General features: G+C 45.6%; 4 protein-coding genes and 1 long non-coding RNA gene across 12 annotated transcripts; 2 read left to right on the top strand and 3 right to left on the bottom strand.

Annotated features, from left to right (window-relative positions):
* Nucleotides 1–14,663: 14,663 nt before the first annotated feature.
* Nucleotides 14,664–17,365, bottom strand: LOC119141458. Its single transcript, XR_005101930.1, has 3 exons — nt 17,261–17,365; nt 16,797–16,892; nt 14,664–16,011 (listed from the first exon to the last, which is right to left on the bottom strand). It is a non-coding gene; the product is annotated as an uncharacterized LOC119141458 (long non-coding RNA).
* A 6,117-nt stretch (nt 17,366–23,482) lies between these two features.
* XPA (XPA, DNA damage recognition and repair factor) lies at nt 23,483–30,716 on the top strand. The gene is given in 7 exon segments (XM_037373821.1): nt 23,483–23,738; nt 24,100–24,128; nt 24,130–24,214; nt 26,327–26,432; nt 28,056–28,221; nt 28,879–28,996; nt 30,474–30,716. Coding segments are annotated over 7 exon segments (813 nt in total). The 5' UTR covers nt 23,483–23,578; the 3' UTR covers nt 30,623–30,716.
* Nucleotides 30,717–32,580: 1,864 nt separating this feature from the next.
* NCBP1 (nuclear cap binding protein subunit 1) lies at nt 32,581–63,854 on the bottom strand. 4 transcript variants are annotated; one of them, XM_037372915.1, is made up of 23 exons: nt 63,718–63,854; nt 63,435–63,520; nt 62,575–62,675; nt 61,133–61,289; nt 59,234–59,341; nt 58,755–58,876; nt 58,182–58,251; nt 56,427–56,642; nt 55,292–55,389; nt 53,894–53,957; nt 50,588–50,698; nt 49,302–49,366; nt 48,584–48,646; nt 47,175–47,249; nt 45,994–46,097; nt 45,053–45,175; nt 43,693–43,795; nt 42,379–42,472; nt 39,808–39,911; nt 39,027–39,141; nt 36,453–36,602; nt 35,917–36,030; nt 32,581–35,032 (listed from the first exon to the last, which is right to left on the bottom strand). In XM_037372915.1, the coding sequence occupies exons 1-23, from the start codon at nt 63,749–63,751 to the stop codon at nt 34,919–34,921; spliced, it is 2,391 nt and encodes a 796-aa protein (XP_037228812.1). In that variant the 5' UTR covers nt 63,752–63,854; the 3' UTR covers nt 32,581–34,918. The 4 variants fall into 4 exon arrangements, with proteins under 4 accessions (XP_037228812.1, XP_037228813.1, XP_037228811.1 ...); XM_037372916.1 differs by having other exon boundaries at nt 36,453–36,596; nt 63,435–63,523; XM_037372914.1 differs by having other exon boundaries at nt 63,435–63,523.
* Nucleotides 63,855–63,938: 84 nt separating this feature from the next.
* TSTD2 (thiosulfate sulfurtransferase like domain containing 2) lies at nt 63,939–82,121 on the top strand. 2 transcript variants are annotated; one of them, XR_005101839.1, is made up of 9 exons: nt 63,939–64,132; nt 64,436–64,758; nt 65,782–65,890; nt 67,572–67,697; nt 72,463–72,568; nt 74,259–74,377; nt 75,024–75,182; nt 76,125–77,074; nt 77,560–77,644. XR_005101839.1 is itself a non-coding variant. In XM_037372918.1 (9 exons), the coding sequence occupies exons 1-9, from the start codon at nt 64,028–64,030 to the stop codon at nt 77,817–77,819; spliced, it is 1,446 nt and encodes a 481-aa protein (XP_037228815.1). In that variant the 5' UTR covers nt 63,939–64,027; the 3' UTR covers nt 77,820–82,121. The 2 variants fall into 2 exon arrangements, 1 of the variants encoding a protein (XP_037228815.1); XM_037372918.1 differs by having other exon boundaries at nt 76,125–76,263; nt 77,560–82,121.
* Nucleotides 80,974–111,440, bottom strand: TMOD1 (tropomodulin 1). 4 transcript variants are annotated; one of them, XM_037372920.1, is made up of 10 exons: nt 111,283–111,440; nt 99,284–99,447; nt 97,177–97,333; nt 93,958–94,077; nt 89,872–89,961; nt 89,253–89,383; nt 87,633–87,740; nt 85,949–86,092; nt 85,041–85,185; nt 80,974–82,554 (listed from the first exon to the last, which is right to left on the bottom strand). In XM_037372920.1, the coding sequence occupies exons 2-10, from the start codon at nt 99,401–99,403 to the stop codon at nt 82,490–82,492; spliced, it is 1,080 nt and encodes a 359-aa protein (XP_037228817.1). In that variant the 5' UTR covers nt 99,404–99,447; nt 111,283–111,440; the 3' UTR covers nt 80,974–82,489. The 4 variants fall into 4 exon arrangements, with proteins under 4 accessions (XP_037228817.1, XP_037228818.1, XP_037228816.1 ...); XM_037372921.1 differs by lacking the exon at nt 111,283–111,440 and adding an exon at nt 99,616–99,954; XM_037372919.1 differs by lacking the exon at nt 111,283–111,440 and adding an exon at nt 99,568–99,954.
* Nucleotides 111,441–116,708: the final 5,268 nt, after the last annotated feature.

Below are 116,708 nucleotides of genomic sequence, written 5' to 3' on the forward strand. Positions count from 1 at the left end.
GAACCCACGAGGCTAATATTATCATCAGACTGCTAAGGCAGAAAGGCAGCAGAAAAGAGATGTCTTCACCCTGTAGCAAACATCGTCTTTGGAATAAAGCCTTATGGGTTTATGACAGTGATCTGGGATGCCCAATCCGAACAGCAGCAATGTTTTCTTTAATGTACAGAATCCAACATGCATAACTCAGAGTAAGAAGCACCAAAAACCAGTTCATGACTCTCCTCTCCCTTTGCCTTTGCCTTCCTCAGTAAGAGATCGGGGTTGCAGGTCAGCCCCTTCCCTGCCAAACATTTGAGAATTCACGCACTGGGTCACCAGCCGTGTGTTTCCATTGCCTGCCCAAGGGGCCTTCTTCACCTGGGGAAGGACAGCGATGTCCTTGATGGTTGCAGTTTCAGCCTGACTGCAGGCAGGAGACATAAGTAAGTTATGTCATCTCACACGTTTCCTTATGCAATGGCGCATATCTCATGAGTGGAGTGACTCTCAGCAGGGCCACAGTTCATTTTAGCAAGTAACCATCAAAATGTGCTGCCGTGTTGTGGCAGCCAGCATTTGTGGCGTGTGCTGCCACAAGCTCTGTTGGATTTCTCAGAGTCTTACATTGCTCCACACTTTTCTAAAAAAACCTGGTTCCACAGACATAGGATTGTATGAGGATCTCAGCTTTCAACTAGAACAGCAGCAATAATGGTGGTAGGGAAAACACGTGATACTTGAAACCAAAGGTTTTGGAGAAAAGGAATCTAACTTTCATTATTGATTAAACATTTGCTATTATAAGACATTACCTTGCCTTTCAATTTATTAATACTTCATACTGGGCATAATGCCACAATCACATATGGCTGTGTATGTATTACGCTACAAAGTGAAGACACACATCCAATTTAACTGCAAGCAATTACATTATGTATGAGTGGCCACTTAACTGAAAAGATGCATAGATCTGGAGTTCACCCCAGGTGCCTTTGCTGCTTATTTCTGAAGCCTGCCTATATAGAAATGAACTACTCCAAACACTCAAGCACAGCTTGACATGGTTGTGTTCTGGGCGTCTGATGTGCTCCCGGTGTTTTAAAGCCATTCAGAGATACAATGCACCGTCAAAGCACAAGGAAGCAAAAGAATCAACTTGATATATATATTCTTAATACATTAGCTCCTGGGATTTCAGCCATTCCTGAAATCTGTTTAACAAGAACAGATGACTAATCTGCTATTCTGACTACCAAAAATCTTGAAAATAATCCAAAAGTAATTCATTTCCAAATGAAATAAAGCTGCTTCTAAACTCTGCCTGCTTTATGCAATCATGGAAAAAACCTTGGATGCAAGGAAGTATACAACAACTTTAATAGTGGAGAGCTCAGCAAGATCACTTCCAATCACCTCTGGGGAAATGCAAACTTGCTTTGCAGCGTACAGAATTTAGTCAGCTAGCAGCTTACAGGAGCAGCTTCTGGTTTTGGAGGCTCGCAAGTGATGAGTCAAATCCCCTAGCTATTTCTGTTAGAAAATAGAGAATTTCCTGCATTTAAAAAAAATATCGTAGGTGGGGGGGAGCCAGAAGGCGGTGGAAGAGACTTGATCCTTTTCGGCTTTTTTTGTTTCTACTCACGGTAACAGTATCTCATTTCTCAGAGCCAGCTGAATCTTCTGGAACTTCCTCTGTTCCTGGTCTTGTACTGATGCAGAAACAGGACCAAATGAACAGAAAGCTGTATGAGGAGGCAAGGCCTTTGTTCAAAGGCTGTTACAACCTCTTCCAACCACCTGTTTGTCACAACATAGTGAAGCAGAAAGATCACCTTTCCCAGATATTGGCTAAAGAGGCAGCTATGTCCATATAAAACCTGTACTGTAAACAAAATCCCTGACACTGGTACAGCATCTGTTGCTTTAATAGAGGGATGCCTACACAACTGCTTGGGGGTGCTCTGAGAAAGGCCAGCCCAGCTGCAGGTGGGGAGCAGACTCCAGTGTGCTGTACCGTTGTGCCTATAGAGACTATAGAGTCAAACTTGATTGCATACACAGAAAAGTGTATCCCACACTACAGCAGCTAAAACCAGTGGGAAACAGAAGAATGTAGGTGCAGCTATTTCTTCCCCACAGCCTTTCCTAATTAAGTCTAAAAATGTCTGTAAGGCAAGCCCTGCCCCATCTTTCTGAAACCAGTCGCTACATGTGCTTGTCAAAAGTGCTTCTTGCACTCTGTTCTGTAAATAAATGCCAGTTAGAAACAGCAGGAACATAGACTGAAACCATGTAAATACCAAACAATACAAAGTCTTTAAAGAATGTTTCCAAACACAGGGACAGTGGAAGTATGTCAGGCGTATTGTACTACCACAGAGGATTTCTAAAACCAGTATTAGTTCATGTACAAGTCTGTAGGACTGAATACACGAATTCATTCTGTGAATGAATGAGCTGAATACAGTGCATTCAGGCAAGCAATATAGTCCTGTGCAGATAGAAGTTTGTACAGAACTCTCAAAAAGCATACAGCAAAAAATGACAGCCCTGAGCCAGTCATGTGCTACTGTACACGAGCATACTCCACCATCCTCAAGTCATCCAGACAGCTTCCAGCAGCAGAAGGCATCACTGTGAAGATGTGACACCACTTGCCTTTCTGCACATCTTCTAGACCCAGCAATAAAAGATGGTATCAGCACACACCTTGAAAACTGGCTAGCATGAAGCATACCCAAACCTTGCAGAGAGAAACTGTGCCCCTCTGCTCAACACATTGGGGGTGTTGAGACAAGTTTTGGGTTTCCCAAGACAGGAGAGGTGTTGCTAAATTGAAGAGCTCAAACACAGGATCACAAAGATGTCCTGGGGACAGTAGTGCAAGATATTACAGGAAGAAGTGGGGTGAACCGGGCTTGTTCAGCCTGAAGAAGACAAAGCTGCAGTGGGATGTAGTTGCAGTCAGCCACTGCCTACTTGAGCAAGGCAAAGGACAAAGACAGACTCGTCTCTGAGGTGCACGAGGAAACGGCAAGAGACCACAGGCGTGGGTTGCAACAGGGGAAATTCTGGTTGGATGTAAGGAAGTAAATTCCTTCCCATCAGCGATGCAGACAAGGCCCAGATAAGAGGTGGTAGGACCTCTGTGGTGGGAGATATTCCAGACTTGGCAGGATGAGGTCCCAAGCATCCTGGCCTAGCTTCAGTGAGCCCTGCTCTGAGAGCAGGGTGTTGGACTAGGAACCTCTATATGTTCCTTTTCTAATCTGTATTTTTTCCATTATTTTTATGACCTGTGGGTGTTGATTTTACATTTTTTTGATTTGGGGATGTAGGGAGGCTATCAGCATTTCTGAACTTCATAGCCTTTGGAGTAGTTGAAACAGGGCTTGTTTTACATGTCTGTGAACTCAGCCGGGGTCTGAGTGTCCCTCATGGGCCACCTCTCACTCAGCCACCATCCCTGCTTGCCATGAGACTTTCAGAGCCAGAACTTAAAGAGCAATTCTGGATGTGAGATACAAATTTGAAAGACCTCACCTCACTCTTCCCACTAACAGCACAAAACACTCTAAGCTGTTTGCCTTCCTCTAATCTTTCCTTAGCTCCAGTCCCCAGCTTGTGTGGTGGCCCTCCACATCTCAGTTTACCACCAGACCCAGAGCCTGTCCTGAGCCACCCTGGCAGCAGGCTCAGCCCAGATAGGGACATGGACTCTCACACTGCCTCTCACCCTGGTGACCCTCGTCCCCCATGCCTAGCAGTGGGGCAGGACAGCGGTACATGCAGTGGCACAGGGCAGCCCTTCTCCAGCCCCCTCACTGTGGGGCAGCCGCTCACAAGCCCGGGCTGCGGAGCTGCTTCAGGCTGTCCCGGGAGCAGCAGCATCCGGGAGTGGGTCCAGGCCTTCATCCAGGCCTCACCCTTTCCCTTCCCTCAACCTCTTTCGCACATTTCTGTGCCCAGCTGTGGCAGAGGCAACCCCCCTATGCCATTTTCCAAACAAATCAAACCGGCAACCCATCCTTCAACTTGTTAAGCTTGCTAACACACTGAGCAGCACCACTGAAAGGGGACTGAAGATGAAGGTCCAGAAGGGAAATACCTCTTCCATTCATTTGTAACTGAAGTTTTTCTCAACTAAAGCATCAGGCACGTGCTAGTCTCGCTCTTCCTTGCCTAACACAAAGTGAAGAGTTGCAGCACGCCGCTAGGATGCACTGCGGGAGGCTTGGGGGCACAGCCACTGGCCAGAAAGGTTTGGTTTCTCAGGCGTGTTTCTTTGACTTGAAACATCATTATTATTATTCTAGATGGGTTGATAAAGCAAACAAGCACAATTGCTCAGTGGTCAGCGGGTATGGATGCTGAAAGCGGAGTCCCTTTGCCCATCCCTTCCCCAGACAGCTAGTGCCTTCCCACAACCTTCCCAGCACAAAGCTTGTCTAACACGTTATTTTGTACAAAGAGTTCAGCCAAATGAACCATGAAGCAATGAGACAGGCAGAAATGAAGCAAGTACAGACCATGCCCACAGCAGCAATCAGACAGGTTGAGAACTGCCTGCTTCTCCTTCATGGACGCTGTGACAAAGACCTGGCTGCACCAGCATGGCATAAAGACTCTCACAAATGTTTTTCCTACCAGGAGCAAAGAACAGAATATCAAAGAAATAAATACCCTTCTTGGCCCTTCTTCTCCCTTGCTGGCCCAGGCTCCCTCTCTCTTTGGTTTCCAGCTCCACACTCTTTGCTGGGCACAGCTGAAGAGCATCTCTGCCTGCCCGAGCAGCCAGTGCTGCACAGTGCTGGTCCTGCTGTCTTCAAACGGTTGTTGGAGCTCCCCAGCAGGACTGGCAACAACAGACAAGTGCCTTCTCACTATCATTAACTTATCCTTAAGCTTCCCACATATTCTCGAGAGCTGGGGCACATGGTCAAAAAGCTAAAGTTGTCTAGGAGCTGGATCATTTGTGCGACAACTCTTAGAACTACAGAAGGCAGCAAAGCTGTGCCTACCTGGGCAAGGGCATGGAGGCTCCAGACTCCTTTCCCTTTGGCAGCTAAACCCACTGTGATGCACAGCAGGCTGTGGGGTAACAGGGACAGAGGCACTCAGCGGCTCTAGGGGATGTCCCCGGAGGATGCACCAGAGCAGGCCACACTGTTCCTGTGTTACTGCACATTGGTGTGCGTCTGTTCCCCACAGCCCTGGCAGAAACAGGTCCTGGCTCCTGAGTGGTGTGGACTGCACCGCTCCAAGCAACATGTCACCTAAATATGTATAGAGACTCATACTATCTGCTTTGACAGTGTTGCTGCTTAGGAACTTGGGGCTGGCTTCAGTCAGTGGAATGAAGGGTGAAGGAAAAATGGCACCCAAAGACCAGGAGGGCAGATAGTCTGGTGCGTGTCCTGGTTCCAGCTGGGACAGGGTTAATTTTCTTCTTATTAGCTGGTGCAGTGCCGTGTTTTGGATTTGGTGTGAGAACAATGCTGACAGCACACTGATGGTTTCAGTTGTTGCTGGGTGTTTATACCAAGTCAAGGACTTTTCAGTTCCTTGGGCCCTGCCAGCGAGAGGGCTGGAGGGGCACGGGAAATGGGGAGGGGACACAGCCAGGGCAGGTGACCCAAACTAGCCAAAGGGATATTCCATACCATATGACGCCATGCTGAGTATATAAACTGGGGGAAGAAGAAGGAAGGGGGGGACATCTGGCATTGTGGCATTTGTCTTCCCAAGTAACCGTTACACGTGACGGAGCCTGGCTTCCCTGGGGATGGCCGAACACCTGCCTGCCCATGGGAGTGGTGAATGGATTCCTTGCTCTGCTTTGCTTGCGTGGGTGGCTTTCGCTTTACCTGTTAAATCGTTCTTACCTCAACCCTTGAGTTTTACATTCTTTTCTGACTCTCCTCCCCATCCCTCTGGGTGAGGGGGAGTAAGCGAGCAGCTGCGTGGTGCTTGGTTGCTGGCCAGGGTTAAACCACAACAGTGGGACACCTGTGTGATTGGGACCTTAGGTGTGTTTGAATATGACCTGACTTTGAAAGGATGCAGGTGAGGATGGTTACAGGAATTTCCCAAAGGATCCAGGACCGCTCCACATGCTGGGGGCCAACCAGTGCAGCTCTACCCATATCTTTGTGGCTACATCCTCTTTCCCCTCCACTGCACCAGATGGCCAATGTCCAGGCTGCGGGCAGGGAGCACTCCCATGCCTGGATGTTGTTTCGGAGTGTCTGAGCCAAAACAGCAGCAAGGACAGTGAGGAACACAGAGCAGAAGAGATGGTGGCAGTGTGCTCAGGCCAGCACCCAGATCTTGTTTCACTGACATACCTTCATCTTGACACAGTCAGTGCATCTTGCTGCCCACCTTCCTCAGCAACACTGTACGCCATAGTGTAAAACACCTGCAGCCTGAAGAGTGATGCTTCTCTTCCCTTCCTCCACTCCAGGAATCTCCAGATTCAAAAAAAGCTGGCAGAGCTCCTACAACACATGGTCAGATAGATACCCACACCGATGCAGAGGTTGTATGAATGATATCTCCCTGCACCAGCCAGCTCTCCTCCACCCCTGGGAGCCTGGATGCCACCTACCCCAGTGTCCCCTCTCATGGCATATGTTTCAATTGCTGCCAGAAGCAGTTTTGTCCTGCCAGGACTTTGAAAGGAGGTTCATCTCCAATGACTCCTTGAACAAGAAAACAGCCTGATTCAGTGGGCATGCATTTGCTGCAAGGAATAACAAGGGAGTACAAAACTTCTGTTCATTCTCTGTTTTTTAAAACCTTTTCTTGGGTATGCAGCCAGAGGAGCAAGCTCTTATGTGTACAAGATCCCCTGCAGGATTTGGTGGAAATTAAAGGAAAGTGCAGGGATGGTATTTAGGTGAAGATGTGGGTCATGGAGCAGAACTGGGTGATGGGGAAGGACAGATGCCACATGATTTAAGGCCAAAGCAGCACATGTCATGTCTCCTATTATCACAGGTGATGCAGATCTCATGGCATTAAAGAGCTGTCCATTGTGGCACATGTATCTAAAGCATCACCATAACCATTGCGCCTTGAACCATAGAGGTGGCTCGTGGGCGAGGAAATAAGAAATGATGGTTTGAAAAAATGTTTTACAAAAATCCACTCTGCTTCTCTCTGGGCTATTCTTAAAGCAGTGGTTTTGCTTTTCAGCCATATTTTATGACTTTGAAGGAGAAAATATTCTAACAGCAAGAGAAGATAATTCTGTAAAAAGCACAGGGCATCTCACTAGCATACTATTCCTAGTAGAAAATTACAGACTACTGCTTCATCTGTTCTTCTGCTGCCCCCCTGAGCACCCATTGCTTACTTTAGGACAGCCACAGCTGCACAAACAGCAGCTCTTGCTCTGGATGCTGCAAGCCCTGTGCAATAAGCTTCTGAGATCTGGGCAGTGCCAGGAAAAATGGGGGCTGACTCCTAGGCCACATGCAGACCCATGTATTGAATACATGCTGAAAGCAGATAGAAAATCCTGCCAGCCTTCCCCCATCTACAACCCTGAGTGCTTTTCATCCTGTGCTGAGCTTGGATGCTCCTCTCCCCAAACACGCATGCACACCCCTGTCCCATAGCTATTCCCTCTGCAGAAGGCAACTCAGAAAATAAAATAGCTCTGTTTCTTCCAGGCATGCCAGAGAAGCCATTTTCTATTAGTAAAAATGATGGGTTCATCTGCTTTAATAACTGTGGTATTGGCTTGAATCGAACTGTTTTCAGCGCTTGAGGATTCTGCTGTGTCCCTCACACACACAACTGCTGGCGGGGGTGGGGGTGGTGACTCCAGTGTCACCTGCTGCAGGGCCTCCAGGGTCCATCACAAGTCACTGCGAGAACTCTCTTCTCCTGCCAGATGTTTCTCCAGCAGCCTCATTTCATGGGTCACATCATCCCTGAAGAGTCTCTTCCACTTTCCAGCCTTCCTAGTCCCACTGTAGAGCAACTCTTGCGGGTGCCTCTGCCTTAGAGGCCGTCACTGAAATGCCCTGTCTCGTCTCAACACCTGGACCTGACAAAGACACTTCCACACATGGATTGGTCTAAATTCTGAAACTGGCCCCAGCAACAAATATGGAAAACATCTCCAGGCTACGTCTGTGGGGCAGTCGTGGTAAAATCTGTATTAACCTCCCAACGGCAAGTGAGTGAGAGTTTTTAGATGCCACCTTCAGAGGTACTTTGTAAACATTGTAGACAGGAAAGAAAAGAGGGGAATGAAATAGAAGGAGTTTTTCTTCAAAAGTGCTTTCATAAGAATACAGTTCTCATCCTTGGGGAAGGGACTGCCTCTGTTTTCAAATTCATCTTGGCAGGCAGTGAGTTAAGTGACATGGAAATGGTTACACCACCACCGGGACCTTTGCTGAAAATGCCTAAAGGACCAGGGCCTGGACAAAGGAGAAGGTGACAATGATGCTGGGGAGCTCTTGTCCAGGTCATAATTTTTGCTTACATCACTGAGAAGCCTTTAGACAACCAGAGAAAACACTGGACAAACAACCAGCAACTGCCCAATTCTCTCCCCCTTGCTAAACATATGCAAACACCTCCTTTTAAATCCCCTCTTTCACACATCTCTTACAATGCCACTGGAGTAATATCTAACCTTTACCTTCCAGGTTCAGAAAGGAGGTGGAAGAACTGCAAAAGGACAGAAATATACTGGGAGGATGATGAGGAGTAAGAAAGAGTTTCATCAGCCAACTATATCAATACACGCTGATTCTGTCTAGAACAGAGATGACTAGAGTGAAAGTAGATCCCATCATTGGTGGAGAGGTCAATAGGCAATAACTACTCGTGTCTTTCACCACAAGAACAAAGAGGCAACAAATTAAACTAGCAGACAGCAGCTCCACATTCAGCCGGAGGAGGTATTTCTTCTTACCATACACAATCCAGATGTGTGACCCATTACTGTTAGTTATTGGGGATCCAGCGGTTTTACCTGGCTCAAAAACCCCCAAGACAAACTCACAGAAGTGGATGGACAAAGTAACAGGAGAAAAACCACAAAAGCAAATGGTCAGATGGAACATACCCTGCCCCAGCAAACAGGGCCAAACTGTGGTGTTGAGTATGGGGGATCATGAGACCCCCTCCTGGGGCAGCCAGCCATGGCGAACCATTCACAGAACATTACTCTCCCCATTGCTCTGCCTCACCCTCAAGCATCATTAAATCACTACTATCATCACTAAAAACTGGCCACAGTGGCTTCCAATCAGTACGTTGCCTCGTGCCATCTCAAGAAAATGTGCGCTGCCTGTTGCCAGCTCCTGAGCGGAGATTGATGTGTTCTTGACTGTGTTAAAGAGATGTTCTCGGTTGAAGCCGTTCTGCAAAACATAGTTGATGGCTTGTACAAAGGAAAGTTTGCTTGGTGTGGAAAGGAGACAGCTAAGGGGGATCCTGGTTACAGTCTCCCACTGCCTAAGGGGCATTACAGGGAAGACAGAGCCAGACTCTTGTCAGAGGTGTCCAGTGACAGGGCAGAAGGCCCTGGAGCACAAATTACAAGAGGGGTTGGATCTGAGGAGAAAACTCTCCCATAGGAGCAGTGCAGCCCTGGGACAGGCACCAGAAAGGCGATGGGATCTCTATCCTTGAAGATACCAAGCACTCAGCTGGATGAGGGTCTGAGCTACCTGACAGCATTGTGAAGAGCCTTGCTGGGTGCACTGGGTTGGACTGGAAACTCCCAGAGGTGCCTTCTGACATAAGTCTTCATCAGATTCTTGGAACCATATCCCATCCAGTGTGACCAGCCTTGCAAGCCAGGACTGATCATCCATGTTTAATCAAATATGTAAGTTTTTTTGACAGAGGAACAGTATTGTCCATGCACAACACCAGGTCACAGACTTCCTGGGTGGTTCAGTGCCATCACTTCTCTGATTCAAACTGCACCTCTGCATTGCTGCCTGCCCTGCAGTACTGGAAAGGATTTGTGTGAGGGAGGAGCTGTACCTCGCACGCATGCTGAAAGCACCTTCAATCACTTTTCTGACTGGCGATCTCCTTCAAGGATTATCTGTAATAGCAATTCCCACAAATCTCACAGGTGTTGCCTTGTCCATGGTAAGGGTAGGAAGCCATCAGGAGTCATTCTTAGGATCCTGCATGTAGCTGCCTTCACGTGGTGCCCTCTGGGGAATACTTGAAGGTTTTAAAGAAAACAGAAGCAGACTCTTTTGTTTCTAATTACTCTTTAAACAAAAGTACCACCTACCAGCTCTACCCAAGCTCAGTGCCCCACTGAGCCAGGCACACCAGGCTCTACAGCACCAGCTCCACTGCTCTGAGGAACTGTTGCCCAGAGAGAAAAAGTGGGATAAGGCAATGACACTATGCCTGTTGTCCCACATGGGATCAGGTGGACACTGGAAAGTGGTTCACTTTACCCCTAAAGCAGTGTCCTGGTTTCAGCTGGGGTAGAGTTAATTTTCTTTTCAGTAGCTGGTGCAGTGCTGTGTTTTGGATTTGGTGTGAAAACAACGTTGATAGCACACTGATGTTTTTAGTTGTTGCTGGGAGTTTATACTAAAACAAGGACTTTTCGGTTTCTTGGGCCCTGCCAGCGAGAGGGCTGGAGGGGCACGGGAAACTGGGAGGGGACACAGCCAGGGCAGATGACCCAAACTAGCCAAAGGGATATTCCATGCCATGGGATGTCATGCTCAGTATATAAGCTGGGGGAAGAAGAAAGAAGGGGGGATGTTCAGCATTATAGTGTTTGCCTTCCCAAGCAACCCTTGCACATGATGTAGCCCTGCTTCCCTGGGGATGGCCGAACACCTGCCTGCCCAGGGGAAGCAGTGAATGGATTCCTTGCTTTGCTTTGCTTGCGTGTGCGGCTTTTGCTTTCCTGTTAAACTGTCTTTATCTCAACCTGTGAGTTTTCTCAATTTTACCCTTCCCATCCTCTTCCACACCCCTCTGCGGGGGGAGCGAGCGAGCAGCTGTGTGGTGCTTGGTTGCCCGCCGTTGTTAAACCACAAGCAAAGAAACAACCAGCTCCTGTGTTTCAACCCTTCCTAAGATATAAAGTCCATATCATCTGCAGCAGTCTCCCATAGACCCCAGTTAATGTCATGGACAGTTTAAAGATCCAGCTTGGATGAGAAGCCTGAATTTCTGCATGGCTGCGCAAGGTGAGCAAAATCATCACTCAGAGAGACACTTGTTGGAGCTAACAAAAGGGGTATGGTATACACATGAGAGCTCAGATCTGCAGCCTTGGCTGAATTCCTTCATGAGAATCCCTTCTACACTCTCAGTAATAACAATAATATTACTTTTTCTCTTTCTCTCTCCCTTCTGTCTGTAATTTGCTCTTCCTGGTGGAAGGGAAGGGAAGCGTAAATTATTGCAACACTATCAAGAGCTGAATAGCATCTTCTGTCACTAACAGCAAACCTTAGGAAGCAGAACACACCTCTGACAGAGCTTTGCGGAATCTGGAGATGCTATCCATGTGCTTGTTTACTGACTGAAAAGATAAGCATGAAAGCAATTCAAAGCATGTCGCTCTTTTATCTCACTTATTTCTCCAGTTTCTGGCACATCTCAGGTATTTACTAAGCAAACTCACAATTGTTTAGCACTGAATTCACCAAGATGGGCTAGATCTAACTACACAAGCAGGCAAACTGTAATGTACATTTGCCTTGTCTCTTTTGCAACCAAGGAACTCAAATTGCTGGCTCTTTCTATGCAGCTGGAGGGCCCAGAAGTAACAGCAACTGACCCAGCAATGTGTAGACTGCCGTCTTACAATGGTGGTCAAGTGTTATCTTGTGAAAAAATCTTACACATTGTGGCTGGAGCCAAAATGCCTCAAGCAGAAATTTGACATAGGATTTTTTATTCAGAATCAGACTCTCAGTTGGGGTCATAACATAATAACCACTAACACTTTTGTGTGTTATATTTCACAATGTGGCCCCCATATTTCTACCAGATGATGTCTCAACACTTACATGCTGCACAGCAGCTCCATAGTGAGCACTACATACACGTGCTGGATTTGCTGAGCACACACAGAGGATGATTTTACAGGTGTGCTCAGAACACCAAAGACTGGATGATCACAAGCAGGTTGACCACAGAAATCATGGAGCAAGGTTTTGAAGCTTTCAGGTTGTTTTGGATTCACTGGTTGTACACAGAAAAAATAGGTCTGTACATGTGTCATGGCTGCCATTCAGGATGCCTGGATATTGACAGTGCATTTAGAGATTTATTGCTGTGTTACACTGCACTACTCTTTGAAGAGACTACCAGACACCCACAAATACTGGAAAAACAGCCCTGATTTGGGTTTTTGGCCTGGACAAAATTTCTGCATGCGAAAAAGGGGACTTGCTCAAGAATCCTGGTTCTAGAGCCACTCCCCAGATCCTGAGGTCTTCAAGATTTAAGAAAGGCTACGCTTATTTAGCTTGTCCTGAGTAGTTCTCCTCTTCTGCTCCCCAGCTGGACTACACACTGCCAATCGATGGAGCTAGTGTATGAAAAGAGATGTGTGACAATCTACCAGGGAGCCACTTCCTATAGAAGATGATTTTAATGTAAGGATTCCAAGTGCTTTAAAGTCCTGTGAGCCAGCAGGAGGACACCCAGAGCAGGCTCTGTTTAATTAATTTATTCCTTCCTCATGGTTAAGTGTCCAGAGATTTTTACTAGAACTGTGCTCCTAATCCTTTACGTGATCTTGTACCATCTTGCTAGCAGCTGGCTTCACCAGCGGTGCTAGACACTCTCAATAGAGACCTTATTGCAGAGGTATCACTGGGGGCTTGAGGACAGTGTACCATGCGCCCATGACTTGCACGTGACTTTTGTGCTGACTGAAGGCCACATTAAATACAGAGGAGCACACCACTGTTTGCGCCGAGGAGTGCAGAGAAAGGATGCACTTTCCTTAGCTGTTTGTCTTAAAGACTTATTTTTTTAATCATTAGTAAGAAAGTCTAGGAAATATGCTTCAACAAACTAGAGCTGAAGTGGCCAAAGAGTACCAGTTTCAGTGCACAGGCATTTTGCAGTAGTGTCAGGTCAGCAGGGCCATCTCGTAACATGCACTGCTCACCCTAGCAGGCACAGCCGTGCCCGGCAGAGGCACCCTGGTGCTGCTGGAGGTCCCTTTGTAAGGATGGGACAGAGCCTTCACGGCGCAGCCATGCTGGGCGGCAGTCCTAGCATGCAGGCAAGTCCTCAGGCTTGTGACTTCAGAGTGACACAGCTGTGGTTTGGGTTAATTCAGCAGTACAGCAGCTTTCTCCTCACTTGCTGTGCCTCTCAGGGCTGCTTGCTTTCAGTTTCGGGGAGAGAGAAAGAAAAATCAGCCAGAAGCTGGCTGCTTCATTCGAAACTGCACAGTGTGACTTAGAGCGGGAGTAAATCTCATCAGCTTCAGCTTCTACGAGGCAAAATTCCCTCCTCTAGTCTCGATGCTCTTTTGTCAGCAGCATGAACGTTGCTACCATTATTTGCATCTATTGTTCTATAAACGGCAGATTCAGAGGAACAGGATTTAAAAAAAAAAAAAAAAAAAAAAGGAAACAACCCAAAGGTCTGTCCATTGTGTAAAAAGCATTCCTGCGCTGCAGGGTGGGTGGTCTGCTTGGAAGTTGTTATGGTGTCAGCACAAACTGCCACAGAAGATTAGTGAAGTGTGTGCAAATACAGCAGTCTGATCATTGCATTTGAAACCACGTTAGCAAAGTGGCTTACCTGTGTATTGAATTGTGTTTAAGACATGTATTTCACTAACTGGCAGTCAAGTAGGAATTGCATCCGCTCCCTGTTAGGAATCTAAGTGGCATTTTAAAACCAAGATGGATACACTCTCATTTTACACACAGGGAAACAGAAGCATACAACTCACCAAAAAATTATAAATTCTGGGACGTGGAAAATGAGGTGTCTTTGAACATGGAGCAGTAAGTTACTCATCCAGTTTTAGTGAATGAAGCGCTAACAAGACGGAAAACACAACCAAGTCCTTTTGCAGCATGTCGTTCAGTGCAGAAACTTGGCCACAGTATCTGTGGTACTGAACACTGAGATCCTTCTTCTTTTTGGAAAAGAGCTATTGACTTCTGTATCAAATATGAAACATTTTAACATGTACCTCGTAGGTGGGAGACTTGTAACGGAATTAAATGAAAACTCTTGCTATTCTTACAGCTGTGTTAACGCAAAAAAACACAATGCATTAAAGTGGAGCTGTGTAACTGAAGATATTGTCTGGCTTAGCGTCAAATTAGAGGAAAGCGCAACCAGGTGGGGATTAGACAACCCAGCTTTATGGCTGATTCCAAATAACTTAGCAAGATTCCACTTATTACGAATTCACTTAAGTTTTTATCGTGTTTACAATTAGTTGTCCCTGGAACTCCGAGGAACGAAGTCCAACGGCATTCATGGACCAGTAATAAGAGCACCCTCTACTGGCCATTATCACAGGCTTTAATTAAATGTTTTTAAGCAAGCCGTTAGTGTATCTGCCTTCTCATGCACAGAGAGTACCCAGAAAGTTTATTAAAATATGCATATGAACACGCTGTATGCTATTCACGCTATATCAGTCCAACAGACACAGTGCAAAGATTTACCTCGTTTATTCACCAAAAATGTTATGCATTTAATAAAAATACTTGAACACTTTTTGTAGCTTAGGGCAAAATAATTCTTATTTTTGCAGTTTTCAGAACTGTTCAGGAAACTCTCAGGAAGGATACAAAAAAATGACAGAGCAGTAAGTTTGGTCTCCATACCAGGGACCTTAGTAGAAACTACAACAGAGAATGGAATTAATGTACAGCCGCATAAAGATGATGTGTTGAGGAGAAAGCAATGTGGCTGCTGTAAAAGGCAGTCGTGATATACTGATCCTTACAGATCTGTTGCAGTTCTCTGAAGCAATCATGGAACATGTAGACTTCCCATTTAATCATAGCTTTTCAAAGATCCCTAAGTACAGAATTTACCATAAGATACTATAGAATGAGTATCTTGATAATCATTAAACTTAAAACCAGAATTAGAACATAAGTACTAGGTTGGAATGTATGAGTAACTTACAGCATCTTCGGCCAAGTTAGCTTTAGTTAGACTAAGCAGGAGTTACAGCATCAGAAACTGTCAAAGGTAAGGGACAGATGGTTTGAGTCTTTCCAGAAGCAAAAGATGAGGAAGAATAGCTCAAATGCCAAGTAGCCATCAAGCGTGCTCTGCCTGCATTTAATTTCCAAACACACCTCCTAGACATGTACCACAGCACAACAATTTGCCATATCATATTAGTATCACACTGGTCTTTATTTAATTATTCTATTGCATGATTAATTTATCAAGTAAAGTTCTTGTTATTTGCTACTATGAGAACATACTACTTACTGGGTAGGTCCTCTGGGGTTTGCCACATAAACATATGAGTCAAGAGGATTGATGTTGTGTGTGAGAAACTTTAAAAGCAGGATTCTGCCTAAGTTAAGATAATTTTGTGTTGTACAGAAGTTTACTGCAGTGTGTGATTTGGAGTGATCACTTTGGGAAAGGTAAGCAGTGGCAAGAAATCAAGTTTCACAGTATCAAGTGAATTAATGAAATGATGAAAGAAAAAATGCAAGTATTGAAATTATCATGGTATTACAGCAGAAACTGAGGCTGTGTGTCACAGCACTAAAATGTTCCAGGAGACCAATCCTATGGACAACAGGAGAGACAGACTCAGAAAATAAAGAAATTGGGATAAAGCATTCAGTGCTTTTGAATGTACCATGAGAAATTACAATGCTCAGAGAAGAAATGGAGTGGCTAGTGCACATAAACAGTCCAAGTCCATGGATGCTGGAGATGATTTGTACCGGTAGCACTTTTGGACTTTGGTAGACATCGAAGTAAAAGTTAATGAATTCATGACACGTTGCCAGGACTTCGCCAACTGGTTTTCTTGTTTTCTCAGAAAAGCTGGGGGGGGAGGGGGGAGGAAGAAGATTTGAAACTCATAAAAAACCGTTCAAATATAACCTACAAAAATGTGTATCATTCAGCACTTCCTGAAAATCTCGGGGGGGGGGGGGGGGGGGGGAACCCAAAAAACCAAAAAAACCCAGAAAAAAAAACAGAAAAAAACCCAAAACTGGGGGGGGGGGGATGAAAAAATGTGACTTGCAGAAGATCCAAAACTTGACAGGTCAAGGTCCAAGCTGGCTGAGTTTAAGCAGAGGGACAGAGCACATCCAAGCTGGTGGCAGAGCTAAGATGTCCTTCCGGCACGGGCCAGCAGCGGTGGTCCATGGGCTGCAGTGGCTGGTGGCTGCCAGATCTAGACAGGATGCTTTCCTAAACGGGTGAGGATGCTTTCCCTCAGCTATGAACCATTTAATTGCCTCCAAATTCAAAGAGGATGCTGAAAAACAGGAGCCTTTGACCTCTTTTGTAACTAAAACTGCGGCTGAGTGAAAACCAAGGAGATGCAAGTCTCCTGCTGCAGCAAAAGTGCCATGTTGCTAGATCACTAACAAGATCCCAAATCTAATCAGGAGGAGAAAAAACCTCTTTCCCCTCCCCCTCATTTTAATTTTTCCTCAGAAATTACTTCCCAAGCTTTAGGCAATAACCAGACATACCATGCACTTCAGTAAAAGGGCTCCAGCAAACAGGCAAAGCTCAGCGTACTTACACCACAAAGAAAACCAATTCTGAAAGAGCACAAACCAGTGTCAAAAACAAATGGGAGGATCTGGCTTTACCTTGCTGCTGCTGTGTGAAAGTCTGATCTGAACAGAATAACCAGGAACATTTGGATGAAGGGGAATTAACACAGGAATGTAGTGTATGTCTCAAACCTGTAAGAAAGAAGTTAGAGGCATCAGGAACTCTTTTCATTTTCCTTCACTCATTAACAGTTTCAACTAAACCAGGGGTATTAAAACCTTTGGAACCCACTTTTCCCTGTTCCAAGAGAGAAATCAATTAAATCTGCATGTTAAATCATTATGGTCACTGCTATTCTTTCAGGCCATACCAAGCCAAGTTCTCCCCTAGAGAAAACAAAACCCCAGAGACAAAAAAATGAATGAACTGAAGGAATCCAGGTAGCAAGTGAAGACCCTGATCAGAAGTTATTTGCTGATCATGTTGAGAGGATACATTCAGATTACGTTCACGATTCACATGCTGTTGACAGCATAGTCCCATAGTCCCTCAGAGGTACCTCCCACTGGTCCTGCATTCCTAGTTGGCTCCATATTTCCCTTGCAGGCTGGCTGGTGTGGACCTACAATGCATGGTCCAGTCACTAAGATCAACTCCACATCATCCTTCTGGCTGCAGTTCCTGGTGGTGTCTCTCCTGAGCAGGACAGGGGGCTGGAGGTGCAGCACTGCAAGATGGACTTCTCATCACACGATTGCAGCTAACACTAGGAAGCCAAATTCTGCAGGAGATACAATCAGACCTGTGGACAATGGCACGAAAATGTTTTGCAGAGACTGGCGAGTACCGGAACAGATACATCTTGCTTAAATCTTGGTAACTGGGACATATTTTCTTGCTACAGCAGACTTTGTCAGCTGTTTCACAGCTTTCTGTTCCAGCTACTCTGCATACAGGAAAAATTCAGGCTGACTTGGAAGCAATCATAAGAAGAATCCCTTTATAGTATGGCTTAAATAAAAAAAATAAAAAAAAAAGGTATAATACATTGAATGATACAAAGCAGAAATCTGAAGAATTTCTTTTTAAATACTTACATTCCCCAGCTCCTTAAACACTTCAGGAAGACCAGAATTTTACACTTTTCTCCAGAACACTCAACCTTTCACCATCAATACGGCTACATCTCATGTCTCGGAGATTAGTATAACAGATGATGTACTGGTTTTCTGTCTCAGAAATGCCTGAGATCCTTTTAATAGAAAGAAAAAATGACTAAAAAATTAGACAAAGTTTCTTAATGCTTCTAAGTTGCTACAGGAAAGATTCTCACATGGATTAAATAACCGGTCAGTCAGGAATACTGAGAAGGGGGGAAAAATCTGCCAACACACACATCCCTCTTACGTGGTATGTGAATAATCCACACGACAAGCCTCACGTGTTTGGGAAAAAAGCCCCGAGACCCCAAAAGTTGAACTTCCTGACACCTGAGACAGGTCTTCAGACCCATTTCCACACCATCTCCTCCACCAGCCATTAGTGGGGCAAGAAAAACCTCCCAGTACCTTAGCTTCAGGAAAAAATGCATACTTTCCTACAATGTTTTTATTCTTTGTACTGAAGATATCGAATTGCCAAAGGCTGCTAGGCCGCAGTTACAGAACATGCTTGTTTTGCCACAGTTTCGCATTCTTCTTGTGCATGGAAAAGAAAGGTGATTTTCCTGGTAAAATAGTGCAAGAGGATTTGTCTTTCTGGATTGCCAATCAACAACAACAAAGGTGTGCAGCCAGCTTTGTGGTGATCTCTGAAAGAGTAAAAAGCAGCATTTTTTCATCATGCTTGACATTTTCCTGTTCACAGATGTGAAACCAATATTTTCTATTGATATTAAAAGAAAACATATTAAAGTCCTATTCAGTAAAAGTAATAAAACAGAAAAGTCATGTACAATGCTAGTAAATGAAAGATACTTACATTGTAATTTCACATCCTGTCATCTCCTGCAACAAGAATATAATAACAAACTTGCATTAAGATCTCCTGTCAGGGAAGAATGCCAATTTTTGTCTTTAAACATTTGCACTTCAGTCCTTGCCTACCTGTTCTTTTCAGATCTGTTGCTCAAGCATTCAACACTTTACGTGTTTCCTCCATTATCTATCTGTTCAACCAAGATTATATACATCAATTGGGAGATGATAAATGGAGCATGAAGACAGGTCACATTACTATGAAAATCCCCTCCTACAGGTAGTGAGCAAATGAGAAAATCTCACAGAGAGATGACAAACTTAATTTACTCTGCGTGTCCCATTCTGTCCGACAGGATGATTCACCGCATATCTCTGATCCATGGGCTATAGCTGAATTCAGAAAGAGAACATTCAAATCCAAGCAGGTGTACTCTCCGGTTTTAACAAGTTCCCTTCGTTTTTCATAGGTCACATGCTTCTTTTTCACCAAGAAGACAGCAATACTTTGCCACTTATTTATTTAAGGTAACGTAAGAAATGGGTGTATCAGACTAAAAACCTGATGGAAATATAATTGCAAAGGGCATGGTATATTTTGCTTCTCACCCTTGAGAATGCAAGTGAACTGTTCTCTCCCTTAAAACCATTTGAAATCATTGGACAAAATCCAACGTCTTAGTCATGCTAAGAGGCAGCAGCCAACAGCCTGTCTGCATTGGCTGGTCAGATGCTGCTACAGAATTCAAATGTGGCTAAAACTGATGCTGTTACCCAAACCATCGAACAGAGGGAGAGGCAGAGGGAGAGGGAGAAGCAGAGGGAGAGGGGGGAGAGCAGTAAAGAAACTTTGCTCCACAGCTGCTCCCTTCAAAAGACAACCCCACAGAAAAGTAGGACACTGTTAGATCTGTTTCTCATGGAGTGAATATTTTTACCGAGGCAGCACAAAAAAGTGGTTTGGTTATAGGTGTGCAACTGCAATGCAAGTGTATGCAGACTGCTATCAAGGCTTTGTGGACATGGAAAAATAACTGTATCGTGAGGTGAAGTGGAAATACACAGCACAGCAGATGCTCTGTAAGTAAATCCTGGTATAGATGAGCATAGAATCTGGTGTGAAAGACCCCATGACACAGGCTTACACGTTATTATGTGGCTCCAGGTGTTTAAGCATCAGTTACAGTGTGATTAGCTGTGAATACTGAGGAGGAAGAGGTGTACTGCCTTGGGTGAAGAACCCATTCAGTCCAACGTCCTGTTTCCACCACAGGCCACCGGCAAACATCAAGGGAGGAGGAAAAAACAAGGCAAATATATGGTACCTCCTCTGCAACACTCCCACAGCCTCCAACTGCTTTCAGCTCTGGGGATTTCCTGAGCCTGAGGGGGTGTTTGTTCACGAACTCTCAACACAGCCTTCTTCCAAACATTTGGCCAACCTCTCCTGCACCCCAGCGCGACACCCTGTGCCCATGGTGTCGTTCTGAAAGGCACAGCACACATCCAACCCCATGTCACTGCACAAAGAACCACCTCTCTTGTTTGGTTAGAGCCTGGCTCCCACCACCGCAGATCTGATGATTTCTGCTCAAAGAGTCAAATGCCATTCACCCTCTCCAAGTTACTTAGGATGTGACAGGCCTCAGGCACATCCTCCGTAAGTAAATTCTTCTGAGTGAAAACCCCAAGCCTACTCAGTTGTTTCACGGGACATAAAGACAGGCAGCTGAGCATCCTTGCTATCCTTTTCCAGTTCCAGTATTTCCCAAGAAGCAGGAAACCTGACCAGGCACAGTGCTCCTGGCACGAGCTCAACGTGGATTTGTGGAGTGTCATAAATAGGTCCCTGTTTTGTTCCTTGTCCCTTTCCTTAAAATGTGCTTTGCTTTTCCAAACACCAAACTGGTGTTTATGCAGGCCACACATATGCAAAGTCTCGCTCCCCTGTAGCAGCAACCAGTTCAGGTATCGCTATCATTTATGTAAAGTTAGGACTTGGTTTCTGCACATGCATCATCCTGCATTTATCTACCCGGTATTTAATCGACTTTTTTTACTGCCTAGTCACCCACATTCTTTGTAGATGACCCTCACCTCTGCTACCTTAAAAAAGTTTTGTAGAGTCAGCAAACATTTTCATTCTGCTGCTCATCCTTTCCTCTAAGAGTGATGAGTTGTCAAGCACTGCATAGCTGCCTCCCTGCGCACAACTACTCACTGATGCTGTTCTCTGTGGCTATGAAATAATGCATGTCTACACTTGCCAATTAACGACAGCTACTTTTTAATACACGGTTACCAAGAGCCAAGTAATATCAAGTATTACTTGGCATACAGCACCTGAAAAACTATCTAGAACACAGATACCACTATTATTAACTCATGTGCCCCCACTAAGCCCTGTGGGTTTAATATTAAACATGAGCATTATCGCATGACCAGAGGAGAGCATATGAGATAGTTTGTAACCCCTTGCTAATGCATAGCTGTTAGCTTTATTACCTTCCCATGACCATGAAAATTAGGAGCACTGTATGTGATTCATTCTAGCCTGAAGCAGACCCGGGGAGAATATTCTCCTGTGATTACCCAGCCAGACTGACCCTGAGAAATAGAAGAAAACCTCTAGTATGCTTCTAAAACAGTTTCACTTCATAATGCACTAGTTGCACTGCACAGATAGCTGCGATCCAGTGTCAATTTCGCTTGAGTGCCTTGCCTCTGAATTTGCTTTTGTTTGTATCTTCTGGCTTCCTTTTAATCCTAATTCCAGTTTGCTTGATTAGTAACCAAGTCGTTCTGCCCTTGGAAAAAAACCCTTACACAGGGTCTTCACTTTGACGCAGTTTTGGTTTTGGTTTGTGAATAATACAGAACTATTTGTTAACCCCCAAGCACAACTCTAAAGTTCACTCTTCCCTGAATTCCCACTCCCACAGAACAAGGGAGAAAAGACTGGCATTAGCATAAAATAAGGAGTCCAGACATACGTGTGTTTGCTTTTCAAGCAAACAATTTGATTTGCAAGTCATCTAGTAAAGGCTTTGCTTTGAACTACTTTTATTTTACTTATTTGAAATGTATTTATTAACCTCTTTGTAACTGCACCGTCAGTAAGTCCGAGGGGAAGAGCCTGGAGAAACATGTGCTCATACTGTGCCATTTCATAAGCTGCTTCCCGTAGGCCAGGACCACAATTTATGTTTTCATCTACTGAATACCTCGTGTTATAGACCCTTCTCCTTGACTCTTGGACATGTTCACTGTGGCGCTTTTCCAGCTTTATGCAAACACTGCAGAGCAATCTTGCTGGAAGCATACAGTTTAGTAGGGCTTGGTTGTTCATGTTTAAGGAAGAGGTTCTGTGATCCGTGACAAGAGGGCTATTTTACTTGACAGCAGGAACTGCCTACCGCTCATGCAAATATTTGAACCGCCTAAAATGTCTTCGTCTGCGTTTGACGACAGAGATATATATATATATATATTTTTTTTTTTTTTTCCAATTCCCAGAAGCAGCACGTCCTTTTCGCAGCGTTCACAGCACACTCTGCTGGCTGCTGCTGCAAGTTAATACCAAGAGCGGGCAGCCGGCTGAAGAAATAAAATGTTTTTTCCGACGCCGCAGAGAGAAGAGCCTATGCAGGTAAATGGCTGGGGGTGGCTGGGGCTGGGGGTGGCTCGGGCTGGGGGGATCCCCCGGGGGCAGCAGGGGAGTGCCGGCAGTTATCGCAGTGACAGGGAAGGGTGGGCGAGGTTGGGGACGAAGGGTGCCTTCCGTGCCGTCAGGTCACGGCGGTTCGCAATGGAGGCAGGAGCCAAGCTCTGCAGCAATGCCTCCATTTCCGCCGCGGCAAGGACGGGCCCCGCTCGCCGGCTGTTGCCCGCTAAGCTGGCTTTACACGAAAGTGGCTTAGAGCCACATTTGCATGACAAAGCCATTTAAGTGTCGCTCGGCGCTGAGGCGGGCTGCGGGCTCCATGTATCCCGTTGGTGCCTGGATCCTGCGCCACGCCGGGGGGCAGCGGTGGGGGTGTGGGGGACCGACACCCGGTGCCCGCTCGGGGCGCGGCGGGGGGACGGTGCCCTTCTGTGGGGGAGAACGTGGCGGAGGCCGCGGGGCCGCCGGGCAGGGACCCGGCGCGGGCAGGACCCGCCGCCTCCCCCGGGGCCGCGGCCGCGCGCGTTGCGGGAGCCCGAGCCCGACGGAGCGGGGCCGGGCCCGCGTGCTCCCATGCCCCGCCGGGCCAGGGGCAGCGCCGCGCCCGCCGGGCCGGGCCGGGCCGGCTTCGCTGGGACAAAGGGGCATTTGCCGCCGGGGAGTTCCCGCCGCGCGGGGCGGTGGTTGGTGCCGGCTTTTTTTTTTTTTTTCCCAAACGGGGTTGCTCAAGTCTGGCGCCAGGGCTGGTGCAGAAAGCGCTCGAAACCGCACACGCGGCCCAGCTCGGAAATCGCAGGGTCATCGCCCCCTCCCCCACCCCGCCCCGCCGGACTGATGAAACCCCCGGCCCCCACCCCGCCGCGGCCGGCCCGCCCCCCCTCTCCCGTTTCCCCCCCGGGCGCCCCCCACCCCACCCCGGGCAGGGCCGGGCGGCGCCCCCCGCCCCCCGTGGCCGGGCGCCACGCAGGCCGCAGCCCCCGCCCCCCCAGCCCCCGCGCGCCCCTCCCCCCGCGCTTCCCGGCACCCCCGGCACGGCGGCGGGGCGGGGCCCGCCGTGGCGGTGCGGGGAGGCGAGGCGGCGGCTACGCGCCTGCTCGGGGGGCCTCGCCCCTGCCGCCCCCTCCCCCGCCTCCCTCTCTGCGCAGGCGCAGTGCGGCGGCGGCTGGGCGAGGGGAAGGGCGAGCCGTCGCTGCCGGAGCGGGGGGGATCCGCGGGGCTCCGCGCCTCAGCCGCCGCCATGGCGGGCGCGGCTCCGGCCCCGGCGGAGGAGGCTTCGGGCGCGGCAGACGAGCGGCCGCCCCTCTCGGCGGCGGCGTTGGCGAAGATCGAGCGGAACCGGCAACGGGCGCTGGCACTGCGGCAGGCGCGGCTGGCGGCTCGGCCCTACCCTGCCGCAGGTCGGATGGCGGCGGCGGACGGGCCCGGCCTCGCCGGGCGGCTCCCCGCGCCCTTTATCTTTTTTCTGGGGGGGAGACGGGGAGACGGGCGCGGAGACGGACGGGCGGGGGGGGGGGGCGCTGCGCCGCCGTTAGGCGGGAGGCGGCGGGGAGAGGGAGCGGGAAGGGGGGGTGGGGGGGGGGGGGAAGCCGCGGCGCGCGAGGTTCCCCCCCCCCCCCCCACGTGGGGGGTGGGGGGGGCCCCTCGTGCGCGCCGCGGCCCCCCGCCTCGCGCCGCGGGGGAGCGCGCGCGCGCCCCCTGCCGGCGGCGGCCCCAGCCGCGCGCGCTAACGCGGCGGCTCGTTTGTCTTCTGCAGGCGGCGTGCGGGCGCGGGCCCCCCCCAAGGTCGTCGACACGGGAGGGGGCTTCTTCCTGGAGGAGGAGGAGGAGGAGGAGGAAGAGCCCGGCGCCGCCGAGAAGATCGTGCATCCCCCCGGTAAAAAAAATTACAAAAAAAATCACCGGAGGGAGCGGCGCGGGGTAGAGGGGCGGCTGGGGCGCCGGGGGGGCGGCGCCGCGTGCCGGGGCCGGGGGGGGAGGGCAGGAAGGCGCGGGGGCGACAGCGAGCCGCCTTCGGGCTGAGCGAGCGGGGCGGGTTGGGCGCCTTTTTTTTTTTTTCCCGGGCTTTTTTTTTTCCACCCCCTTTCTTTCTCCATCTTTTTTTTTTCGGCTTCCCCCCCCACCCCCCCTTCCCTCCCAGCCCGTCTTTCTGCATGTGCTCGATTTCTGGCGCGTCCGATTCTTTCAGCATTACAGCGGCTAGCAAATACGCGGTAATTAAAAATGAAGAATTTTAAGCCGCGGAAGTAGGACACAGTCAATGCCCTTGGGTATAGCACGTTTTTTCTTTTTTCTTTTTATTCTCTTTTCCTCGATAAACGTTTATTTCTACCATTTATTTCGGGAATTTGAATTTTAAGACCAAAATAAGTGTAAATTTTCGCGGGTTCGTCGGTTCTGGGGATTTTGAGGTTGATATCGTGCATGCCAAGATCAGAGCACTGCTGCAGTGCCAGCTTTTATCGTTATAAAACGGTATTGACGCCAAGTTGCTGATCGTTTGGTGGAGGATTTCAACATACGGTCTTGTGATATTGTGCCTCCAAAAAGCAAATGGAGAAGTAAGGATCCCAAAATAGATTCACTTTCTTCTCTGGGATTGCCTTTGTCTTGCTTTGTTCTGCTCTGAATCAGCTGCGGGGCTGTTGGTGCAGTGTATCTCTTTGTTAGAAATCGCCACCAGATTTCGTTAAGAGTGTAAACAACTGGCAGCCCTCCTTTTTTTGAGGGGTTAATGTTTAAAAATAAATTTAGTAGGTGTGGGATGCCTGTGCACTGGGGGTATTTTTGCTGTGTAATTCATAATGTCATTGTCTTAATAAAACGTCTCCACGTTCGGGAGTACTGCCTTAAATGATGAAATGTGATGTAAGAGCATGACTATGTGAAGTACTAAGAATCCCACTGTCGGTAGCAGGACTGAATTGGCATAAAATGTCGTCTTTGCTAGATCGAACCTGCTATAAATGCAAACGCAATTAAAAATGTATGGTGCTGCATGCCAAGCATTAATCTTCTGTTTCAGGTATTGTTAATATTCTGCAGTATTACCTCATTTTCAGTTCGTGAAACTGTATAAAAATGTTAATTTTCTGCTAGAACTACAATGTTACTGTTAAAAGGAACATTCCTTGTAGCCGCGGTTACCTAAATCGGTGTTTCTTGGCGTCCCTTGGAATGTAAAGCAGATGGCGATGACGCTGGAGGTGATCTACCCGGCGAGGATTCGGCCAGAAGTGATGGCCGGCACTGGGATGAGTCTGGGCTTGGAGCAGTGCTGAGAGGGCTTGGGGAGAGGATTGTAGTGGAGCTCCATCCCCATTCCACTCCTAGCAGCTCTCTGGCCATCCACCTCCATTTCTGCCAGCTGGAATGGACAAGAGCCTTGCCAACCGCCCCAGGCCTCCATCGAGCTCGTTTAGGGAGAGGCAGGTGTGGCTGAGCTAGGAAAAAAACTGGAGCAGAGCTGAGAGGACTATGATGCCAGTGCAGCTCCGGTACTGCTTCCTGCTCTAGCCCACCCTCTTCGAACTGCATCCCCTTTCTCTGCTTCCTTCCGTTACTGCCTGTGCGTCCTCTCTGAATCGGGGACGTATTATGGAGGGCCGGAACGGAGGGAAGCTGTAGGAGGGGATATGAAGCACTTTATGGGGAAATGCCGAGGACTGCTTTTTTTTTTTTTTTTTTTTTTTGTAACAATGGCTAAGTCGAAACAAATGTGTGCATTTGAATGTTGAAATCCAATACTTAATACAGCGAACCTTCCAGCAAGAACAGAAATAACACCAGCAGAGATGGGATTGTATGATACCGGGTTTGAGTTTGTACTGTATCTTTCTGGAAAACTTAAAAAGAGGAGTGAAACTAGTCTGTAAAAAATACTATGAGAATATAATCTAAATTCTAGTAAAATTGTCTGTAATACCAATTCCAGATGCTTGCTTTTTAACGTGGTAGTTAGTAAAAAAAACCAACTTCTTTCCATTAGCACCCGTACTAGAATTTGACTATCTCATCTGTGGAGACTGTGGCAAAGAATTCATGGATTCCTACCTTATGCAGCACTTTGATTGGGCGACCTGTGATAATTGCAGGTATTACAAATAATCAGGAGGGGGAAGCTTTATTTTATGTAAAGATTGCTGGCTATAATTTAGTTAATTAAAATAATTCTGTGTAATTAAAATGGCTGTCAGCAAAGAGACATTTTTCAGTAACTTAATACTGAAGAAGTAAGTGGAAGTCGACTGATAGTCTCTTGTATTTTCCATTATGGGGGTGAAGAACAGGAGCATTGTTTCAGGAGCCTGGCTTAGCATAGGGGACACAAGTAGATTTTTATTTTACATGATGTTGGGGAACCCGATGTCGGGGGGGGGCAGTTTGGTGTGTTCGTCAGCCTGGGGATTACTGTCTGGTTGCAGACTCGAGCAGCTTGAAAAACTTGACAGAACGCAAGAGCGTCTGCTTTCTGAGGTAGAGTGAGGTAAGATTAGGAGAGTTACTTGCAGTCCCAGTGCGTTAACCCGAGTGGAGTTGGTACTTTGGTCGGCGGGAGCGGGCCGGGGGCTGGGAGGGTGGCAGCCAAAGGGCAGGAGCCCACGGGAGGTGGCCGGCCGAGCCGCAGGGTGAGCAGCAGCTCGACCTTGAGCGGGAGGCAGGCAGCCCGCTCCAATACAGGAGAGGCTCCCACAGCTCAGAATAACCAGGGCAATGAAAGGGACCGAAGTACCCGTGAGTGCAAGAATGAATGGGGGGGTGGGGGTGGGGGGAGGGGAGAAGATTGCAGCTAGGAGTTTGTTCTGTGAGCTTCCCTGCTTTCTCCCGGGTGCGGTCTGGGTATGCACATGCTGTAGGCAGTTCACAGTCGTTACAGGCAAAGTGCTCTCTTGAAGGTAAGATGGGTGGAAAAGGGACGTTAAGGACAGCGCTAGGAGCCTTGGAAGCGGTTTTCCTCTCAGACTGAGTAGCTCTTGTAGCTGAACGCTAGGGATTCCTCGGTGCGTTAGCTTTTACTGTGGACTTTGAATTCTAGTAAAGCTACATTTGCATTAGTTCCTTGGTGACTGTTGCTAGCACTTGCTGTTTGGCAGACTGTTCTGGCTCGTGCAGGTTATCAGGGTTGCGTAAACGTAATCTTTCGTTAACTTAAATGCTGCTGTGTTTACACTTTTTCACTATCTGCCTGATAAATGTTGCAGTGTTTCAAGGTCTTCATTTTGTGGTTTCTCTGCCTACTGGCTGGCGTTTAGAAACGAGTGCTCTGCATTGCTAGTTGTTTCTGGGATCTAGAAGCATATGGAGTGTGTATATTCTCAGGTGGTCTGACCTGTCTCAGATTACACATTCTTTCTCTCTTGACCATGTGTCAGGCTTGTACTTTTGTCCTCTTGAATTGCATCTGGGCTAGGTGAATGCCTAAAGTAATTCATACTCTTAAGTTTCAGTTACTCCCTCTCATAAGGAAATAGAAGCAAAACCCTTCTAGAAGAAGTCTCAGCCTATGTGTGCTCAAATGGGAGATTTTTTAAACTTCATTTCAGGAAACTGATCCCAAAGTTTAGCTAGGTTGATGGTTTCCAAAGTTTTTGCATACATAAAAACGGAGAGGGTGAGGGCTTGCCTGTGTTTCAGGAATGGTAGAACCAATGGGGATTTAGATGTTAATAATGTGGGTTTCAGGTGTAGCTTTCTCATCATTGTTTTACATCTTCCAGAGATGCTGAAGATAAACATAAGCTTATAACAAGGACAGAAGCAAAAGAAGAGTATCTTCTCAAAGACTGTGACTTAGACAAGAGAGAACCAGTGCTCAGATTCATAGTGAAGAAAAACCCTCATAATTCGCGATGGGGTGACATGAAGCTTTATTTAAAACTACAGGTATGGAAATTATTAAGAGTGTTTCAGACCTTTTTTTACCTTCGTGGAACTTTGGTAGCCAAAATGGTGTCACTTCAGTTCTGATTTCTGAGGGATTTTGTTAAAGCTTACATTATACTTATATTGCACTTACATTACATGTAGCTTGTGTAAATTTTCTGTATAGTTAAAGAGCCATGATCCAAATTCCTGAGAGCATTTTAAAGATGTTCATGGACCACAGCCTCAGTGGTTTGTACAATTAGAGGTCACAAAGTGCATGGCCTTTCAGTGCTACTCTGAAGTGCTTGTGGCAGCTGCTGCAGTGTGTGGCCCTTTGTAGCTGTGGCTTCAGGTTCACACAGCTCTGCCCTTGGGCAGTGGGGAAAGAAGTAGGTTTTCCAGGGCCTTGTCATTTCTTGTTTGCTGCTTCTGTAGGAATGCTGCTTCAGAGCTGGGTTTAACTTCCGTAAGTTATATCTAGCCGATACTAAAAATCAATGTTGCCTGTTAACTGTGGAAGGAGTGTTGGCGAGTCGAGAGCAGAGACAGATGGGAGGCAGAGGCAAGATTGAGTTGGCTTTTGTATGTGTAGGAAAAAAATTAAATTTGTGAGTTAGAATAGTTAACTTCTGTCGTTTCAGGGGAAAAAGAAACACGTTTATGTCCATCCTGTAGGTAGTCAAGCGTTCTCTTGAAGTCTGGGGTAGTGAAGAATCATTGCAAGAAGCAAAGGAGCTCCGCCGTGACAACAGAGAGAAGATGAAACAGAAGAAGTTTGATAAGAAAGTTAAAGGTAAAGGGTTAAACTTACATACTGCAGTACCTGAAGTAAAGTACAGTTCTGTTTGAATTCGTTTCTGCATCTGATTAAATTATTTAGAAAATCTTCAGTGTGGCAAAATGGAGGCTTTCAGGAGCCGTGTGGGTAAGACTGGAGCAGTCTGGTCTGACCTCATAGCTGGCTATTTTGGGCGGAGGGTTGGACTGGGGATCTGAGGGCACATCCAACCTGAATTACCCTGTTGTCCTGTGGGCATGATGTAAGTGACAGAATTCAATTAATGATGTTCATTATGGTGCTTTTAAATTTGGTATGACCCAGCATGTGCCATAGATTGATCCTGCTACTTTTCCTGACATGTGGAGAGTGTGGATTTTTGTGGAGGTGGGTTATAATTCTGGCATATGTATGCATTCAGGTGGAGTAGCTGTAAATGAAGCCAGAAAATGCCTTTTCTCTGTTCGCAGTATTCCCAGCTTCTGTTTCTAGGGCTCATTATCCTTGGTTTTGCCTGATCAGTTAGTATTTAGGAGTATTTAATGGGTAGAACTTCTGAAAAATACTTTCAGCACAGACGCATTAGTAATTTTAAAAAAAAAGACTGTGTTTGTTTCTTTGCAAGAGCTGTGGCTTGTCATGATGTCTGCTGCCCGTAGCATCCATGCTTTGCTTTGGGTTGGTATTCAGAGAGGCAGAGCGCTCCAGCTGGCTGTGCTGGTATTATCTGGGGGAGGTGGAATGGGAGACTGAGCAAATAACCCCCTGTCTTGACCATTGATGTTCAGCACACAGAAGGGCTGGCAGCAGACTGTAGCCAAGATGCCAGAGTTCAGCGCAAGTACAGGCCTTAACGTGACAAAGTTTGCAGCCTGAACGGCTTGGCTCACAACGTGACTACGCTTTGCTGTTCGGTATGCTTGCCACCCACTTGCAACATCCGGATAATATCTTGTGCTGCCAGGCTGCCAGCCTGTGCTCTCTTGAAAACCCGCTGACTTCACTGCGGCTGCTGCAGAGGCAACTCACATTATTGGGCATAAAGCTTAGAGAATGCACAGTCATTTGGGAGGCTTACAGTGACCTGAATGAGAAGTACGCTTTCTTGGTCATGTAAAACAAATGAGGGGTTTTTTTTATTTTATAAAATATTACTCTGCATTCCATGTGCCTCTTTTGGGTACTTTTGAATGGCTTCCTGTAAAAAGGCAGTGGGCAGGTTAGTCCAGATGAACTAAAATCTTCTCTCATGAGATCTTGTGACAACTTGTGTCAGGGTAGTTCTTGCCCTTTAAAACATGCAAACAAGATGATGATTGCAAGGCAAGTCAAAGCTTGTTCTTGCAATAGCAGATTCTCACCCAAAACTTAGGGAAGACAGGCAACAAACAGATTGTCATCTGTAGTCCTCAGAAAGGTGGTTAGCCTGAGTTTTATTAACCATTATTTAAGATTTTAATAAATCTTAAAAATGTCTTTTATTTCTCATCAGAACTCCGCCGTGCCGTGAGGAGTAGTTTGTGGAAGAAAGAAACAAGTATCCATGAACATGAGTATGGACCAGAAAAAAACATAGATGAAGATACATACAAAAAGACATGTACTATATGTGGCCATGAGTTAACTTATGAGAAGATGTAGTGTTTAATCTGTGTTTTCTTTATTTCATTATCTTTTAAATGGTATTTTGTATTAAAGTCAAATAAATGCTAATTATGAACAAGCTGTTGCCAAATCCTGTGATGTGCCTTGGTTGTAAGAAGCTCTGTACAGAACAGTAAGCTTTGGCTTTTAAGCTAGATCTTGGTGTAGAATGAAACTTGTTTTTAACAGTTCAATGTGGGCATTCCACTTAATATGCTGATGAAATTAAGGTGAACGTCCCACTGCTTGACTGGTTCTTTTAGGGAGGAGGAAGGCTACATGGTTTTTGTCCTAATGTCTGGTTTCCAGGTATTACTGGTTGTGGGTGGGTGGAGGGCAGCCAGCTGATACAGCACCTCCTCTGGTTGTTGGAGACCATGTCGTGGAGCAGGTTCTGCTGGAAGACTTGGCTCCATTAAGGGAGAAGTCTTCCAAAGAAAAGCTGCCTGTTCCTGGGAAGATTCTGACACATCTCTACCATGTTTCATATGGGAGAGTCCTTCTGTAAGTATATTCTCTGCTGCTTTTCTTGCAAGTTTTAGACCCAAGGTGACTCTTAAAATGTCAAAATTACTCTTAAAACTTTTAAATGATAGGGTAAATACCTGTCCTGTGGTAGTGGTGGTGAGTAGCATTCCAAGGACAATCTCTTCAAGTGTGCTTGAATGATGTTTGCTTTCAGTAGAGGGTGGCTATGCTTTCAAATTTCTCAAATTTCAAACCCTTGGTTCTTACAGCTCTTGTGGAGATAGCAAAAGTGAAAGAACATGCTCTAGGCAGCGGCTCTGCATTTGTTCACTGTTGTAACTACAGCAGATACCAGTGAAATCTCTGGAGGCTTCCCAGGGGAGCCTGGGCCATGGTAGCTGCACAGAACTGCAATGTTACAGGAGAAGTGGTGTCTGGGGAGGGTGGATGATGGTTCCACTAATAACTTCACTTCTCCAATGCTGGCTTTGTGGTTTGCAGCCCCCAGTGACCTGCCTTCCCACCAAGCATGGGGGTCTCTGGGCCCTGCGTGATCTAAGAACATGGCACATGGCGTTGGCTGCGGGGCAGGAAAGCAGGACCTGGCAGGGCTTTTGGAGGTACTTGGCTCTGGTAAGACCCCACTTGGAGTACTGTACTCAGCTCTGGTGACCCCAGCATAAGGACATGAACCTGTTGGAGCACATCCAGAGGAGGGCCACAAAGACGATAAGCCTGGAGCACCTCTCCCATCAAGACAAGCTGAGAGAGTTGGGGTTCAGCCTGGGGAAGAGAAGGCTCTAGGGAGACCTTACAGCAGCCTTCCAGTACCTAAAGTGGGCCTACAGGAAAGCTGGAGAGGGATGTTTCATTCATAGTGACAGAACAAGGGGGAGTGGCCTTAAACTGAAAGAGCTTTAGGCAATACCCGAGAGGCACTCATCCCTGTGAGGAACAGGCTGCCCAGAGGAGCTGTGGATGCCCCTTCCCTGGCAGTGCTCAAGGCCCGGTCTAGTGCAGGTGTCACTGCCCATGGCAGGGGGTTGGAACTCTACAAACCAGTGTTGTCTTGCACCCCAAAGCATCCGTGTAGGGCAGCAGGGTGGCATGCACTGGCTGCTGACTCACTTAGCCCAGGGCAGGCTGCAGCAGCCACCCCTCAGCCAGCACCACCCACCCACCCCCGCCTCGCCTTCTGCAGCAGCACCACCCAGAAGACAGGCGGTGCCAAGGGTGACAGAGCATTTCCACATGGGCACCCTCCTGGCATCCATGCTTGCCTCACTCAGTCACTCAGGTGGGGCAACCACGTTAGATCAGCCCCAGGGCACAAGGAGGTGAAGGCTTGTGTGTTCATTGGGGTATCGGGAACCAGGCAGGGGAAACTGCTCCAAAGCCAACTGCATTTAACACCTGCATAACCCTGCCATGACTGCTACACCTCAGTGGTCCCCAGAATAGCCAGGACAAACACTCCCAACAGCAGCCTTCTTCACCTTCATTTATTTCTATCTTTGTGCATTTTTTCCAACTACCACATTTTTACAGCATCTTTACATGATCCACCTCCCCCATGCACCAGCAGTTCCAAGTTTCTCCAGTTAGCTGCTTGGTAGCACTGTGCAAGCTTCTCTCCTCTTTCCCACAGATGCAACCAGTTTCCCAGTCAAGTCAGGTGTACACCACTGGACCTACAAAGAGGGGAAGGTGTCCAACAGACTCAAGAAATTAATCAAAGCCCATGCTCACCGTGGAAATCGATTTAATTTTGAAAGACATTGCTATTTGGTTTTAAATCATTGGATTACACTCAGGCATTTACAACTGGATCCCCAGCACCCACATTTGTCAAGGCTCAGAGGAAGTTACAGGTTTGCAAGTTTTAACTGCATTATCAATGTTACAGATATCACATTTGTAGTCAGACCGCCACCATTAGTTAACATCAGAACTCTGACACTGATCTGAACCAGTGAAAAAAAAACATTAAACCCCAATTAAAACCTCTACAGTATTGTTTCTTAAAAAAAAACAAAACAAAATAAACCAACCAAACACCTATTTGATTACTCGAGAACATTAACAGAGAAATATTTGAAGCAGAAGTCTGTGCATGACTGACAAAACCCCTGCATAAAGCAGATCTACAACAATTAACAGTATAACCTATAGGAATGGAGGGATCAGTCACATCAGAAAGGGCAAGCAGAGAAAGCAGAGTAACATATCTAAGTCTACAAGGATATATCTGATTGCTGCAGGCCACATACAAACTTAGGTCAAAGTAAAAAGCTCCATTTTTTACCCTTCTTTATTGATCAGGAGGTCAGTTGGTCACGTATGGATGAAATGCATTACTAGGTATAATACTTGAAAAAATAATTCATACAGGAACAAAATTACTCAAAAGCTCATAACTTTCTAAGCCTAAACTGAATAGCATGGGGTATTTTAAACATACATCTGCAAAATGAAGAGACCATAAACAGCCTGGAAATACACTGCACAGTGACAGACCTGAGCACCTAAGGCATCATCTGTGCCACTCATCACTGCTTACTATGATACAGACCACACTGGTTTGGCATTTATGTATGTAATGTTACTTGCACAACTCAGAACTAAGGCTACTCTATTTTCAGGTTGTTTTCCCAGTTCTAGTCTTCTGTGAGATCTTACTTAATTTAGCATAAAATTCCGTCTCGAGACATGGCAGTCACATGCTGTTGTCACATTTTAAAGCAAGGGAAGGTTAGCAGATGCAGCCACAGCAAAGCAGCTGTTACTAAGCCAGATGAGGTGAGGGCACTGGGTTCATCCCACCATCACCACCAGAAAGATTCCTGGCATCGCTGCAGGGCCAGCCCAGCACAAGCTTGGCAGCCCAAATCATTACAGGCTGAAATAAGGGAACAAGCTAAATGCTGCCCTGCCTTCTCCCCTGGCATCTGGGGCTGGAGCTCCCAACACCCAGGTAAGGCTTGCAGTACAGAAGTAAGAAGTTTGTTCTGCTCCAGCTCTTGCTTACTGTCTGCATCTACCAGTGAAGACTGCTGCCAGAAGCAGTTCACAATTCTTTGCCCATACTGCAAAAAGGATTGCATTTTTCAGAAGTTATCCATGATGTTCCGCTACCGATTGTTTATAGCTACTGTAATAAGACACTAAACAATACATTAAAAAAAACATATTTCAATTGTATTACAACCATGTTCTTCCAAAGTGTTGAAATCTAGCTGGCTTGGTAATGAACAAATTCATACGCTCTATACTACTTTGAAAACTTAACTCAAGTGTTTCACATGCCCAAAATTACGATGCTTTTCCTGTGCCATGCTAGAGAACTTACCACACTGCTCACAGAGGGTGCATTCCCCTTCAGATTCACAAAGCGCTATAAACTGTTTCTCATTTTTGCAACTCCTTTCATTTAAGGGCCAGGCAGAGGTAACAAATTCTACTTCAGGGCTTTTTTTTTTTTTTTGTTTTGTATTTTTTTGTTTTGTTTGGGTTTTTTGTGGTTTTTTTGTGGTTTTTTATTTTTTATCTTTGTTTCTGGGTTTTTATGTAAACAACGGGGAAAAACAAAAATACTATCATGAAGTAAAAAAATTCATACTTCATGTCTATCCCCTATCAGTCATATCTTCTAAGGCTTATGATACTTAGTTTTCTGTTGGTTAGAGTACTGTATTCTTTTATATAGGAGCACATGAAACGCAGTTTTAGTCAAAAATTTCTTAAATCCCCATGTGAAGTTTTCTTATTAAAAAAAAACCTTAAATTCATTAAAGTCCTGCAGAGAAAACTGCCTGTGAATAATCCTCAGGCCTGCAGAGCACAGAACTGCTGAAACACAGCCAGTATGTGGTGGTCCAGTTCAGCTGTAAACAGGAGGTTCTCTAGGGTGACCATGTACTGCTGGATTATCTGATGATGCTGGCAGATAAAAAACAAAAACAAAAACCAAATCTTTACTGTTTTCATTTATCATTGTACAACAACAGGCAGAGAAGTCAAGACAAGTAAGAATCACAGGTCAAATATTTTCATCAAACTAGTTAAGCACATCTCATTTTCACAACACAGTAGCCACTGACAAGCACAATGCAGAGCCACTGCTGACTGCAAGAAGAAAGCATGTGCTGAAATCCTGTCTTGAGAAGCACTGTGCTTCCTTGTAGCTTTTCACTCCTGGATCCTGAATTGTGAGCAACATGCAACAGCAGAGATATCCTAGGAGAATCGGGATATTTGCCTTCCTCTGAAGCCACATCCACTACCAGGGAAGGGTGCAGCTCAGGGCAGAATTATGTTGAAGAATGGGAGTGGTGGTATATCTTCCACTCACACAGGTATAATGTTCTATTTACTATCACTTTTACCCAGCCACCTGTGCTTGCTACCTGATTTAATATAGAGCCAAGAATTTAAAAATTATTTAAATAGATACTTTGATATATTTATGTATCTTAAAAGGAATTCTGCAGTATTTTAATCTGCTTATTTAAAAGACATGTATTTCAGCATCCTTGCTCACTCACAACTTTGCCCTTACTACGAACACATGGTTAAGAGGAGCTCAGAGGAATTCATAACCACATCTTGGTATCTTTTTGCAGGATGCTTACAGCGTGGGAATTAATCAAGGACCAGTCACACCAGTCTGTGACAGAGATGCGGCCAGAACCGGAGTTACAACTTAGCCCCACGCCAGCCTTCAGAGAAGACGCGCTGCCGCCACCTACCGCTACGCCGATGGAGGGCTCAGCTCTCCAGCACCCCCCTGCCCACAGCCTGCCAAGCTCGGAAGCGAAACTTACTTGAAGGAAGATCTGCTGCAACCTCTCTATACAGCTCTTGTACCAAGGTGTAAATACATCAATTCCACCAGTCTCACAGCGCACCAAGTGCTCAGTTAACAACATAATGAAACGCTGCAGGAGAGAAAAAAAATCCACAACACAAACTTACTCACTCTTGTAAAATGAAAGCAGGATCTTAACTTCAGGTAAGAGGATCTGGGGGAAGAAGCTTTGAAGAGCAGCCCAAGAACAATCATTTTGTTTTGCAAACACTGAATTTAGTAAGCAAATAAAATCCAGTTACCTTCTTGTTGTTCAGGAAACTGTATGCTAACAGAACTCCTCTGTTCCCAAGTGCTAACATCTGAACAGATCCTGCTCCAAAGCAGCCTTTGCAGTGGGATGATCTGGATTGACTCTACCCCACAGTAAACCCATCAACCCGTCCCATATTCATATTTCAAGAAGATGCCTGGCATACAAGTGACACTGAAATATTGTAAGTCCAGTAACTTTAAAGCCTGGAAGTGAGAAGAGACTTTGCGCATCATTACCTGGAATATAACAAGGAAGAGATTCTTTTGCTCACTCTGGGCTGACTCCACTTTTTCTTGCAAGCGCTCTATCTGCTCTTCTAGCGGTCCATCTTCCCGATCACTACTTCGGTCATCATCATCATCATCATCATCACTGTCTCGCTGTAACTGACAACAACACAACACTAACTAGCAACCTAGTTGCCTGTGAATACTGTTAATGCCCTCTGGTTCCACACGTGAAGAGGTATGCAGAGCAACTGAACAGCAGCAACTGAAGGTGCTCTGTAGTTTAGTAAGTATTGTATTTTGAAAGACATTTACTTTGAATATAATTCAGGAAAGAAATCTGGAAAGAAAAATGCCAGTGTGGGAAAGCCTTGGAAAAAATAAATTAAGATTTCAGAGAAACCAGAGCAAGCTTAAGATCTATCAGCCCTTTATTTAGTGGAAACACAGTAACAGGCAATACCCCTGCTGACTTTTAGCATTACCAGATAACAAAGAACTTTAAAAAAAAAATGCTGGTGCAGGTCTTTTAAATTGTGTCCACTGCAGTAGGGCAGGTAATTCATTCAATTAACTGTTCTGAAATCTCAGGGCTCCTAAAAAATAAAGCACTTTGTGCAAGAACTCAGCCGAATCTGGTTGGTTAGCACAGAATGGAAACTAGAAACCGTAGCCCATGGTGTTACAGTGGGGACTCCCTGTATTCACTATCAAAAGGGACGCTCTCAGACTAGAAAGGGTCAGCATGGAAACCAAAGTACTAACTAGGAACATGGTATGTTCCCATTTCCTCAAAACCAAACCAACACAACCATCACCACCACAAAACACATGAGTACCAGACTTTGGAACTCAGGTAACGAAGTCTTACACAAGACTACAAGGGATACAGGAGGAAAGGCAGAATCAGATGGATTATGGTACATTCAAATACAGGCATTGCTTCAGTCTCATAGGATTGTTTCTGTGCAAAAATACCCACAAATTAACAGCTCAAAACTTCAAATATTTGTAAAAGCAGCACATGCAACTTGTGACAAATACAGTCATGTGTTAACTCACCTACTGCATAGCAAACAAAACTCAGAATCAGAAGATAATTAGCTCTGAACTAGCATAAAAATTACAAACTATTTACCAGAGCAAGTGAGAATTTAATTCTATTCTCTCTGTAGGAACTTGCTATTTCCCCATCGACAGAGGTTACCTGAACTCAAAATGCTAAAGGACCAATAGAACCTAGAAGGAAGCATGTAAGCCTTGGGCTCATTCTGTAGCACGGCAATCCACTGCACGCTGGGGATATCAAAACTTGACGGCTTGCTTACTCGAAAAGGAATGGTCATGCAGAGAGCAACAGCCTGCAGAACTACTTACTGTTACACACAAATGTTTCTTCCTGGCACAGTACTTATTTAAAGTACTAAGTAATAAAGAGCTGCAGCAAGAGACAAGTACAGAAATGAAAACACTGGTATATTTGTTTAGAGATGCCAGAGAAGCTCTTTGCCTCACAGTAAGATCGATGACTGCATCTAGATCTTAAATGATGATCAGGCATTTATTAACCGGTGATCAACATCGATTGAGGATGCAAGCAACTAGGATGGCTGTTGTTGGGAGTGAAGGAAACAAGATGAAGGGGCTGGGATGAACCAACACTGGCAAACTGTATTAGTGATACCTCAACAGAAACTTCTGGAAAAAAAAATGACTGACTCATGACTTCAAAAGCTATCAGCAGTCTCTGTGCCCCGGGCCAAATTCTGACATTAACTTCATCCAAAGCTTTGGACCTAGCTAAGGGATTTATGCAGGTAATCATACCCACAGACTACATACAAACATGGAAATTCTCTCTTGCTCTCTGCAATTCTTAACATGTTTACAAACTGACTTAATTCTATCACAACTAAGTATCGCGTTTAGCCAAACTTCCTTGTGCCCTATCTTTTGTGGCTGCCACATCCCATCATCCCATTTTAGCTGCCCCACTTGGGACAACAGAACACAACAGCGGCTGCTTGCTCATCAGTTTATTGTATACAGTAGCCTAGATCATGCAACACTATTCAGAAAAATAAGCTGGAAGAAGGAAGTGACGGATGCCAGTGTCAGAATCCAGCAGCATCCATCAGAAGAACAGTAACAGCCAACTCTTCAATAGCAAATAGCTGTTTCCGTGCACTTCTGCATGGAAGCCACAAGAGCATTCTTTTAACTTACTATAAACAATCTGAGTTAAATTGTTTATTGTTCTTACTGTTATCTAATAATGTACTTGGAATCCAGATTAGAAGTGGAAAACATACTTGTATGGAAGAGAAACTAGAGAACTTCAACAGAGCAACAAATGCCCTTAAAGATTTTACTGAATTCTTAGGTTATAGCTACCAATAGAAACGTGGACTGAGAACATGCATACAGTTTTTGATGTCTTAGTGTTACAGATGACGTGTCTGCAGACATGCTTCCTGATAAACATATTTATTCAGTCCTTCCCAAACCAACTGTGTGTCAGTTTGACAGCATGCAGGTTTGTTTAACTTTGATTAAAATAATTAAAAATTACAAATTACTCACTCTTTTGTGCTGCCTGGCCAATCTTGCCTTAGTCTCCCCCAGTTCTTTCTGAATCTTCAGAACATGCTTATTCATCTTACGAATTGTGGAATGTAAGATCTCCCAGATATAAAGCCTAGGAAAGACACGAAGCTCAAAACACTACATTATACACTACTCCAAGACAGAAAACTGTAATTTTATTTTAATTTTTTTTTTATAGGAAAAGGTATCTTGGGGAATTTAAAAATACTTTGTATTGTCCAAGACATCTAGTACAGTAAGAAAACACTTGGCATAAAGGAAAGCATACCTGTAATGTAAAAAAGCTTATCACTAACTTCTTTCCTATTTTTCGCAGTACACTTCCAAACCAGCATTGTATTTTATACACATACTGCAAGACTACCAACATCAAATTAACTTCTCAGAGCAAACACTTGTCCTGTTCACAGTAAGCAATGCATTAGTGGTGGTACAAGTTACGTAACTCAACCAAAGACCAGGACCACACTAAGCTAGCAGCTATGTAACACACAGCCATGGACTTTTGTCTAGAAACAGTTCCAGTGTTGTTCTGCTTTGATAGGCTTGGAGACTACTTGTAAAATGACACACTAGCAACATTCTTGCACTGCCATGTAAACACTCATACCCTACCTCAGAAAAAAAATGTTCAAGTACGTATTTTGTAGAAGGAGAAAAAGCTTAATTGTACATTTTTCTGCTACTACTCAGCTTTCATACATTAAGCTATGTACTGGCCACTTACAACAGTAATTTACAGACAAATTCTTGTTACCTAGTAAAATCATGGGCAAGCTCTGAAGAGAAGATCCAGTTTGCTACTGCAGCGCAGTCAACAATTTGTGTCCGAATCATCTTGTCCACAAGCACAGCAATCATCTGTATTTTGTGAAAGACATTGCACACACAACCTATGTAAAGTAGTCCAGCCACAGATGGCTTGATGCAACTCAACATTAGTGATACCACTGGGTAATTTCAAATACTTCTGAAAGCTGGGCAGACTAGTCTAGAACTGCTCAAAACAGGGGATCTACATCAATTACATAAAGCATTCTGATTTTGTTTAACAACCACTTCTACTTCTTGTGAAAGTGAGGTATCACTCTTACCATATATACTTCCATACAAAAGCAAAAAATACAAGCATCATAGCTGGAAGTGAGGCCTCAGACACCCAAGTCCTAGTACGTGCCATCAAAGTACTCAAACCAGAGCATAGATACCTATCAGATCACAACAATGAAGGAGCTAGTTAGCCTACTCTCCTTGAACTGCAGGTCTTCCAACATGACAGCAAGCTCTTCTCTACAGGACCTATTCATTTTTAGGACAGAGCCAGTGCTCTGTAGCCAACGGAAGTACTTGCTACAGGCACTACTGTGACTCAGGGAGGGAGGGTTGCAAGCAATCTAACAGGCAACTGCAGAGAGGAGTTACTGACTAAAGCAGTTGCAAGCTGTTCAGAAAAAAGGCTTATCTTAGTTACTCATGTGATTAAATGCCACAGTATCTAAGAACCACAACCTGCACTGTATTTATCCTTACAACCACCCATTGTCAAATAAGGAAGTGTAACAAAGCTCCTTTTAAGGAAGGAAAATGAAAATAACTGAATGAATCATACAGAAGACTCAGCACTCAACTTTCAAGTCCCAGGATAGCATCCTATGCTCTAATTTGCCTTTCTCTATTGCCAGGAAGAATTTCTGATTACTTAATCTGATCTTCCAAAAAACACAGCCCTAGGATTTTGAGAAAAAAAATTTAATCTCAACATTAAAATTTCCCTTTATGAAGTCACCACCACAACCTTGCTTATAGGTCCAGGGATTACTGGTTACTATTGCTAAATCACTACCTGCAGCATAGATGACTCATTAGCATTATATGGCTTGCAAATACTGCTGATAGTCTGAATAAATTCAGAATACATTCCCATAGACATGTGAGTAGGGTAAGCGCCATGGAAACAGACTCTGGACAAGTGTCCTGCTGTCCAGGCACCATTTCTTCTGTGTGCCTGGGAGGTTGTAGGCTGAGGAAAAAAAAAGCACTTTACTAGAAACAAAAGACTGAACTGCAATAAATGCAAGAGGAAAATTTAAATTCCATGATCAAGTAGAACAGCAGCCTTTCCTAACTTCTGCATCTGACATTTTTAAAAGTGATCCTGATTTATTCATAAAAAACTAACTTGACTGTTCAGTCTGGGTTTGAAACCTCCATCTCAGTTTGGTCATGCTGCAATACAAAGGCACGGAAAGGGAGAGGATATTAGATTGTATAATTTCTTCTGATCCAGTTAAATGGCAGTAAGAAGTAGGTCAGACTGTAATCATCGTATTTTCAAGGTCAGTAAATTGGGTAAAAAGTTTAATAAATTTAAAAATCCTGCTTTTTTTATGTTTTCACTGTACTTAGAGGAGAGGTGATATCCTGTAAAGGTATCTTCTAGGTGCTCAGTTTTTCCCCTAAGGAATGTACCACAGGTCCAGTAGCAGATGCAAGGATTACCCCTTGCTCTCAGTGTGGCATCACTTCTGAAAGTCTAGCCCATGCAGCTGTGAGGTACAGTCTACTTTCAAGCACAGTAAAGTGCAACAGAAACACACCAGTAAGGAACACATGAAATAATTGATGCAGGCAAATTCAGCTTGAGTTCCTTATTGATTTCTATTTATAGAAAAATGACAGCTGAGGGAGAAAACAACTGCTGTGAAGAAACTGAAGAGCTTAAGCAACTGAGGCATTTTTCTAGGTGTTTTAGGGTGTTACTTCCTCTGGCTCAAGAATTAACGTAATCATGGCACTGTCAAACTCATCTGTTCTGAACAGCCACTGGTTGCAGCTCTACTCACTCTGCCCACACAAAAAGACTCCAATATGAGCTTTGTGGAATAACTGTATGGCTTTCACTAGCAATTAAAAAAGAAATCTCTAATAAACCCCATGTTTCCACATTTCTGAAAATGTGGCCTGCTTTTGATACGAGATCTAAATCTTATTTCAATTTACATATCTAGACTGTTTTCTGATTTTGAACAGAAACATGATTTTAGCAAAAGTTATTCTCTTGTACAACAAACAGCATAATATGAATGTGAGTCAGAATGGTAGCCTTTGCCCTCCCACAATGAGCTCTGAGGAAAAAGTGGCCTCACTGATGGTATATATTTTATGTCCAATATTCATTTTCGGCACAACAGTAAATACAATCTGGACTCTCCTTCAAGTAAGATAACAGTAAGTTTTTTAAAATATTACAGTTGGCTTTATATCCTTTATTATATATGACCTCTGTGAGTTGAAACTCACAAAGATACTTGACAATGCAACCTCTTACCTGTGGATGATTCTTCCAAACCTCATATACAACCCTCAGAACATGGAGTTTCCCCTCATCACTTTCAGCAAGTGTTTTGAAGACTTCATGAAACCTTTTAATAGATATAAGTACTCAGTGGAGGGGCTGGGATCAGGTCAAAAGAGCAGCAGATACAAGGCAAGTAGTTTTGATCAGCCAAAAGAAAGTTTTGTGACTATCTGCAGCAAGTCTTGAACAACTATTCCCTGGAAAAATATAACCATGCCGAGCTAGAATAGGCTACAAAGACACAGCAGCTCCTAAAAGCAACTTAAATCTTAGTGGTGAATCTGCTCCCTGAAGCTGGGCTACATTTCTCATACTCCTAAAAGCAGGAGGCACTTTCATGCTTCATATGCTTATTTATACACAGCTGGAGCAAAATTTGCAGGCTTTTGAGCCTTACACCTTTCCTGATACATGTTTCAGTAACTTTAGACACTTACCCAATCTGCCTCCTTTTGAGGGAAATGCTGCTAAAAAGCCCCTATTTCAGCAGTTATGCTGACTATTCACAACCCAGCTTATTGTAATACAACTACAAAGTGTAAGAGACTTTTTGATCTCATGGCTGCAACTGTTGATGTGCAGCAGTGAAAATACCATGGCTCTAAGCATTCATATCACCTTGTCTCTTGTGATTGCAGGTTACCACCTACAGCATCTTAACATTGCCTCTATAAAGCTTCCAGGTGCATGTTTTTGTAACAGCTTTATATACCTTCAAGGACAGACAGAAAAATGTCTCATTAAGATGCATGTGACTACCCCTTTATCTACCAAGACTACTTAAGAGTAACTCCAAACCACACTGGATTAAAAATCAGTTATTTTATCTCATTTTCCTAAAAAAGGTGCAGTAAATTCTTTAGAAGTTAAAGCATATCTTCAAGGGATATACTCTAGACATATCTGTTCTAGAGTCATATTCATACTACAAGATATTGTGCTGGGAGCTACCACATCATTCAAATGTAAGGAGAATCCTTATTCCTCACCATAATCACGAAATGAGTAATTCTAAAAAGGAGTAGTGTTCCATATCTGTCTCATGTTTGATTCACTTCATGTGGCTGTTATGTATACATTTCTGTTAATTCCATTCACACATCTAACCTAGGAGTTACACTACTATTCCTTCAGTAAGCAGCACCATTAGTTCTCCTAATCATATTGCACTGTGAAGCACCTAAAACACTGCTGAAGTGTGCAGCCCAGTTCTTTAATCAAGCATTTCGTGACCAGAATTAAACAGTTCTGCAAGCCCCCAAATAATACATATATTACACTTACTTTGCCAGGGCACTGAAGGAGTGGCTGAAAGACTTTGCAGCTAGATGGAGCAGAGTCTGAACAAAGACTTCTATTTTCAGAGGGCTGAAGGTAAATCCTTCATCTGCAAGTTAAAAATTGAAACTCTTAACTACTTTCAAGGCAAGCACATAAGCTACTCACAAATTTGTAGAGATAACTTAAGGTTTAACTCATTTCACAAAGTTTCACCGACAAGGTTTTTGCAAGGCTGAGCAGGGAACTAGTAAAGACTCCTCAGATCTTGTGCAGATCTTCAGGCTCCCATTTTGCCATGGATAAAATGCACAGAAAGAATTCCAGGTCAGCGAAGAAGCTATCAGAGACACGGACACTCTACCAACACATAACAGCACTGATGGACAGCAGCAGAGAAAGACACCAGATTAAGCTGAAGAGTTATGCATCAAGCTGAAGGCCTGGCAGACCATAACAAAGTGAGTGGATGAGGAGAGGGGAAGGTAAGGATGATCAGGATGCAGAAGTTTGCTATTTTGACATGTGAGAAGGGTCCAGCAAGCATGCATAGCAAATATGGGTACTAGGGGTGAATGGTGACAAGCCCCCCTCCTGTAGCTGCAGCTACTTGCAGCTGAAGACAGGCAGGAGGGAAAGGCTCATTAGTGGGTGATGTCTAAAGCAAACTGGGAAACATGACAGTGGATCCCAAGGCAAAAAAAACCAGATCGTTGCTGCTCTCTACTTGCATAACAGAACACTTGCAAATATTACAGAAATATTGAAGCTGTCGCCATTGTAAAGATCACTTCCTAATTCTCTGTCTTGCACTCCTCCTCTCTCCCCAAAACACACAGGCTTTAGGAATCAATGCTGTCTGTGGCTGCAAAGCTAAAAAGAACACGAGCAGAGTCCCATCATGAGTTTGTATCTATAGAAGACTACAGCCAGCAGGCTGGCTATCTTGTCTGTCATGGGACAGCACCAAGAAGACAGAAGCTCTCAGGGCACAAGCACTGAAGCTCAGGGGTGAGGATAACAGCATGAACTGCTCTCTGTGGCTGAAGGCAAAGTAGTGCTAAATTCTTTCATGCTACCTCCATCAATAAACACATGAAAGCACACTTCAAGCACCAGGCTACCTCTGTTACTTGCAGAGGGAGGCTAGCAAGAGGTTTACAAAACCTCCTTACAATAGTATATTGTTTCCATTTACTGATAAGCTGAAATCAACTTACAGTTGAACAAGAAGGAAAATATTTTGAATAACAAGGAAAAACATACAGTTCTGTTAACTATCACATTCATAGCTCCACAGGATGGCAGTTCAGTCTACACACTACAGAAATTACAATCTGCTGAAGCCTAACAGCATGTATCTTACCATCATCATCATCCTGGTTTGGATTAGGCACATCTTTTAAAATGCTGAAGATTTCTTCATTACTGGCCTTATTTTTAATTGCAATTGTTAAACACAGTGCCGCAGTATATCCAGGAAGAGACCCTAAACAAAAGCAAAGAGGTCAAAAATATGTGGAAGGCAAGTGAGCATTTTTAACATCAGTTGGACTCTCAGAGAAACAAGTACACTTCCCAGCTAGACCCAAAACTAGCTGCTTTTAATATCATTGTCCACTTCACTATAAAACTGCTCAAAAGATTACCTACTCTTCACGTAATCCAAAACTCCGAGTAGAAACTCTAGAGCTCACGTCAGGTAATCACCCTCCTGTCTAAAGCTTGACTTCAGCTTCTACCATTTTCTTAAAAATACAATACTTCCTTCTTTTTCCTCATTGCATATTTGATGAGGACACTTTTATGCTTAGGATTGTCTTTTTACCAAGTAATAAAAGGAATAATAAGGTGTATCTCTACCTCAACCTTTACATCATCTGCTGCCTTCTGTATGCTTCACTAACCAAGTTCACTAGTAAAATCTTCTACTGTTTCATGAAGTTCAAGAAACAAACTCATTATCACTTCACATGCTGACTTACGCATAGTATTGTGCCCAAACAGGGGAAATTGATTACTTTTTTCAATTTTAGACTTCTGGCAAAAAATACTATACAAGAGTAACTTCAAGTATCTGGATTTTCTTTTCTTCATAAAGTAACAGAGAGGCTTATATTACAGAGATCCAGGCTTAATACATATTAATTGCTCATATGAAGCCTATTTACCCATATGAAAATCATGCATATTTTTTTCAGCTGTATTCTTCATGAAGTCAACGGATGCTACAGTCAATTTAGTGCACTTCCTTGCTCTGAAACACTATTTTCTTCAACTTGACCCCTCAGTAACTCTAATACTTACTATTACTTTCATCTCCGTATTTGTAAATGCACACTGGATTAGCAGGACAGAGGACAGAAAAACTTGCAGGAACAATGTCTATTATTCGTTGATGATAGGAGAGTCTGGAAACAACAAGTTTCACAGCAGCAGAATTAAAATGGGAATAACACCAGGGCTAATTCTGAAGCGATTGCTTTACAATGGTCTTCCTGTATTTAACTTTCATACAACAAAAATCAGGATGTTTATACAACAGAATGGTAGTTTCTGATGGATAGTAAGAGCTAAGTAAACCAAACTTACTGGCAGATGCTTTCTATTTGAACTCTGTGATGCTGGAGTTTCATCCTCATACAATTAATTTAGTTTGTGAAAAGATTTAGAGGCTGCCTAGTAGGATGCATTAGGCAAAAGCCTAAGATGTGCTGCGGAAAACTAGTAAGATGTTGGTATTCAATGAAGAAAAAAAAAATATTACACTGTATGTCTTCATTTTACTTTCCAGCTTATTTCACTCCTAAGAGGCTTAATTTTGCTACCAGTTTTCAGTGAAATGGAAGAGTGCCACTGAAAAAATTGCTTTTGTTTTACAGTACAATACATTCACACTTCCTATATTGAATTAACCCCAAAATGGATGAATTTTCATGTAGGACGCTGCATAACACCAGCTTTTTGAACATTTTGCTCTCTTTCCTATATCCCTCTATTTCAACTAAGTTCAGCCCTGATTGTGTACTCTTGTTGTTGGGTTTCAGGGGTTTGTTTGTTTGTTTTAAGGTCAACGAACACCAGAGACACCTAGAAGGATCAAGATTACAGCTTCTCAGGTTTTAGGATAACTAATGATCAGTTCCCTCCATTTCTGTGAACGCTGAATACTTCCCAGGAATATTACCTAAACTTCATCTCTCTCCATGTCTATGGTGAAGCATGTCTTTTTGTAACTATAGGTATGCATATCTGGGATGGACAGCTCACTACCACCTGCTTCACCCGCTTCTCCCTCTCTCTGGTGTCCTAAGCACTCTACAGGAGGTAAACCAGATTAAAATCATACAGACTTGTCTCTTAAATGAAACTGAATTGTAAGAACAGACAAGCCTAAGGCAAGAGTCAAGTTCAAAACAAATCTGCCAGTATCCAGAAGCAAAGGTCAAACTTTGCTTTGAATGCAACTATCAAAAGATCTTACTTACCGCATGCACTTTTCCAAAACCTCTCTCACAAATTTGGGTTTGGGCTTTTCAAGGTCCTGTGTAAGACAATCTGACCTATCATAGGACAGAATACGATAGCTTTTAGCAAAAGAATTTGTGCTTTAGTCCCCTTTTGGTCTAATAGGTACAAAGCAATCATGGTGTCAGGACAACTGGAGTGCCTGACAGTTTTACAGTAGGCAATTTTAAGACAATGAGGTAAGTTTATCACTATTTCCTTACTGGCCATTACAATTCTTGGAATCTCATCTCCATGTGATGTATTTTCAAGTAGCTTCCCTTCCCCAATAGATTAAAAATAATCTGTGCTTACAGTTAGCTGGCTTTCCCTTTCCTTAGGAAAGGAACCTTGTGTGACTTCATAGTCTGTTCCTCCCTCACAGGAATTTTTGAACTTCTGGCTGATTTTGAACACATTTCAGACAAAGAAAAGTCTCAATTACAGTCACTCGCATGATTTTTGAAAAAACAGCAGCTTGTGAGAGACCCCCACTGAGGCACTGACATCAACAAACATCCAGGCAAAGAAAAAATCAGCTCTTTGAAGACTTTTGCTGCCTGGTCAGTCAACGTGGATGCATACTAGGATAGCCAGCAAGCACTTAATTCCACATGAGGACAACACAAGGAACTTAAGTAAAGCCACAAAAACACGTCACAGGAAGGGTTGCACCCCTGTCCACAAGGTCACTTGGGCAGATCTCCTACAGAACGCATGAACAGTAGCAGGCTATGGAGTTACTCTGGAGGGGGACTTAACCCCAAGGTGATCTCTCTTGCTACATAGGTGCCTGGAATGGAGAGCTCAGGGGAACCTGTGTTTAGACACTGACAGAGTCCCAGAGAGCTCCTGCTAGACATGCAAGTTCAAGATTTGGCATGGTAAGAATGGATGGCACAGCCAGCTCTGATGGAACTTCAGGTGCTAGGATCTGGCAGGAGGGAAACAGATCACAAGGTCTCACAGAGAAAGGTTATAATAAAAGGTTTAGCATAGGACAGAAAGCAAGATTACAGAATGAATACAGGATAGAGTCAGGGCAAACCGTTAGAAAGAAATGAACTAGGAAGTAATTTTGGAGAATTTGCTAGCAACTGACTGTGGGTGCAGGACAAATTGAAGAAGTCTACTTCCCCCCGTTTAGGAACGCTTACACTGGCTTAAGATTTATCACAAAGTTCACCATGGACAATACAGTGACAACAGAGATTATCAAGATAATCTCCCACTGAGTGGTGGTGAACAGATTAAGAAGGATCTCTGAAGAGATGGAGGAAAGCAATTAACAGGGCCACTAGGCTGCGACACTTCCTGGTTAAGTTTGAAATGTTAAGGTCTTTCAAGGTCTTAGCAGTATCAGGTTCAAATCATAAGGGAAGAAACTTACCAATCTTCCCAGCTCCAACGGAACTGAAAGTTGCTCAAGTGGTGAGAAAACCAGTTAATAAATCTTTATTAAAAGAAAAAGAAAGCTCCATTAAATATCAGAAGTGCACGAAAACTTTCAGCTGCAATTTTCTTATAAATGCATTCTCCTTTTCAAACTCAAGCCTAAACTGTAAAGCTACTACCACATTAAACAGGCACTTATGTTGACAGACAAATAAGACTGAGTTCAGAGAGTCAGAAAGAAGCTTTTATGGACAAAAAAGACAGCCTGTCATGTTGTGTTGTTTCATACAAAGAGATGACCTATTAAACTAACTTAAAATGTAAGCTTACTGTGCATAAGGAACTTCCACATTTTTGCTAAGTAATTAACAGCTCTCCCACAAAATGAAGACTTCACTCAAAGGACAAAATCGGTACCATTCTCCTCCTTTGGGTGGCACCATTAACTCCACTTCCAAGTCACCTCCCAGACCACTATGGAGCAGGTATACCTTAACTGTCCTGTACAGACAGCTAGACTTGTGACCTCCGGGGAAGTCTTTCTGGGAAGCAGAAGCAATTAGTTAGTCCTCCACCTTCTCTTTAGATTGCCCAAAGCCAGAGCCCAGAACACACCTTGAATAGCACCAAGGAGTTCTAAAAGATTTCTGAGTACACTTTCCTGTACATTGGATATGGAGGAATATTTTCCATTGTCTCCAAAACACATTTACCTGTCCACACATGTTGTATTCATTGTGTCCAAACGCATGTAGAGCATTTCTGTGGCTTGTGCAAGCTGAAAGTTTCTTATTAAGGTTTACAGAAAAGCACTAGGTAAGTCAGATGTGACTCCTTTCAGTTTTTTAATAGAGTATCATCAACATTTTGTACTGAAAGCTCCCTGGGTCTATTCCAACATCAGGTAAATCACAGTAAATTCATCACGGGAAAAAATGAACCCTCTAATACCAGTCTGGGTTTCTTCCAGGATTGCAATGAGACTGTTGGCTTATTCCATATAAAACCTGAATTCTTACCATGCAACAAGCAAAACTGCACTGATGTGAACAGACAACAACCTTCTCATGGAGTACTTCTGTAATCTCACCAGCCTAGCTTCATGGCTGCTGTTGATGCTAATCCACAAACAATCTTTGATCATCACTGGAGGCTTAAGAAACTGCACCTGCACTGACTTTACCCAACAAGGTCTTTAACCTTCTTACAGTGTCCCTATTAACATTACAAACTTTCTGGATGGATGTCCACCCAATTCTAGAAACAGACTTTGTTCTAATCACTGACATCATGTGATCTGCAAACAGTGAGTGGTATCATGAAGTAGAATGAAAATTTAGATATGAAATTACCAGCGGATTGACATCTGTCAACCCTTCTCCATTCTCAGTCTTCAGCTTGATCTAAAATGATCTCTAATGACAGCAAATTAGGGACAATGTAATAGCCAGAATTAGCTGGGAGTCATACCTCCTTCCTCAGCATTCAGCCACCCTGTCTGAGCAGACAGATGATTATTGACCTTTTGAATGCTCCTAGCGGGAACACTGACCAGGAACTCAGGCAAGTTCCTTTAAATCTTCTGCTGCACTTCCTACTAAGAAAAAACAGGAGCACTCACACCATTGTTGCAATAAAAGATCAAATCTGTCACTTCCTATCCTTCTTAGCCTTTAGTGTGTCCACAGTCCAGACCTGAACAGGCTGCAGTGACAAACACGAGCATTGTATTGTATCCCCTCACCAAGACAGCACTTCTTGGGAAGGTCAGAGGAAGTACCAGAACATTGTCCAGAAAGCTGAAGTCTTGCTCACTTGGCAAATCTAGACCTGTGCCAAGTGAGCTGTGTTACTCTTTCGTGATCACGTTACAGGCAGTTTCATGCAGCTGCCGTAAAATATTAGTACTGCCAGTATTTATTGCTATCCCATCATGTACAGTAAAAACAAACTAAAGACTGCATTTTAAAAACGCTCTCCAGCAGCGCAGAAAGGATACAACTTGTGGTAAAGAGCCAGGCTGAAGTTTGCACAGTTCAATCAGTAGTGTTGTGTACATGACTTCAATGTGTGGTGGAGATGGAAGCTGAAACAATTCTGCAAATATCACCTGTAAGAGAGGAAGGCAAAGAATCAGAGGACAGTCCGACACGGCCTGCAAAACCCTCAGCTTTGCAGTAGGGGCCAATCTTGAACAGTTACATATCCTAAAAGCCCGTATTGTTCTGAAATGCATATTTCAAGGAAAAAACAAGAGGAACTTTTAAAGGTAGTGGTAACCCTACACTGTACTAACACAGTCCACTCTGAACTGCCCCTAGCATTCCATACTAACAAAACACCAGCATTATACAGTTATTGTATCTAACAAAACCACCATATAACTGTAGAAATGGGCATAGCTACAATATGACCTACTGCAGTGCTACCACATGATCTCAGAAGAGCAGAAATCATCTGATCCTGTTACATAATAAATATTAATATTAAACATATTAAATGAAGCATCAGCATTTAGTATGAAGACTATTTGCATTACAATTACATCTGTACCTTTTCCATCGTGTCCTCCTTTCTCCTATACAGAAAGTTACGTAAAGAAAGCCACAACTTTCAACTGAAAATTACAATTAGCATTTCATTCAACAGAAGTATATCCTCAGTACCCCTTGGCAGAGGATCCTTCTAAGAAAGCCAAAATCAATCCTGCGGTCAGCATTCATGCTTTTATTTTCAGGTTTGCCTACAGAAACAGCATGTCACTCTTTGAGGGCTATGAAAAGATATCACTGTAAAACATTCACCTCTGCGCTTGTTTTATTTTGCATGCCATTCTCAGATTTAAATTACATCAAAGGAATCAGGAATCTGATTCATTATGGCTGGTTAATTTCCTCCTTAACTTCTCAATAAACACAGAAGAACTGAAGCTTAAATTAGTAAGCTTCAGAAAAATCTTCTTACTAGTGTAAGAAATCAACATTCATTTATGGACTCCACAAACAGCACATGAAAACATGTTGACTAGAACTTGTTATTCTAAGGAAGGATTTGAAAGCATGAAGAGACTACAAGGAGCTGGAGAACCTTTCTGTGACAGTATAATTTCAACATACTGTTTAGACAAATACCGCAAAAAGGTAGGAGGGCCTCCGTTAGGCAGAAAACTGCTCCTTTTCTCAAGATAGGAAATAACTGGATGATGAGGCATAACCTGTTTGAGATGCTGCATAAAACTGTCGTATTCATGGCATGTTCATTATCAAATGTTCACATTAAATGTTTCAAATTGGCATACCATACTTTGCAAAACCAACAAGGCCACAAGAAAGATCAGGACGCTGATGATTTGAATGTCCAAACTCTCTCAAGCATTAAGTGGTACCAAAACCTGTAGAAGCACAATAGGGCATAGCAGTCCAACAAGCCAACAACAATGCCCAGACATTCTCTGTTTGCAGCTACCAGAAACACCCATGTACATGTGTAAGCAGCTACTGAGAGAAAGGTGCCACGTTTCAGTGTTTCACAGACATTCCAAACAGCATGGAGCATTTTGTGCTCAGCTTGACAAAGTACGATGTGGAGCCTCAGGGACCTCAAAAGTAGGCATACTTGGGAAAGTACTGACAACCGCTTTCAGGCTACATTTACTTCCGCCTGTTCCATTCTGAACCTTAAATAACACTTCCTTTTATTTGTTAGAACGCATTACCTTACACTTTTATGACTTACTGAAAAAGTTAGTGAAATTTCACAGATTAAACTGTTAAGTCATCAACTTGATTGTTAACAGAGACCACCTTACAAGGGAGCAGTAGCAAGCAGAATGAACAGCAGCTTGAAAAAAAAAGCACACTAAGCCTTAAAAACTCTGGAGCTTCATTAAACAGTCATAGACAAGTACTAAAGTCAATATTCTAAAATAGCTCAAAATTGCAAGAACATGTAAATTACATTAATAGTAAAAGAATTTGTATGCCAATCTTGCATTTCTCTGCAGTAATTTAATCTATGCAAGTCCTTGCTATTTTCACATCCTACAAGTTTCTGAACAAAAGAATTTCCAGAGCCTTTAAGTGTCAGGAATTTTTTTTTATTTTGACAGGAATTGCAGTAACTATTTGTTAGCATTAGTGTAGAGCTAAGCATAAAGCACACAGCTATACAGCCATATGCAGCGCCCTCAGGATACTGAGGGTAAAAAGCACTGAAGCTACTTCAATGTTAAGGAGGAAAATTGTTAATTTTAAGATTCCTCTGTTCCGAATTCAGAGTACAAAAGAACAAGCTGACCAAAAGTAATGCAACTTTACAGCATTCAGAATATTTGCCATTTTGGTGCCATGAGGAATTCTCAATCCCACTTTTATTAAGATAAATCTACGTAAGATTATTTCCTGTAATAATTTGCTCTGAAATTCCTACTTACAGGTACTTCTTCATAAAGCCTTTATATGACATTATCACTGGTATCTCTGAATGCCTCTCAACTGTTGATGGAAATTATGAAGTTTATACAGCTCTGCATCTTGAAAACAGACCCTCTGAAGGAGGCAGCAAAAGAAAACCTATGCTGCTTTTCTGATACACATTACGGTTATTTAAAATTCTCTAATATGGAGGAAACACACTGCTATTCCACTGCAAGTTCTTTCCAGGGCTAGTGGAACAAAATAATTTAAAAGATCCAAACTAAATCTTGTAGAACAGCTGAGACTGACTGGAGTCAAAAGCCCCCTGCATAAGACAGGGTCACCTACAGCAGGTGGCTCAGAGCTGTGTCCTGCCAGGTTTTGCTCTTCTCCAACAAGAGAAGTGCCACAACTTCTCTGGGCAAACTCCTCCAGTGTTTAATCACTTTTGCAGTAAAAAATGATTTTTTTTCTCATGCTTAAAATGGACTTTCTTGCACTTCAATTTGTGCCCATTTCCTCTTGTATTTTAATTCATTTTTTTTAAAAAAAAAAACCACTAAAAGTGACTTAAATGTAGCCATCTCAGACTGCATGATACATTAGAAGCATGATACAAAACCCTCAAAGTTTGAGAAATGCCACAACCTGGATCACTTGTGCACTAAGAAATTTTGGTACCTGGCCAAAGCTTCCATGCATCAAGTTAAAATGACAACAAAAAGCACAAAAATAACACTCAACTGAATATAATCCACTCATTTAAAAGCCATTTGTTGAAGTCAACAAGGTTCTGGTTGACTCCAAAATGAAACTAATTTAGTGGACCTACCGTGAAACTAACTGGGAAATAACCGAGGTACAAAAGAGGTTATCTATAAAATCCATACCTCTACTATGTGGTAGTTCAAGGGGATCTTGTTATTTCCTGGATAGCTCAACAGCTGTGCAGCACTGCAAAACCATAGATACATTTAGTACAAAACGTAATACAGCAAAGGCAATATAAAGGTCAAATAACAAAGTTACAGCAAATGCTTAATTCTGGGCAAGAGTCCACACAAAAGCAGCACAAACAAATCAACAATCCTTCCAAAGACTGCCTCTCAATCCACAGAACACTTAAAACAGAAACAGAAAAAGGACACACCAAGTGACGTAGCTATGTAGTTACATCACTTGATGTACTTTTTTGCTACACAAAATAGTTTTGCAGAAAGTCATGGTGATCTGTAATTCTGGCATGCATATATGAAAGGCAAAAACCCACAACCCCAACAACAGATGTTCAGAATGACTTGAAAGCACAATTGAAGCTAATGGGTTATATAGAAAACTCAGGCTTCAAATGTTTCATCTTTTAATCAGCTCACTGTCACCTGTCACATTACAAAGCAAACAACTGCTACTTCCTTGATGTTACTTCCACCTCTCTGCTAAATCTTCTATCCCCCAGTAGTCTTTTACTTTCCTCTGAGAATTACCAGAGACTATCCCAGTAACTGCAACAACCCTGAATTTCTAGTTTCTGCTGAACCAAACAGCTGCAACCAAAAACCTTTATCACATGCCATCACCAAAAACATTGTTTCTGCCCATTTTTTGCATACCATACAAAGTCTGGTGGTTTACATTTGGAAGCATGACACAGCTAATTATGTATGGTAAACCATCTCTGTTATCAATTACCTACATCAGATACCACTCAGGCAGAAATTAAGAAAAGTGCCTTGACTGCTTCTTGGCACAGCTGAACTCAAACTAATGCAATCTGCTGGTCCCTCTGCAAAGTGACCTCAATTATCAATGCCACGTAATCCCAAAGAGAAGAATGAAAGGAGGAATAGGAAGCATAAGTGTGATCATTTAATGCCAGTCAGCTGCAGATGAACAAGCTCAAGGCTCACTGTGCCCCAACAAATCAGCTGCTTCAAAATTCCTGGAAGCATAACACAGCCACCATCTCCAGTGCTCCCATGAAGAATAAGGTGTGTCTGCATAGTTTTTGCAGCATATCCTGTATTATCAACGAATTTCCTTCCCAAGGAGCCACTGTACTCTTGGATCATACAGACTATCCATTATCTGATATTACAGACCCACAGTATTCCAGGCAATGGTTTTAATATAGTTAAATGTAGTAAATCAAGTTTCATCAAATAGTCTAGGAAATGTCTAATCCTGAGCTCTTGTCTAACCAGTCCAGGACTCTGCATATCCCAAACGGCCTCAAAACCATGACAGCATATAAAAAGTGCCAGGGCCCCATACTGCTAAGCTCTTCCTACCAAGTCTTTCTCTCTTTCCAGTGGGATTTGATGATGCAGTGAAGATTCTCTTCTATTACAAATCGTTCAACAGAGTGGCTGCCAGGCATGACCGGGCCCTGGTAAACAAAGAATTAAGACTCATGAGAAATCACTACTAATGCAGTGGTACTATAGGTAGCAAGCCATCCTACATACATTTACAGGTGGAAAAACCAGACCAGCTTCCACATAAACACAGTGTGGTCTCAGCTGTCCTGTAAGCTTCAGAGCTGAGAAGCTGGTGTGACACAGTTCCACACAAGCCAAACACAAACAAATAAAGATGTTTAAAACGAGTACTAGGACTCAGAACAAAAAGAAATGGAAACAAAATCAAAGAACACTATTATAAGTTCATGGAGCATCTGCTTCTTCCTCTGTCCTGTGGAGCCATCAAGCAGGCTACCACCATGCAGCCTGAAAAAAAAATCATAGCTGAGTTGGAATATTACAAAGAAAGAAAGCCAGGAATGTCCAGGATAGAGTGGAAAGAATACAGAGTCCTAGTTTTGTTCTTTGCAAAAAACCAGGGACAATAAATGAAGGTAAAAGGCAGCAGACTTAAAGCAAAAGGTGGTACAAAAGCACTTGGGGAGAGCAGTATATATTATTTTCCTATTCCTATACTTCTGTTTATACATCTGCTGTTGACCAACGCTGGAGACATAGATGCTGTTGAGATAGATGGATCCTTCACCCACCTCAATTATGCACTCCTTTGTTCCACAGTACGCATCCACACCTTCTAACAGATGATTAAATAAGAGTCTTTAAACTTTACAATAAACACCTAGCCTGGAAAAAATCCCAAGTCACCAACTTCATGGAAGGAAAGTCAAATTCTGTGAATGCAGTTTTACTAGAGACATTAGACAATGAAAGCATCACAACATCTCACTCCCTAAATTCTGCTCCTCACAGGTTTGGTTTGTGTAGTAACTTAGTCACTTAGGTCATTCCTACAGAAGTATCAAAGCAGAACCGCTTGTGGTTTTCAAACAACTCACTATCCTGGGAAAGAGGATATCAATCACATTTTGACTAACATTGCCCCAGGAACCTAACTGTGAAATCTACTCACTCACCCCCTGACCCCCGCCCAGTGATCACATACCTCAGGGTCATCTGTATAGTCAAACATCCTAAAAATAACCCTTGGCATCGGGTACACTGAATCTTCCGTGTGAGGTGGAGGAGTGAATGGAGGCAGATTGTGTTGCAGCGCTTCACAAAGAATGCTATCAAAAGCCAAGTAGGGCCTCAGAATGTGTCGTTCTTGCCAACGGTCTTTTTTCAACTTCTGAATCTGAGACCAAAGGCAGTCTAAATACTGAAGGAAAAAGGTGAGAAACATCAGATGCACTGAATCTCGTAAGAAAGCTGGCAGCTCCCTGAACTATCAGAAATTTATTTCTTAAATTCTGTATTCCATTCAGAAAAAAAACCAGTTTCTTAAACTGCTGATTCAGTAAATTTAAGAACCCTAAATGACAGAGCTGCTCCTAATCCCACACAACGTTGTGTCAGTAAAATTTGACCACAGGCAGGTTTTTCAACACAACAGACAGACCAGGAGTCCGAGCATGACTGTCATCCTTTGAATCTGTCAGCAAAACTACAGCCGTGAAAATTACTTCAGTCACTGCTCATTGGTGGTTTTAAAACAGACATAGTATCAACATCAAAATTGGAAAGTTATTCTGTAGGACTGCTATGCTGTTCCCAATCAAAACTATCAGCTACTGCATACTTATAATACTGTCAAATATTAAATACCTTTGCCATGCTTTTCAACACAATTGTGAGTCCCAGCATTCTCCTAGAGATGGCACAGACACCTGTGCAACTGGCAGTAGCCTTGCTTTGTTCAACCACTCTCTTCCTAAAAGCAGTCTGAGAACTCTGGAGGCCATTTGCCTTACTGAACACAAGTCTCTCAAGGTGTAACTGTCTTTACATGCAAGTGTTTCGCATTCACCGAAATTATCACACTACAAAATGGGAACAAAACTGGTAACAGCTAGCACCTGAAGTGAACAGTCATGTCTGCAGTATTCTGGGCAAGACTGTCTCAAGCACACTCTGCCAATCTCTCCTAAATAAGGAAATTCAGATATTGGGCAGGCAGAATACTCGCACTGACCAAGCAATCATAATCAGCCAGCCTCTCTCTCCAAATTACGATTTACAATACAATTAAGACTGATTTAATCAGAACAGTGAACAAAATTGAGTGCACCGTGTTCCAAAACTTCCGAGAAGACCAATTTAGATCTTACTTTCCAGCTAAGTTTGTCCTCAAACTTAGAGGAAAAAAACCCCCAAGAATATCCAAAAAGGCAAACTCCACCCAAAAGTAGCCAGATGCCACCTCTCCCCCCCAGTATTTTTAGCTTAATTGTGAAAGGTAGCATGGTTAACTGCTGCATACAGTTTCTACATATTTGTTCAGCACTCCCCAGAGCTGAGAAAGCAAAGCCACTACAAAGCTTTCTTTCTTGCAGAAGGAAGACATTAAGGGTTAAGTAAGGAAATACATTCTACTTTTCATAAAGGTCCTTTTAACATGAAGCCCTGTACCTGCAATCCCAAAAGAAATACTACAATTTACAACCATTCCTCACTTATAACATCTCCTCAGGGAACTGTCAGCAAACAAAACACTTTCCTACTCATCCCTTAAAACGTTATATTTAGTCTTAAGACTTAGAAGAGAATTCCTCAGTAAAACTTGGTTAGAATTGATGACAAACAGGAGAAAATTCAAATACTTTTAGAGGTGCCTTTTAATTTCACGATAAAAAGACTATCCTAGTAATAAAAATTGTTTTCCAAGCTTTCTGAAAGAATGCAATGTGAAGGCACTCACCTCTTCTTGTGGATGCGGTTTATCAGCAGTCCAAACTTGTAGCATGGGTACATGAATCTTCTGGCGGCGTCTGTTTACACAGGAAAGAAAACCTGACCTTTAAAAGACTAATTTAGGGCAGCAATTTTTTTTCTTATTGTGAGCATACTACTATTTGATCTCTTCAGCTGATGAGGTCTACAGTATATAAAAACCAGGTTTGTGATTCCTTAAAATATCTCTATTCCTATATTCTATATAATGAAGATGTTAACTTGAAGCACCTAGACAGAAAGCAGTCACACTGCAGAGCGCTAACGCAACAACCTATCAGTATTCACAGCACACTTGTAACTGCAGCTGCTCCAGAATGAGCAGAACAAGCCCTTCAACATACCCTACAACTAGAAAAGACAATAAAACTTTTCAAATTCAAAAATCTCTCCACCTGCTCTATTTTCAGTGGGATTTTTTCACCCACAGAATGGTTCAGAGCTAAGATTTTACAGTACTTTTAAGTGAGCAATAATCAAAGCTATTAATCCATACTTGAATAGATGCTGGTAAGAGTATTTTTAATGGGTTACAACTTACTTCAAGTAACTTTCTGTCTGAGACAAGAGACGATCCATTTCAGCATCCTTTTTTTCATATAACTCTTTTCCAACCCAAGGCAAAGATGACAGAAATGCAAACATATACCAGTCACATCGTACCTATAGGAAAGAATTATACTGAAATCTAGTATACAAGTAAGCTCCAAAAGATTTGGTACACATACCCTGTTTTAATTTAAATTAAAGTGTTAGCAAAACTATTATTTTGGGAGGATGTAGAGACCAGCAGTTAAAGACAGGATTGGCAAGCCATAAAAAAAAAATATTCTTGCTTGACATGTATCATTTTTAACTTGAACCGTGACAAATAGACTTAAAAAATGGTATCACTTTGACAGTCCTTCTGCACACAGTACATTTGTTTTGTTCTCTTAGTCTAAAAGTCCCCTATTCTAAGCATAAGTACAGAAAAATTGTGAAAACAGTACTAGAGGAGCCTATGGATCTTTTGCTTACTTGGGGTACATCTTCCTCCTGTGTCACACTCACAAAGTTCTCAAACATAGCCACCATCGAAGGTGCAGCTATTACATGACAATTCACAAGATCAGACAGAAAACGAACCTAAAAAAAGAAAAAAAATGTTTTAAATTAATACATTTTAAACTGAGTGCACAAGAATGAATAAACATTACTTAAAATGACTAAAAGAACCCATCAATAAAAGTACAATATTCATTCAATACTACGAAGGCAGAAAAACTGCACACTGTACAGATCCACCTTTCAACCCTGGAAAACAGGTACCATAAGCACTGCCTAATATATCATTCTTTATAATGTCTGTAGTCTGTTCACTGCCATAACATTGCATGTGTGATACTTATTACGGAAAGGTGGGAAACACCAGTATGCATTCAAGGACACGCACATCAATAATACAGAAAAAACCCCTTGTGCTTCTATCTACTCTAAATGGTACCACATCACTAAAGTTACAGCAGTTGAAGGAAAAAAGCTTCCAAAAAGCTGAAGATAGATTTGTTGCTTCGTGAGTCCAGATGACAAACAGCAGTGCTGAATCTGTATGCCATTATACACGATTAATTTCTGTAATTATTTATTAATAAATACAGATAGTTAGAGCCATGTAAAAACTGCTGGCATTTCCAGGTTTCAGAAATGATGGCATGCTAGGAATAGAATGGAATTATTTGCCTGGGAAGAAAAAAATTTCCACAGCTGGAACATATCCTTGACTGGCTGCACTCTAGTAAGAAACCCAGACTGACAGAAATGGGAATTTAAGTAATAAACATCTAGGCCAGAGGAGTGCGCCGTTTCTTTTTTTCCCTCTTCCCTCTCTTTTGATCTGCCTTCAGACTTAAACAAGGCCCTAGCAGGACCCAAGCTCCCAGCATCATCACAATCTTAACAGACAGTACAGGCTAAAATTCTAGCAATTAAGATCTCACATATTTGCACTAAGTTCAGTACTCACAAGAGCAACTGCAACAGAGGAAAGTACCAAACTCTTATCTTCCAGATATTCGTTGCTCTGAATAGTCTTTGAAAAGCTTTTGACAAAGCTAAGGAAAGACTTCCACTGCCACTCCTTAGCTGTTACTCATACAAGTCATTTCTATATAGCATGACCAGAGAAACTGAAGCTGAAGCCAAGGGACAGAACACTAGAAAAAGTTCTAACGAGGATTTTATTAGCAAAACTGTCCCACTGTTGAAAGCAGTCTCTTGACAAAATACAACAACATACCAGAATCTTAAATCTTCACCAGTGGGCTTCAAAAGAAGCTAGTGAGCTTGGCACTGGGCTTCCAAATCAGACACCGCTGAAGTCCTACTAATTTTTTTGCAGACAAAATCTGTAAAGTGGCACGAGCTGAGCAAATTGTTTCAAAGACAGAGAGCATGTAAAACCACCTGCCTGACCTTCATCCCTCATTAGCAGAATGAAAATATAAGCCTGATAAAAGCCATCAAAAATAGCTTTTGAGAACCAGACTGTTAGTTTTCTATTTAGGTTTGTTTTTTTTTTTTTTTTAAATGGGAGCCACAAAAACGATCATACACCTCTGAACACAACAAAATTTCACTTATCGTTTACATTTGACTGTAGGACAGGTTGGGGGGAGCACCTGCGTTTACTGCAAATTTGTCATTGGGAAAAATATACATCTGGAAGTCAATTTTGCAACTCTGATATAATTTCTCTCCCATGAGGAAGGAAATTACTTCCACATAACATGCATTTTCTCTTGGTATATTTACAGCACACTGCACACTGATGCCAAAACCGACTGAAATACACACTGAAAGGCCCAGCTCTTTTGTGAAAGAAGGAGGAGAGAAAGAGATATAAATGTAAACCAACCAAACAAATGAAAAACCACTTACTAAATGCACAGCTTCCTTATACATATTGACTTTCAGACATTCTTTAAGCTGACGAATCATGGCTTCTACAAACTCCCCACCAAAATTGTAGTTCCTGGCATTCAGCAACCCAACTAGTGTTGTGTAAACAGTAAGCTTTTCTGGTAACAGACGTGCACTGACACAGAAAAAGAAACACTGTGTTAGTTGTTTAGTCATCATGTGGCAACTGCATAGCATCTTAGAATCTGCTTATTGTAAGTTACGCTTGTCCCAAGAGTAAATATGAAAAAAGTGCTAGCGTGACCTTACAGTTCTATCCCACAGTTAATATTTCAGACAGTCTTTTTTTTTTTCCCTCTACAGTCACTTAGGAAGGCAGGTGCCACTTTCAAGTACATTTAAGCTATTTGCTTTTTATTTATATCTAATTGCTGAGTGTTCCAGAGGGTTGGCCAAATAACGTTAAGGGATAGAATTTATGCAAGGATGTAAGAAGTTGTTTTAAGTTTGTAATTTAAAAATAATTTTAATACACAGCATCAGCAAGCTTACACAAGAGATGTACACATTTTATACTATTAATTTTGATTCCAAGTTTCTCAAGTCAAAGTAACTGATTTTAAGCACAGCATACAGAAGGCCAGGTCCTACTGTAAAGAATTAGTTTTCCTCAACAATTTTAGTATGCATGTAAGCTAACCCTATACTTTAAGAAGTGTCTTACTGCTATAGAAAAAGATGTACTATTTGCCTTATGTTAATAAACATTAATACAAAGTAGTTACCTACAAAACCAGAGCATAGGCTAGGGCTGGAACATGATCTCTCTTCACCACACCCCTCCTTCGTATTTCTCTTACCTACTATTGTAGACCCTGCATAACCCCTCCCTCCAACACTGCTCAGTGACCAGTGACACAGGGCACCTCTGCTCCTGCACTCTGCTAAGGAGAGGAAGGACAGCTGTCAGCAGCCACCAGAGAGCCTGCTTTCAGCTCTTTGTCTTCCCAGCTCCCCTCCTCTAGCAAATGGGCTTAGGAAAACACGAGCACCTCATTGCCAGAGAAGAGGAACAGGCAACAAAAAACCAGCACAGCTCATAAGACTAAGTAAGTATTAGGAGCTCTGGTGCTCCTAAGCATTTAATTGGGAAACAGGATATTACGCAGCATCACTGTGTTCTCATTGCTACTGAAAAGCAGCTCCAAGTTTTCTTCTATCTGCTTGGAGCCTTTGTGCACTTTTCAAGTCGAAGTAACCTAAAGAGTTATTTTCCTTGAATTATACCTAGTAACACAGCAAGCTTATTCCTCTATTTCCTTTGTTTGTGGTAAACTAAACTCTGTGCTATAACAGCACTCAGGAACTGAAGCCATTCTTGGCATTTAAACTGCCTTAAGCACTTAAAACTTATGCACACAAGAACACCTCCCAGATGCCCAGACCTCCTGCATACATACACAGTACATAGTATTCTTAGTATCTTGCTTTTGTAATTTGGCAGATCAGCTTCCAAAACACCAGCTAGGCCCTCCAAGTTGCTCTCCAAAGACGAATTACTCTAAAAAAAAAAAACAACAAACAAAACAACAAAAGAAAAGTTTAATCATCAACAAGGAATACCAATCAGCCCCCAACTCTCAAGTGGCAGAGAAGAAAGTCAGGCAAGAGCATTCTTTTATGTCACCTCCTTTTTCAAAGCAATAATTCAATACCATTAGCAGTAAAGAACTACTCTCACTGGCCTGAGAGAAGGAGTAGCTACTCCTCAGAAGAGCTGCACCTGATCACCAACCTCCCCTGCAAAGAAGTCTAGTACTCCCCTGGGATGCAAGGCTTAACACTGCCTCAGGGTAACCCTGGTAGTTTGACTAAGCCTTGATTAACAATGCAACATGAAATGAAACACATTCACAACTTGTTTTTCAGTGCAGCACATTTTTTGTGCCATATCCTTTTTTTGTCCATTTCTATTTTTGTGCCAATAACAAAGTTAACTCCCTTACATCCTTGGCTGACTAGAACTAACACCACCTTTTCTCACAAAGTTATAATCTGCTCGATGGCTGTTTATCACTGCCTGGAAAACATAACACTACTATCCAAGTCCTTGCTCGTTTTACCACGTGATTTTGCAAAGGTTGAAAACTTTCCAACTATCTCATAAAACAAATCTTTTCTTTTTGGGTGGCGACTACAGACAAACCGCTAACCCACAACACAGAGCAAGGGGAAAAGAAGATCCCAAGAAACCACTCTGACCTTCTCGAGCTGCCGCGCAGCCCCGGCCCCAGCCCCAGCCGGGAGGCAGCCCACCTACCTTCTCTCCCACCCTGCAGATGAGCGACTCGAGCCTCTCCTCGATCTCCGACGGCTCAGAAGTCCTCCGTCTCTTGTGGGGCTGCCCTGCTTCAACACACCGAGCACACCGTTACCATCGGGGAGCCCCCGCCCCAGCCGCCCTACATCCCACCCAAACCCCCCCCTCCCGTGGCCGACGGCCCGGCCCAGCCCAGCCCAGCCCGCACCGGCCCCGTGACTTCGGGGGGCGCCGGTAGGGACGGGTGGGAAGCAGCCGGCACGAGGGCTGCTGTGGCGCTCACCATCGCTGTCGTCACTGTGCCGCCGTCGCGACATGGCGAGAAGCAGAGAAGGGAGCGACGAGCCGGAACGCCTCACGCGGACCAGAGACAAGCGCGCTCCTTCGCCCGCCCGCTTCTAGCCCCGCCGCACCTCTGCTTCCGGGGCAGGGCGGGGGCGCCCCGCCTCTCCGCTCGCCGCTCGCGGTGAGCGCGCCGGCCTGGAGGACTTCCGGGGCGTTGTGCTGGTGGGGGTGGGGCGCGCCCGGTGCGGAGGGAAACCGGGCGTTTCGCGGGCGACGGGGCCCCTCTCCCTGCCCAGCCGCCTGAGGAGATGGTGCCGGGTGAGGCATCGCCGCCCGGCCCGGGATCGCCGCGGGGCCGCGCCGCAGTCGAGGCGATCGCTGCCAGGAAGCAGCGCGCCTTCGCCCGGAGGAAGGTGGGTCAGCGCCGGGCGCCCGGCTCTGTGGCTCCCCGGCCTGAGGAGCCCGGCTGTGCGGCTCCCCGGCTCTGCGGCCCCCGGCCTGAGGAGCCCGGCTCTGCGGCCCGCCCGGCTCTGCGGGCCCCGGCCTGAGGCCCACTGCTGGCGCTGCCGTCGGCATCAGCTACCCTCGGATCGAGGAGAGGCGGCCGGCGTTGCCGGGCGGACCTCGGGGTCGGTCTCCGGGCCCGGTATGTGGGTTGGGGGGGTGTGTCCCGGGCAGGAGCGCTGATAACGGGTGGCGCTTGCGGTGCGTTACAGGCCTTCTCCCTCTTCGTCAAAGCAAAGGAAGTGCCGGCCCCAACCCCGTGTCCCGCCGGCGGAGAGGGTGTGCGGTGGCGGTGCTGCCGCCAGGCCTTTGAAGAGCTCTCCGGCATTCACAGGCATGTGGCTCTGCAACACGCTGGAGACATCGGGCAGCAGGCAGGGCTGACTGCAAAGCAGGCAGCTGCTGAATTGAGCCCCTCGAGCAACCCAGCTGCTGCGGGCAACGCAGACAGGCTAAATGGGCACTCTCATAGCAGTCCCGAGATCTCCTGTACACTCCCAGACACAAGCCACGTTAGCTATGATGATCTGACAAGGTAAGAATGTCCTTTGGCAGTATGGAAATTCAGTACAGGCCAGGAGTGGGGTGTTGGACTGCTTACACTTTGCATGAGCTTCTACCACTATCGCTTTTTGTGAAGTTCAGTCAAGTGATACTTTAAATATATAGAAGGAGTCTTCCCTCATATTCCATTAGGTCTTCAGATGCTTTGAATACCTTTCTGAGATACTCCAGGAGTCACTTGGTTTGTTTGAATTCCTTTAACAACTGCTCACACCTATACAAAACATGGAAGTTACTGCAGTGCTTGTTAAAGAAGTAGACACACTGCATTTTTGTGACAGTAAACGTGGGAACTTTGGAGGATGAAACAATCAGAGCTATATCATCGCACATTGTTAGAGCAGACCTGTACAGGCATTACTCAACAGCTTAGAACCGTAAGGAAGGACAGTAACAGAAAAGAGCAGAAGCAGAGTATGCTCTGTGCAGGTCCCTTTGCTTGTTCAAGTACCTTAGGGCCTTGTTAGTTCTGAATAAATAGGTTTACAAAAATGTTTCTAACTGAGGGTTTGGCTTGTGCTGCTCAGAGTGCTGGCACATACAATCTCCCTGAAAAATCTGGCTTTTTAAGTTTAATAGCTGAAGCACTTGAGTTTTCAAGTGCATGTTTGTCAGATTAAGCATTTAATAGGACGCTTATGTGCACAGAAAACAGCAGTTCTTCTGTCCTGTGTGTTGAGAGAAACTTGAGCAGAGCACACAGTAGGCTGCTGACAGAGATGTCCCGTGTAGCACAGATGAGTTCATTTTGTAACCAATACCAAGAGCTAGGAATGCAGGAGCTTTTGAGTTCATATTTTTTCTTCTTGAAATAAATCAAACTTGGCAGTGCTAATCCCTCCAAAGTCTGTTTGTTGTTTAGTTTTGTTTTCCTCCTCACATCTGCCAGAAGAAAATTGTCCACATTTGAATGGTTACTGTTAATAGTATATTTTTTGGCTTTCAACCCTAACATCCTTTTCCTATTTGTTCATCTTTGCCATGCTATGGACAGCAAGGTAGGAGAAGTACTTCTGTATTACTGTTACTGTGAGGTGAAGGATCCAGAGAAGCTCTGTGCTTGGCAAAAGGCTTTGTGCCAGCATCTGCATCTCACTGGCAAGGTAAGGTTTTAAGCAATGGTTGTATTCTTAACCAAAAAATTTTTGCTTAGGTCAGGATGGTGGGGCATGTGGAGAACCAAGCGTTTTGCATCAGAATGTGCTAGTCTGTTATGATCCCATTAAGAAAGGCACTTGGAGTCTGTAAAGTATCCTTTTAAATGCTAATTAAGAGCTAAGGCTCCAAGAAAAGAAAATAATACAGCTCATCTTATATGCCTTTCAATGCTAGGAACCCTGACTTGTGCAGCATTGAGCGAGCCTCTGATCCACGCACAGCACACTGTGCAAACCCTGTCCTTGCAGGAGTTACCCCATTTCCATCATTCAAACTGTTACAAACGTGGGTTTTTTTTACAGGAAGACAAGTCTTTTCACACTCTTACCGTCAAACAGAAAAGATTTTCACATTAGAACTTCTTGATGCACTTCTAGATAAAGGCAAGAACATGCAGGTGGCATAATCACTGGTACCAAGAGGGAGCTGTGTGCAGGCATCTCTGCTGGAATTATCAGGCTGGGTTTATCCTGTGGTTGAAGGATGCATGCACAGCACAACACAGCCTGAAGGTCAAGCTGGAGGTGCAGTGCTACGCAGCATGGATCTGGGCTTGCTCCGTTCAACTGTTAAAGTGTATTACTGGCTCCTCAATGTGCGATGGTCTTCCAGTCAGAATCACTACACCAAGCCGTAATCCATACTGTCAGGAATGAGATGAAAGCAACTGACACCTTAGACCACACCACAGAATAGCAGTGCTCATTTCTGCACAGAGTCTTTATTCTTTTCATTCCTGGCAGATCAGACAAGGAGGCAAGCTGGCTTATCTAGCAGGCCTCTTGAGGCTATGGGCAAAGGTGAATATTAGCCTCATGAAGCTGGTGTTCCTAGGCTGTCTGTGTGGAGAAGTATTTTTCAAGAGGGCAACTCAGAGCAGGAGACTTTTATCTTTGGCTTGTCTTCCTAGAGTAGCTTCTTTTCTTTGCTTCTGCTAGTGGTAGGCACCTTTACTGTTCTGTATCAGCACAGGTCTGGGGTTGAAATGTCCTGATGCATTCACTTGTTCTTTTGCTCAGCTATCTTGTCTGGTGGTTGGTATTCTCAGTTTTTTTGTTTTGTTTGTTTTTCATCTCCAAGACAGGTACAGCATTTGCCTTCTCAACCAGCTGATTTTTTTCCTTGCCTCTAACATTTAGTCTGGGGTTTTTTCACTAATTCAGAGGTTTTGTTCATTTGTCAGTGCTGGAGATAAAATAACTCACAATGAAATTTAATATTACTTGCAATAATATGCATATTCACATTTTCCTTTTAGCTATGTGAGTCATTGGGCGCAATCCCATTGTTTTTCTGGAGGCAGACTTCCAATGGGAATTTAATGTTGACTGCAGGGTTTGTCTGTTAACCCGTTAGCTTTTCTCTGTTTATTGCACAAACTTTTCTGACTGTCTTGATGTCATTCTTTTGAAATGGCTCAAAAATAATTACTCTGGTTTTGTTTCTATTTTCTTTGCTGTCTTCTTTATGTTAAACTTTAGTATAAACATCTTTTCCTTTCTCACTGGTTTCTTTTCTGAACATATGTGTCTGCTTTTTGTTACCCAGTGATATTTTGCTAATTTCACTGTGATCTGTTTTTGCTGTTATTGAGCCTTAGCCTCAGCTTCTCCTCTTGCCTTCTAGGTACGAGTTGCTTCAGAAGGAATTAATGGGACAGTTGGTGGAAGCAAAGTAGCTACCAATCTCTACATTGAAGTTATGCTTTCCCAGCCTCTGTTCAAAGACATTTTGTGTCAAGAGGATTTCAAGGTATGAAAAAATAGTTTCCACATAGACATTGCTAATGCAGGACATCTAGTTTTTGAGAAATAAGCACATTGCTTGTTAGAATCATAGAACCATTTAGGTTGGAAAAGACCTTCAAGATCATTGAGTCCAGCTGTTAACTCAGCACTGCCAAACCACATCCCTAAGCACCGCATCTACATGTTTTTAAAACACCTCCAGGGATGGTGATTCCACCACCTCCCTGGGCAGCCTGTTCCAATGCTTCACCACACTTTCAGTGAAGAAAGTTTTCCTAATCTCCAATCTAAACCTCCCCTGGCGCAACTTGCAGCCGTTTCCTCTGGTCCTACCGCTTCTTACTTGGGAGAAGAGACCAACCCCCACCTGCCCACAGCCTCCTGTCAGGCAGCTGTAGAGAGCAGCAAGGTCCCCCCTGAGCCCCCTCCTTTCCAGACTAAACACCCCAGTTCCCTCAGATGCTCCCCACAAGACCTGTGCCCCAGCCCCGCTGCCCATCTCTGGACGGTCACTGCCCTGGTCCTGCTGGCCACACTGCTGGGGACACCAGCCAGGGTGCTGCTGGCCGCCTGGGCCCCCTGGGCACACTGCTGGCTCCTGCCCAGCCGGCCGTCACCCAGCACCCCCAGGCCCTTTCCCACCAGGCCCTTTCCAGCCGCTCTGCCCCAGCCTGTAGCGCTGCGTGGGGCTGGTGTGACCCAAGGGCAGGACCCGGCACTGAGCCCTGCTGAACCTCACACGACTGGCCTGGGCCCATCGCTCCAGCCTGCCCAGGTCCCTCTGCAGAGACTCCTGCCCTCAGGCAGGTCAACACCCCTGTCCAACTTGGTGCCATCTGCAAACTGACTGAGGGTGCATTTGGTCCCCTCATCCAGGTTGTCAATAAGAGGACTGGCCCCAGCACTGAGCCCTGGGGAACACCACTTGTGACCAGCTGCCAGCTGGGTGCAGCTCCACTCACCATCACTTGTTGGGCTTGGCCATTCAGCCAGTTTTTACCCAGCGAAGAGTACACCCACCCAAGTCCTGAACAGTCAGTTTTTCCAGGAGAATGCTGTGGGAGGTGGTGTCAAAGGCTTTACTAAGGTCCAGGTAGACAACATACACAGCCTTTCCGTCATGCACTAGGTGGGTCATATTGTCATAGAAGGAGATCAGGTTCATCAAGCAGGACCTGCCTTCCATAACCCCATGCTGGCTGGGCCTGATCCCCTGGTTGTCCTGCACGTGCTGCATGATGGCACTCAGGATGATCTGCTCCATAACCTTCCCCAGCACTGAGGTCAGGCTGACAGGCCTGTGGTTTCCTGGATCCTCCTTCCTGCCCTTCTTGTAGATGGGTGTCACACGGGCTAACCTCCAGCCCGCTGGGACCTCCCCGGTTAGCCAGGGCTGCTGATAAGTGATGGAGAGTGGCTTGGCCAGCTCCTCCACCAGTCCCTCAGTACCTTTGTGTGGGTCCTGGCCAGCCCAGTAGATTTGTGCGCATCTAAGTGGAGCAGCAGGTCACTGGCTGTTTTCTCCTGGGCTGTGGGGACTTCATTCTGCTCCTCCTCATTCCTGTCTTCCAGCTCAAGGGGCTGAGTTCCCAGAGGGAAGTTGGTCTTGCTATTAAAGACTAAGGCAAAGAAAGCATCAATACCTTGTCCTTTGTCGCAGTGTTCCCCCCCTGCATCCAGTGAAGGATGAAGATCATCATCCTTGGCCCTCCTTTTGTTACTAACATATTTGTGAAAACATCTTTTGTTATCTTTCACGGCAGTGGCCAGCCTGAGCTCTAGCTGGGCTTTCACCTCTCTAATCTTCTCTGTGCATAACCTCATGACATTCTTGTAGTCCTCCAGAGTTGCCTGCCCCTTCTTCCAGAGATGCTAAACTCTCCTTTTCTCTGCCGAATCCCAGCCAAAGCTCTCTGTTCAGCCAGGTCGGCCTTCTCCCCCGCTGGCTTGTCTTCCAGCACATGGGCACGGCCTGATCCTGCACTTTTAAGACTTCCTTCATGAAGAATGTCCAGCCTTCCTGGACCCCTTGGCCCTTCAGAACTATCTTCGAAGGGACTCTGTCAAACAGGCTATTAAACAAGCCAAAGTCAGCTCTCCAGAAGTCCAAGGTAGCAGTTCTGCTGACCCCCCCTCCTTCTCTGAGAATTGAAAACTCTCAGCATCTCATGATCACTATGCCCAAGATGTCCTCTGACCACCACATCACCCACCAGTCCTTCCCTGTTCACAAACAGCAGGTCCAGGGATGCCCGGCTCCCTGCCCAGCTGTGCCAGTAAATTGTCTTCCACACACCCCAGGAACCCCGCAGACTGTTTCCTCTCTGCTCTGTTGTGTTTCTAGCAGACACCTGGTAGGTTGAAGTCCCCCACAAGAACAAGGGCTAGTGGTCATGAGACTTCTCCCAGCTGCTTGTAGAATGTTTTGTCTGCCTCTTCATGCTGGTTGGGTGGTCTATAACAGACTCCCACCAGGGTATCCACCTTGTTGGCCCTTCCCCTGATCCTTACCCATAACCACTCAACCCTACTGTCACCATCATTCAGCTCTAGGCAGTCGAAACTTTCCCTGACACACAGAGCTACCCCACCGCCTCTCCTCCCTTGCCTGGCCCTTCTGAAGAGTTTGCAGCCGCCCACTGCAGCACTCCAGTCATGAAAGTAATCCCACCGTGTTTCTGTGACAGCGATAATGTCATAGTCTTCCTGCTGCACAGTGGCTTCCAGCCTCTCCTGTTTGTTGCCCATGCTTTGGGCATTGGCATAGATAGACTTCAGCTGTGCTATCGATCTCTCCTGCAGCCCTGGCATGCCACCCCCAGGCTCATTTCTGATGAGCTTGGTTTTACTCCCTTCCCCCTTCCAATCCAGTTTAAGGCTCTCTCAATGAGCCCTGCTAACTTCTGGCCTAGGATACTTTATGGCCTTTGAGACAGGTGAACCCCATCTGTTGCCAGCAGGCCTGATAGTATTACTTTTGCTCTAGCAGTTCTGCTTTCCCAGTACTGATCTAAGCCATGGCTTCCTAACCTTACTTTGTTGAGATATCTCTACCTGTTTTCACCAGCAGTAGCAGTTACCATGAGCAGTGATAGCAGCTGTTACAAGCTTTGGCAGCTATGGGTGCAGCTGGAAAGCCTCCCATACAGGTGAATGAAGGAGTGTGCTTCAGCCCCACCGTTCTTCAATAAGCATTTACTCCAATTTGAGTACTGAATCCAAGGCATCACAACATACACTTACCCAAGCAAAGTATTCCTGCACTCTCCTCTTCACCCTGATTTGAGATCCTTGCCTAGAAGCCTACAGGTGCAGGTTCATGCAGGCTTTGGCATCTGTGTGCACATGGTGCACTGTCAGTTCCATGAATGGCATGTCTTCTAGAGAAAATACACAGGCAGAAGTCAAGAGGTTTCACCCAAATCCAGTTAGTGCCAGACTGGAGGAAGAGGTGCTAACTTCTGCTTGACCCTGAGCATATCTGCTGATTGCTGTCTTCAGATAGTGATGGCAGCTGTGGCTGGCACTGTATGGCACTCTGGTAGGCTTTTGCTGCTCCAGTACTGTAGGTACTGGTTTCTCTGTGAGGAAGGAAAGCAGCTGCTTTTACAGCATTTTTCTTTTCCACACAGTTCTGTTTGCAGGTAGTACTGTTTTTTTCCCCATAAATAACTAGATCAAAGGAGTTAGCAAAACTTGCAAAAATAAAATCCTATGTAGAGCTGCTGTGCTGATTCAGTCTTACTTTTTTAACTGTCTGTTATGCTTGGCTGAGTTTCAGCAGTAAGTGACCTGTTAGTTACAGTCATGTGTAGATGCAAAACCAGAACAGGGATGGAATTTTATCTTGACCTTGGCAAAGCCTCCAACCCTGCATGATCTCTCTGGGAATCAGCATTCATGCATTAGTACATTAGTACATATGCCATGAAGACATGGGCATAGAGGAGTGAAAATTGTGCCTGGGGCTATGAAAATACCCAGTGGCCACTGTAATTGCTGCAGACTGATTTCTGTGATAGTTGGGGCAGTGCTGCACAGCACTGGACTTTTGTTTATTTGCTTGATGGTGCCTAAGCCATGTTTGAGGCTCAGCCCTGCAGAAATTCTCCCTCCCTGTCACCTGCAGTGGGGGTGCCTACCAAAAAGGGTTTGCCGAGACCTCCAAAGGGGAAATACTGCGCTTGAGTTTGGTGGGGAGAGGGGTGTCAGACTCCACCGGTAAGAAATCTTGAGCCTGGCTGACATCCCATATGTCTCTTTGATGCCCATGAACCACTGCAGTTCCTATCGTACATGTCATGACTGGAGGCCTAGCTGTGCTTGTGTCAGAGGGGCTGAAGAGCACTGCAGGGCCCAGATGTGTCAATATGATCCATCACTGGAGAACGTTATTTAATATTCCTCTAAGGGTCAGCATGCTCTGCAGAGGCTTTGACTTTCTCATGACAGGTGCTAGTGACAGTTTCTGACTAAGATCTGTTCTCCTTCCCACTCCTCAGTAACTCTGCACCTCATGCCAAGTGGTGCCTGTCTCACCTGCAGAGTAGTCATTAGACCTAAGACACCTGTCTGCCAGGCTGCAGTAGGGGCTCACTGCCTAAACCTCAGGATTTAGAGTGTGGTTTTCATCAGGAGAAACATTTCTTTCCCTCAGCCACAGAGACACTTTCATATTCTACTGAGCTGTAGAAATCAAAGTGAGTGCATAATTTTTATCTTGACACCTGGAAAATTTTGGTGGATTGTTTTTGTGTTTAATTTCCTAGAGCAGTGCAGGAGGAGCTCACTGTTTCCCAGATCTTCGCGTTGGAGTATTCAAAGAAATTGTACCTATGGGCATTGATCCAAAGATAGTGTCTTATAAAGAAACTGGTAAGTTGATTTAATGAATAATAAAGCCTCTCACTCAAGTGAGAGTTAAGTGAAGAAAAAAGTACCTTAATGAAGGGTGTTTCCTTCTGCACAGTGGCCAGGACAGAGGAGAAATAGATAGGGAAACTGATTTTTTACAGGTAGTCAAAAGTTACTGGTGCAGGAAATTTGCTGGCCTAAGTTTTGTTTTGCTAAGTGTTGAGCTGCCTCAAAAAGCTTTAGAATTAACTTTCTGTTTTGTGGGAAACAGTAATAGTTCAAATGACATCCAGCAATTACCTTGTTTTGGGGTAGGGACGTGGCTTGTACTTGAGTCAGCGGGGTAAGTCATTGGACACCTGCTAAAGGCAGATGTAAGGTGAAATGCATGATGGTTAGGAAGGATATTTCAATGAATATATTCATATTTGTTCTAAATATTCTGTAGGGGCTTGAGACTGCTCAGAAATCATATCCTATAAAGAGCTCCAGTGCTCTCTCATTGTGATTAGCCTGCAGCCAGAATCAAACTGATACAGGGAGACTGTATAGGGAGAGCTTTCCATGGAGTCTTCTTGTGGATCCAGTGGATTCTGGTGCTGTGGATGCTGAGACCTTTTTTTTATTATTATCTTTTTAGAAAAAGTGCTAGAATTCCACTGAAGCATACAGTTATATACATGTTCCTATGTTAGGGACTGCTGACTTGGCTTTTGTTGAAATTAACAGCCATGCTCCTGCCTTTCACACTAAAGCAGAGCCAAGTTCTGCATCAGGTTCATGCCACTCCCCTAATACAGGCTGCATTTATTTTCTGCTCTCTGTAGCTGCTTAGTATGGATTGTGCTTGGTAAGATGTTACTAGCTATGCATCAGCTATGAGGACACTTACGTAGGTGGTAAGCAGGAGCACAGCAAAGAGCAATTAACAGAGCAGTTTTGAACTTTTTTATTCCACCAAGTTCTGTGGGTGGTAAATTTCTACAGCATCTTTTTGTGGTTTTGGCAGAGGATTATTTTTCCCCCTTTTTTTTTTGGCAGTTTGTGGGATGTGTGTTTGGATCTTTCTTTCATTTTTTTCCCTTTTTCCTCCTATTTTACAGCATTTTATGGAGATGGTTCCCATTAATCTGGCAGGTTGCTTGTGGGGTTATTTGTTAATAAAGTAAGGGATTTTGGTGATGTGGGTTTTTTTGTTTTTCAGTAGGTTGGGAGTCCTAAGCCCTGAGCAACCTGAAACCTGAGAAACTTAATGTAAATTGAAGTTGTACTGAAAGTAATACATGCTTATGGAAATTTTCCATTTTTATCAACAAGAAGAGTTTCATTGAAAAAAATGCATTTCTGTACTCTTCTGCGCCTCCAGATTTAATGGCAGATGAGCAAAGGGAAGGGAAGCGTTTTTTCACTCTTTCATTTGCAGCTGTAGGAATTGCCAGGGGGATGTAACAAAGATCATAGAGACAGGCGCCTGTCTGCTGCTTCTTCTGTCATGTGGAACCGTGTTGTCTTTTCTTTTATATGCCAATAGGAAGCCAAACGTGGATAAACTTGGCTGGTTGAGTTGGGATGAAAAGTCTGTGAACCATCACAAAAAAGTTTTGTTTGGAAATCTGAGGAGAATCTTCATCAGCAAGATCATATGTAACATTGTTTTACAGTTCTGCTTCTCACTGCTTTCTCTTTTATTTTTCTTTTTTTGTTGTTAAAGGAATCCATTTATCCCCTAAGGAATTTCATAGAGAAGTAGAACAGTATTTGTCTCAGGCCAGTCAAGGACAAAGTGATACCATCTTGCTGGACTGTAGGAATTTCTATGAAAGTAAAATAGTAAGTGTTGTTTGCCTGGTTCTTGCAGTGTGTAACAGGTGTTGGGGGGGGAAGCATTTCACATTGTGAGGGTCTAACCTTGCTGGAAGAAGAGAGTCCATATTCCAGATTGACCATAATATGAACAAAGTTCAGTTTAGTAATGAATATTAGACACGAGCAGCAGAGGACCTGCTTAGCAGCTCAGCATGGAGCCTGCCTGGCTGAGTGCATATACAGCTTGGGGCAGGAAGAAGACAAAGTGGTCCATGCAAGATCAGCAGTGAATACCATACAGCTTGAAGCAGAAGTAGCTTAATTTGTAAGGATGTTTTTTAGCATTTTTGCCTTGTCCCATATGTCAAAAAGAATAGAGGCATTCTGCTGTCACACCCATCAGCCTTCCTGCGGTGCTCGTCCTCTCTCTGACTGTTCTGCTTATTTCCCTCTTTTATGTTTGAATGAGGAGACATGCTGTGTCCAGAATCCTCTTACAGATTTTAACAGGTATTTTGATGCATAAATGCAGCTGAGGAACTGCTGAAAGCAGTTGCAGTCAGCTGAGTGTTTTGGCCCAAAGGTTTGTTACTTCCTCTAGTTCGAGGCACATACCTTACCACATAAGACTGCTTGTAACTAGTTGCATAGCCATCTATTGTTGTTGCAGGGACATTTCCAAGGTTGTCTGGCTCCAGATATCAGGAAGTTCAGCTATTTTCCCAGCTACATAGATGAAAACCTGGAGATTTTTAAAGATAAGCGTGTCCTGATGTACTGCACAGGAGGGATTCGTTGTGAAAGAGGTTCTGCTTACCTACAGAGCAAGGTGAGATGTCATTCTGAGGACACAAGTGTTGGAGAGTTGAGACTGCTTTAAGAGCCGCTGTCTTTTGCTGGTAAATTCTTACTGAGCACAAACTGCTCAATGAGCAGGTGGTGAGATAAATGTCTCTGACGCACACTTGCATTATACTGACTGTCAAGCACGTGGGTAGTTTAATGCAGCTCAGGATGATCTGCATGGACTAGTGTCACAGCAGTGACTGCTCTGTGAAAATAATTATATAACCCATTTGCCGAGAACAGTTATTTGTAAGACTGCCCTGCCCATTGTAGCAGTGTTTTAGGAGGGCTTGAGAGCATTCTGCAGTGTTTCCACAAGCTCTGACTAGGTTATGCTCTGTGGTCATTACTGCACAGTTTGAGCATCCCAGAGTGGTGAGAATCAGCCAGTCAGGGCTCTCCTGGTGTTACGGAATTAAATCCAGCACACTGCATTGTTCTAATTGTGCTTTCCATCCCACTCTTCTGGATCCTTCCCTCAAGGAGAAAGGGAACAGCATATATACATGTTCTCCAGAGATTTAAACCTTGATTGTTTTCTCTGCTGCACCAGTGCGAGCCTTGAGAAATTCTGCTCCTGTTAATAACTCACTACATAAAAACAGGGTAAGCAGTGGTTCACAGATGTTCAAAAGTGTTTGATCTGTGATGCAGCAAACCTCCCGCAACTGAGGAAGCTGCCAGTCTTTTTTTGACTGTAACATTAAATGCACATTTGGGTTCATGTCATTGAGCCAGCATTGTGGAACTGCCCCGTAATCCCTGGTGACACTGCCTTGAGTTCTGTGTGCAGATGGTGCCATCTGATGGTCACTGAGAAGCTGCTGCTTTTCATTGACCTGGCGTTTATATTTGCTTTGGGAACTCTGGCACACCACCACTGCTGCCATCTCCTTCAGCGTTTCTGCTAATATCCTTTAAACAGGCAGTATGCAGAGAGGTTTACCAGCTAAAAGGTGGAATTCACAAGTACCTGGAAGAGTTTCCAGATGGATTCTACAGAGGGAAGCTGTTTGTATTTGATGATCGTTACGCCATTTGTTCCAATGAAGATATCATCTCAGGTAGGATTAGATAATCTTAAGTGTAGAAGGCTGGGAAGCTATTGCAATCATTTCCACAGAGATGTGCAGGACAGGGGCAGCAAAACTGGTCTGTGTAGTTCCTCCTCATACTCACTTTGATCTTTTAGTGCCAGCACTTTTCACGATGATTATCAACCCTATGGCTTTAACACACTCAACAGAGCTCCCTAAAACTGGAGCAGCAGAAGAAAGCAGCCCCTGCAGAACAGCTGCTGTTATGAGCCATCTGCAGCTATGGAGATGTATGTAGAGCAGTACTGCTGTTGTTACCCACTTGTTGCCCACACTGCAGATCAGACTGTGGCTGGCCAAGTGATTGAAGCATTAAACAAGTATTTCTGCTGTTGGCTGCTCTCTGCTCCAGTAATCTCGTGGAACATCAGCACAGACTGCCAGGTGCTGGGAGAGTGGTGGCACTAGGCTCTACAGCACTTTGTTATTTTTATGCTTTAAAAGTTTCTGTAGCCTGCAGAATTAGTGACCTCTAGTTGAAGTTGTTAAGAACATTGCCTGGTCTTCTGGCTGGGTTTGCTCTTCAGATGCTACAAATTAAATATGTTTTCTTCTTCTCAGTTGCCAGGTATAAATAGATGGAATTTGGCTCTAGGCTTTTTTAGGAAGCCATGCTGTTTTTTCTTTCTCTGAGTGGGTAACATTTTGAGCATAACCTCCCATTCCTCCTCTGCAGTTACCATATACATCTCGAAGGTGCCTGGTGTGGTGTAGAAACAGAGCACACTCTGGATACATCACAGCCATCCCTACAGAAGTTTCAAGGGGAAGTGCTGGGGTAGGCACCTTCTTGATGGTACAGCTAAACTGGGCTGTAGCTTTCAGCTAAAGGGTTAAAACCTGTCTGATGTGGTAGAAGGACATCACCAGGGCTGCAGATGACTTCCCATCTGCACAAACCATCGCTTTTAGGTGGAAGGAAGTCCTGTGGCACCCTGTTCCCCAGCAGGCAGTGTTTCTGTGTACTGGCTTAATTACCACCACCATTTGGCAGCAACAATAACCAGAACTAGAGGAAGCACTAGTGAGCACTTTCTCCTTTTCCTGAGAGACAGCTGTCCTAAGTTTTTACAGCAAGATCAGCAGCTTAGAAATGAACTAGGTTCTAAAAGATCAAGCTAAATGGTCATTTAAAACCTGGAATACAATAGATATCCACTTAAATGAGAGCTGGCAGCCCCCTGGTGCCACAGAGAATCCTCTGCAAGGGGGACAGATGGAGGTGTGTGGGTGTTTTAACTTTTTCTTTTCTCCTCCCTCCAGCATGCAGATACTGTGGGACACTGTGGGACCAGTATAAACTTTGTTCCAGCCCGCACTGCCGGCAGCTTGTCCTGACATGTCCAAGTTGTCGAAACAAAGGTCTTACAGCTTGCTGTCCTGTTTGTCAAGAGAAAGAGCTCAAGGTGACTTCAATGGCTTCAGGACAAACACTTAAGGAGGAATGTGAATGTACAAAGAGACGGCCAAGGGTACCTATTGAATGTGTCTCAAAAAGGACACTAGACATAGGAAAAGATTAAGCTGTTTCATTAGCTAATCTGATGTGCTAATGCAAAGGGCTTCTATAACCAGATCCCTATCTGTTATTCAGTTAGGTTTGGAAATCATGGAAATTTTGAAAGTATTGTTCATATGCTGCCTTTAAGCCTGGAGTATGCCCTGAAAATCATTTGTTACTTGACTGTAAATTACAAGAGTGCCCAGCCCATCACCAGCACTACGGGATTCCTCTCCCTGGGTACAGTCTTGTAGCATGGCCTCTACCGTGGGGATTTTGGAGCAGAGTATGTGCAGTGGGACACAGCTGCTCACAATTCAAAAGAAACTGGAGGGACATAATAATTCCATTATTTTCTTTTTGTGTCGAGATGGATAGGTCTGACTTCTCTGTTGATCATGCATTTGGTTCAATAACTAGTGCTAGAGTATGAAAACAGCAGATGTATCACTTGGGTGTGGGTATGTGACCAGAATAGAGCTGAAGGTATTTTCCACATACATGCCATCTGCCTGCATCTCTTGCTTTATACCAGTGAGAAGCAAGGGGTAGTTACCTAAAGTCACTGACTTGACTAGTCGTTGTGTAAAACTGGTAGAAGGCAGCGTAAGGACCCCTCTTGCAACTGGAACAAAGGCCCACAGATACCATCTGCCTAGCTGTACTTGTGCATGACTTGTAGGATGAACAGCAAAAGTAATCCTCATTCCAGTGCTCTGTCTCCCCAGGAACAGTTGTTTCCCTGAACTTGTCAGTACATGCAATATCCAGGGCTCTGCTTGCACTAGAAAAAAATGACAGCTTGATTGGACCTGATGATCTTAAAGGTCTTTTCCAACCTAAATGATTCTTTGATTCTGAGACATACAGAGAGGGGAGTACAGAGACTGTCAAAATACCAGCATTAATGGCACTGGAAGTGATGCTGACATATGTGCATAAATGTCAGCAACAGCTACAAGAAGATTGCAAGATCCTTTATCCAAGTTAAATAATTCTAAGATTTGGGGAGCCTTTGTGCTTTGTAAACGTGGTTTGAGTTTTTCAAAAGCTGTGAGATGTTTGTGCAATTTCCAGCTCTTAATAGTGGAGAAATTGTCTTTGAATTTGAAGGGATCCACAGCATATGAGCTCAAAATACTTTGCCTGCTGCTTTGTGTGCCTGACGCTGTAGAATGTACAGAAAGGTTTTATTAATAGTAGGAAATATGTCTTGACTGAAAAATGTCTTTGAAACTTACTGGCATTCTTGGTACTAAATAGTAGTTAGTCATTAGGAAATCAAAATCACTTACAGTTTTTAGGGAGTTTTCTACTGGCAACTGCTTTTAAAAGCAAGAAGGCATTTTACTCAGGTCTCTGCAGTTGTTTAACGACAGTTAGGGCAATGTTACTTTCATACTGATTGTAACTTTATCGCACAGCACTATGAATTCAGCAAGGCCTCACTGTTGGCTTGACAAGCAACTTAAAGATATCGGAAATGGTTCCATTAAAGCCATGGCAAGCATTTCTTCTTTCCTCAGTACTGCTACCAAGAAGTCAACGGTTCGGCAACTGTCTTTATGACCGTTCCCTTCATGAAGCAAAATTTTGAAAGGTAGGGACATGTCCTTTGGGAATCTTTCTAGGATGGTATTTAGTTGGAAATCTGAACAATCCATACTGGAGAAAAAAATCAGAAAATGCCTGTCAGTAAACATCTTCAGCAGAAGTCTTAAGCAGTACCTATGGTACCCTGGTATCTTACCTCTCAGGCTTTGCTGGCCAGTTAACTTCTGTGCTTTTGAGGACTGGAATATTCGTGGAAAAACATGCAAGCTCTATTTGCAGGTCTGGTCTAGAGCACTGATGGAAGTGCCCCAACTTGCATATGATACTCTATTTTCTTCATATATTAGGCTAAAAAGAACACTATCGGCAAGTCTGGAACACTGTAATCTATTTGGAAGGCTGTTTCTATATCACTTACCAGTGCAGTTTACACTGTATTTTGTGTGTAAACTTCTGAAACTCTTATGATGATAAATAACTCTCAGTGCTTCCATTGTAATTTTTAAAGTAGTGCACAAATACACTTCACCTGTTATGTTGAAGGTGCTTAATTCTGCAGAGGTAAATGCTGAAACCTGCCTAGCTGTCTGCCACGTGGTTGACCTGGCTACAAGGTACAATTCTCCAAAGAGCTCCTGGCAGCTGGAGATTCTACCTCAAAGGCAGAGGGGAGCCACAGGGCCTCTTCTGGTCCTTGCTGCACTAAGGCAAGGGAGGAGACAGGTTGGAGATACACAGATGGAGGCCCATAAAGTAAGGTTCCCTCTGCTGCAGAGAGGGGGAAAAGTGGGTAAGAGACATCCTTAGCATCCCTCTTGCAAGTTAGCCCATGAGCAGCTTCTGTATCCCAGCTTCTGGATTAGTTTTGTCAGATGATTAATACAAATAAAGACTTGCCATATGAAATGCTGTGTGGTGGGACCCAGGCACCTCAGTGATAATGCCTGAGAGAAGGCACATTGGCTACAGGGGAGGTGAGAGTTAAGCAGGATTGGCTGTGACTGCCAGATGCTGCAGTCAGCAGATGGCTTTTTCCCCTTTTCCTGGAGAGCTGCTAGGACAGCTATCCATTTGCTCCTAAATACCACCATTTGTAGTTCAGTCACTGCACAGCTTGATGCCTTTCACTACAAAGCCTGATGCCTTGCAGCACAGCCTGTCAGTGCTGCACAGCTCTCACATGCATCTTTCTGCAAAGCAGCTCTATAAGGATCAGCCGAGGAACCTGGCATGATTCTGCCAGTTCGGTACGTTTGGGCTGCATGGTTAATCTGGATACTGCTACAGTGAAACAGAGGACAAAGTTATTGCTTTTTTTTTTTTTTTTTTTTTAAGGGCTGGTTTTTTTTCATTCAGAAAAACAATTCTGTTGTAGTGTCTATGGTAGTGCTCCCTGCTCTGCAGCTGCCTCTTCTTCTATGTCTGGCTTTTTTAGGATTTCCCAGGATAAGCTGCATTTATGTTCTTCTGAATCCAGCAGAAGAGTTGAGCTTCTACCATGCAAATCTGAGTAGACGGCTCAACTGAAACTGTGTCTCTGGTTTGATGATTTAGTTGACCATTTTGAAGTCTTTGTGGTGCATGTGGAAGAAAGAAGCTGCTAATTTCTGACTTTTTTTTTAAAATAAGTTTTCAAGAATTTTTCTTCTGTATTAATTTTCTGATATAGAACTTGCAGGGTTGGGGGAAGAAGCTATAGTGAAGCATTTTATTTGCCACCACTGGTGCATTTATTAAGATTTGAAGAGCAAAAATATGTTTCCCACATTGCTGGAAGTATAGTGTTCTCTGCTTCGTTGGTCAGAGCTAAATCATGGGTGGTATTTGCACACAAACTCTGAAGAAATCTGTGGGACTTTTGCTGGAATATGTGTAAAAGGCTGCAAAACTTCACTCGAGATGTATACAGACAGATTTCTAGCAAGTGAGAACATTATCTAGGACATACCGTCATCAGACCAAGAATAAGGCTTCCATATGGCTTCTGCCAGGACACTCTTCCTACCAAGCAGGATCCCACCCGTGTTCATTAGCGGGAGTTTTGGATAGGATAGTGCTGGGTCCCATCCATGGCATGTCTGGGAGCTATGCAAGCCTGTGGGGAATTCCTCCCAGGCTAGGTGATGGGTAGTAGACTATCTGACAAAGAACTGTCAGACTGTATGCAAGAGTAGTTCACTTCACAGCTTTTCTAGCGCACAACATTTATTGTTGCATTTATGCAGACACTAGGGAGGGTAGTAAAATAAACAATCCCTAGCAGCACAAAATTTAATTAACGGACATAGCCATCTAAACAAAACAGTGAAGAGAGAGAATTTGACTTGTTGCCAGTGAGTGTCTGGACGTGTGCTTTTAACATTAGAAACGGAAGGGAATGGGGATTAGAAGAGAGGGCTCTAGTTTGCTGATCAGTTCAGCCATCTCTATGGGGTTAGGATTTGCATCATATCTCTAAAGGTGACTGTGTCCTTCAGACATGCATAGGATAGAAGGATATTAGCACATCCTCAACCGTTCAATTTTTGAGACTTTTATAATCAGTGGCCTTAAGTTCCATTTAATCAGGAGGTGGAGATCAATTTTTTCTAAGAAACATGGGGATGCATCTCCAACTATTGACTCAGCAAATGTTGGTAAAAAATTGTAATTCACAATTCTTGAAATCAGCCATGTTTCCAGGTAGTAGAAGAGTTTGTTAAACTAGCTGCTCCTCTAAAGTGACTTGAGATCAATTTTGGGGAAAAAAATAAAGTATTTTTTTAATACATCTGTAATGTGTGTGGAACGATTTTGTCTTTCACTCATACGTACCACATCCTAACTGTATGAAACACTGTGCAGGAAGTTTATAGAAAAATTAGGTCCCAGGTTAAGAGTCACTTTTACGCTGGGATGTACTCTAAACTGAGATTGCATCAAATTGGCAGGTTGTTACTGGCTTGAATAGTTTCCAACTCTACAGAAAACATCAACAGTCCTACTGGATAATATCTTCAACTACAGCCACTAGTTAATTTAAACTGTTAGTGCATAAAACAGAACCGAGGCACCACAAATACTCTGTCAAGGCACTTATTGCCTTTAGAATTCCACAGTGTCGCACAGGTCACTGGGATAGACCTCCATAGCCAGGAACTACACTCCAGTTCTGCACTTGGGAAAAATAGGCCCATTCAACTCTGCAAGTCTTCTCTTCCTCACTGAAAAAGAAGAGGAAGAGGAGTCAGTCATGGCAACAGGAAGATGTGTATGGCAGGTTTGGCTTACCTGCTGTGAAAAGTTGCTGAGAAATTTACTTAGTGCAAAGAAAGAAATAGGATAGCATCAGCTTCTGCATTCCTACTTTAAGCAGCAGGCACAGCCTTACACAGTTTAAAATCAAGGAAGGTAAGATGAGGTTTCTCTCCCTATGAATTTTTAAGGCCAGAAGCTACTTTCAGCCTTACCTCCCTTACTCTACAGTCAATTTTATTTCACACAGTTTGTAATCAGGACTTTGGCCAAAGAATCACCTGATGCTGACTGATGTAAAGACAGCAGGAGACAGATGCCACAGCTTTTCCTTTGCTAGTTTTTCTCAATTGCCCTTTCAAATAAATAAAACTGTCTCATTTCTTATGCTCTGCCCTTAGCCTTCAGCCCTCTGTACACGGTTAACATGGTCAAGGCAGTCTCACATCTACTCTTAACATTGATTTACAGCTACAGTCATGACTTTTCAAGAAAATTGTGTGAGGAAAAAAGGAGAAAAAAGGCATAAAGAGGATGCAAAAGTTAGCTCTTGAGGATGAATGTAAAAGCCTTCACAGCTGGTTCATATAGAGCATCTTGGAGAACAGCAGCTATAGGACCAAAACCAAGTTCTGGCAGCATCGGGTCATCACCCGTAGGTAAGAGCACTGGAGTGGAGCACAAGCGGAGAGCTATTGCTGACAGGGTGGAAAATAAAAAGTTTTTTCTATACTTATACATTGTCCAGGTGTAGAGCTGAGATGCTATTGCCAGATACCATCAGACCGATGAATACGAGCTGCAAACAAGAACCAAATCAGACAAAAAATGCAGATCTTGATGGTCAAAGAGGCAAAATGCACAACTGTTGAATGGAAGGCAAGTTGTGAATTCCTCCCCTTAACAGCAGGAACAATTAAAACACTAGATGCAAATCTTCCAGCTGATTACTTTGAATGCTAGATGCTGCACAGTTGTTAAAAACCTTGCTCTGTTCCAAAGGACAGAAAATAGCAAGCCTTTCCTGGTGCAGCTCTCTAGTCACCAGGAATGCAGCCACAGGCAGAATAAATATGCAGTGAACTGTAATACTGACTGTTCTGTGTGGTCCCTGAAGAACTGGCACATACCTTCATGCTTGGCCATGCTTTCTAGGAGCACGGTACTGGCTCAAGCAAAACTGATTTTTATTTATTTTTAAAACACAACATACTTGTTATCTGTCTAAACGTGGCAGCCGCTTAATGCTGGTTTTGTGTGGCTTTTAAACTTGAAGGTGATTCATGAAGGGACAGAAGATCCTGTCTGTGGTGAATCACATGCAGATTGAAATAAGTAGTTCCAGTTTTTCACCACTTTTTCACAGCCAGCATCTGTACATTAGGTCTTCTCTCAGACCCTGCCTGATAGTCCTCGCTTTCCAGATGTGTCTGGCAGAACCCAGCAGTGCTAGTGGTGGGGAGTGTGTCCCAGGGAGCCTCCAGCCCAACCTCCTACGCAGCAGGGCTGTGCCTAGCACTGGGTCAGGGGTGCTGCCAGCTCTGTCCCCCCAGCCCTGCAAACCCCTGCCCTCCCGGGGAAGGGGTTCTTCCTAGTGCACAAAAAGGACAATCAGCAAACTTTTGCTTATTGCTTATGGGTATATTGTCTGCCACTGCCAAGAAGGCATTTGGTGCTGTCAGGTTTGTAACCACCCTGCCTATGCAGTTCAGAGCTGTTGAGTGCAGCGCAGCTGGTACGTTGGCTGCATTTAGTACTGCTCTGCTGGACGGGTTTCCAGTGCTCTACAGCAGCCTGTAGCCAAGCAATGGAAAGCCTCTGCCACATGCATCAGCTGAAATGGCAGTTTGCAGACTTGCTCACATTTTGTGAGCACTTGTCATCACTTTCATTGAGGGCATAAAAGTAACTCCAAGCCATGTGGCTTCCCACCTCTCCCTAGAAACATTTCCAATTTGTTTTGCTGAAGGGGATGGGCCAAGTCCCACTGCCATCAAAGTTCAGCTCTACTACTTTTCATCTCCTTGTTGAAGTGGGAATGAAGCTGGAGGAAGACAAGCAGTTGGCAGGAATCGTAAGCGCTGGCAGCTCATAACCCATGTGCCATATGTTGTATCACGCGCCGTACCGAAGCACGTTATCAGCTCTCACTCATTCCCAACAAGACCCACTGTTACTGCCAAAAACGCTGCTTCTTCTGGGAGTTTTAGCTGTCCAGTGTCTCCAGGTTTGGAGCACAACCCACTGCCTGGCTGACAGCAGTGATGTTAGGGAACCAGTCAGTGAAGGCTGCTTTCCTTCTTGAGGGGCAAGACATCATCAGGTCCTTCAAGGGGTGGTTTCTAATTAAGGCACAACTACTGGAGCCTTCAAGTGAACAGTTCTGCCCTTCTCCCACTAGGAATTGCCCACAGGACCTTCCTGTGCTCCCTGGCTTGTGGCCAGCCTGACTCACCTAGGTCATTGTTATTCATCATGGCATTGGAGGCGCGGAGCCGGGGACCTTGCTGAGTGAAATGGTACCCAAACTTCAGCAGAGAGGTGTTTTTTTCCAACATGTTCGCAATTTCCATTTCTACTTTGTTGCCCAAGGGCTGGCTCTTTTGAAAACAGAAAAGTAAGTTGGTCAGGTCAGAGTGTGATTCAGAGCAAGCACTTAGATCTGCCATCTCCACCCCTTCCCTTCTTCTTTGGACCTGCTGGGTTATTTGGCATTTCTGACTTGGAGCTGGCGAAACAAATCGCTGGCCTGTTCCTGGTACAGCCAAGTGGCTCCAACTCCTCCAGCAGACATTCCCACAAGTCCTCTTGCCCAAAGACTTTGTTTCTTGGGTAGATTTACAGCTAAGAGATGTCTGGAGAAACTATGGTTCTGAACTCCCAGTCACCTGTCCCTCAGCTCCCCATAGCTCAGCTGCTTCACTACTATCCCCTGGGCTTCTGGGGGAGCTAAACTTGCCATGACATTTGTGCCACTGCATGCTCTGGAGCTCTCCTTCTCTTTCCCTTGCATTGTAGCAAGAATTTCAGTTTTACTATGTAATCGATTACTAATATATTACTAAATATTTATTTAAGTCCCTGCAAGAGCTCCGAGCAAGGTTGACACAGGACAAGTGCATCACTGCTCTCCAGGGCAGCACCAGGAACAAGAAAGCTGCTTGCGCTGCCACAGCCTTTATTAATTACTGTAAGTAGTAGCAGATACTGGCCAGGAACTGCAGCACAAACAAGGGGTTGAAACCTCTTCAAAGCAACCTGGCAGTGGTGGCAGGCTGCCACCCTCCACCTTGACCAGCCACTCAGTTTCCCATAACCAGGACACGTTCACTTGGTCAGAGCTCCTGCTTGTGCAGGCTTTACCTGGTTGTCGATGCGCAGCTCCACGAGCGATGTGTTGCCCTGTAGCGCTTCAACAACAGCCAGGATCCCTGACCCAGAAATGAAGTTTGATTCCACGTTCAGGCTCTTCAGTGTATTATTGACCTTCAGCATTTCTGCTAGTGCCTGTAGGCAGAGGTGGGTGGGAAGAGCTGGCAGTCAGACAGGCAGTGGCAGAGCACCCTGAAGCAGCAGGGGCTCAGCTCTCCTCACCTCCGGAGGGTACCAGGAGGACCCTGAGTGCTGAGCGGTGCCACTGCCACCAGCCACGAGAGCTCTGCGCAGGGTGAAGGGGGATCCCCCCTGTTGCGGAGGTACTATTGAATGTGGGCATGCTGGATGCCGCAGCAAAACCTTGTATGGATAAACCCTTAGGGCCACCCCAAAAGGTGACAGCCCACACTTGTGGCTGCTCTGTGACAGCTTCATCTGTCCCTCTTCTAAAGCCAGCATGGTCAGCCCTGCCTCCCACCTGATCTGCTCCCTGCCTGCACTGCTCCTGTGTGGGGCTGAGATGCTTCCCATCACAGCAGACAGAGAGATGAGCATCTGTCTTGAACAACAAGGCATTCTCCACGTCCAAAACATCTTCCCAAGTGGCTTCACAACCACATTAATCACTTTTGCTCCCCTCAGTGGGTGAGACCAGAAGTGGGCTGGCACACTCCCAACTTCCCTGACCTGATCTGATGATCTCATTCCATAAGCTGCATGGGAGGACCTGTCTACATCATGAAGCAGGAGGACTAGCAGGTGATGCCCAAGTGGCAGGGCTGACCTGCACCCACTCACACAGCACTTGGCACCACAGCTCCCCTTGTGCTGCACCGTGACCCACAAGCCCTCAAACAGCATCAATGCTGCCTGCACCAGCTTCTTCCGCAGTCCAGAGTCCCTGAAGTAACGTGAGGGCTGTACTTGCCCTCCAAAAAGGTTTTTTTTTCTGCCAGGCAACTGGTGGTGTGAACATGTGTGCATGGAGGTAGGTAGGGGTGGCCTGGGTAAAGAAGAGCAAAAATTGGCTGCATTGGTGCTGGAGGAGTGTGCAAGAATGCAGCCTGGAAGGTAGCCTGAGAGCCGGGCAGAATGCTCAGCACCTCTCTGCATCCCCGCTGGTATTTAAGACCACCCAGAACAGCCAGAAAGACCCTTTACCACAGAGACCACACATAAGAAATGCAGAGTCCTGCTTCTGCACAGGTTTGCACAAATTCATGTATGAAAGAGAGCCAGAGCAGACATGCGAGGGCAGGGCCAGGTGTGACACAGCAGCGTATGGCTTTGTACCAACAGAAACAGATGTCGTGGCCCTGATGTAGGATAAATCAAGAGAGGCAAACTGCTTTTTACAAAACACCACTAGGAAGTCAGTTCTCATCTGCTGCTCCTTTTCTGGGAGATCCTTCAGGGTGCATATGAGACTGAATGGGATTAAAGGATTGTGTCCTGAAATCTCTGCAGCTGGAAAAGGAAGTGAAGGAACCAAAGCCTGTCTGTCGCCGGCTTTCACTAGTGCTCCCGAAACTGCAGCACCTGTACCAAACGGCAGAGGTGCAGGATGTGCCAAACATGATGCTGGGTGCAAAAGCAGTCAGTAACTCTGAAAATGCCTTGTCCAAGAACAGCTCCTGTCACAACTCTATGACAATGACCTGGCAGTACTTACAAAAGCAACAGGATCGTTGCTCCGTGTCCCAACTATACTGAACTTCTTCACGTAGGTGTTATTTTTCAGCGCTTCTGCAAAAGCTTTTAAAGTTGGTATGGGAATATTCTGTGAAAAGAAATGCAGACACCTGTCTTAGGCCATCTTCCATATGAAGAGATGTTCAACACATTTAAATGATATTTCAAATTTCTTAACAAGGTCAAATCACCAAATACACTTAAGTAATTTAGGAAGGGGTCAATAAATGTTTTTTAAAGTTCTCTTGCTATAATCAGCATGGCCTAAGGAGCATGGCAATGCCTTCATCCTATTTCCCACTTTGCTCACAGCTTACTGGCTTGATTTGAAGCTACATTATCTCTGCTGTTTATGCCCAGGAACTCGGATACTTACAAACGCAGGCATTGTGGGGATGCATGTAACCAGGGTTCATGAGCCTACACAACACTGCTCCTGAACCTTTTAATATGAATGACAGCACAGAGCAACATTAATGTCATGTTCAGGTAAATTTGAAATGTTCAGGAAAGTTTGCCATGCTAGCTTCAACACTGAAAATAAATCCATGCTGCTTATTCTGAGTTCCTACAAAATGAGTATTTTTCACTTACCAAGCACTTCATATACCCTTTTCAGATGCACAAATTTTCACCTGTTTAAAATTTTAAGTGGTATCCTCAGCCTGGACTTCTTGGCACACCATTTGGATCCCACCACGTGGAATCACCTATAGTCAAGGCCATCTACTGAGCCATAACACAGAGCACAGCGGCTTATCATCTCCATTGCCAGCTCCCAGTTCTCAAAACTGTGTCCTAAAGTCCTGAGTCCAGCACAAAAAAAGCACCTGCCTGCCAGGTCCTCAGCCTGGAGTCCTCAAGAGACATTCAGGGCCACTAGCCAGAATAAAATACATGAAAGTGAAAATATTTTCATTATAGAAAGGCACAGGTATCAGGGCACAAGTGGTTTTAATACGCATGTGCAGTTAAGCACGTTCTTGCTATTTGAATATGTCGTCATTCAACAGACCCCATGGGATGGGGGTCCTGGGGTCAGGACCTGTATTTTTTAGTATGTGTATGTGTCCCAGGGGGAACACAAGAAGTGGTGCTCTGTCCTGATATCCTTTCCACAACAAGTAAAGGAGTCCCACAGAAGGGGTGGGTGGGAGATGGACAGGACTCACGTGCAAGAAGGGAGGCTCCTTCCTGCTTTCATGGCAAGTGTCAGGATCAGGAAGCCTTCTTCCTTCCACCACTTTATCTTACATGAAACAGCCCCTCCACCAATGTGCCTGACTAAACCATTAAAGCAACCTAAGAACACCTTTGACCAGACAGGCTGCAGCTGGGTGTCCCAAACTATCCTCAACACAGCTCTGCTCTTCCAGGCATCTACAGCAGTCCTCCTGCTACCAGCCCCACACCACTGTCCCACAGGAGGCAACAACCCCTGTTTGCCCAAAATGGAGATGGGAAGTACTGGTGTTCCTTGTCTGGCTACAGACAGCGTTGTGGTGTTACTCTGTGCAGCAAAACGTACTTGGTCTCTGCATTCTGTGTATCAAATGTTTGGTCCTGTTATTAAAAGAAGAGAGTAGAAAGGAGAAAATACCATAATATTGTTAAGGTTGACTTCCTCAAGGTCAGGATCATTGTTTTGTATTCGTTTCAGAGTTTCCTCCACATCTGTTGAGTTCGGTTCCTCATCAGGAACTGGTTTGTACTGTGTGGGCTTAATCACACCTGCAAGTGAAACCAAAAGCACCCTGTGAAGCAGCATATTCTCTTTGGGTGTGTTTCTCCTCTTCCAGAAGCAGTGCTGGGAGAGGGAAGCATGACTGACAAACAGATGCAAGAGAAGCGACTGAACAAGCACTCATCAGCTCCACTTAATGCTCACACGCATCCAGGAACACCGCGCAGCACTGGGGCCAACAAGCACAGGACAGCCAGTGCCTGCTGTTAGGCACTCTCAGGGTCCAAAACTGGGTGACGGAGGGCACACTGCCTGTGGGGCTGTTCCCTGGGCTGTGCCAGCTCCCAGACAGTGCCAGGGCAGCAGCCTGAGACCGCACCGCCTCACTCAGGGCAAGGATGCACCAGAGACGGCCCCAGCAATCACAGGCTGCTCTGACATTCACAGCTCCAACCTTCAGCCTAAAAATAATTCCCACGTTGCTAGCAGTTTCAAAGCCAAACACTGCATCCTGCTAACACTCTAAATCACTTACTGTTGAGCCCTTCTTTGTTCACGATGGTGCTGCTCCCCAGTGCCTCATAGTACTGCTGGTTACTCATCAAGGTGTGCATGCCAAGGATGGCTGCAGAGAAAGAAAAGGAGAACTTGACTTGAGTAATTGCAGGCTCCAAAGCCAGGAAGGTTGCACACATGTCATGCTGCCCAGGACGGGGGTCCATAGCACACTACCTTTCTCTGTGCAAGCACAGAATACACAAAGGTGGGATCAAGCCCCCCAGCTGTCATAAATAACAGGGCTCAAATGTGCTCCCTTATTTATCCCAAGGTAGGATTCCAATCCATGATCCGTAGGAGAAGAAGAACGTCATCTTGTGGACAACAAACAGACAAACAGCAAAGACTTCCCAGCAGCCAACCTGATCACACAGAAACAGCGAGGGGAAGACAACAAAACACACAAAAAAGGCCACTGGCAGCATTTAATCTAAGGAGCCCAGTCCAGCAGGAGCCTGCATGTCCTCATCCTTGCTCACCTGGGCATGTGCTGCACACTGTGACAGTCCAGTTTTTGTGATGAGCTGTGCTCCACACAGAGCCAGACGGACCCCTCAGGCAGCAACACACGAGGTGACTGTCATCTAAAGCATGACAATGCACATCATGCTTTTACTCCACAACAAGCAGGGGTGGTGGTATGCTTTGAACTGATTTTGTACTCTTGGAAGTTGACATGGTGAGAGGCTAAAGCTCTGCTGGCTCAGTCAAAATGCAGGAAGTGATGGTATGAAAAAAATTGAAAGGCTGTAAGAGCCTAAACCCCAAACTTCTGCCAATTTGTGCGTCTCAGGCTTATGACTGCAAAATCAATATGCAAATGCACATTGAAATGTGCCCAGGGGGATCTACTGACATTCTTGCAGCTGCGAATAAGCCGTGGGAAGCCAATGGCTTAAAAACACTTGGGCAAAGATTCCGTTTATAAAAATAACCTTGCTACTCACATAAAGTTCATGTTTGAAAATAAACTGGGTTTTAATCTTTTTTTTCCCTGTAAATGACTATATGACTTTCTAAAAGAAGATCCTGACACACCAATACCTGCAACTAACAGACACATTTGAACAGATCTTGACCTCCACATGGGCACAGTGATTACAATAAATAAGGAACAAATCTTTCCATAAAATTCATGCATGCCACCACAAAGGCACTTTGCTTTCCCACAAACTGCTCCTGTTATGCTTGTTTGGCACCAATGAGTCTGTCACCATTTGTTCGGTGCTTTGACCAAGAAGGGCTGGCAGTTGCAGGAGAAGGCTACCCCCAAGGCCCATCACAGGGATGTCATCTGCTATGGTGACAGCTCACTGTGGCTCCAGGTCCAGGTTGCATGGGCAGGCCAGTCTGCAGCAAAGGGTGTCAACAAACCACCCACTTCCCCACACCATCCCCAGCCCACCCCCAGCTGGACTGCACAGAGCCGAGCAGTCTCCATCGGCATGTCTGAGTGAGGCTGGGCACTCTGAGTTTGTATTTCAGCCAGCCCTTTCCTCTGCCATGTACTAACAGCCGGAATTTTCAGGAGAGCAAGACAGCTTGTAGAAGTGATTTGCAGGCTCAGCATCTGGGGACACATGTCCTCTCCCCAAACGCAGTTTCCTCTGACAACAAAAGCTCTCCACCAGCCAGGACTGTGAATACCTGGACTGATGACAGAGGGAGGGATCTGCGGTTATGACCATGCAGGCAGGGTTCTGAGGGGCTGGAGTTTGTGCCAGTAGCCAAGAGGGACCCGCTGTTTGTTAAGCCTGGTGCTTACTGTTTATTATCCAAAGGCACGGGAGCCCTTCCAGGATTCATTATGATCCACCCACAAGAGCAATCCTACTGGCCCAGCCAAGGAAGGCATCCAATACACTGTGGCTGACAACGAGCCCTGCTAATAGGCAGGAGCAATGCTGTCACTGTCAATATTGAGTTTTCAACACAGCTTGTATCACAACAGTTCTCCTGCTGCCACTTCAAGACTGTTCTCCTGACAACTGCTGAACAAGCTGCCCTGAACAGCATCTCTCTGTGAAAATAATTGCTGCACAGATCTGGAGCTTAGAAAGGCAGATTTTATAGGACAGGGCTTTACAGAAGTACAGGAGTACAGTAAAAAAGCAAACCCCAGAGATGCATTGCTTGGCCAAGGTACTTATGCTGGAAGCCTTAATGCAGAAACACATTTCTGAGCCAGAATATGGTATTATTATGCAGAAGATGTCTAGTTGGTGTGATTATTCTACAGGCTACCTTACAGACTTCTGGCAAGGAGGAGACTGCTAGGGGGTCTGGAAGTCTGAAGGAGACAGAGCCGGAAAAAACAAGCACTGAAAAACGTTCATCGACTTCTAGACCAGGAGGGGACATGTGAGCTCAGTAAAGCATCAAGGAGGTGTTCATATGCTCCTCCAGCCATGGCATATCCCACCCCACTCACAGAGCTAAGTTCACACTACTGGCTTCAGCAAGACACCAATATTGTCATCTCTGCAGAGGCAGAGCAATGAGGCTAGCAGGGGGTCACTTCCACTCAGACAACACTGCCTGAAAAGCAGCAGCGGAACACTGCTTGAACTTACCTACCATGGCAGTGTGCAGCCCCCCCTCGGACAGGGACCACAACTGCCCTTGCTTTGTACAGGGCTTGTTTAGCTTGGTGAAGAGCTTGAACAGCACCTGCAATCGCTCCAGCCCCCTCTCCAGCTCGCTGTGTATTCCAGCCTGCTTCTCAGTCACTGTGAGGTGCACCGACCTTTAACGCTGGATTCCCTCACCCCTGAGCTAACACAACACCAACCAACTGCACGAACCGCAAGAAATCCATAGCTTTAAAAGGTGTTGGAAAAGCTCTTTAACTATTTTCTGTTGCTGTGAGGTGTCATAGGAATAAAAATTCCTATTGTATTACAAGGTACCAACGAGGAACGTGCCTCAGGACAGCAGATGAACCCACACCCACTGCCACCACCTACACCTCCCTAAAATTTGCTCCCCCCACTATACACTGACCCTTCCTCACCCCTCTTGGCTTCTCCTCAGTGTCATTACCCTGCCTCCCTCATCCGCAACCCTTTCTCCCCTTTGTAAGTACACTGTCCAATTACTTCTCATGTTCCCCAACATCTGAACCAGTGGGTAGATTTAGATTAGGTATTAGGAAGAAATTCTTCCCTGTGAGGGCGGCGAGGTGCTGGCATGGGCTGCCCAGAGCAGCTGTGGATGCCCCATCCCCGGCAGTGCTCAAGCCCAGGCTGGATGGGGATCTGAGCAACCTGGGCTGGTGGAAGGTGTCCCTGCCACGGTGGGGAGTTGAAACTAGGTGATCCTAGAATCACAGGATCATTTAGGTTAGAAAAGACCCCTAAGATCATCAGGTCCAACCGTTAACCCAGCACTGCCAAGTCCGCCACTAAACCAAACCATGTCCCTATGCACCACATTTAAAACAGGCATTTTTTTAACACCTCCAGGGATGGTGATTCCACCACCTCCCTGGGCAGCCTGTTCCAATGCTTCACCACACTTTCAGTGAAGAAAGTTTTCCTAATCTCCAATCTAAATCTCTCTGTTTGATCTTTAAGATCCCTTCGAACCCAAATCATTCTGTCATTCTATGATTAACAAAAAGCAGCCCTGAGCACCTGTTGAAACGCTGCTCTAACCTGACAGCGCCTTTAAGAGGTTGCACAAGAAATTCACGTTCTCACTGAGTCTGCTTGATTGTTTCCTAGAGGTTTGGCTTGAGGAAAGCTGTGCTCCTAAAGGTGACAGGCTGCAATTTGCAAGATTCAGTGGCAGATACAGAAGAGATCAAACAGCACACACTGTTCCCTTGATAAATCCTTCTTCTCCCTCCTCAGCTTTGGTCTGTGCTCCCGCTTAAATCACATGGGCTGAGAGTAACTTTAAATATACACTTCTTTTTTAATAAAGAAATAAATCCTGTCAAAACTGACAGCATTCAGATAAACAACAAAAAGCTCAATAGCTGATTTCCTGCAAAAGAACGAACAAAAAGAAACTAGTAGTCAAACAACTTGAACTCTCAATTCACATGAAACTATTTTACCAGCAATGTCACAGAGCTCTGCATCAGAGGCATTAGCCAGGGCTTCCTCCAGTTCCGGCTCCAGAGTCACACTTTCCAAAACAGGATCCATTGGCTTCTGCTTGGGGATCCAAGCTTTTCCTATAAATGCAAAGTGAGGTCACTCTCAGTAGAGCTATAACACCTGCTTCACAAGCCATGCAGATGCATTTTCACGGGGTGAGATTTGCATAGTGGAAAGAACAGAGGGGGCACAAGGACCTAGAGAAAAATAAGAGGAGACACTGAATCCCATCCCATCAGCTCAGTGTGAGTCCTGCTGTGATGCCAGCCAGGAGGCACCTGCCAGACACCTCCAACTGTGGAGCTCAACTCTTTCACCAGCACGCAGAGGACTGCAGCTACTAAAACCCAACAGTCCATTGGCACAGGACGATGACTGTTCAGTGCGCAGCGCTCAGAAAGCCATGCACAGCCATACCCTGCAGGACTTCACCTCTCTGAAAGGGACAGAGTTTGTGCTGCTTCTCCTAAAAGGGATGGAGATTTGCCAGCTCTCACACGGACAAAGAGAGGCCAGTGGCCTGCACCCAGCACCCAGCAGGACTGATCCCACCACTGAGACAGTTCCTGCTGCTAAACTCTGAATGCATGGTGGCAGGGCAGGTGGTACTTCAGCCAGAAGAAGGTGGAAAGGTGGTGGTGGAAGGGCCCTGGCAGCAGGCAGAGGTAGCATTCCAGCACATGGGATGCAAGGAGGCTTGGGGCAGCTGGTCTGGCTCGATGTTGTTACAGAGAGCAGTAGGACAAGGGGGAGAGACACGGAGGGCATGCCAGGTGGAGACCCCCATGCTGTGTCTCCTGGGACAGCAGCAAGCCAAGGAACAGGCCTCTTCCCTACAAGTCAGGTCTGAGATTTCACAGCACGGCACCTACCTGCAACCACCCCCACCACCAGAGAAAAGAGAGAGGCTTGTAAGTGTTTTAACACAGTAGCAGGGAGCAGCCTGTTTGAGTAAACCCAGCCCTGCTGTGGGACAGGACGGGGAGGAGGAGGGATCCCAGGGTATTTTGGAGCAGTCCTCTCCCTGAAATAGCCCAGGATCACTGCAGAGAGATAGCGAGTGCAAAGGTCTCAGCCCGGCATGCCAGCTAGGACTATTTTTGTCCCCAGCCTGAAACCAGAGTCAGTGGCACCAAAGGGGAGAAACAAAGATCCTGCTGCTCAGGGATGTGCAGAAACAGAAGGGGCTAAATTTAGCCTCAAGGAAAAAGCAACTGCGCTTTGGGGTTCCGCAGTAGGAAATCGAGGCTGCTATAAACAGCCTTTTGCAAAACACCCCATCTCCTGCCTGCACGCTGCCGCCCCAACAAAGACGGCAGGAATCTGCCTCCCGGGACACAGCTGCTCTCGCAAAAATAGGTGCAGTGTCACATGTGCCGGCATGGCCAGGCACCTTCTGGGCACTCTGTAGCACAATGAGTGGGAAGGGCTGGCCCTGGGCTCTGGCTTGGTGCGGAGACCCGGCACCGCTGTCCCACCAAACACACAGCTTGGCAAACCATACACAGCATCTGGTCAGTTCAGTAGGGAATAGGAGAAACAGGGCAGGCTTAATTCTGCCGTCACACAGTAACTCCTTTTGATATCTCAGTGACATCAAAACTTCTGGGGTTTAATTTTGGCAAGTTTCCCATGTCAGTCATGCTTTATTACAAGTTTGAACTTTAAATTAAACTGTGTATGCAAACACAGCACTATATATCATAATACAGCGTGTATGCACAGACCAACTCCTACCCTGTCCGGCAGCACAGCCAGGGACAGCACCTCCCACGGCAAACTAATAAATCACCCTCTGAACTGCAAACGTGGTAGTTTATTTCCAGCTCTGCCACAACTGTGAACTATGTAATTTACCACCTCTGGCTCACGGTCAATGTAAGTAGTGTTTTCACTCAACAGCACGTTACAAGTGAAAATATGTTTAACGTGTTTGAGATCATATCAGGTTGAAATACGATTAGCTCAGACCAGATGCTGAAGACTCAAAATGCCTGAAATACCTTTGTCTCATGCAGAGCACTGCTACTACCTGCTGGGCTAGCCAGGCTGGTGGAGAACGCGGGGCTGGGCTATACTTGAAGCTGCTTGATTGCTCTTCCTGACAGCACTCAGTTTACTCTTTTCATTTATTTCTTTCAAGGATAACTAATTTTTTTTTGCCAAAAATACCACCTCGAGTTTTACTAAATTGTCAGATTTAACACAAGCTCTTTCTTAAAGATGCACATGGATCAGTAAGGAGGCAGATTTGAGAAAGACCTCAGCTGGGAAACAGGATCACATGCCCACGTTTTCAGCACTTCTTTCTTGACGTGGGGCAACCAGTAGTGCAAACAGCATACAACCAGATCTTCAGCTTCAGGGGCACTGTGGTATGGAGTGAGACACAACAGCTGCTGAGAAGCTCCTAGAACCATGAGGCAAGGAATTGACCAGACCGCATCCCATGTCGGACGATATTCAGAGTGGCAATGGGAGCAGCAAAGCCCTCTGGATAACGGGACATGTCCCAGGAGAACAGGAAAAGATACCAGAGGAGAGGCAGAGCAAGTCCCTTGCTCACAGGCCCCAGGGCCACGCCAAGCAGGGACGCAGCAGTCACTGCAAGCTAAGATGCAGCAAAACAGGAACATGCAAGCTGCAGAGGACTGGGAAACAAGGCCAGGGCCGTCAAGAGGTGACTAGGTGGGAAGTGTTGTGATCATCACAGCTGAGGGGAGCTGTGGAGTGCCTCCATACCGAGATGAAGTTCAAAGTGTTGGGACTGGAGCATGAAAGGCAATGGTGGAAGACAGAGTGCAGCCAGAAGAGCTCAGAGGAGCACAGGGCAGAGAATGAACAGGAGAGGACAGAAGATGATGTCTTCCCCAGAGCTGGACACAGCTGCAGTGGGATGGGGATGGAAAGAGGCTGCACACTGGTACAGCCTCTGCCTATCACTTAACAACATATCAGGTGGTACCCAAATCAGCAAGCACACAGACCTCTTGAGCACACCCCAGTTTATTAGCCAGCCTGGGCTGGGGCCAGAGAGCAGAGAGAGCAGATCCACCACCCCAGTGGTATCAGAATGAAGTTGTGCTTAGCATTGCAGGTCAGACACAACCCTTCTGCTGTGCACCCGCTATGCCTTCATCATGACACGCTCAGCATGGTGCAAAGGATAACCATACCTCTCTTTTCACCTGTGAAGGGAACCAAGTCTTCTCTGTCTTTAACGTCCTTTGCCTGCTTTTCTAGGTGGGCCATGAGTTCCTCCCTTTTGAATGGGCCAGTTGGTGGCTTTTGTGTCTGATCCCGCTGCCTGAGCCCTGCTGGCAGCAATGCATTCTAGGCACAGAAGGGAGAAACACAGATTATCTTTGCAGGCTGAGATCCCCATCCACCAAACACTGTCCCCTCTCCACTTTCCTCATTGCACTGTCCTTCTTCCACATTGCTGGACAATTTGCGTCTCCTCTTGTCAAAGGTTATCTCCATCCAACCCCACCGATTCCCACATTTTCTGAGACACGTGGTGCTCCTTCCCCCCTCCAGTTTCAAATGCTGGCTCCATTACAAGATCTGCGTGCTGCCAAGTGGTTGTTTCTCCATAACAACAGCTCCATCTCTTTCTCTGGGGGCTCTCAGCCATCACCTCCTGCTCCTCTAGCATTTTCCCACACTCTCACCATTTCTGCTGCCTCTTTGCAACAGTCATAGTGCTAGAACTGAGCTGCTAAACTCAGCCTGTTTTCTCCTCCCTATATGTATCTGTCCAAGTGCTTACATGCTCCATGTGTCCCAGTAAGTTCTGGCCTTTCACAGAACCAGAACTTTGCACACACCATCTTTTCTGGTGGTCTCTTCTGCCTTTCATGACACATCACAAAACTACAGGCAGGGTTTCGCAAAGAAGGTCACTCTGTTGCAGATCAAAATCCCTGTGAACCTCAGCCCTTTTTTGAACTGCCTCCTTGTTATTCAGTCACATTAGACACCATGGGAAGTTGCTTTGTGCCTGACACATATGGCACGTAAGCACCTGCTTATATTTAAATATAGAACAGCCTTAATGCAGTAAGACTATTCCCAGATTTGCCACTAAGCATGTTCTTTAAAGGCTTGCTGGGTAGAAGTCGATGTTTACTTTTTAAGACATCCAAGGTGATTTTGAACAACATGCCAATTTTTCCATGCCCACCTAACAGAAGAAATCCATTGTAATTTAAATTTGTATCGTTGAAAAGCCTTGGAAGGAAAATGACTAATAGGAAACAATTACATTCAGGCAAGCTTGGAGAGCAACAGAGGAGAGCTGTGCTAATGCACAAGCAGGGAAGCATAGGAAACAGCTTGCTTCCTCAGGCTTTGCGCTGTGAGAGGTGACCAAGCTTTAACTCCTGTACTCAGGCTACACCTGTACAATGTTGGCAAATATTTTACCTTTCCACACCTTTCACAGAACGCTGCCTGACTCTGTGTCTTCTGAGGCAGCTGTAACCAGCCCATCAGCTTAATCCCAGGAGCTAGCCTGCCACCTCTTAATTATTTTCCTGTGTTGCAATTAAAAATACTGATGATGCAACCTACACTGCCCATCACTTCCCCCAGAAAGACCAACTGCATGCTGCAGGAATGATTTCTCACTTGGCAGTGCCCAGCCGCCTCATCATCTAACGTTGCCGTAACCCAGTGGCCTGCCAGTTGGCTCTGCATGTCCCCTGCTAAAGCCACAGGACAACGTTGCCTCCAAAAAGCTTTCAGGGCTTGGCACCCACAGGCTCAGTATCTGCATATGCGCAGCTCCTGCTGATGTTGGGAGGTTGCTAAAAAAAACCCAGTTATCCCATTTTACAAAACTCTGGGATCTGGATTTCAGCCTAAATGGAGGAAAATACAGACCGTTTCAAGTCTGCTATGAAAAAAAGCCAAACATGCCACAAAACCCAAAACATTCCCTCCAAGGTGGCCTGATCAGAAGCAGAATCCAGTTTCCATAGATGTCCTGCCCTGCACCAGCACTGGCTCACATCGGTGCTGCAAATCACAGCGCTTGTCACGCTGCAGCATGTGTGCCCAGGCAAGGGCAGGGGAATACCACAGAAACAAAGTCCCAGGTGCAGCCCACGCTTCCGATGCCAAAACTGTTTCTGCTCGTCTACAGCCAGTCTCTTCCATCCTTGCACTGAGCACAGGCTCTGCAAAGAATCCCACTTAAATACAGATTACTAATGTAGCCCGTTCCCCCACAACTACTGAGATTTACCACCTCGCAAATCTCATGTAAAAATTACTTACATCAGGATCCAGCTCTTCCAGCTCATTCTCTAGCTTCCTGAGCTCCTCCTCTGTCAGAGCCCCAAGGATCTTGTCTTCATCCAAGTCTCGGTATTTTTCTAGCTCCTTTCTGTAAGACATCTTAGAGGAGTCTCGTGAATCTCACTTTTATGTCAAAACAGGACCTGAAATGAAAACAAGAAGCATAACACTGAGTACATGAAACACAGCACTGTAGCCTGGCTGGCAGGGGAATGCCGAACACCACCGAGCTGCGGAAGATCTACGCTTAAAGCATGGCTGACTTTAAAGCCAGGTCAGATTGCTCAGGGGCCCCCTGGTCCATATCCCACATGCAAGGAACAGCCCACGGTCATGAGAGCGGCACAATTTCAGCAGCACGTTGCTCCACCACAGACTCCCAAGGCAGCACTGAGGAAGTACTTTGTACAGGACCCTGGCTAGAGATGTCTTTCTCCAAGCAATGCTAGATGTTAGGTATCCTGGGCACTTATTTTCTCAAAAGACAATAAACCAGAAATCATAAAGTCTGCAGCTCTCATGCCCTTAGAAGCCCCCCAGTAACACCTCTCTGCACATGGCACTCCAGGTAACAATGTCACCAGATGGGAAAACAGATTTGTAACATCACTGAGTATCTCTGAGCCCTGTAAACCTCCATGAGGTTACAGTGTGTGACACTCCTTCCCATGTTTTAAAGCCACAAGGAGATCAGGAAGTATTATCCACTCACGTTTAGGAGGCTGCCAGTTTAACGTGCTGTTTAGTGACCCACCTTCCCCGAGAGCACACGTGTTTGCACTGCTGCGAGCTAAGCAGCTGACCTGAGCGTTACCGCATGTCTAAAACAACCCTTGAGGAAAAGAAGTGGGAGTAGCATAGTGAATGACCTATCCGGATAATCCTTGATGACCCAGGGGTTTGTCCCGCGTCGCCTAATATAAAACGCCATACAGAGTCACACACACGTAAATGGACCTCTGCCAGCTCTAAGACTGTAGTAGACCTTCTACAAAGGTCAACTTGTTTAAAATGTGCAGGTGGGTTATAAATACACTCACTACAACACACAAGAGTGTATCCAACTCTGCTTTTTTTCTTTTTTTCTGAAAGTTTCCTTCTGTTCCATAGCACTGTTTACATTTCTTACATATTATTTACATGGCACATATCTATATTTTTTTGGCTTGATTTTTGTGGAGGGTATTGAACCATAGATAATTGGAAGTGATTTTTCCTACAGTTTTAAAAAAAGTCTTTTTATTCTTTCAAGTGGCACTTACACTAAAATAACAGCGAGGCCTGTGCATTTTTCAAGGAGCCAGACATCTTTTGAGTTTCTATAAATGGCCTTTTTTTGGCCTCTGCAGAGCATCAGAGCTCTACCCCGAGTCACATCTCTCCAGCTTTGCTCATCCTCTCCGGGCAGATCATGCTCTTATGATTGCTCTTCATTAGCGGAGAAGTCTCTTTATACAACTTGCAACACAGCTGCTGTTCCAGATAGGAAAATTATCTTTAGCTTGTTCACAGAAGGGCACATTAATGCACACATGGCTCGACAGCAAGCCCTTAAATTTAGAGCTGTCATCTGGTCAGACGTTTGGTTCCCCACTGGTGTGGTGGTAACTCCTGCATCACTCACATTCCTGCCACTCGCCACTTAGGAGGTGTAGCACCAGGAGATGGTGCCTACTGGATGGAAAGAGCAGCCCCCCAGGCTCCCACAGCTGGGAGCTGAGGGAGTGAAAACTGGCTTTTTGTTGGCCTGCTTTGCTCCATGTGGCAACCGTCCACCTGTGGCACTTAGAGTCGAGAGCAGTAGGGGGGTGACGGAGGAAGCGCAGGCTGCAGGGCGCAGTGGGTTTGGCCGAGTGAGGCGGTGGGGACCCCAGCACTCGGGGGCTTCACCATGCCCCTGCAGCGCTCAGCACCTTGAGCAACAATACTGATGTGCAGCAGCCACCCACACCGCTGTGCCCTCGTCAGGCTAGCAGCTGCGACCAGCAGCTTGGCCCCAGCAAGGCTGCGCTGCTGGTCAGCACAGAGAAAAGCAGAGCCTTTATCACAACGACCCACGAACGAACGCTTGGATTTTTAGCAATTGTTACTACTCTGATGCAGGAGATCCTACAAAAGCAGCCTAAACCTGGATCCGGAGATGTGTTGTGCCACTGCGGCCTTAGATTGAAGTGCATGAACCTCAAGCAGTCTGTATTTCACACTCAATTTTCAGTTTTTGCTATTCTGTGGAAGGAGCGGGAGCTAAGAGCAGGCAGCAAGGCAGAGGACAACCCCCCTGAGGCTGCTAAATTCCCTGTAATGGCTTCAAAATGTCCACATCTGCCACGCACATAGCCATTCCGATCTTGGCTACATGTGGATGACTATTGTAGGCGGCAGCCCCAGCCCCTTCCTGGCAATCGGGGTAGTCTGAAGTGGCGGCTCGGTGGGGACCGGGGCGCAGCCTCCGCAGGGCTGACCTTGCTGCCTCCTGCCAGAAGGACAGAGGCTGTCAGCACCGAGACGCAAAAGGCAGGACAGATGTCGGATGTCAGCATGCACAGGCAATGCTTCTGGAAAATGCTTCAGGTTTCAAAGCATCCTGCAGAGATATGAAGCTGGGACTGCATATAGCAAAGGCCCTGAGGGTTGAGGACAGGTGCAGAGCCTGCTGAAACACAGCTGAAATCCCCGCAGGGAGAAGTTTGTTTGCTACACACACCAAGCAGAGCTGCCAGGAGGAGACAGTGCCCTCGCAGCCTCACTGGTGCAGCCGGACGGTGCCAATGACTCGCGCAGCTCCTGCAGTGCGCGCACTGGGAGCACCGGCCGTGACTGCGGTGGCAGGACATTCAGTGCCATGAGCTGAGTGGGTTTAGCATCGCGTCCCCCCGCACAGCCTCCAGGACTAGGACACTTGCTGGCTCTCACTTATCTCCACATCCCAGGCCTCTTCTACCCTATCTTGCTAACGAGTGCTGGGAGAAAGAGCAAAATAGCATCTGCTCTAAATGGCAAGAGGGGTTTATAGTGCCAAAAATAAGAAAGGAGATGAATTCTGCCTAAGCCTAACTATTTTCATTTATCCAACGGGCTGAAACACCCGCTGCCACGAACAGCGCTCCTTGAGCCATGTCAGGGTTCAAGCATTGTTTAACACAGGTGTCCCCCCCACCGACACCCACACTCTAAAAAACTAACAAGATCCTCCAGCACAACTGCAGTATTATATTCACATTTTAAACCCACACACTTCTGGACATTCAGGAAAGAGTTAACTCTAATTCACCACAAATCTGCTCCATCAAATCTATTCTCAGTGCCTTTCTAAGAGGGCAGCTTTGATTTCTTGCTGGTTTTCCTTAAACTTACCAACACGCTTTTCATTCAGTAAACAAAGGAAGCATCACATCAAAATATATACATAATATATAGAAGCTGCACAAGACTGACACAATTAAAACTTTAAGTCCTCAAAAACCTGAAATTCATATTAACTACCAAGACAGCAAGATACTAGGTCTCGTTGTCCAAAGTATTCATCAGACACATGAGAAGACAGCCCAAACACTTGTACTTGGGAAGTCTGAAGAGCACAAAAGTTGGTATGCATGGAGACCTATAGAAAGTTTCAAGGAGAAAAATTAAATTGGATGCGAGGTGAATGCACACCACAGGTCATCTACAGGGAAAAACTGTTCCTATCATGAATACAGAAAAACAAAACCAAACAAAAAGGCAACATTTGTGATTATAAGGGGGGTGGAATAGTTTCTTTCTGAAGGGTCCAAAACCACTGAACAAACAAATGGATGTTGTAGAAGAACTGAAAATGGAAAGCATCCCACATGACACTGAAAATACTCCTTTCAGTGCTCTGCACCGGTACGGCCCCCCTGCAGCACCATGCCCTTTCTGGGGCACCGAAACCCAAGAGAAGCACCAGCCTCTGTGCAGGGATCCAGCTGAGACCTGGGAAGGAGGCCCCTGTGGGACCACTGCATCCCATCCACTGTGGAGGGCAGCCACAGGGATGTGGTCATACTCCTCAGGTGGGCGAGCAGGGAGGGCAGGAGCAGGGCTGCAATGGGCTCAGGCTGCAACAGGCTGCCCCAGGAGGCTGCGGAGCAGCACCAGCTGAGTCAGAGCATCTGCAGGATCATCCCTCAGTGCTCTGACAACCCCAGGAAAAAGGACAAATGAGAAAGCAGAACTGGGTAAAGCGACAGAAACAGCAGCGAGCAAGACAAATTCCAAGAAAACACAAAAACGTCTTAGAAAAATAGAGGCTGATTTCCCCCGGGTGCTGTGCAACACGGAGCCCAGCCTCCCGGCGCACAGCCTCCCACATGCACCAGCATGCTAACAGTGGGAAACTACAGGAAGCCCTTTTCTTTTTGTATGTGTGTGGGGAGAAAGAGCAACCAACCTCGGCAAAGATACAGGACTTTTCAGTGGTAAATTCTGTCACCTGTTCAAGCCAAGCCCAACGCTGGCGTTTTGCGGCAGGCTGCAGCACGCAGCTGTCACCTCCACGGCCACGGGGACTGCAGCAGGCGGGGGGTCCAGTGCACCCCCAGTCATCTGCCGCACCGAATCGCCAGCAAAAGGCAGAGGACAGGAACTCTGTGTACTCTGCCTCCTGACGAGAGCCATGGCTGAAAAAACAAACAACCCCCACCCCAGACAACCCTCAAACCTGCCAGGAGACTTTTACAATGCTTTGAAATAAGAAAGCAGACCAAAGCTTTGGTTCCTGAGATAAGGAGGCTGCCAACAAGCATCACCAGCTTGTTGTCACCGTATTAATGGTTCTGGAAAAACTGCCAAGTTTGAAGGCAGAAGGCTATTCAGGATGAAAGCTGTTTTTAAGAGCACTGAAGGCAGAAGTTAACCTTGTGAGGGGTAACCTGGCTCGAGAACAGTTCATATTTGACTCACGCAGGGTTTTGATTTATGAGATTTTTTCATAGCTGAAATGTAAACCCAAGTCAAAGTTCAGAGCTATTACTTTTTACAGTCCAAAATAACAAACCAATGTCAACAAGCCCCTCTGTAGTTGCTAGAATTCCTTTTTACTTTTCTTTGACTTTTAGCATAACTTTAAAGATAAATGCCAGGGCTGTTTTTTGAGAAAACGTACGTACCTCGGGTGACCATTTCCTATAAACTCAAGAGAAGTGCTTTCTGTGCATGCACCTCAGTGAATCACCCAGGTGTAAAACCAAGAAGCAAGCCCTGCAGAGGAGGGAAGCATATCAGCTCCAGATGGTTTCCTAAATGAAGACTGTATTTTTATGTGGCCTCTAAGTGCTCTGATAAACTTTAAGGCCACTACCTAACTCTAATGAAATCTCACACAGGACTCAAACCCTAATTTCTTGTCAAGCTGCACACGTGTGCGAAGGGTCCATCAGCACAGGCATAATGTGGAGCAAGCCTAGGCATCTCCTTTGGCTGACTGTCAGGGAATGAAGGAGAGAGCTGGGGCATCTGCAGGGATGTCTAGGGACAGGGAGGGAACCAGAAGCACTTGAAGAAGGGGGAGCTGTTACAAGTGGTAGAGCTGGGGCAGACACAGGATGGGGATGCAGGCATGAAGGACATCAATCAACCAAAAAGTGAGTCTCTGCTGGTTTTGCTGCTCATGGGACAACTTGCAAACCCTGGCCTTGCATCCCAGCATACCTGGGTGCTGGTGTGCAAGAGCCTGACTCCGCAGCTGCCCTGCTGTTTGAGTCACTGAGCACGCCAACATCACCAGTTCCCAAGAGTTTCAAGAAGGGACCAACGAATTACGGCCAGATCCATTAACAACAGAGGGAAAGATGCCCAACAGCTCCTTCCAAGACCAAATCTAAAAATGTAACTCTCTGAGAATTTTGCAAAACCCGGTAGGAAATCAGAGCTGAGGACAGGGGGTGCTGGTTCTGCCCCCAGTGTCATCACACAACCTTACACATCGAAAGTATCGACTGTTGGGTGCTTCCTATCACCAGTTACCCTGGTCACAAGGGAAGTAAATGCAGATGTGCTGGTACAGGACCACTCTTCTCTCAGCACAGAGGTACGAAAGTCACACATGGAGCCAGCAGTCCCTTCTCTGGCAGACATAACCTGAGCCCAGCAGTGGCCCTGCAGGTGACCATGTGCCCCGTCCCTGCGGGACAGGCATCCAGCAGTTTACCCCATTTCAAATGAACATACTTTGCTCTTGCTAAACGTCAAGTCTTTGGCTTGAAGAAATGAAAGGAAGATAGGCATCTAAAGCCAGTCCTTTTAAGGGAATGGTCTCCTGCATATTTTTTGTAGATTCTTTTTTAGGCTCATTGTCTCAGGCAGAGAGGGAAGCATCTTTCAACAATGCATAAATACAGACCTAGGCTGCAGTGTCAAGCGTTGTTGGTCTGCTTGGGCTCTGCCTCACCACTTTGAATGTACAGGATGTTGAAACGTCTTGTCAAAGCTACAAGAGACTTCCTATATCTCTGCACTGGACTTGCAGTCTGAGGCGCACTAGAAAGCATCTAGCCAGGAGGTCCACAGAGGTGGGTATTTCTCTCTGCTTAACATCCCTGAGGCTGCAGCTAAATGCTGCATCCAGTTTGATGATCTCCAGTAGAAGGCAGGTCTTGACAGGATAAAGAGACTCCATTGCAGGGCCATCATGATGGGCAGGAGGCTGGGACACAGAAGATGTGAGGAGAAGTGGAGGCAACCGGACTTCTTCGGCCTGGAGAGGGAAAGGCTGCAGTGGGATCTAATTGCAGCCAGTCATCCCATGCCTAAAGGGAAAGGATTTCTAGAGAAGACAAAATCAGGCTTTCCACAGAGGTTATCAGGGGAAGGACAAGGGGCAATGGGGACAAGTTCTGGCAAGGGGAAAACTCCTTGCCACAAGAGTGGTGCAGCCCTTGGACAGGGACCACAGAGGTGGTGGGATCTTCATCCCTGGACATTCAATGCTTAACTGGGAAAGGCCCTGGGCAACCTGATCTAGCTCTGGGGCTAGGCCTGCTCAGAGGAGGACACCAGACTAGGAACATCCAGAGGACCCCCCTCACCCATCTAAACTTTCTGTGACTGGGTCTTAGAAGAATGTGTAGGTCTGTCCAACTGATTCCTTCTCTGCATTGGAGGAGGTTACACAGGATGGGAACCAGGCTCCAAGCTGATCCCCTGCATTTCACAAAAACTTGTTTTCTGCACTCACTTAGTTTATCCAGCTGAAGCAAAGTCCTCACTGCTGTGATCCAAGTTTGAATTCTGATTCTCGTTCAACACAAGGGAGTTTAGCTGCCTTCCTCTAAAACAAACTGTTAAACCATCATGAGCTTAGACTCATTGTTGAAGGTCACCTTGACTAAGCCCCTTGCTTCTGCAGAATGAGGATGAGTCACTCAGCCTCCAGGACACTATCATAGTATCATCTTGCTTTGCAGCTTTCTCACACCGAGAAGCCCTTGTGCAGCTTGCAGAGTAGCCAAGCATCATCTTGAACGATTACAAATAAAATAGAGCATACAAGGTAGCTGATGTATCCAGCCCCTGCTCAGCGAGCAGTGCCCACCTTCATCCCTTAGCTTTTCCACAGCAGAGTTGGACGGTGCCAGCACATTCATGCCCTGGCTGAGAAGAGTGGATAGAGAGAAGACAGGGGATGTTCCAGACAGTGAGAAGCTCCGTCATGTCAGATGCAGAAAGCAAGAGGTCAGCACACCCCGTCATAGTTCCAGGCAAGCCTGCCATCAGCCAGAAAGGCTGAGGCCCTCTCAGCCTCCCTACAAGAGGCTCATGCCTAATGAAATCCAGCGGGGAATCTGCGGTCCCTTCAGGAAACTCAGACTTCTCTAAGGAAGACCTGGATTTCCTCCAGTTTGACAAAAACCCCACAACCAGTAGCCACCAAGCTAAGACACACTAAAATTTGTATTTGAAAAGAAACATCTGGAAGGAGGCATCCTGGATCTATCAAAGCACACCGTGACTTCTGCCTCTCTAAATGAAATGCTGACCATGCAGAACACTCAGTGCTATCTGGAGTTATCATCACCGCCCAGAATCCTACAGCAATGAAGTTCCACACGCCATAGACAACACTTACTGATGCTGCTGCTTCAGTCCCACGGGGATCCTCACGCTGAAGCTGACATTCCCACTTGACAGCTCCACAGCAAACAGCTTGGCATCTGAGGTCATGCACACACTACGGGAAGCTCCCTGTGCTTGACTAAAGTGATCTCTCCCTTCATCCACTGCTGCTGAGGTGAGTCTTACACTGGCTGCATGCTCTTGGACCTTCCTCTCTCTTTGTGTGCTAGCAGCTCACCCAGTTCCTTATCCAGTACTCAGGAACTACCTGTTTCTCCTGGCCCTTCCCTCCTCGACGCTCCTGCAGCCTGCAAGCCACACAAACCAGTACTGGCTCTTGCCAAGCAGTCTTTCTCATCAGGGCCATCCAGCAAATAACCTGGATGTTTGGTGACCAGACAACATGTCAATGGGGTCAAATTCTGCCAAAGCCCAAACACAAACCTTTCCAGCTGCATCTCCCTTTTGCATATTTTTAAGGCACATGCTTGCAAATACAGTGATGCGTTCTCCTATTTGGGGTGAAGTTCTCTCACGCACCTGGCATGTACTTAAATCGTTAATTACTAATCCCTATGAAAAACACGTGGGCACACTTGAGTCATTAGTGACACCATGCACTCAGTTCCTGCTCTGTAACTTGAATCCTTCCACTTGGAAACTTCACAGCCAGCACAATCTCCTTTGAAAAGGGGTCCTGGGCTTCTTGCCTGAACTTCTCTCGGTCCTCAGATGGACTGCTGCTTCTCTGGAACACTCTAGTTGCAGGGAGCAGCTGAACCTGATGGATACCATATGAACACAGGAGCAGAAAGGCTCCAGCCTTGCACTGAGCAGTACCTTGGACTCCAGCAGGCGATGGTGATGTCCTGTAAAACAGAAGCCCTACCAGACTGCCCAGAGCAAAGCACAGCAAGCTGTTAGTAACACACCTACATCTGCATGTTCCTGATATCACCCCACTGCTTGTGTGTCTGAAGCAGAAGAAGTGAAAGTGAAATGCTCCATCACGGTGCTGCTAACAAGCCCTAGACAGGTTGATGCTTAATGAATGCCAGAGCAAAACGAGTACTGTTCCAGCAGCAATGAGCCTGTGGTGTATGCTGTGCACCAAATCCGAACGAGACATTTAACAGAGGTGGGACCCTCGCACAATCCTCTAAGGCCTGAAGAAACAAAGATGCCACCTGCAGCTGGGACAGCCACTACACCACAGAGTGCTGGCATGGGGCAGTGCTCTGGGGAAGCATGATTGTAGCTTTGTTTCCATGCTTCTCCCAGGGGTGCTGCCAGCCAGCGCACCCTGGGCTGGACAGACTTTGGTCTGAGCCAGGATAGGCTCTGATATGTGTTTATCTCATTCACCATGAACTAGTAGGAAGAACTCCTCTCAGGAGGGTGATACAGCTCTGAGGCAGGGCACCAGGGAGTGGGGTCTCCATCTTTGGGGGTCTGAAGCCACAACCTCCCTGGCTGAAGAAGGATCTGCTATGAGCTGGGGATGGACTAGAGAACTGTTGAGCCACCGGCAGTTCTGGGGTCGTGTGACAAAACACATGTGGCCATTTAGCAACATGGAGCCAAGAAACACAATTCTAATCTCCTGTTTCTTCCAAGGGTCTGATAATTTTACAAAATAAACACATTTTGACTACTAATCCCTGCCTAGAATAGAGAAGTGAAGACAGTCTTCCTAGCTCATGATTTGCAGATGGCTGTCAACTACACAGGGGAAAAAATGCAGAAAGCAGGTGCCAGCCTCCTCCCCTTGAGCTGTGCTGGGCTTTCACAAAAACTCCACATGCCTGGAAAACAGTGAAGCATCAAACAGAAAAGTAAAACAATTAATCTGCAAACATTACACTCGGTAGCACATCGCTCTGGGGGATAGAGTTAAACACCTAGCAACAGCAGACAGGTGCTTCTTACAGAAGGATCATTCAGGATTTCTTGAAAAGATCAGCCAAACTGTCCTTTAGGTAAATGGAAGTAAAACGTGGGCGAAGGAAAGCAGTAGTGAGATAGACCAGGCTGCCTCCACATCTGCTTGACTTTCACAAACACACTGAGCAGGAGGCAAGGCAGCAACATTTTCTGAGGATTGTGCAAAACCATATCATTTGGAGAAAAGCCAGCAGACCATCACAGCTGAGAAATGCGTGGAGAAAAGAACAGGATGAGTCAGGCTAGAAAACAAAGCAATGCTGAAGGGGGCGGGAAGTCCTGACAGGGGGAAAACAGAGACCTTGAAATGAGCAGCAGTGACCATACAATGCAGCACGCTTGTTGGAATACCCAAACACATATGGAATCATTTATGTTGGAAAAGACCTTTAAGATCATCGAGTCCAGCTGTTAACCCAGCACTGCCAAGCCCATCACTAAACCACATCCCTAAGCACCGCATCTACAAGTTTTTTAAATAACCCCAAGGATGGTGATTCCACCACCTCCCTGGGCAGCCTGTTCCAATGCTTCACCACACTTTCAGTGAAGAAAGTTTTCCTAATCTCCAATCTAAACCTCCCCTGGCGCAACTTGCAGCCGTTTCCTCTGGTCCTACCACTTCTTACTTGGGAGAAGAGACCAACCCCCACCTGCCCACAGCCTCCTGTCAGGCAGCTGTAGAGAGCAGCAAGGTCCCCCCTGAGCCCCCTCCTTTCCAGGCTAAACAACCCCAGTTCCCTCAGCGGCTCCCCACAAGACTTGTACATTAGAGCAACAGGCACAGAAGCTGTCAGGAGACAACAGTGCAGGCTCCTCTACACCACTGCAAAAGCCGTTTGGCTCCGGGCACTGCGGTGCTAGCAGGACGGTGCCTGGCTTTAGCATTGCAGCCCAGCCCCTCCTTCCAAGAATGCGTAAGACGAAGTGCTCACTACCATAACCTGAAGTAGGGCTTGCATGCTCAAAAGCTTGCCCAGTATTTGCTCTATCAGATAGTCTGAGAGCAGGTGCCACCTCTCAGCATCTTCTTGTCTCTTTGATGAGAAATTCTTCACTCCAGCATGAACTGGCAGGTCATATGTGGTGAAGGGATTTTACATACACTTTAAAGTAACCTCAGCCACGTGGATGAGCACTTTTCTGGCTCAAGGTGCTATACCCAAGGAAAGATGTAAAGCAGCTAGAGAGTGGACCTCTGCCTAGAGCTAGGGCAGCCGGTCCAGAAGGGGGGCAGCGGGCAGGTCCTGCCCAACGAACAGTCCAGGGACATTTCAAAAGCAGAAGCATATGGATGAGCACATCAGGATGGCACGTGTGCGAGGGCAGGAGCTGCGTCCAGCTGAGTGAACGAAAGTTATCTTGGAGATAGGCTGCACATTTCAAGCAAGGCAGTGACTAATTCAAGCCGGACAAAGTATGGCCACAGAAAATAACACCACAAGGACCGAAGGGCTCTCTCCCCCGCTAATTTCTACTTTTCCCGTACAAAAGCAGCGCAGCTTTCTATCGATCCATCCCGCGAAAAACCACTTCCCAGAAGAGCTCCCGGATTACAAACGCAACAGCCGCACAACAGCCCCACCAGCGGCCCTGGCCGCCCGTGGCCACCCCCCACCCCCCCCCCGCCCGCTGCGGGGCACCGCCGCGCACACCGGGGACACCGCCTGCCTTAGCCCGCCGGCTGCTCCGCGCACTCCCGGCGCAGCGCCCCGACCCTCCGGGAGCGGCCGGCCGGCCTGCCTGCCAGGCAGCAGGCTAGGGGGGGGAGGAGGCAGGCAGGCAGGCAGGCAGGGAGGGAGGCAGGCAGGCAGGCAGGCAGGCAGGCAGGGAGGCAGGGTGCCCCAACACCCAGCCCATCGCCCCTGCGCGCTGCCGGGCGCACGTAGCGCGGAGGCGGTCGCTATTTATGCCGAGCCGGTGCCGGCCAAATATTCTGCCCAGATAACCAACCCGCTTACCGCGCCCGTGGGCCGAGCCGAGCCGAGCCAAGCCGTGCCGAGCCGAGCCGAGCCGTGCCGTGCCGTGCCGTGCCGAGCCCGGGCGGCGCGTCCTGCCCGCGCCGGCACCGCTGCTGCGGGGGGCGGGGGTCCGTGCCCGGGCCCGGGCTCGGCACAGCCCGGCCGTCACTCAGCGGGGCCGGCCCCGCCGCCCCTCCCGGCCGCCAGCAGCTGTGCCCGCCCCGGCCCCGGCCCCGGCCCGCCCCGGCAGCCGAACCTGCCCCAGTGCCCGGGCGCGGCGGGCGGTGCCGGGGCTGCGGCACGGGCGGCACTTGCTTCCGAAGGGTCTTCTCCGCTGTCGGCGGCTCGGGCCCGCCGCGGCCCGCATTGTGCCCCGTGGCAAGTCGCAGGGTGGCGGCAGCCCCCCGCCAGCGCTGCGCTCTGGAGAAGCCCCGCGAAGAGGCGCGCCCGGGTCCACGGGAGCCCCGGCCGCCGCAAGGCACCCTGCGGCTGCGGCTGGGAAAACTCCTTCGCCTTCCCCCGGGGGCAGCGGTGCCGCCCCGGGAGGGGGCAGGGGAGCGGCGGGGGTCGCAAGGCTCAGCCAGACCAAGTCGCGGCCGCGCTGGCCTCTGCCTGGGCATGGCCCTGCTACCAGCGAGGGTGAGCACCTCGTAAAAGCTGCTTCCCCACAAATGCCACCTGAATCTGCGCACCTACTAAGTCCGTGTCTTGTTTTACTCTCTGCAGGTTTGCCCCATACACCCGGTGACAGCCGCCCCCTGGGGCAGCTCGGCCCAGAGAGCTGCCTTCCAGCTTCGTGGTGCTAACAGATTTAGTACTATTGCTGCCAAATCTCCTTTCCCCTATCCTCACCTTTGCGTTACCATAAAGCCCCACAGATTTATCCTTTAATCTTTTTTAACAAATCTCCCACAAAGCGTCAGCCCCACGCTCAGCCTTATCTCTGCTGTCCAGTCTCCACCAGCAGGCACAAGGCAAGAGGGGAGAGAGCCTCAGACATATCAGAGGAGCACAGTCCATCTGAACCCTTCTCCAGCCCCACACTTCCCAGGCCTAGTGACGTCCTTCATCTGAAAATGGTCCCCATCTCCATGAGATGGTACCTGACTTTTTTTTCATGGCTTGCCATACAGCTGACCTGGCTGGTGCCAAGGTCCTTTGTCGCATGGCATCGGGAGAAAGATCTGCAGTTAGCCCTGGAAACACAGCTCACAGCTAGGCCAGATGAGGCACACAAAAGGGGACCCTGCCAAGCACGTGCGTGCCTTGACAGGAGAGCAGGATTATGGCACAGGTCACTGGTATCATCCCAGCTGCTGGAGGAGTGAAAAGGGCACTTAGAACCACCCAATTCACCCACTGACTGGCCCAAATGCCTGAATCTCTTCAGGGTGAAGAAGCCTAACGGCTACCAGATCAGACAAACCTAGATGCCAGTATCTATGCTACTTGCTCACCAACTGTTTTTCTCAAGGGTGTGCAAGATGTGAGCAATTCAGGAAGGGATCCACTGGCACCACCAAGCTTTCCTACAAGCCCACATTGGCTTTGCACTCTGAGATACACAAGCCACTTAATTTTTATCCCATCTGGCTGCCATCAGATGTAGCTTTGTGAGCACCAGCAGATCATCCAAGGTGAGTGCTACAGTCCCCTTAGGATTCACTCAGCCTGTCTGTATCAGGCAAGACATGGAGCCAGTTTCTCAGCACATCTGTTTTCAGTGTGATGCTTATTCTTTAGCTGCCTGCCATGACACAACGCAGTGACAAATGCTGCAAGTAACACACCTTGCAGCACTGTTCAACAAGACACCAAGTAGTGCTAACTTCAACTACACCAAGCACCTCTTCACAACAGTTATCAAGGTAACAGCTCTCAAGGTAACAGCTCAACACACTTGAAGCATGTCTGCTCAGATCACAAACCTCTCTTGCTCTAGCCGTGTTCTTAACTCACAGAGGACAATTCTCCTGTTGAAGAGTTCTAGTCTGAAAATATCAGCAATAAACAAAAGAACACAAAAGGAAGCTTTTAGGCACTATGAATCATTTAAAGTGAGGGTTTGGTTTTTTTTCAGTGCAAGATTCTTTCTCATTTTTCTTGTCTAGCACACTCAGCACATGAGAATATAGGCTCTCAAAATGCTGGCCTGCTGTGCAGCAACTGTGAGAACAAAGGATGACTGTGGTGAAAACACAGAGACAAAAGAGCTTTGCAACAGAAGTCTCCTCAAATGGGGACAGAGTAGGCCAGGAGTGGAAAACCTGGAGATAGAAATTCATTTTGTGATGGCAAAGAGGGTCCTTGTGTTTCTCTGATGAAACAAGACTTCCTCAAAATGACCCAGAATGAACACACTGGGGGGTGAAAGAGGTGAACTTAAACTTTGTAAAAGTAACAAAATACAGTTGAGATGGAATAAGCAGAAAAGAGATAGTTTGAAAGTGCTATTGTTCACATCCTTGGGCTTTGTTTGTTTTTTGGTTAAATTATTACAGTGTCATCTGTTCTCCCTAGGTAACGAATGCTCATTTTCCAGTTTATAAAGTCACAATGATCTACAAAACCAGTCTAACCATGCTGCATTCCCTTTGTTTGGCAGGAAAGTTATCTTGAGTGGGGTCCCAAGAATTATACCCTCCATCTCCACATCCCAAGGGAGGATCAGCTCGGCTTCTGCAGATATATCCTACCTGTTTCTGGCATTTATAATGAAACTGGAGTTCCAGTGAATTTCCAGGCTTTCCTCCCCATCTCTTTAGAAAAACTGCCTAACACCTAACCTAAACTTACCTTTCTGCAATCCAAGCCCTTATATGTCCTATTTTCCCCACTTATAAAAACAAGTTCTTTATCAGCAGAAACTTTTCAAAGTGTTCCCCTCCTTAGTCTTCTCCTATCAAGAGTAACTACAAATCCTTCTATTTAAGCCAGGTTTTCTAGACTTCCATTGTTCTTGCTTTTGTCTGGATTCTCTGTAATTAATCTTTCTTGTAGGGCAGTGCCCAGAACTGCATGCAGGATTCCCGTGAAGGCCTTTCCAATAGCCGTCAGAAAGGAAAGATCATGTGAAATGGTAACTCTACCACCTGCTCGATTCAGGCACCTGCCACAGAAGCACCATGCATTCATGAAAGCAGAGAAACCATTCACAACCAACCCCAAACACAGACTGCTGAAAAACTCGTTAAAAATCATGCAGCATTCTGTGTGAATTAACAACTTACACATAGCAGGCAGGTCTAATGCCTCCTAGGGACAACAGACTAACTACTAATTATGCTAACTACTTCATAGACTAGGAACTTCAACAAACTCAGTATGTTCAATACTGTGTACGGCCAACACCACCTGCACATTCTTCAAAGCCAGAGCACAAAATGTACTCACATAGTGCTAGCAGGCCAGTTAGCAAATGTATCAGTCTTGCAGATTACGCCACTGGTCAGTGGGGTAAAAAAAGTGACATTAAAAGCAGGTATAGAATCAGAGCTCTGAAACGGAAATCACAGACAGCCCAGGAAGACAGTAAATTTGGTAATTAAGTAAGTAACAGCAGAGTACCTGTAGAGTGATGGACTAGTAACGGAGCTACTTAAGACAGGGGTGGTACTGTGCAGTGAGTATAAAGACATCTCAATGTAGCCTCTGGATACAGCATATGAACTGAATGCAGCATTGTTAGCAACTTTTGGTTGGGTGCATGGTCAACACATGCATAAAATGATTCACCACACGGAGAGTGGTATTCTTGGGCTTGCTGACCAGCTAAGACTGCACTCTGTTGTACCAACATACAACGCAGCCTGTGCCAACTTCGCTATTGAGCTTTGCAGATGCATAAGACTATGAATATTGTCCTTGCTTCTGATCTGGGCTTTTTTGACTCTGAAGCAGCCACCGACAACCAAAGAGAGGGTAAGGCGTACTCCAGAAGGAGCAGACAAGTTCAAAAAGCCTTTTGAGTGCCTCAAACATCCGCCAGGGTCTTCCTGCTAATACTACAAATGTAGAGTCCCAAAGCCTGCATCACCAGTTCACAGGTGAAAATCAACGACTGGCCAACAGCAGATGCCCCAGCCTCAAAGGATGCAAACACAACGTAGGCATTTCTCACACAACCAAACTTCAAAACGGTTCCAGCAAAATGCCCTATGCCATTACAATTATCAATTAACAAGTCATCAAACTTTGCAAGATTGCAGATGAAAGTGGCATATGCTCTTAGATACACAGGAAAACCCTCATGCTCTCCTTAGCAGCTCAGGAAAGTGCTTGTCTCATCCTAATGACCCACACCATTCAGATTTTCAGGCTTACAAGCAGTCCTACACAGAAGGAAACTTCTGCATGGAATTTATCTACAGCAGTTCATCATCACATGGATTCCTTCACTTGCATTCTTCACCTTCTCTGAGTGGCAGCTGAGGAAGGAGAATCGATTAATATGGAAGAATATTAATATCTTGGGTGTTAATGCCACTTCTCTTTCAACAACTACACTGAAGAGTCTCACCATGTGCTTAAATATGGACAGGACCAGGTTAACTAGCAATTTGCATTAAATTAGCAGTTTGTTACTTTATTGCTACCTGCTCTAGTCATAAGGGCTCTGCTGTACCCTGTGTACAGTCCAGTCAGGGACACACTTGCTAGATTTCCAAGAGGACCCCTTCCTGCTTAGCTCACACCTCCTCCAGAACTACACCAGAATTAGAGTAAGAGGGTGCAAATATAGGTCTTACACGCTTTAACAGCTTGTTTACTCAGAATATTTGCACACATTTTCTTTCTTCCCTCCTATGCACTGCACTTTTCAGTCACGATTGTCTTTCTGTTCAGTCTCCCTTACCCATGCAGACAGCATGCTAGCAGAATTTCTTAGTTCAGTTTGTGTATTACTAGGAAAATTATATACGCTATGCACAGCGGAGAAATTCCTTCTGCTGGCATTCACTGTGTAAAACTTCAGTACTGTGTTTAATAGTCTTACAGGGACTATATCAAGCAGACTCAAATACAGGCAGCAAGACTATGAAATAATAATCATGTCTACAACTCCTCAAAATATTTCTAAGGCCAAATATAAAGTACGCCTCACAATAAGCCAAAAATAACGTGTTCAGAGGACTTTAAGCACAAATCCAGGTGCTTACAGGACACACTGCTTGCTCCTGTCTCCAGGGAGCAGCGGTCGTTGAAGATTTCTCAGAAGCATACATGAAAACGAGCTATCGAAACAGAACGAAAGGAATGCTTTGAATTTAGCAACCAGTTGGGGAGTGGGGGAGTGGGGTGAGGGGAGCAGAGAATTCAGAAAGGTGGTATCATTGCTGAAGAACTGCAAGCAGACTAGTAAGCACATAAAGTGCATACCCTTCTATGAAAGTTAAATCCCACAAATGTGGTCTTCCAAACAATTC

Source organism: Falco rusticolus, chromosome Z (assembly GCF_015220075.1).
Source record: "Falco rusticolus isolate bFalRus1 chromosome Z, bFalRus1.pri, whole genome shotgun sequence".
NCBI lineage: Eukaryota > Metazoa > Chordata > Aves > Falconiformes > Falconidae > Falco > Falco rusticolus.

Bases quoted from the DNA above. Each gene is read 5' to 3' on its own strand.
- NCBP1 (XM_037372914.1), bottom strand. From the start codon at position 63,751: ATGTCGCGACGGCGGCACAGTGACGACAGCGATG. The intron at 59,342-61,132 runs GTAAGTGGTTTT...TTCTTTTTTTAG, and splicing joins ATAAGGAAGCTGTGCATTTA to GTTCGTTTTCTGTCTGATCT. The intron at 47,250-48,583 runs GTAAGTTTCTTC...GTCCTATGATAG, and splicing joins CGTTGGAGCTGGGAAGATTG to GTCAGATTGTCTTACACAGG.
- TSTD2 (XM_037372918.1), top strand. From the start codon at position 64,028: ATGGTGCCGGGTGAGGCATCGCCGCCCGGCCCGGGATCGCCGCGGGGC. The intron at 67,698-72,462 runs GTATGAAAAAAT...TTAATTTCCTAG, and splicing joins TGTGTCAAGAGGATTTCAAG to AGCAGTGCAGGAGGAGCTCA. The intron at 76,264-77,559 runs GTAGGATTAGAT...TCCTCCCTCCAG, and splicing joins CAATGAAGATATCATCTCAG to CATGCAGATACTGTGGGACA.
- TMOD1 (XM_037372920.1), bottom strand. From the start codon at position 99,403: ATGTCTTACAGAAAGGAGCTAGAAAAATACCGAGACTTGGATGAAGAC. The intron at 89,384-89,871 runs GTAAGTGATTTA...TTTCACTTGCAG, and splicing joins GAACAAAGAAGGGCTCAACA to GTGTGATTAAGCCCACACAG. The intron at 87,741-89,252 runs GTATTTTCTCCT...TTCTTTTCACAG, and splicing joins TCAACCTTAACAATATTATG to AATATTCCCATACCAACTTT.